Source organism: Pan paniscus, chromosome 6 (genome assembly GCF_029289425.2).
Source record: "Pan paniscus chromosome 6, NHGRI_mPanPan1-v2.0_pri, whole genome shotgun sequence".
Taxonomy (NCBI): domain Eukaryota; kingdom Metazoa; phylum Chordata; class Mammalia; order Primates; family Hominidae; genus Pan; species Pan paniscus.
The window spans coordinates 196168157-196307500 of NC_073255.2; the positions used below are offsets into that span (position 1 = coordinate 196168157).

General features: G+C 44.9%; 2 protein-coding genes, 2 long non-coding RNA genes and 2 pseudogenes across 14 annotated transcripts; 5 read left to right on the forward strand and 1 right to left on the reverse strand.

Moving 5' to 3' along the window:
* Window positions 1–265: 265 nt before the first annotated feature.
* Window positions 266–42947, forward strand: LOC129398377 (zinc-regulated GTPase metalloprotein activator 1A-like). Of its 8 annotated transcripts, none has more exons than XM_055115605.2 (12): window positions 266–546; window positions 3580–3666; window positions 6005–6101; window positions 7202–7293; window positions 15309–15368; window positions 16901–16938; window positions 22823–22869; window positions 24552–24638; window positions 27269–27313; window positions 33180–33236; window positions 41449–41672; window positions 42674–42939. In XM_055115605.2, exons 1-11 carry the CDS (start codon window positions 408–410, stop codon window positions 41645–41647), a joined length of 948 nt encoding a protein of 315 aa, XP_054971580.1. In that variant the 5' UTR covers window positions 266–407; the 3' UTR covers window positions 41648–41672; window positions 42674–42939. The 8 variants fall into 8 exon arrangements, with proteins under 8 accessions (XP_054971580.1, XP_054971579.1, XP_063462215.1 ...); XM_055115608.2 differs by lacking the exon at window positions 266–546 and adding an exon at window positions 1519–1640 and having other exon boundaries at window positions 42674–42947; XM_055115604.2 differs by lacking the exons at window positions 33180–33236; window positions 41449–41672; window positions 42674–42939 and adding an exon at window positions 31302–31990.
* A 4434-nt stretch (window positions 42948–47381) lies between these two features.
* On the forward strand, window positions 47382–67688 carry LOC129393686 (uncharacterized). Of its 4 annotated transcripts, none has more exons than XR_010112674.1 (12): window positions 47382–48629; window positions 49576–49799; window positions 50801–52812; window positions 53759–53982; window positions 54984–56995; window positions 57942–58165; window positions 59167–61178; window positions 62125–62348; window positions 63350–64990; window positions 65834–65944; window positions 66144–66212; window positions 67378–67688. It is a non-coding gene; the product is annotated as an uncharacterized LOC129393686 (long non-coding RNA). The 4 variants fall into 4 exon arrangements; XR_010112675.1 differs by having other exon boundaries at window positions 63350–64908; XR_010112673.1 differs by having other exon boundaries at window positions 63350–64775.
* A 39248-nt stretch (window positions 67689–106936) lies between these two features.
* Window positions 106937–109700, forward strand: LOC134730730 (uncharacterized). The gene is made up of 2 exons (XR_010112685.1): window positions 106937–107626; window positions 108282–109700. It is a non-coding gene; the product is annotated as an uncharacterized LOC134730730 (long non-coding RNA).
* A 9968-nt stretch (window positions 109701–119668) lies between these two features.
* Window positions 119669–127622, forward strand: LOC134730725 (putative uncharacterized protein FLJ46235; annotated as a pseudogene).
* Window positions 126377–127763, forward strand: LOC117975329 (putative uncharacterized protein FLJ44672). Its single transcript, XM_055115613.2, has one exon. The coding sequence runs from the start codon at window positions 126635–126637 to the stop codon at window positions 127484–127486; it is 852 nt and encodes a 283-aa protein (XP_054971588.1). The 5' UTR covers window positions 126377–126634; the 3' UTR covers window positions 127487–127763.
* On the reverse strand, window positions 127703–130214 carry LOC117978122 (protein capicua homolog; annotated as a pseudogene).
* Window positions 130215–139344: the final 9130 nt, after the last annotated feature.

Below are 139344 nucleotides of genomic sequence, written 5' to 3' on the forward strand. Positions count from 1 at the left end.
CCTGTGGGAACTGGTTAGGTCAGGCTACCCACTCCAGATTTCCAGCAGGCTGGCCTCAGCTCTACCTACAGCCAGTAGCTTATTAAGACTCTAGGCGCCAGTGACACCTTCAGACAGGTGGTTAGTGCGCCCTAAGGACTCTCCGCAGCGTCGCTCAGGTTCACAGAACACGCCCAGGGGCGTGTCCAGCTGTCGTCGGGGAGAGCCCACCTCCCCGGGGGGTGTGGCTAAGGGACGAGGCACTTCTCGTCCAGAGCCCAGGTAATCCGGGCGGGATCAGCTGGCGTCGCGATGTGATGACGTCAGGCCCCGGGCAGGCCTGGAGTGGCGCGCTGGGCGTGCGCGGCTGCGGTCCGGCGTGTTGGTCCCCGCGGTTCAGCTGAGGTAGGGACGTGCTGTAGGCCGGAATGTTACCGGCTGTTGGATCTGCGGATGAGGAAGAGGATTGTCCTGAATTGGTTCCCATTGAGACGACGCAAAGCGAGGAGGAGGAAAAGTCTGGCCTCGGCGCCAAGATCCCAGTCACAATCATTACCGGGTATTTAGGTAACTAACCATCCCAGTCACAAAATGCCGTGAACTCTGGTGTCGTGGGATTTTGCGGGCTGCCGGTGCCTCTTCTCCTGAGGCATTGGGGCCTCATGATCAAGAGCAAATGTCTTTGAGGTAGGGGCTGGGTCACTTGCTTCTCGTAGGGGTTACCTCTCATCTTGGGAGTTAATGATGCCCGGTCCCCTCTGCGTTCGATTCCCGTTTCTCAAGTGAGATGGAAAGTTAGCCTTTGAAACAAGGCTTTGAAGCTAAGACACGCCCCCCAATTGTCTCTGTGACCTCTTACCAGGTTATCTTACCTTCCTGACGCTCATCTACCTCACCTGAAAATGGAAAAATACCTGTCACCTGGGAAACAGGGCCGGAACCACCTACCTATTGCCATGAAAGGATGTCCCGTCTGTAAAATGCCCGACACGTGGGGCTTTCGTCAGTAGATTCCCCTTCCCCACGAGCCACAGTCCTCCAGCCAGTTGGCAGGAAGTGCTCCCATCTTAAACACTTTTTTTTGGAGGTCTGTTTGTAAACCACTGCGTAGGAAGTAAGAATAAAATCTCTGTCCTCCAAGACTATTTCTCAAACTAAGAACGTTGAGAGTGTACAGGGATACTCGAAACCACAAGTTTGTGAAGTTGGTAGTTTCGTGAAGGGCGGTTTATGCACTTACACTAGAAGTTTCTTACTGGAAAAGTTTGAGAAATATATTTTTAAACCTTACAGTTAAATAGAAGGGCTAGAACAAATATATGACTGTATTAGAAGTTTGGAAAAAGTTAAGAAATGTAAATAAAATGATACTGCTTCCGGGAAATAATATTCCTAGTTGTTGCTAGAGACAGGTACAGACTTGGGCCACTTCGTGACCTTTTATGTAAAAATAAGAAATAACTGCTTTTGTTTTTTTAAAAACTTTGTAGACTGTAAGTTTATTCCCGTTTTTTGCTCGGAAGTAATTTTATAAAGGAATTTATTTTTGGCGTTTCCCCACAGTTATTCAGAGGCTGCTCTGCTGAGAAGATGAACAAATTTCTTGTCCAAAACAATGTATTTCAAACGTGCCCCTCGGGCCTTTCCCGTGTTGCTCACTGGTAGGTCAGTAGATCATTGGAGAAAATGATCTGAAGCTCAGGAGTGAGAATTAATACCAGCAACCTTGTTGCTGAATCTAGGGATAGTTTCACTCCTATCCCTGACCATTTTCCCTTTTTGAAACACTGTTCTTTTGGCTTCTATTACATTTTTCTTCTGATTTTTCCACCTGCTTCTCTGGCTTCTTTTTAAGGCTCCATCCTCCTTCCCCCTTTGTCCATCTTTAGCTACACACCTGTGTAATTTCTATTTTGATGTCCTACAACTTAAAACTTAACATGTCTGAAACTTCATCTGTTACCATCCCCCCAAATCCTGCTTCTGTGATCCCAACCATTTGGAATACTCTAAAAGCCTCCTGACTAATCTGGAGTCTTGCTGCCCTTTAATTTATTCGTTGCATGTTAGCCTTAATGATCTTTATAAATGTCAATCCGACTGCGTCACACCTTTCAGTGGCGTCCCTATGGGTTAAAATTCAAATTCCTTAACATGAATTACAAGGACCTGTAGGATCTGGATCTTGCCAACCTTTCCAGCCTGCCAAATTGGCCCCGCACAATGAACTAATGTTACTTCAAAGGTGCCAAGTGTTTTAGCCCCTTGGAATAGGTACTTTTTTACTGTGACTCCTCTGGCTAGATGTCCCTCTTAGGTTCTCCATAGCATTTTGTGCATCTCCTATTGAATATGTCACCCTGTGACATAATTGCCTCCTTATTCACTGAATTCCCCTCCATTCCCCCCTTCCCTTAATATTTCTAAGCTCTATGAAGGCAAAGACTATCTTGTTCACTTTTTCACCAAGGCCCAGCATAAATCTGTAACGTATTAGAAACCTTCGAATGAATGAACTATGTCTTAAAGTGTTTTTTTTTTTCATAATATGGTTAAAAAGCCCTAGTAAATCTTCTCTTAGAAGATTTCTTACATTCACCCTTTCCTTTCAGTTTTCACATCACTGCCCTGTGAAACACTCATGTTCAGGGCCTCTGTCTCAGGCTTGGACTGGTTTTAAGATCTTCCTCATTGCCCTAAGTCTCTCTCTTCCATTCTATACTTCATATTTTTGTGATGTTGAGCTTCCTAAAGTACTCTAAATATAAGCCTTCATCTCTTAAAAAGCTTTGAAAGGAATATGACCTAAAAGATATTAATACCCTAATACTCCGTAAAATCTTCCTAGTTATAGGAAGATCTAGTTATATACTAGAAAACTTAATGTATTTCAGAAGACATGTATAGCCTACATGTAAAAGTTTTTAGCAGCACTGTAATAGTAAAACACTGGAAACAAACCAAATGTCCAACAAAAAAAAAAAGATAAAGAAATGATATAGTCATACAATTGAACTACAATACTATGCAGTTAGGATTTTCTTTTTTTCCTCTATGAATTTTAGTGTGTACGGTTCACAAGACTATTTTTTTTCTACTGGAGATTGACATATTGGGTTTCATATGCCACCTGCTGGATAAAGTTGGTATAGCTTTATGAATTTATCTTACTGAACATTCTGTCCATTGTTGACACTACCTCGCTCTATTCCCCATTTCATAAAAACTTTTATAGATTGTTTAAAGCATACTATAAGTAGCCATATAGTCAGCCTGAAGTTGCGTCTCGTTAATGTTGAAATAAAAGGTCATTATAAATAAAAGAGTGTGTGTAAATTTTAGGGAAGGTTAGGCTGGGTTGAAGAAACTGTTTCAACTTGTAGGAGTGTTTGTAAATATTTATAAAATTTTATGTCTACATAAAGTATTTTGCAACAGGTTTCAAAGGATGCTTTAATCTTATCCTCTAGGATATTCTATACTAAAATAATATATGAAAAATAGCATGCAAATTCTCAAAAACGTTAGGATTCTTTATATGTTTTTTGTATCTTTAAAATTATTTTGAATTTTTTTATTTACAAAAAATATGTTTTATAGGTGCTGGGAAGACAACACTTCTGAACTATATTTTGACAGAGCAACATAGTAAAAGAGTAGCGGTCATTTTAAATGAATTTGGGGAAGGTAAGTAAAGTTCAATAAATGTCATGTTGCAAGATTTTGTGTGACTGTTTATTCCTCTGGTGAATTGATATTCCATATTTAAAAATGAAAATGCAAGGTATTGTATTGATGTGGATAGCTTTAGAAAAATTAGATTAATTTCTGTTAAGATTTATATGGGTTGAGATACTGAAATTAGTTTTAATAAAATTTTATTTTGTATAACTTTGGAGTTCTTATTAACAGAATTAAACTACATTTTTACCTGAAATAAATGACTCCAGAAGTAAAAATCTAGACATATGAAAAAACGTTTATTTTTTGTTTTATTTTATTTTTTTTGAGATGGAGTCTCTCTCTGTCACCAGGCTGGAGTGCAGTGGTGCAATCTCAGCTCACTGCCACCTCTGTCTCCTGGGTTAAAGTGATTCTCCTGCCTCAGCCTCCCGAGTAGCTGGGACTACAGGCGTGCGCCACCATGCCCAGATAATTTTTGTATTTTTAGTAGAGACAGGGTTTCACCATGTTGGCCAGGATGGTCTTGATTGAGCTCCTGGCCTTGTGATCCACCCGCCTCGGCCTCCCAAAGTTGCTGGGATTACAGGCATGAGGCACCATGCCTGGCCAAAAAATGTTTTTTTTAGGAATTAGAAAGGCACTTTTGTATGGACTCTATTGCAACTCATGAAAAATATTTGAAAATGCTTCTGTTATTAGTTAACTTTGTTTAATGTTTATTATCTGCAATGCAGTTAAAACTCAGTATTTTAAAAATAAGGTAAACATATGGTCTTTATCCTCATGTATTTTAAGTTATCTGTGAAAATAAGTGTGCTTAACTTCTCAACTGAAATATTAAACTGTAGTCAAAAAAATAGCTCTAGACACAATACTTCTGTTATCTTTATAGGAGTTTTTCTTCATAAGTATGAATTGTAATCAAAGCTCACTTCTAGCCAAAAAACAATATCTATTAAACGATTTCTTTTAAAATGTACTATTTTTTTTCAGTTGTAAAAAGTAAAAGAGCTAGGTTTTATGAACAGGATGGGAAGCCAGTTATATTCGATTTCTGGTTTTAATAAACTAAAGAGAAAAGTGCTTTTTAGGCAAAAATCCTGAGATTTCTAATAACAGACTGTTTTTTTCATCATCTTATTAAATAACCTATTGCACACTGATTACATTTATTCTTACTATTTTCTTTATTTTTTCCCAGATCATTTTTGCAATTTTATTTTTCACAGCATTCTCAATACTTTTCTTCATGTTTCATTAATGTTCTGTATATAGTCCGAATTCTGTAGCAACCTCTTTAGAAGCTCTTTATTAATACCTAGCTGAAATATAAAAAATATGTAAGTGTAAAACTACTCGATTTTATGGGAGCTCATTTGCTTAGTGGACTTTTAGAACTTCACCATTTGGTATATTTCTTTATTAGAGGAAAAGTAAAACATTTAAAATAATTCTTATAGATAACAAGCATTTCAAATATAGTTTATTCTTTCTTAAGTAAGTATTGCTAGGAAAATATGTGAATTTGACTAAAAGTTTAGGTTTTTTTTTTTTTTTTTTTGAGATGGAGTCTCGCTGTGTTGCCCAGGCTGGAGTGCAGTGGCACAGTCTCGGGTCACTGCAACCTCCGCCTCCCGGGTTCACGCCATTCTCCTGCCTCAGCCACCTGAGTAGCTGGGACTACAGGCGCCCGCTACCTCACCTGGCTAATTTTTTGTAATTTTAGTAGAGATGAGGTTTCATTGTGTTAGCGAGGATGGTCTCGATCTCCTGACCTCGTGATCCGCCCGCCTTGGCCTCCCTATAAGTTTAATTTTTAAATGAGCACATGGTACACTGGCCAAAAACCTTCCTCAAGATGAACTAGGGTTTTTACTCATTGGGAATATTCAGCAGTTTGTCTAACAGAAACAATTTAGAAGAAGAATGAAAAGAAAAAGATAGATAAGGCGGTCTCTTAAGAGGTTGAAGGGCATACAAAATCCAGTATATAAAACATACTAGTCTATTTAGAAAGTTTACCCTGGACAAGAAAAAAATGCCTTCAAGATAGCTACTTTATTAAGAAATGGGGGTGGCCAAGTAAGAGGCCTAAGGAGGAAGTAGGTATGTTTATTAGTTTAGGATGTGTCTTTTTCAGGGCTTAAGTCATCTTAAATAAAAGCTAAAATAATGTAGTGTACTGTAATTTAGATATCGAGGCTGCATGAATAAAATGAAAGAATATAAGTTATAAAATGCAGTTTCTGCTTTAAGATCTCCATTATTGAATTATCCTCATCTTTGTTTTTTGTTGGCTAATGGACATAAGCTAAAGAGTGCTGTTTGTTAATTATTCTAGGAAGTGCGCTGGAGAAATCCTTAGCTGTCAGCCAAGGTGGAGAGCTCTATGAAGAGTGGCTGGAACTTAGAAACGGTTGCCTCTGCTGTTCAGTGAAGTGAGGAATGTGTTTACTGTGTACATGGTTTACTAGAAATGTTTATTGATTATATTTCCAGCTTTAATTTTCTTGAGTAATTTAACTGAATTTACACAGTTTGCTTCATTGTATTTTCAAACAAATAGAAAATAAACTTATTAGGAAGCATTTTCTTAAAGTGTTTCTTGCTGTCTTTTCTATCTGCTCTAATGTTTTGGTCCTTTTATTGAGTTTTTATTGTTTTTGATATCAGGGCTTATTTAATCTGTAGTGCATGAAAGTCTCATATGTAAAAAATGATTATTCTGAATTTAATGTGTCATTGGTCATATTTCTAAGTGTTCAACCTTATAAAAAAAATAAATGACTATCAAAAAAGAGAAAAACCTTACATTATGTTCTACTAGTTAAGTTTTCAAGGACAGTGTTCACTAGTCTACCATAGACCCTAGAAGAGTTACCCAACACATAGTAGCACTCAAATATTTGTTGAATGAATTATAAAAATGACTACTTGTACTGTTAATTTTGTGTATTCTAGTGAATTAAATCTCTTCGGCATCATTTACTCCCTTAGGTATTTGACTCTGTGTCAAATGTTTTGGCAAGGATAAAATTATAACAGACTTTCTTGAACAACCAAAATGTAATCTATTAAGGATTTTCCTTCACTTTTGATAAAATAAGAAAAAAGGAAATTAAAACCTTGCATCCTAATGTAAAATAGAATTATATGGTGTTTAATATCAGTGTCCCTTTAGCTATTATATTAAACTACTATAGTTAATAAATTTTATCATTATTTTGTATGTTGGTTTTTAAAAATTTCATAAAGCTATAAAAAGATACTTGGTCAGATAAAGTTTCCTCTGCTTTTAATTTTAATAAAGTATTATTATGTATATGATTTCTTTTTCCCTATTATATATATGCGTCTATTGTTTTCTCACTGGTAAATATGGGACGGACATTTTGTTAGAAGGCTAGAAGTGAGTTAAATTTTCACATTCCTAAGGATACTTTTGTCTTGGGTTGTTGAATACATTTTAAAGTGTTTATAATAATCACTTCAAAATATTTAGGTAGTTAACTGTAAGTTATGTTTTGGTATTCTCCAGGGACAGTGGCCTTAGAGCTATTGAGAATTTGATGCAAAAGAAGGGGAAATTTGATTACATACTGTTAGAGACCACTGGATTAGCAGATCCTGGTAAGAAGCGAGATTATTAATAACCAGAATATAGTTCTGTGATATATTGTAAATAGATGTATTAGAGGAATATCTAAAATGAGTATTAAAGCTTTTGTTAGTATTAAACCAAAAACTTTTTTTGGTTTAAATGAGGAAAAGTACTTGGTTGTCATTTTCTTTGGCAGTTGAATGAATGATCAGAGTATTTCTTGGTACTTTTAAGCTGTTAATAGAATTTGAAGTTTTATTGATTGACTTAGGATTATTTGTAAGAACAGAAGTTGTTAAAAATAAGGACATGTAGGAAGAGCAGAGACGTTCTACCTCTAAGTACAGTTGTCCCTTGGCATCCATGGGGTATTAGTTGCAGAACCTCTGAGGATACCAAAATCTATTAATGTTCAAGTCCCTTACATAAAATGGTGTAGTATTTGCCTATAACCTATGCACATCCTCCCATATACTTTAAATCATCTGTAGATTACTTATAATACCTAATACAATGTAAGTGCTGTGTAAGTAGTTATTATATTGCATTGATAAGGTAATCATGACAAGAAACTCTAAACTCTACTATGGAAAGCTACACAGAGTCAACCTGTTTCTAACAATGGGTTTCTGTTACCTTCTTACCAAGCTCTAATTCTTGATAAAGTCTGTTTATTTTCCCCAAATAACTTTTAGATAAAATCTTTATTTTCAGTTTGCATAAAAGTTAGTGCTTATTCTGTGAATCTGACCCATACCATTATTTTCTTTTTGATCTGGGTCTCTGGCATTGGGGCGATTTGTAAAACTATGTTAAAGTATTTGGGGGTAATTTACTAAACAGGTCATAGTTGTCCAAAAGAAATATTGAAGTATCCTGAGAGTTCAAATGTGATCAGTGGTTATTGTAATTAAAACAATTACATAATAACATCATCCCCATGTTTTCAAAGTAGTATTGAATTAGGCTATTTTGGTCCTTATAGTAGGCATGGGTTTTCATACCTTTCTGATAAATCTGACTGATGATAGGACTTGGACTAATATGTTGGCATTAAATATTATTTGAATCTGGTAAGAAAGAAAAATATATTGTATGCTTTTATTAGAAATAGCAAATATCAGTTTATTTCATCATAGCCAGTTTTGCCATTTTATAGACAAAAACTTGATACTTTTGAGAGTTTAATTAAACACGATTCAGCTTTTCAGAGGAAGAAAGAAAAACTAAAGATCACAGAGAAAGCTTTTATACAAATTGTAGTTATAAAAAATGTTAATGTTTCTTGCTTCTAACTTTCTTTACAATAAAGATTTTATTGTTTGGGTAAAGATGGAACATTCATTGTAAAAAATTTAAATACCTAAAAAATACAAAGAAGAAAGTTGAAAAGTAATCATCTCACTATTGTGATATACAAGTAGGGGCTGGGCATGGTGGCTCATGCCTGTAATCCCAGCACTTTGGGAGGCTGAGGCAGGTGGATCCCTTGAGGCCAGGAGTTCAAGACCAGCCTAGCCAACATGGTGAAATCCAGTCTCTACTGAAAATTCAAAAACTAGCCAGGCGTTGTGGCGCACCCCATAATCCCAGCTACTCAGGAGGCTAAGGCATGAGAATCGCTTGAAAGCTGGGAGGCGGAGGTTGCGGTGAGCCGAGATCACGCCACTGCACTCCAGCCCAGGCAACACAGCAAGACTGTATACACACACACACACACGCACATGCACACACACACACACACACATTCATACACACACACACAAGTAGGTAAATTTTATTCCAGGGATCTCTCTATGCCAGTGCTACTTGGTAGTATGTTGAATGGCAGCCTCAGCCTCAGCTGGGAGCTTGTTAGAAATGCAAATTCTTGACCAACCCAGATCTACTGAATTGGAATCTCTAAGGGAGGGGGTCAAGCAAGCTGTTTTTAATAAGCCCTTCAGGTGATTCTTATACTGTACAGCCATACCGCAGGGATGTTGTGGGCTTAGTTCCATATCACTGCAGTAAACTGAATATCACAATAGAGTGAGTCACACACATTTTTTTGTTTCCCATTGCATATAAAAGTTATGCGTTTTGGCCGGGTATGATGTCACAGGCCTGTAGTCCCAGCTACTTGGGAGGATCACTTGAGCTCAGGAGTTTGAGGCTGCAGTGAGTCATGATTGCACCACTGCACTCCAGCCTGGATGACAGCATGAGACCCCATTTCTTAAAAAAAAAAAAAAAAAAAAAAGCTGTGTTTATACTATACTGTAGTCTATAAAATGTGTAATAGAATTGTCTAAAAAACATACATACCTTAATTAAAAATATTTATTGCTAAAAAATGCTAACGATCATCTCAGCTTTCAGCAAGTCATAATCTTTTTGCTGGTAGAGGGTCTTGCCACAATGTTGATGGGTGCTGACCAATCAGGGTAGCAGTTACTGAAGGTTGGGGTGGCTATCGCAATTTCATAAGATGATAATGAAGTTTGCTGCATTAGTTGACTCTCCCTTTCATAAAAGATGTCTCTATGGCACATGATGCTATTTGATAGCATTTTACCCACAGTGTGACTTCTTTCAAAATTGGAGTCAGTCCTCTCAAACCCTGCTTCATCAATGAAGCTTCTGTCATATTTTAAATCCTTTGTTGTCATTTCGACAGTGTTCATAGCATCTTCACCAGGAGTAGATTCCATCTCAAGAAACCACGTTCTTTTCCCGTCCATAAGAAACAACTTCTCATTAGTTAAAGTTTTCTTATGAGATTGCAGGAATTGAGTCACATCTTCAGACTCCCCTTCTAATTCTAGTTCTCTTACTGTTTCCACCACATCTGCAGTTATTTCCTCCATTGAAGTCTGAAATCCCTCAAAGTCATCTGTGAGGGCTGGAATCATCTTTCAAACTCATTCATGTTGATACTTTGATCTCCCATGAATCACAAATGTTCTTAATGGCATCTAGAATGATGAATCCTTTCCAGAAGGTTTTCAATTTACTTTGCCCAGATCCATCAGAGGAATCACTGTCTATGGTAGCTATAGCCTTATGAAATATATTTCTTAAATAAGACTTAAAAGTCAAAGTTACTCCTTGATCAGTGGGCTGCAGAATGGATGTTGTGTTAGCAGGCATGAAAACAACATTAATCTCCTTGTACATCTCCATCACAGCTCTTGGGTGATCAGGTGCGTTGTCAATGAGCAATAGTGTTTTGAAGGAATCTTTTCTAAGCAGTAGATCTCCATGGTGGGCTTAAAATAAACCATGCTGTAAACAGATGTGCTGTCATCTAGGCTTTATTATTTATAGAAAACAGGCAGAGGAGATTTAGCATAATTCTTAATGGCCCTAGAATTTTCAGGATGGTAAATGATTATTGGCTTCAACTTGAAGTCACCAGCTGCTTTAGCCTCTAACAAGAGAGTCAGCCTGTCGTTTGAATCTTTGAAGCCAGGCATTGACTTCTCTATAGCTATGAAAGTCCTAAATGGCATCTTCTTCCAAAAGGAGGCCATTTCATCTCCATTAAAAATCTGTTGCTGGCCGGGCTCGGTGGCTCATGCCTGTAATCTCAGCACTTTGGGAGGCCGAGGTGGGCAGATCACGAGTTCAGGAGTTCAAGACCAGCCTGGCCAACATAGTGAAACCCCATCTTGACTAAAAATACCAAAAATTAGCCTGGCTTGGTGGTGGGAGCCTGTAATCCCAGTTACTTGGGAGGCTGAGGCAGGAGAATGGCTTGAACCCGGGAGGCGGAGGTGGCAGTGAGCTGAGATTGCACATTGCACTCCAGCCTGGGTGACAGAGCGAGACTCCATCTCAAAATAAATAAATAAATAAATAAAAAATAAGTCTGTTGCTTAGTGTAGCTACTTTCATGAATGATGTTAGCTACATCTTCTAGGTAGTTTACTACAGCTTCTATATCAGCATTTGCTGCTTTCCCTTGCACTTTTATGTTATGGAGATGGCTTCTTTCTTTAAATCTTGTGAACCAACCTCTGCTACCTTCCAACTTTTCTTCTCTAGCTTCCTCACCTCTCTCAGCCTTCATAGAACTGAAGAGAGTTAGGGTTGCTCTGAATTAGGCTTTGGCTTAAGGGAACATTGTGGCTTGTTTGATCATCTATCCAGACCACTTCATATCAGCAATAAGGCTGTTTTATTATCATTTGTGTGTTTACTGGAGTAGCACTTTTAATTTCCTTCAAGAACTTTTCCTTTGCATTCACAACTTAGCTAACTGGCTCAAGAGACCTAGCTTTTGGCGTATCTTGGCTTTCAACATAACTTCCTCACTAAGCATAATCATTTCTAGCTCTTGATTTAAAGTGAGAAACAGGTGACTGTTCCTTTCACTTGAACACTTAGAGGCCATTGTAGGATATTAATTGGCCTAGTTTCATGTTGATCATATTCTTTATGTTGTCATGGTTCTGTCATAATTCTTTTAGTTCTATGTTTTAATAGTTTTGGTGCTCATTACCAGTACTGTTGCTTCTCCATTCCCGAGTTAGTCTATCTCCTGATTGAATTTCATTGTCAGGCAGTCTTTTCAAGTTACAGGTACTGCATGCATTCTTTGGGTTCTTATACACTTCATTGATTCAAAATATTTGTCTTTTGTTTTTATATTACTTGAAGGATTACTTGGCTAGGTATAAAATTTATCAGTCACACTTTTTTCCCCCTCAACTTTGTAAATGTTGTTCCATAATCTCCTAGTGTTTGATTGGCTGGATTTCTTTGTGCAATGTTTTCTCCTTTTATTAGGAAGAATTTGTGAGTATTATAGTCTCTGAGTTTCAATGCTTGCTGTTTTCTTTAATGCTTGAGAATGTCTGTCTATTGCTTTCGTTCCTGAAAAATAACTTGTTTGGGAACACTTTCATTAGAACTTTGTGGTCACTGTTTTATTATTTTGGGACATCTAGTGTTACTGTAGAAAAGTCTGATTTTTCTCCCTCCCTCCTTGAAGGCACTTTTTTTTTTTTAAATCTAAAATGCCTGAGAGTTTTCTTCTTTATTTTTGAAATTCAGTAATATAAACAAGGTATATCTAAGTGTCACTTATAATCATTTTTCCCTAAATTATAATATGCCCTTAGTTCTTCTAAGAACATTTTCCTTGTTTATTACCATGAATACTTTTTTTTGGTCAAATTATTAGATCCTCTACTTCATGACACCAGTTTTTTTAATACTGAATTTTCTTTTGTTCTTCGTATGTATTCTAATTGCTTTGATTTTGTCTTTTCAGATGCTGTGATCATCTGAAGGCTTTCTTTTTGTCAATAATTCTGTTTTCTCCAGTGTCTGTCCTGTTTTTGATATTTTAAATGAATTAATTGGTTAAATCATTGTGTTATATAGGCTCTAAGTTTCTTTAGCACTACAAACTGCATTTTCATCTTATTCTGCTTCTTCTTGCTTTTGAGCTTGTTTATTATAAGGTTGTATTGTTTTCAAGTTCTTCATTATGATGAAGTTGTTGAGAATTTTCTTTAGTTTTTATTGGGTTGTGTATCCTTCCAGAATGGGTTCTTTGCCACTTGTGTGCCCTATTCATTTCTTCATTTTGTGTTCTTTCTTGCTTTTTATTCCCTGTATGTGTGTGTTTCTTTTTGTCAGGCTGTAATACATATGCATACATGTTTCTTCTTGATATGGGAGAACTTCTATGTGGTGCTGATGGGAAATATTTTTAATACTCCACTCTCCTTACCCAAGTTTGTTTTTCTCCTGAGCCCTAGTTTGAAAGCTGTATATTGTTGGAGTGGAGGGAAAGAGAAGGGAAAAGTGGTGATTCAGAGAGCCAAAGGGGGCAATGTGGCTTTTAGGCTCTGCTCTCTTGAAGTACCAAGTATCTCACTCTTGGGTCTGCCCAACTGCTTATGAATAAAATTCCTTTGCCTTGTATGGGGACATCATTCGACCTCAGACCTCTCATTTCTCTTTGTTCTGAGCCCTAGAATGTGACCTGACCTTCTCCTTCCCAAAGCATGGAGATGGTTAAAACTCACTCTTGAAATTTTTTTGTTGACTTTTCCCTGTGTTGCTTATTCATTCCTCGGCTCTACTTTTTGCCATTTTGGAGTGTATTTCTGGTAAGTGTTTAGGATTTTGTAAACTATTTCCCTACAACCTCTTATTGGAGGTAGGGGTAGAGTTGGGAATGACCATCAATCACCTATAACTTTGTTTCTTATTTTGACTATCAGTCTTCAAAATTTATGGCAGGCTCTTTTATATTTGGTTGCTGCTAATAAAATGTTGGCCTTTTTGTTTTATTTTTTATTTTTTGTTTTATTAGATTTTGAAGAAGGGAGATTCTAAAATGTAGTTCAGGTTTTCTCAGTGTCAGCACAAATAACATTTTGGGTTGGATCATTATTTGTTGTGAGGGGGTTGCCCTGTGCAGAGTAGGATATTTAACAACATCCCTGGCTTCTACCCACTAGATGCCAGTAGCATTCCCCTAGTTAAGACAACCAAAAACATCTTCAGACATTGCCAAATATTCCCTGGGGAGAAAAGCACCCTGGTTTGAGAGCCACTGATCAATTTTGTTCATTCATCTTTACTCCTCCTAAATACCTACATCCAAATTTTAAATAGATCTTTCTCATGTAGTCTGGCAAGTATTATATCAAAGATAAATACCAGTTTTAGAATAAAGCATTAATATACTCTTGCATTTCAACTTAAGAGGCAAATATTAACAGTAGGATTTGTAAACTATTTATTGGAATAAAAATCAATGAATTTTTAAAAATTACAAAATGATTTATGTATGTTAGATATTTTACTGAGTGAAAAAATTCATGCTTTTTTAAATGACTTATTGTTTGGAGTAGTGATACAGTAGGTTTAATTTTCCCCCTCATTAATTAAAATCATGTTTTAGCCAAGAAAGTGAACAAAATTCTTATTGGCAATTCAGTTGTTTCCCGTTTTGGAGACTGACACTCTCCAGTTCTAAGTTAAATAATCGTCATGGTAAAGTAATTTCCTTGAAAAGAACGGACATTGATTCAGCCCCTGTTACTCACAAATCCTATTTGAGTCAAATTGGAAAACTATTAAGTTTTTGGGAAAAAAGTCAATAGGTATCAGGAAACCATTAGATCTTGTGGCCCTTGCTATATCTTGCATGAGTAATCACTGTAAACAGCTGACAGGTATTTCATTGTTGACACCGAGTGATGCTTGGGGGACCACATCTTGTCAGAGTAGGTGGACAGCTTTAGACGTTGGAATGAGTTTGATTATCCTTGTTTTTCTCCTACACTCATTCTTTTAGACAGCCCTGTCACTAACTGGGCCTGTGATGCTTTCAAAAATCAAATACTTTCCTTGCTGTCGGTTTTCTTTTTCTTGCATTGTGGCATACTAATCAGGGTATGTGGTTTGGTACTGAACCAATTTCTGTCAAAAGCAAGTTTTAATTTATTATTTAGGAAAAATTTTTCCTAAGACCCAGGTTTTATACAGTACTAAATAAATAGTGTGAGAAATAATTAGTAATGCCATAGAGTATATAATTTTACTTCTAGTTCTACACAGATTGCAAGTAAATTTTTTTTGGGCAAGTGATTTTGGAATTATCTATGTTTTGTTTTCCTTTTCCTTTAGAGTGATAATTCACTATTTATGATTGAATGATTATCATATTAAAGAGGTGAGAAAATAAAAATAAGTCTGATGTGCACAAAGCCATACTGCTCAAATTGTTTGATAATATCTGTTAATTAAATTATTATGGCATTGGTAGAAGAATGATGTTTTGTTTATATGTGGTTAGAATTGGTCTTTTTTAAAGGAAATAACGAGAGATGGAAATGGAATGGGTATAAATAGTAAAAGGTTCTGTCACTATAATTCCCTTTTGCTATAAATAGTTAAAGGTTCTATCACTATAATTTCCATAAGAAGATATATCTGTTTACCTGTTAGTTTTATCAGGGCAAATTAAAACATGGATAGAATCATGTTTCTCAGTGTGAAGAAATATTTTTATTTGATGAATATTATATATTTTCAGGTGCAGTGGCTTCTGTGTTTTGGGTTGATGCTGAATTAGGGAGTGATATTTACCTTGATGGTAAGTTAAAAAACAGTTTTCTTTTATCTTTCTTGTTTTTTTTTTTTTCTGAGACAGAGTCTCACTTTGTTGCCCAGACTGGAGTGCATGGAGTGCAGTGGCATGATCTCGGCTCACTGCAACTTTTACCTCCTGGGTTCAAGTGATTCTCCTGCCTCAGCCTCCCGAGTAGCTGGGACTACAGGCGTGCACCATCGTACCTGGCTAATTTTTGGATTTTTAGTAGAGACGGGGTTTCGCCATGTTGGCCTGACTGGTCTTGAACCCCTGACTTCAGGTGATCCGCCAGCCTCGGCCTCCCAAAGTGCTGGGATTACAGGCATGAGCCACCACACCCTGCCTCTTTTGTTTTTAAGTAAAATCTTTATGGTTAAGCTTATTGTTGTTCATTCATATTATAACTTTAATTCCTTGCATTGTTGTTCTTTTCACACTTTAGTTTAATGATGAAATCTTTGTTCATATAGATTAAAAAACCCCAGACAGTGGTGGAACTCGATGTCACTCAACTTCGAATTTAGTGCTTCCACTAAGGTTTTCTTTAAAAAAAAAAAAAATGCTTTGTAGGTTTTCTGTATCCTCTGTTGTTTGATTTATGCCCTTAATATAATGTTAGAGCCTTTTATTTTAATCCGCCAGGCAATATGAGGATCATATTTTTGCTTTTATTTTCTCTTGAAGATAAGAATTAAACACTCCTCCCTTACTTTATTTACCTGAACACTTTTGGGCAATGACATGCCTTCATTGAAAATATATTAGAAACTTTCTTAGTTAAGCGACTATGTTTTCTCCCTTTCTCTTTCCCTTTTTCACCTTTTTAAAAACCAGTCGAAATTTTTTACTTTTTCAAAAGTAATAATCATTAAGAAATTTAAGAATTATTAAGCTGGGCCCCATCATTGAGCTCTAATATATGTGGCGGGTAACTGGTTGAATTCCTTAGGCATAATTAAACTCATTCTTTTGTTATCAGCATATATTCAGAGATTGCAAAATGAATTGGTAGTTTGGAAACTTAGGCATATGTTATGTAAAACATTTATGAGTTGGATTTGGATTTGGTGAGAGATGTTAGGAATGATACCTTAAGATGTCTCATTCTTTAGGCAATAATTTAAATCTTAAGAAAAGTCTTGATTTTGATTATGTGAAAATAAACTAGAAATAACCTGTCTTATGTACTTATCACATTTGACTATGTTATGAAATTTGACTTATATTTTGGATTGTAAGCTTTTTCAGTGCCAAGGAAATCTTATTTTCTTATTTATTTAATTTAACATTTTTATTTGTTTTATATCTTCTCTAGTGCCTTAAAGTAGTGCTAGCCACTCATGAAACACATTGACTTATTACTGGAATTTAATTAAATGGCAGCACTGGCAAGAGAAAAAAACAGTACATTGTTTTATTGAGTAGTATTTGTGAACTGAAATAGGTTAGTTTTAATTTTCATTCTGAAGTATGGTTGCATAAATATTAATAAACATTCTTTTTAAAAAGTGATTAAAATGTTTTTTCCTTTGTAGGTATCATAACTATTGTGGATTCAAAATATGGATTAAAAGTAAGTTGAAAGATTGCTATGAGTGGCTCATTATTGAGAGCTGGGAATATGGGGATTGATTGTTTAATTTTCTTTATGTTTGTATCTGAAATTTTCTTTAACAAAAACCTTTCTCAAAAAGATATCCTGAACAATAGGTGAAATTTGTGTTTTAATTATTAGTTTGTGTTAAATATTTCTTTTCTATTACTCTGAGTTTGAGTTGGTGATAAAATTTGGAATTATAATTTGTAATAAGCATATGGGGTTAGGATAGAGTTTGGTATGTATAACTCTTCACAAGGATTCAACCCCAATATTGGTAAGTTTTTCTGTTCCATAGAAGAAGCTGAGCTTGATAAAGCATCTGAGATCTTATTTTTCTTGTTAAATTACTATTAAACACACACTGGAAATGAGTTTTTAAAAAATATTGAAGACCTAGGTGATGGGTTAATAGGTGCAGGAAACCACCATGGCACCTGTTTACCTATGTAACAAACCTGCACATCCCGAGCATGTACCCTGGAACTTAAAATTTAAAAAGTACATATCGAAGAAAATCAGGATATACACATAGGATTAGTAAGAAGACTCTCTCCATTAAAAGGCATCTTGCATCACTTCTTGGTCTTTTGGCTGAGATCAAGTGTAAAAGACATCCTGCTATGAATGTTTTTGTTAACTTCTAAGGTCCTAGAATGCATTTAAATGAGGTTTAATTTATAAAATGCATTTAGTAAGATCTTTAAAAGTATGTTGTTACATACAGTAAAATGATGTTTCTCAACTTCCCAAGTGAAATACCACTAAAGGCAGAAGAGAATGAAATCATCCCACCCACTGACCCGTTCCCAATCTGAGCATATGGATAGGGCCCAAAGCAGTAAGTTCTTAGAAGTTTAAATTCAGTGTTTAAAAATTAGTGTCTGTTTTGTATCCAACCTCATATCTGAACGTGTTAATTTTTTTTTTTTTTTGAGACAGAGTCTCACTCTGTTGCCCAGGCTGGAGTGCAGTGGCACCATCTTGGCTCACTGCAACCTCCACCTCCCAGGTTCAAGCGATTCCCTTGTCTCAGCCTCCTGAGTATCTGGGATTACAGGTGCACACCACCATGCCCAGCTAATTTTGTATTTTTAGTAGAGACCGGATTTTACCATGTTGACCAGCCTGGTCATGAACTCCTGACCTCAAGTGATCCACCTGCCTCGGCCTCCCAAAGTGCTGGGATTACAGGCATGAGCCACCACGCCCGGCCTGAACTTGTTAATGTTTAAGTTTGCTTTTTTTTCCCCAAATCTTTGCTGAAATTATGCTCTAAGGGGATATGTCAGGTTTGTCAAATAGCTACCAATACCTCTTCACTGGGTCTTCTCTCCCTCGTTGATAGAGTGCCCTAATTTGAAAAGTTTGGAAGAAAACTCCTTTTTTAGAGTTTAAAATCTCAATTTATGAATTTATGAATATAATTTAAGAATCAAAGAATGATCCCAAATACAGTATTACAGTTTCACGCAGAAAAATTCCAATGACTGTTGGAAATCATATTTCTTGCAAAATGCTTATGGAGGTAGCAAAAAAGCCCCAAATTATTCATTTTGAATGTTTATTATAGGCATGTTTGAATCTACCTCTTCCATAAATTTATTACAAAATTTGATATACCTATGTGACAGATAACTGCTAAGACATTTTTTTTTATTTTGATAGACTGAAAATGCCATGCCAAAAGTCAAACTGTTTATGTATTTTATGATTATAGGAATAATTTTATATGTATAGTTGGGTATGGAGAAGAGTTAAATAGAATCTATTATCAGCATGATAGAGGCCAAAAAAACAAAGCAACATTCTGAATAATGCAAACACAGTAAACGTTTAACCTCCTGCTACCTTGATAAAACCTCTTAAATTATTAAATCAGTATACCTACACAAAACTGACACACTGTCAGGATAATGGAAACTTTAGATTTTCTAAGTCGGATGCCAGATAAATAACTTTGCCTTGATATAAAGAATTTTCCAACTTGTCCAATTCCTCTGGTTGCAAAGCTTGACCTCAGTAGCTGCTTGTGATTCAGAGAATTCTGAGGCAGTACAAGTAATGACACTTGGATAATGGGCAGCAATTTAAGAATGTCATGCTTCACAGAGCCAGCCCATCACAAGTAAATTTGAGAAATGGTACCCTGTGGCCAGCCAGCCAAATTGAAACTGAAGTGGTAATTGATATCATGGGGTATCATGCTAATAGGATTGTCACCCATTGATCTGAAATATTCATTTTTTAATCATAGGCAAAGAATTGGACAACTTAAAATGACAGCTCTCTATTCTCAGGACTTGACACCCAGGCTACTGACATTGTTCTTTTCAGTTCCACAAATGTGACAGCATTTAATGCAATAGAAGCAATGAATGAAGTTACCCAGAGAAGGTCAAGTGAGAGGTTTCTTCTTGGTTCCTCTGTTATATTGCACAATCTGTTGAAACAATTCAGTCAGAAAACAGTTAGCTTGGAAAAGATCAGAACAATAAATAGACTGACATTATGCAATAATTTTTTAAAAACTAAAATAGTGTTACATCTGTAACCAATCCATTTGAAAGAAATAGTTCCTGCTGCTGCTTTTTAAAAATGACACCAGACGTCTTTGACACTAGATTTATTTCCACTCTGGTCAACAGCAGTGTTCTTTCATAGCCAGTGGGTTTTAAGATAGTTTTTTCTTTTCTTTCTTTCTCTTTTTTCGGTCCTGCTTCTTTCTTTCTTTCTGCAGAAAAGGACACCCTATAGCCCTTCATGAATTTAGGTCTACAGTGGTGTTATTTCAGAGAGTTCCTTTGTTTCTCTCCCTAACCCCCCCAGCTTTATTGAGGTATAATTGACAAGTAAGAATTATATATATTTAAGGTATACAATGTGTGAAATATAAAACAATCGAGCTAGTTAACCTATCCATCACCTCACATTGCTATTTTTTTGAGAGGGGGTGGTAAGAACAATTAAGATCTATGTTTTAGCAGATTCAAGTATACAATAGAATTAACTACAGTCATCATGCTGTAATTAGCTCTCCATGACTTATGCATCTTGTATAACAAACTTTGTATTCTTTGACCAACATCTCACACCACTCCCCTTTAATTTCCTTTGTTTCTTGTGGTAAGTTAAATTGGGGTTTTGATCCTTAGCCTTTTGAATATGTTGGATTAATTAGTATCAAAATTATTTTTGTCTTTTTTGATATATAAGCAAAAGCCATAGTTGTTAAGCAGAGATAAGGAATACTTTGGACATCTATGTAGTATAAAATATTTAAAAAATATTTTGCAAAAATTTTTTCTTCACTTATACAGGTGGAATAGAATGCCAAAATTTCCATTTTGTTTTATTTTATAAATGAAAGTCATCTGACTTAATGACCAAATGGTATATAATGTATTATTGGAGAATGTTCTTTTGAATAGAAGACATTGATTTTATACTTTTTGCAGAGTTTGACTTGGGAAGGTAGGAAGTCACATGAGGGAAATGCAGGGCTGATGTCTAAAGAAAATAAATGTTAATATGCACTTATTTTTTAAAATGTTTGTATAGCTTTCCTATGGGCATAGAAGAGGACATTTATCTCTTCTGCTATAATTATATATGATTACATATAATTTTAATACAGCTGTAAATATTGGCAGGCTCTCATTTGGGGTGATTTTCATTTATTTTTATATTTGATACTTTCTGACTGCCTGGAAGTAGTAAAACGTTAGTCTACCACTGTTAGCTTTGAGTGAAGAATTCTAATATTTTGGAGAGGTAAATGCATTTAAAACATTGCACATTACCTTGTGAAACTAACATTGTATTAGTTACATTTAGGCATGGAAATGCAAAAACAAATCTGTAATTCTTCTGTCATATCATTTTTATGCCTCACAAACTCATTGCCAAATAACCCCAATTTCATATGTTAAAAAAGCTTTCATAAGGTCAATAATATAATATCTTGAAAAATATTTCAGTTTAAAAAGAATTTTCAGTACTATAGGATCATTCAGAGGCAGATGCCTTGCCAAAAATATATCATTGTTAAGTAGATTTACTGCTTAATGGGAAGAGATTTGTTGCTGCATGTTAGATGGCATTTTTCATGTAACATCTTTTATGTATCCCCACAACAGGAGGTGTTAATTACAATTCATTCAACAAATATGTCTTGAGCCTTTGTGCCAGGCACCATTCCAAGGTCTGTTAGCAGCCTCATTCTCTAGAGGCAGAGTATATAACAATAGGACTTGTTGTAGCCTCAGGCCAAGATGAATTATGAAAAAAATATTAAACTTGATCTTTTGGCATGGAATGATTTTTGATACAATACTTGTCAAGTTCTGTGACTTCAATAATTGCAGAGTGGATCTGCAGTTGAATTGAACAAGATTTTGCCTGAAGTAGAAGTATCATTGCCATGATTTTATTTCAGTTTTGTTTTCCTCAAAATAGAATTTGCTGAACTTTTAGAAGGAAAAAATGTTTCTTCTATAGACCTAATCAAGCTTGTTAAATAAAATTATTACCTGCTTGCTCTGAGGTTCCAAACTATTCAGATACCCCTAATGATCATCTCCCCGTGAATTATGAAACTGGTTTGGCTCTGATATATGGTTATTGACATTTGTGTAGCATTGTACACAGACTGATTTTATGTGGCATAAAAGATTTCACAAAGACTTTAAAATTATGTTCATTTTACTTGATGGGTGTGTGTTCAATTAAAAAAAAAGTCCCTGTGATTGTATATAAAATATAGTATCCTGTGATGATGAGGGTGTTAGATTTAGTTTCTTCCTTTATAAATGAAAATAGCCATCTCCCATAATTATTATGAAAGCTAAATGAGAAAAATGTATATAATTTATAAAGTTAGATTCAAGGATTTAATTCATTTGTAAAGTTGGCTTCAAATATAGAGTATTACTATAATCTAGTTGCCTCTAAACCTCAGTAGCCAGCTTTTTATTGTGACAGGGAACCTCTATTGAGGTTTGAGGTAATGAGGGTAAAAGTGTAATTTCCCAGAGAAGAAGCTTGTGATGTTGATGATGTTAGGGATGTAAACAGGATTATGAGGGGGGGAAAAAAAAAACAGACAACAAAACTTGCCTCCAGAGAGATGAAAACTACCACTTGGGCTCTAAGTCAGTGTCAAAATATTTTTTGGAGTTAGCCTGACTCTGGAGAGGTCAGTAAAATAAACAGTTGCACTGAGAGGCCAGATTAGCAAGTATAGGTTTCTAAATGATAAACTGCTTTTAGGCTAGAATCAGGGCTGAATCAGCCTTCCCACCACTTATTTGTTTCTAGGGTGTTTGAAAGGCCTAGTACTGAGTTCACGTGGTGCATGATTGTGGGCTGGGGTGTAGGGAAGTATTTTAGATTCTAATATGGGGGTTTGGTGTGAAGGGAAGTATATTAGATTCTAAGAAAGTATATTTCAGTGGTTATCCTTTTTTAAAAATAAGTAATAATGAATATTTAGAACCAGAACAGTTTTGTAAGAAGGAAAATACCTAAAATCTGAACTGTAATCTTCTATGTTTTTATGACATTATGTGAATCAAAGGGGTTTTCCTTTTAAGTAAAAGAAAAGGTCAGGAGTATGAAATCCTAAGCGCTCTTCCTCCCCGTATAAAACCCCACAGGTTCACTTGTAGAAAAAAATTGCAAATGGGGAAGAAAAATGCTTTCAGCTAGAAAAGTTAGTTTTGGATTTGTGTATTCAGTAACAGAACATGTTGAAGTTTTTATTAGATGCAAGAAAATGTCTCTAAAGTAAAATCCTTTGTGTTGACATTAGATTTTTTATTGTATTATAGTAACTTTATTCAAACTTTTTTTTGTTTAGCATTTAACAGAAGAGAAACCTGATGGCCTTATCAATGAAGCTACTAGGTATTCATATTTAAAGTATATATTGATTGCTGGCTAATTGTAAAGAGAAAAATCACTAAGATGAAAACCAAAAACAAACTAAGAAAATTTAAAACATAGTCAAGGAAAATTTATTTTCTTTTTTTCCCTTAGTTGAATTATTGCTATCTATTTATAATGATCTCATAACTGAACTTTTACTTAAAGTCATTTTTGTCGTAGCATAAAGTGAATGCTGAACACAGGAGTTCTGTAATTTTGAGGAACTCGGGAAATATTAACATTTAAAAATATTTTCTTGTCATACAATTTCTTTGGGATTGAAGATTTTATATATATATATATGTATAATAATAATAATAATTATTTTTTGAGACAGAATCTCACTCTGTCACCCAGGCTGAAGTGCAGGCTCACTGCAACCTCTGCCTCCCAGGTTCAAGCGATTCTCCTGCCTCAGCCTCCCAAGTAGCTGGGATTACAGGCACCCGCCACCATGCCCAGCTAATTTTTGCATTTTTTTAAAATTTATTTTATTTTATTTTATTTTTTTTTAGTAGAGATGGGGTTTCACCATGTTGGCCAGGCTGGTCTCGAGCTCCTGACCTCAGGTGATCCACCCGCCTCGGCCTCCCAAAGTGCTGGGATTACAGGCATGAATCCACTGCGCCTGGGTGAACTTAAGTATTTTTATAACTTTTTTCCTTATGAAAATATGGTTATTATAGAAAATATAAATAAGCCAAATAGAAAATAGCCAAATTGGATTTGTGATGTACATACTGTTGAAACCTGCTCTTTCAGTGAACTAAAGTTAATTTAGTTTTGAGAATTTAGTTGTATTCTTTGAGATAAAGCATAAGACCCTGAATAATTGAGGAAAATTGAAAGAATTTCCAGTTTTACTATCCTGTTAATAGAAAATAGAGCTTCTGATTATTATCATCTACTTTGTTATCTAGCATTCAGTCAACTGGATTCTTTACAGAGATAATATACAGTATATTTATAGTGATAAAGAAGACACATGGGCAATATCCTGATATATCTTCTGAAGTATAGCTTATTTTTTTTAAGAAATGGAGTCTTGCTATGTTGCCCAGGTTGGACTTGAACTCCTGGGCTTAAGGGATCCTCCCTCCTCAGCCTCCTAAGTAGCCAGGACTACAGGTGTGCTCTACCATGCCCAGCTCTGAAGTATAGTTTTAAAAAACCTGTTTAATACAGTTTTTAGTATTAAGTGAAGTTATTCTATTTCTTTGAAAATTTTGGTAAATATTACAGTATTTTAGTAGGTAAACTCTTCTTCTTTTTACCATATTGGATATCTGAATTTTATGCTTTTCTTCACAAAGAAAATTATGAGTTTAAAATCATCCTTTTGATTGTAAACTTTTTGAGACTTATCTTTGTAGCACAAGAGTAGCAAGTAACAGAACTTAGTAAATACTTTGCGAATGGGTAATGTGAAATCTGAACTTGCATAGTAATGAATACAATTCATTCACATTGAAAAATTAGCGGATTAGGAGTAAACTGAATCACTCCTATAGAGCACTATATAATTCTTAACTGATATATTGATCTACGTGAGGTGTTTTTATTTATTTTTAATTTGTTAACATTTCTCTTTTGATGTATTAATCTGCATGCGTGTATATTATTTAAAATTTCTTAACATTTCTTTTTGTTTGCTATTTTAGGCAAGTTGCTTTGGCAGATATCATTCTCATTAATAAAACAGACTTGGTGCCAGAAGAAGATGTAAAGAAATTAAGAACGACAATTAGGTACAAAATGATAAGTGTGTTAAGTGCCTACAGATCCATATTGTATACACAGAATATTTTTTACTCTGATTGTTGCCCTGTAGAAACTTAAGGTATAAGGTTGACCTGCTTCAAGAACGTTAGGGAATCACATATATTGTTGATGGCTAATTGTTATATAAATGGTAATACATAAAATTAGTCCCCAGTGCTTGCAGAATATAGTTCACAGTTAATAGACTGATATTCAGGGTCTTCTCACTCCATCTTTCTTTTCCTGTCTTCTCTTTGACTCTTTCCTAATGTCAATCTTCCCTAACTTTACCCAGGATGGTTAATTCACTTTCCCATGGATGCATCCTGTCAGTTCCTGTCTTTACTCATAATGTATTCTCACTCTGCCAATCCCTGAGTTCTTTCTTGTTCTGTTTTTTTTTTTTTAAATTTATTCTATAGAGCCTATTCTGTCTCTCCCCACTTCCTATGTGAAGTCTTCCCTGACTCAAGTGGTCTCAGTTTTCTCTGAACTCTTGTTGACTTCATCTTCCTTAACTGTCAACCATGCCTTGTCATCCAGCTTGCTTTAATATCTTCTTTGTCCATAGCCAAGGCTGATCAGCATAGGACAATCAGGACAATATGAATGATGCTCAAATACGTGCTAACAGTCATTTTGCTGACTGTTCTGGAGACTCCCATTCCTTTTGAAAACAAAGATGGACTTTTCAAATGAGGTTATAGTTCAGGGGCTTTGTTTTGAATTATTTTGTAAGACCTGAACTAATAAAAGCCCTATACAGAGAGACATTCGGTAGCTATTATTATTCGTTATGTTTAATGTGTACAATGCTTTGAGCGTGATGGCTCAAAATTACTATTCTTAGTATTTATAAGTTCTACTGACATTAGATTTTGAATCTGTCATCTCAGTTCATATAGTATATATTATAAATTGAATCAATAAAGGTAAGGCTCATTAGGAGATTATTTGCCATGATTAATGATTGTGGAAGAAAGAAATTCATATTTTTTCCACATATTTCATCTTATTTTAATAGTAATGTCCTTAAACTTTACTATAAAAAAATATAATGTCTCCACGTGGAGGGTAGGTCTTGTTGCGTAGTGTTAAAGATCACAGACCTTGGAATCTGCTTGGGTTCTAATCCTTGGTCTGTTTCTCATTGTCTTCTTAGGGAGCTTATTTACCCTTTTAAAGCCTCCTCTGTAAAAGGCATAATGCCTATCATAAGTTTGCTTTGAGTATTACATGAGACAATGTTGGTAAACTTTGCACAGTGCTGACACATAGTAAGTGCTCTGTTAGCTATATTATGTAATTTTTTTTCTTAGCTTACATAGTAAGTTCAAGGTATAGTAAAAAAGGGAAGAAAGAAAAAGATGGCTGATTTTGAAAAGGAGAAAGTGATGAATGAAGATTGCTTTTACATTTTTTGACACTGGTCTTCTAATCTTGTTTCTCTTCATAAATCTTGTGCACCATTGTGATTGCTAAGAAGAACACAATCTATTTAGCAAACGTTTTTGGCATAAAAGGAATGATCATTATTACTTGACTTTTATATCCTTATAGAGACCTAAGCTAAATCTCTGACACTGACAATATTGATTATTAGCCAGCTTGTTAACAGTACTAGAAATGAATTTGGAAGAAGCAATTTGATAAATTACACACCCTTTTGGCTTTTACCCTCCCTTTATATCAGACTTGTGACTGACTCAGAATGATATTTGGGGAGGTGAAAAAAGGTAAACATGTTTGAGAGGAATTAGCCATCAGACTAGAGTGTATTCAAAAAAGAAGATTTAAGAATTTTGTAAAATAGTGGAGAGACTTGCCTCAGAATCATTATATGTGGGAAGCCTTACCCATGAGAACAAACTTGAACAAGTAGCAAGAATCTTGGGTAAGTAACCCTAAAGACAATTGAATTCATGATAGAGAATTGATGACTGATGATAGGCAATGGAAAAGATAAATAGATGAGGTGTACAGTGTGTTGAAAAGAATTTAACAGGTACTTTTTGGTGCCATACAAAGCCATATTCTATAGTATCAAAAGAGGGAGAACAGGCATAACGGGTAGAGAGCCTAATTAGGGAACTGACGAGGTTATTCTATAAAGGAACCTGGGATGTGTGACTTAGAATTACTGTGAATACTATGGACAGGCTGGGGGCAAAGCAACTTACAACTAGGTTTTTATTTTTAGTGTGTATATAGCCATTTCTACCATGTATGCCTGAGGAAAAAAGTGACCACCGTAAAAATTTTGAGTATCTACTCATTTTTAAGAACACTAGGATAACTGACTATTTATGAATGATTTTTTCTAAAGTGAAGCGTCTTTTTATTAACCACAAAGTAGCCCTTAATCGGACAGTTGTGCGAATTTTTGCATGTATGCTTTATTGATGTATGAGTGGAATATATGTGATTTATTGTTTGAAGGAAAATCATAATTATTTTTTAAAGCAAGTTTTGTTTTTCTGTTTTTAATTATTTTCTGGTTCCAGATGTATTTGGGTATGCTTATTTCCTGTTTTAGAAACAATATACTTTGTATACTTTTTTAAAAAGTTAATTTTTACTTTTAAACTTTGTCTTCCTCATTTATTATTTATTTCAGATCCATAAATGGACTAGGACAAATCTTAGAAACACAAAGATCAAGGTACTTTAAAAAAGCTATTCCTATTAATAACAAATCATTTTAGTTATTAATAATAAACATTAAGTAATTGACAAATATGCTTGATTCTGATATAAGAAAGATCTAAGTGCATTTAAAAAGAATTGGATCCAAAATGTTGTTTGGAATGCTCTTAATAAGTTAGTTTGGCATATTTGGCTAGTACATTTGCCTGTCTTCAAAACTAAGATTACAAAGCCATGATAACACTGTGTAAGTGTTTGCTTAATGAGGAAGAAAAGACTTACAAACACTCGAGAGGGTAACTCAGTACAGAAATCTGAAGTATATTGAGGAATCTTAATTTGAAGTGTTTAAATGGCTTTTTAATATTTAAAAAGCCTTCTTAGTGTTTTATAGTTGCCAAAAAATACATGGAGTCTTTACCTTGAAGTTCCTGACAAATTCTTTTATTAAATTTTGACTTTCATTTTCTCTAGGTTCTGTTCCTAAAACATCTGTGAAGTGTATTTCTGTAGATTAAATTCTGTTTTCCATTGAATGTTATCTTAATTTCAGAAAATTTCTGTGCAGGGTTATTTTATTAAGCTCTTTTTTTTTGGTGAGAAAGGCTCAGCAGCTGATAGACTCAGCAACAGGCAGCCAGGAGCTCTGAGGCTCACAGCTGGCAGTCTAGTTCCACTCAGTCTCTACTTGAGAAATTCTTTCTTTGGAAGTACAGCAGAGGCCTTAGGTGAGTGGCTTGTCTGCTATGGCAGAGATTAGAGGTGCTGACAGACTGCCATAAAAGTATTAGGCAGTAACAGCAGCAGCTGCTTATATGCATGTGAACAGCTGGGGAATTAATTTGGTATGCATTCTCAGGAGCCACTCATCTGCTGGCAGAGGTAGCAGAAGAATGCCCTTAGTGTAAGTCCTCTGCAACCATACACCAAATGTGCTCCCTGCATTTCAAATTCCATTGTAGAAAGTCTCTGATAATCTCACTTATACCATGAGCCATTCCTCAGTATCTGTCCTCTTCCTGTTAGTGTTCTACAATTCCTTTCTCCTTAATTTTTCTCCGCTTTACAAAATGTCACACAGACAAGTGCGTAATACTTAAACAAGCTTTTAAAAATAATGCTCATAAATAGCTTTGGTTCTGTCATAATATTCGTATTTATAAACATTTTAAGTCAATTCTCTTCTTTTGTTTTCATTTCAGAAATATCCATGTCCTGAATAAAAGTTGTGTCTTGATTAGTTTATTATGTAACAATTTAGTGTGTTTGACATTTCTAACTTTTATTTCTAACATTTGCTTTATTATAGAACAATAAACATGCAGTGATTGATTTTTCTTACTTCAAGTGGATGAGTGAGCAAGTGACTAAAATCTTCTGTGAGTTCTTCAGTGTATGGTGCTTGCCAATGCATCTGAGAATCTAGGGACTTTCTGAAAGAGTACTTCCTTGCTATGAGGACTGAAGTTGGATTAGAATCCTTTTCAATGAAGATCAGATGTCCTGAGTAGAATTCTTACTATTGGGTCCTGAATCTTACATTAAATATTCTCTCAAATTCCTTGAGGCATAGCAACTTGAGCTTACCAGTTTAGAAACTGGAGATTTGGGCTGGGCGCGGTGGCTCACGCCTGTAATCCCAGCACTTTGGGAGGCCAAGGTGGGCGGATCACGAGGTCAGGAGATGGAGACCATCCTGGCTAACACTGTAAAACCCCATCTCTACTAAAAATACAAAAAATTAGCTGAGCCTGGTGGTGGGCGCCTGTAGTCCCAGCTACTCAGGAGGCTGAGGCAGGAGAATGGCGTGAACCCGGGAGGCGGAGCTTGCAGTGAGCTGAGATCGCACCACGGCACTCCAGCCTGGGTGACAGAGCGAGACTCTGTCTCAAAAAAAAAAAAAAAAAAAAAAAACAAACAAAAAACCCAGAGATTTGGTTAACAAAATAGTCAAAGTCACTCTTATAGAAGTTTTGTTTTATTTTTTGTTTTTTAAAAATTTTTTACCATTTTGTAGCCGACAAGTACTGACAATAAACTGCTATAAGCATGTGTAGAAAAAGGCTCACCTTGAGTAGTTAAGAGTAAGGAAAAGGAATAGTGTGTAGCATCGTCTTAGTGGTAAGACTTAAGTTGATTTAGTAGCAAATGGAAGTACTAGTGAACCACATAGATTTCAGAAGTAGGAGTAAAAGGTTAGAAGATGTGTCATTTTAATCTTCTCTAGACTTTTTCTTAATTTTTAGAAATGTAAGTGGACTGAACAGAGGAAAACCAAAACACAGCTGGTCAATAATAAGTTAAATTAATTTGACAAACTGCCTGCTATGCATTTCATAGCATTTTAAGGACTATATAAGCAATGGATAAGGCAAAAACTCTGCCTTTAAGGAGATCAGTCATTGGGGGGAAACAGAAGCAAACAAACAAAAAGGCAACATAATAGATATTAATATTAATACAAGAATTTTAAAAGCACAGAGTTCTATAATAATAGGAAAATAGAGGGAATGATTGCTCAACTTTTCTTGAAAAAGAGTCAGGAAAATATTGACCGAGAAGGCAGTCATTGACCTGAGTCTTAAAGAATGAATAAGGCTTTTACAGATGGAGTAGGGTAGGGATAACTTTCCAGGTATAAGGAAGATTTTGTATTCCAGGGACCTTTGAATATTTTAGAATGGCTAGAAAACTTGGTATTATGTAGCACAGAAAAAGTGGTATGACTGAAGAGATAGAGAACTTACCACAAAGGGTCTTGAATGCCATGATACATAGTTTGGATTTTCTTCTGTAGGGAGCAAGGAGTTAGTGAAGGATTTTAAAAGCAACATGACTCTTGGGAGGTAGATTCAATGTGAGGCTAATCTCCGAGGTATAGGAAATACAGGAAGGAGGAGCAACAGGTCAGGTAGTGGTGGAAGCAGGTTTGGAAAATGTGATTAGTTTTGTAAACGTTTTTGAGTTTGAAGTGCCACTGGGGAAGGCTTTTGGAAATTTATTTCCAGAGTTCAAGACTGAGCTATCATTGCAGTTTGCTCAGCTATTTACTGAGCTATCTACTGTCAATTTGGATAGTATCTACAGTTTGCATTGTAGATACTGGATACTTGGATTGGCTGGTGCACCCTGTTTGTGAGACTCACTGGAGTTTGAAGAGATGACCACTGGAAAATATCCCTAAGCAGTAGCTGCAATTCCACCCCCACCTTGGAGAGCCAAAACCCTCTTCGTTTTCACTCTCCTGTCTTTGGTCTTAGGCTACTTAAAGCAGCCTTTAGACCTAGGGAAAAATTGAAAGCCTCTCTTTTAAGAAAAACATTAGGTACTTCTGGAATAGAGAGTTCAAGAAATGAGGAGAAAAACGAACTTTTGAAGCTTTTTCTTTCCCTTTTTTGTTTACTTCATTCTCTTACTCAGTTTTAAAATGCTGGTAATGGTCTTTTTTTTCTTTTTTTTTTTCTTGGCGATTTTAATGCTTTGGAAAAGATCTCATGGTTTTATCTCCAAAGGAGGAAATTAATTTGATGCCATGGAAATTAGTTTTCTAGTCGTATGCCTTGAATGAGTGAAGAATTTCTTTTTCATGGTGGTACTAAATTTGGGGAAAGCTATAGAAACTTTCATCTGGAAGCTTACACTTTTCCTCTTTTTTGAAAATTTGGTGAGAGACTTGGATATTTTATTATTTTCTGTAAAAGAGTGTAATTTGTTGTACAGGTCTAATATTGATCCTTTTTTGGAAGTATGGAAAGAATCTGAGTATAAAGCAGAATTACCTCAGGATGACATGTATTCTCAAGGACACTGTCACAGTGAAACAGTTTATTTAGAAGCTTGTGTTTCCAAACTGTTGAATTTGATATTCACAAAATTGGCATGTGTAAACTTTATTAAACTTTAAGCTATTTCCTAAGATGAAGATGACAAACTTGGAGGGAAACTTCATTCATTTGGTTTATTTTTATTTTTATTTTTATTTATTTTTTATCTATTTGAGACAGAATCTCACTCTGGTTTGAGACAGAATCTCACTCTGTCCCCCAAGTTGGAGTGCGGTGGTGCGATCTCGGCTCACTGAAACCTCTGCCTCCTGGGTTCAAGGGATTCTCCTGCTTCACCCTCCAAGTAGCTGGGATTACAGGTGTGCACCACCACACCCAGCTAATTTTTGTATTTTTAGTAGAGACGGTTTGGCCAGGTTGGTGTCAAACTCCTGGCCTCAAAGTGATCCGCCCACCTTGGCCTCCCAAAGTGGAGCCCCCATGCCCCTTGTTTGTGACCTGTCAATATAAATATGCTCAGTAGTGGGGGGAGGGGTGGGGGGTGAAAAAGGAAATATGTTTAATATTAGACTTTGGCCTTTTAGTGTAAACTGATATTCAAAAATTTCTTCATAGAACATTTGCTTCTTTGCTTGATCATTTTTCTAATTCTGTACATCTAAAATGCCCAGAATTTGAGTTGCTGTTACAGTCTACTAACATAGAACTTTGGAGTAATAAGATGGGAATTTGTCTCTCTTTTGCCAAGACAAGCATTTGTAATCTAACACAGTATTGTTGTCACGAGTGCGAGTATGTGATAGACTGTTGAGAATAAAGAAAGCAGGCACAGTTGGTCAGTCCTAAGATAAAGGAGATGTTTTTTCTTATATGTTTGTGCATTAAAGAAAAAAAAATCTTGAATCTGACCAATGATGTTTTTTTTCCTTGTAAGAAAATTTAAGAAATGTTTGGCAAGCTTCTGGAATCTAAATTTGAAACTATACATTTGTCATTTTCTTTAAATATTTCTTCACCTTAGCTTTGATTATGAGAAATCACTGTCCTCTGCTGTTCTTTTTTTTTTTTTCCTTTTGAGGCGGAGTCTCACTCTGTGCCAGGCTGGAGTGCAGTGGTGCAATCTCGGCTCACTGCAACCTCCACTTCCTGGGTTCAAATGATTCTCCTGCCGCAGCCTCCCGAGTAGCTGGGACTACAGGTGCGTGCCACCACACCCAGCTAATTTTTGTATTTTTGGTAGAGACAGGGTTTCACCACGTTGTCCATGGCCAGGATGGTCTTGATCTTGACCTTGTGATCTGCCCGCCTCGGCCTCCCAAAGTACTGGGATTGCAGGCATGAGCCACCGCGCCTGGCCTGTCCTCTGTGGTTTTCTGGGCTTATGTTAAAATTATAACTCAATCACCAGTCTTTATAAATTTGCTTTTTTATATTTAAACCAAACCTAATGCTAATTGTGATATGTTATTTATTCTCACCTGATTTGAATCATTTGATTCAATTAAATGAGTTTAATTATCATTAAATAATTCTAAGAGAAATAATGTCTATTCGGATGGTGGGAATTTTCTTTCTACATGCAGCCCCATTCTGAATGAATGAAATCAAATCACGTGAAGATCAGGGTCCTAGAGTAACTTAATATTTTGTACATTGGTTATTTGACTCCTCATTTTTATATTACATGTTATATCAAGGGAGGGGGTATAAAAGAAATACAAAAATTGCAGAGGTATCTGGAATGTACCTATTTGTTAATTCTATTTGTCATTTCTTTTGTTTCATCTTTTGAGTAATAAGCTGCTTGGAAAAGTTTCTGTTCTTTAGCTGATTTTTTAGCTATAAAAATGTATTTGAAAAGCTCATAAATTTCAGGATTGAAAAGATAATTGAAAGTTTAAAAAAAACCTAATTCATTGAAGTAATAACCAAATAATTTTCAATCTTGATTCAACTGTGATTCAAATGTTACACCATTTGCCCACTTCTATGAATTTTATGTGTAAAATTTTTTAAGAGTCAGAGTTTTTTTTTCTTGATTAATTGGATGTATTTCACAGAATTTCCAACTGCTCACGTTAGTTTTCTTCCTTTTAGAGTTGATCTCTCTAATGTATTAGATCTTCATGCCTTTGATAGTCTCTCTGGAATAAGGTATGTTTTGTATAATTTGGTTACTTTTATTGTTATGTACCTTTTTTCCCCATAGTTAACAGGAATGATTCGCACAATTGCATCCATGATTTAAGCTTCCTGCCATTCCTTTGGCATACAAGACCATTCTTAATGAGGTATATTCTTGGAAGTTTTACTAATTGGTTGTTTGGAAATCATATTGCATTTTCCTGTAGAAATTATAGTGTAAATGATAGTTAACTTTAGAGGCTAATCGTTAACACTTCTACACCAAACACTATGTCTAATACTCTTTCTATGAGAAAATGCATGAAATACATAGAAAATTTTAGCTTAGCGTTTTCACACAAATAACTCTCTTCACTTTATTTTTTTATTTTTTATTTTTTCTTGAGCTTTTTAAAAATTTCTTTATTTATTATTATTATACTTTAAGTTGTAGGGTACATGTGCACAATGTGCAGGTTAGTTACATATGTATACGTGTGCCATACTGGTGCGCTGCACCCACTAACTCGTCATCTAGCATTAGTTATATCTCCCAATGCTATCCCTCCCCCCCACCCAACCCACAACAGTCCCCAGAGTGTGATGTTCCCCTTCCTGTGTCCATGTGTTCTCATTGTTCAATTCCCACCTATGAGTGAGAATATGCGGTGTTTGGTTTTTTGTTCTTGCAATAGTTTACTGAGAATGATGATCTCCAATTTCATCCATGTCCCTACAAAGGACATGAACTCATCCTTTTTTATGGCTGCATAGTATTCCATGGTGTATATGTGCCACATTTTCTTAATCCAGTCTATCATTGTTGGACATTTGGGTTGGTTCCAAGTCTTTGCTATTGTGAATAATGCCGCAATAAACATACGCGTGCATGTGTCTTTATAGCAGCATGATTTATAGTCCTTTAGGGTATATACCCAGTAATGGGATGGCTGGGTCAAATGGTATTTCTAGTTCTAGATCCCTGAGGAATCGCCACACTGACTTCCACAATGGTTGAACTAGTTTACAGTCCCACCAACAGTGTAAAAGTGTTCCTGTTTCTCCACATCCTCTCCAGCACCTGTTGTTTCCTGACTTTTTAATGATTGCCATTCTAACTGGTGTGAGATAGTATCTCATTGTGGTTTTGATTTGCATTTCTCTAATGGCCAGTGATGGTGAGCATTTTTTCATGTGTTTTTTGGCTGCATAAATGTCTTCTTTTGAGAAGTGTCTGTTCATGTCCTTCGCCCACTTTTTGATGGGGTTGTTTGTTTTTTTCTTGTAAATTTGTTTGAGTTCATTGTAGATTCTGGATATTAGCCCTTTGTCAGATGAGTAGGTTGTGAAAATTGTCTCCCATTTTGTAGGTTGCCTGTTCACTCTGATGGTAGTTTCTTTTGCTGTGCAGAAGCTGTTTAGTTTAATTAGATCCCATCTATCAATTTTGGCTTTTGTTGCCATTGCTCTTGGTGTTTTAGACATGAAGTCCTTGCCCATGCCTATGTCCTGAATGGTGATGCCTAGGTTTTCTTCTAGGGTTTTTATGGTTTTAGGTCGAACGTTTAAGTCTTTAATCCATCTTGAATTGATTTTTGTATAAGGTGTAAGGAAGGGATCCAGTTTCAGCTTTCTACATATGGCTAGCCAGTTTTCCCAGCACCATTTGTTAAATAGGGAATACTTTCCCCACTGCTTGTTTTTGTCAGGTTTGTCAAAGATCAGATAGTTGTAGATATGTGGCGTTATTTCTGAGGGCTCTGTTCTGTTCCATTGATCTATATCTCTGTTTTGGTACCAGTACCATGCTGTTTTGGTTACTGTAGCCTTGTAGTATAGTTTGAAGTCAAGTGGTGTGATGCCTCCAGCTTTGTTCTTTTGGCTTAGGATTGACTTGGCGATGCGGGCTCTTTTTTGGTTCCATATGAACTTTAAAGTAGTTTTTTCCAATTCTGTGAAGAAAGTCATTGGTAGCTTGATGGGGATGGCATTGAATCTGTAAATTACCTTGGGTAGTATGGCCATTTTCAGGATATTGATTCTTCCTACCCATGAGCATGGAATGTTCTTCCATTTGTTTGTATCCTCTTTTATTTCCTTGAGCAGTGGTTTGTAGTTCTCCTTGAAGAGGTCCTTCACATCCCTTGTAAGTTGGATTCCTAGGTATTTTATTCTCTTTGAAGCAATTGTGAATGGGAGTTCACTCATGATTTGGCTCTCTGTTTGTCTGTTGTTGGTGTATAAGAATGCTTGTGATTTTTGAACATTGATTTTGTATCCTGAGACTTTGCTGAAGTTGCTTATCAGCTTAAGGAGATTTTGGGCTGAGACGATGGGGTTTTCTAGATAAACAATCATGTCGTCTGCAAACAGGGACAATTTGACTTCCTCTTTTCCTAACTGAATGCCCTTTATTTCCTTCTCCTGCCTGATTGCCCTGGCCAGAACTTCCAACACTATGTTGAATAGGAGCGGTGAGAGAGGGCATCCCTGTCTTGTGCCAGTTTTCAAAGGGAATGCTTCCAGTTTTTGCCCATTCAGTATGATATTGGCTGTGGGTTTGTCATAGATAGCTCTTATTATTTTGAAATACGTCCCATCAATACCTAATTTATTGAGAGTTTTTAGCATGAAGGGTTGTTGAATTTTGTCAAAGGCCTTTTCTGCATCTATTGAGATAATCATGTGGTTTTTGTCTTTGGTTCTGTTTATATGCTGGATTACATGTATTGATTTGCATATATTGAACCAGCCTTGCATCCCAGGGATGAAGCCCACTTGATCATGGTGGATAAGCTTTTTGATGTGCTGCTGGATTCGGTTTGCCAGTATTTTATTGAGGATTTTTGCATCAATGTTCATCAAGGATATTGGTCTAAAATTCTCTTTTTTGGTTGTGTCTCTGCCTGGCTTTGGTATCAGGATGATGCTTGCCTCATAAAATGAGTTAGGGAGGATTCCCTCTTTTTCTATTGATTGGAATAGTTTCAGAAGGAATGGTACCAATTCCTCCTTGTACCTCTGGTAGAATTCGGCTGTGAATCTATCTGGTCCTGGACTCTTTTTGATTGGTAAGCTATTGATTATTGCCACAATTTCAGCTCCTGTTATTGGTCTATTCAGAGATTCAACTTCTTCCTGGTTTAGTCTTGGGAGGGTGTATGTGTCAAGGAATTTATCCATTTCTTCTAGATTTTCTAGTTTATTTGCGTAGAGGTGTTTTTAGTATTCTCTGATGGTAGTTTGTATTTCTGTGGGATCGGTGGTGATATCCCCTTTATCATTTTTTATTGCGTCTATTTGATTCTTCTCTCTTTTTTTCTTTATTAGTCTTGCTAGCGGTCTATCAATTTTGTTGATCCTTTCAAAAAACCAGCTCCTGGATTCATTAATTTTTTGAAGGGTTTTTTGTGTCTCTATTTCCTTCAGTTCTGCTCTGATTTTAGTTATTTCTTGCCTTCTGCTAGCTTTTGAATGTGTTTGCTCTTGCTTTTCTAGTTCTTTTAATTGTGATGTTAGAGTGTCAATTTTGGACCTTTCCTGCTTTCTCTTGTGGGCATTTAGTGCTATAAATTTCCCTCTACACACTGCTTTGAATGCATCCCAGAGATTCTGGTATGTTGTGTCTTTGTTCTCATTGGTTTCAAAGAACATCTTTATTTCTGCCTTCATTTCGTTATGTACCCAGTAGTCATTCAGGAGCAGGTTGTTCAGTTTCCATGTAGTTGAGTGGTTTTGAGTGAGATTCTTAATCCTGAGTTCTAGTTTGATTGTACTGTGGTCTGAGAGATAGTTTGTTATAATTTCTGTTCTTTTACATTTGCTGAGGAGAGCTTTACTTCCAAGTATGTGGTCAATTTTGGAATAGGTGTGGTGTGGTGCTGAAAAGAATGTATATATTCTGTTGGTTTGGGGTGGAGAGTTCTGTAGATGTCTAATAGGTCTGCTTGGTGCAGAGCTGAGTTCAATTCCTGGGTATCCTTGTTGACTTTCTGTCTCATTGATCTGTCTAATGTTGACAGTGGGGTGTTAAAGTCTCCCATTATTATTGTGTGGGAGTCTAAGTCTCTTTGTAGGTCACTCAGGACTTGCTTTATGAATCTGGGTGCTCCTGTATTGGGTGCATATATATTTAGGATAGTTAGCTCTTCTTGTTGAATTGATCCCTTTACCATTATGTAATGGCCTTCTTTGTCTCTTTTGATTTTGTCGGTTGAAAGTCTGTTTTATCAGAGACTAGGATTGCAACCCCTGCCTTTTTTTTGTTTTCCATTTGCTTGGTAGATTTTCCTCCATCCCTTTATTTTGAGCCTATGTGTGTCTCTGCACGTGAGATGGGTTTCCTGAATACAGCACACTGATGGGTCTTGACTCTTTATCCAATTTGCCAGTCTGTGTCTTTTAATTGGAGCATTTACTCCATTTATATTTAAAGTTAATATCGTTATGTGTGAATTTGATCCTGTCATTATGATGTTAGCTGGTTATTTTGCTCGTTAGTTGAGTCAGTTTCTTCCTAGTCTCGATGGTCTTTACATTTTGGCATGATTTTGCAGCGGCTGGTACCGGTTGTTCCTTTCCATGTTTAGCGCTTCCTTCAGGAGCTCTTTTAGGGCAGGCCTGGTGGTGACAAAATCGGTCAGCATTTGCTTGTCTGTAAAGTATTTTATTTCTCCTTCACGTATGAAGCTTAGTTTGGCTGGATATGAAATTCTGGGTTGAAAATTCTTCTCTTTAAGAATGTTGAATATTGGCCCCCACTCTCTTCTGGCTTGTAGAGTTTCTGCCAAGAGATCCGCTGTTAGTCTGATGAGCTTCCCTTTGAGGGTAACCCGACCTTTCTCTCTGGCTGCCCTTAACATTTTTTCCTTCATTTCAACTTTGGTGAATCTGATAATTATGTGTCTTGGAGTTGCTCTTCTCGAGGAGTATCTTTGTGGCATTCTCTGTATTTCCTGAATCTGAATGTTGGCCTGCCTTTCTAGATTGGGGAAGTTCTCCTGGATAATATCCTGCAGAGTGTTTTCCAACTCGGTTCCATTCTCCCCGTCACTTTCAGGTACACCAATCAGACGTAGATTTGGTCTTTTCACATAGTCCCATATTTCTTGGAGGCTTTGTTTGTTTCTTTTTATTCTTTTTTCTCTAAACTTCCCTTCTTGCTTCATTTCATTCATTTCATCTTCCATCGCTGATACCCTTTCTTCCAGTTGATCGCATCGGCTCCTGAGGCTTCTGCATTCTTCACGTAGTTCTCGAGCCTTTGTTTTCAGCTCCATCAGCTCCTTTAAGCACTTCTCTGTATTGGTTATTCTAGTTATAAATTCTTCTAAATTTTTTTCAAAGTTTTCAACTTCTTTGCCTTTGGTTTGAATGTCCTCCCGTAGCTCGGAGTAATTTGATTGTCTGAAGCCTTCTTCTCTCAGCTCGTCAAAGTCATTCTCCATCCAGCTTTGTTCCGTTGCTGTTGAGGAGCTGCGTTCCTTTGGAGGAGGAGAGGCGCTCTGTTTTTTAGTTTCCAGTTTTTCTGCTCTGTTTTTTCCCCATCTTTGTGGTTTTATCTACTTTTGGTCTTTGATGATGGTGATGTACAGATGGGTTTTTGGTGTGGATGTCCTTTCTGTTTGTTAGTTTTCCTTCTAACAGGACCTTCAGCTGCAGGTCTGTTGGAGTACCCGGCCGTGTGAGGTGTCAGCCTGCCTCTACTAGGGGGTGCCTCCCAGTTAGGCTGCTCGGGGGTCAGGGGTCAGGGACCCACTTGAGGAGGCAGTCTGCCCGTTCTCAGATCTCCAGCTGCGTGCTGGGAGAACCACTGCTCTCTTCAAAGCTGTCAGACAGGGACACTTAAGTCTGCAGAGGTTACTACTGTCTTTTTGTGTGTCTGTGCCCTGCCCCCAGAGGTGGAGCCTACAAAGGCAGGCAGGCTTCCTTGAGCTGTGGTGGGCTCCACCCAGTTGGAGCTTCCTGGCTGCTTTGTTTACCTAAGCAAGCCTGGGCAATGGCGGACGCCCATCCCCCAGCCTCGCTGCCGCCTTGCAGTTTGATCTCAAACTGCTGTGCTAGCAATCAGCGAGACTCCGTGGGCGTGGGACCCTCCGAGCCAGGTGTGGGACACAATCTCCTGGTGCGCCGTTTTTTAAGCCCGTCGGAAAAGCGCAGTATTCGGGTGGGAGTGACCCGATCTTCCAGGTGCCCTCTGTCACCCCTTTCTTTGACTAGGAAAGGGAACTTCCTGACCCCCTGCGCTTCCCAAGTGAGGCAATGCCTCGCCCTGCTTCAGCTCGTGGATGGTGCACGCACCCACTGACCTGCGCCCACTGTCTGGCACTCCCTAGTGAGATGAACCCGGTACCTCAGATGGAAATGGAGAAATCGCCTGTCTTCTGCGTCTCGCATGCTGGGAGCTGTAGACCGGAGCTGTTCCTATTTGGCCATCTTGGCTCCTCTCTCCTCTCTTCACTTTAATAATGGATTAGTTTTCTGCCTTCTCCTGTGGGGAATCTTTTTGGTAAGGGAGGGAAGAAAATTTAGTTATTCTTGTGCATCAGTATCTTTTTCTTTTTTTATTGTAGTAAGAACATCTAACATGAGATCTACCTTCTTAACAATTTTTTAAGTGTACAATACGGTATTGCTAACTATAGGCATGAGGATGTGCAGCAGATCTCTGGAATGTTTCACTCTTTATAACTGAAGCTTTATACCCCTTGAATAGCAGCTTCCCATTTCCCTGTCTTCATAGCCCCTGGTATCCACCATTCTACACTCTGTGGGGTTGACTATTTTAATTACCTGACACAAGTGGAATCATGCATTATTTGTCTTTCTGTGACTAGTTTATTTCACGTAGCATAAAGTCATCAAGGTTCATCCATGTTTTTGCACATGGCAAGGTTTCCTTTTTAAGTCTGAATAATATTCCATTTTCTACATATACCACGTTTGCTTTATCCCTTTTTCTGTTAGTGGACATTTAACTTGTTTTCACAGCTTGGCTATTGCAAATAATGCTGCAATGAATATTTCATAAGTCTCGTATATGTCCATAGAAGATCATGAAAATGGACATGTGTCTGGGTATTTTGAATTGGTGGGGCAGTTTTGCTTAAGGGTAGGCATAGTGGGTGGCTCTATACTTGAGAGTTCTAATTCCCATTCCTATATATATTTCCTTTCTTTTTATTTATTTATTTTTTTGAGATGGGGTTCTCTGTCACTCAGGCTGGAGTGCAGTGGCACAAATGGCTTACTGCAGCCTCAACCTCCTGGGCTCAAGTGATCCTCCCATCTCAGCCTCCCAAGAAGCTGGGACCACAGGCATGTGTCACCATGCCTAATTTTTTTTTAAATTTTCTGTAAGCGTGGGGTCTTGCTATGTTGCCTAGGCTGGTCTCAAACTCCTGGGCTCAAGTGATCCTCATTCCTCAGCCTCCCAAAGTGCTGGGATTACATGAGTAGGCCACCACACCCAGCCTGATATATATATATTTCTAATTTTGCCTTAGCCATGCCCTTAAAAACTAATTCTACTTTCAACTAGGGTGCCGCTCCCACTGCGAGGGGGGGCCCAAGAGCCAGGGGGGGTAGAGCAGCTGGTTCTAAGTCCACGTCTCTCGAGGGGTGCATCCCCCCACTGCGATGGGGGTCCTAAGAGCCAGGGGGGGAAGGAGGGCTGACTCTCAGTCCCTGCCCCGCGGGGGGTGCCTCACCCCCTGCGATGGGGTTCCTAAGAGCCAGGTGAAGAAGAGGGGCTGGCTCTCAGTCCCCACCTCCCTGGGCGTGCCTCCCCTTCCTGTGATGAGTGTCCTACGAGCCAGGAGGGGAAGAGGAGCTGGCTCTCAGTCAACACCTCGCGGGGGGTGCCTCCCCCACTTGCGATGGGGGTCCTAAGAGCCAGTGGGGGAAGAGGGGCTGGCTCTCAGTCCCCGCCTCACGGGGAGTGCCTCCCCCCCTCACGATACGGATCCTAAGAGCCAGGGGGGGAACAGGGGCTGGCTCAGTCCCCGCCTCGCGGGGGGTGGCTCGCTCCGCTGAGATGGGCATCCTAAGAGCCAGGGGAGGAAGAGGGGGAGAGGATGATAATAATTTCAGCATCGCAGGCTGTGTTCACCCAGCCTGTTAAACTGTTATTAGTATCCTGAAAGGGAGAGGATGATATTACTCCCCATAACAGACAGATATGACTCCCCATCGTAGAGCACGAGGTGTACACCCGCCCTGTGATTTTCTTCCTCATATTCAGAGACCGAGAGGTTGATGTCACTCCCAATATCGGAGGAAGTATACACCCCCGTGTGAGATGTTCCTTAATGATATTCCACGGCGGAGGGGGTGATATGACTACATACATGGCAGAAAGTGGAAACCCCCCAGGGATATTATTCCCACGATCCTGGAGGGAAGAAGATGATGTTACTTTCAATATGACAGAAGGTGGATGAAGTGGTGGACTGCCCCTCCACACCTGTGAGTATTTCTAGTTGGGTGGGACGAGAGACTGAGAAAAGAAATAAGACACAGAGACAAAGTGTAAAGATACAACAGTGGGTCCAGGGGACCGGCGCTCAGCACACCAAGGACCTGCACCGGCACCAGCCTCTGAGTTCCCTCAGTTGTTATTGATTATGATTTTCATGATTTTAGCAGAAAGGAATGTAGTAGGAGAGCAGGGTGATGATAAGGAGAGAGTCAGCAGAAGACATGTGAGCAAAAGAATCTATGTCATAATTAGGTTCAAGGGAAGGTACTATGACTGGACGTGCACGTAAGCCAGATTTGTTTCTCTGCACCCAAACATCTCAGTGGAGTAAAGAAGAACAAGGCAGTGTTACTGCAAACATGTCTCGCCTCCCGCCACAGGGCAGCTTTTCTCCTATCTCAGAGTTGAACGAATGTACAATCGGGTTGTACACCGAGACATTCAGTTCCCAGGGGCAAGCAGGAGACAGTGGCCTTCCTCCATCTCAGCTGCAAGAGGCTTTCCTCTTTTACTAATCCACCTCAGCACAGACCCATTACGGGTGTCGGGCTGGGGGACAGTCAGGTCTTTCTCATCCCATGAGGCTATATTTCAGACTATCAGATGGGGAGAGAGCTTGGACCATACCCTGCTTTCAAGGGCAGAGGTCCCTGCGGCTTTCCACAGTGCATTGTGTCCCCGGTTTATTGAGACTAGAGAATGGCGATGACTTTTACCAAGTATACTGCTGGTAAACATTTCGTTAACAAGGCACGTCCTGCACAGCCCTACATCCCTTGAACTTTGATTTTATACAACACATGTTTTTGTGAGCTCCAGGTTGGGTCAAAGTGGCTGGGGCCAAGCGGCTAGGGCAAAGCTACAAATTAACAACATCTCAGCAAAGCAATTGTTTAAAGGACAGGTCTTTTTCAAAATGGAGTCTCTTATGTCTTTCCTTTCTACATGGACACAGTGACAGTCTGATCTCTCTTTCTTTTCCCTACAGGTGGACACGCCCCCACTGATATTCCTTCTAATTGCAACGTGGGAGAGGAGGATATGACACGCGATATCGCAGGGAGTAGAAACACCCCTGTGATACTGTTCTTCATATTCAGGGAGGAAGAGGATGATATTACTCCCAATACAGACGGGTGTACACCCTCTGTACACCGAGGGTGTACACCCGTCTGTGAAAGAGTTCTTAATCTCCAGAGGGGGAGATGATATTACTCACAATATGGTAAAGAGGCTGTGAGTCCACGGAGGATCCTCAGAGCCAGCGGGGGAAGAGGGGCTGGCTCTCAGTCCCGGCCTCGCGGGGGTGCCTCCCCCCACTGCGATGGGGGTCCTAAGAGCCAGTGGGGGAAGAGGGGCTGGCTCTGAGACCCCGCCTCGCGGGGGGTGCCTCCCCCCCCTGCGATGGTGGTCCTAAGGGCCAGTGGGGGAAGAGGGGCTGGCTCTGAGACCCCGCCTCGCGGGGGGTGCCTCCCCCCCTGCGATGGGGGTCCTAAGAGCCAGTGGGGGAAGAGGGGCTGGCTCTGAGACCCCGCCTCGCGGGGGCTGCCTCCCCCCCCTGCGACGGGGGTCCTAAGGGCCAGTGGGGAAGAGGGGCTGGCTCTCTGTACCCGCCTCGCGGGGGGTGCCTCCCCCCCCTGTGATGGGGGTCCTTAGAGCCAGGAGCAGAAGAGGGCCTGGCTCTCTGTACCCGCCTCGCGGGGGGTGCCTCCCCCCCCGCGATGGGGGTCCGAAGAGCCAGAAGGCTTAGAGGGGCTGGCTCTGAGTCCCCGCCTCGTGGGGCGTGCCTCCTCTCCCTGCGACGGGGGTCCTAAAGGCCAGTGGGGGAAGAGGGTCTGGCTCTGAGACCACGCCTCGCTAGGGTGCCTCCCCCCACTGCGATGGGGGTCCTAAGGGCCAGTGGTTGAAGAGGGGCTGGCTCTGAGACCCCGCCTCGCTGGGAGTGCCTCCTCCCCCTGCGACGGGGGTCCTAAGGGCCAGTGGGGGAAGAGGGGCTGGCTCTGAGACCCCGCCTCGCTGGGGGTGCCTCCTCCCCCTGCGACGGGGGTCCTAAGAGCCAGGGGGGGAAGAGGGGCTGGCTCTCAGTCCCCGCCTCGCGGGGAGTGCCTCCCCTTCCTGCGATGGGGGTCCTAAGAGCCAGGTGGGGAAGAGGGGCTGGCTTTCAGTCACCACAGCTTGGGGGGCCTTTATGTTCTGGTTTTACCCAAGAGTCAGCTGATTTGCTTCTTGTACTAGCAGGGCAGTTGCTGCCAAGGCCCTCAAACAGGGGGGCCATCCTTTAGAAACCCTGTCTAGCTGTTTAGAGAGGTAGGCCACCGGCCTCAGCCAGGGCCCCACAGTTTGGGTTTAAAGTCCAGCTGCCATCTTTTCTCTGACGCATACAGTGGAAAAGGCTTTGTGAGATCCGCTAGCCCCTGGGCTGGGGCTTTCAGAAGTTTTTCCTTTAAGTCATGAAAGACTTGCTGTTGTTGGAATCCCCATTCCAAAAGTTGCCGGTCCCCGCCCCCCTTTGTGACGTCATACAAAGGCGTGGCTAAGACTGCAAAGTTGGGCTCCGCAGTCTACAAAACCCCACAGCTCCTAGGAATTCTCTCACCAGCCTTCTGCCCTTAGGCTCCGGAAGATTGCAAATGACCTGCTTTCTTTCGGATCCCGGGCTGCTTTCGGACACCTGTCGAATAGTAAATCCCAAGTAAGCTACCTGCGGTCGTCGGCAGATCTGAGTTTTCTTCTTGGACACCTAATACCCACAGCCCTCCAGGTCAGTCCTAAGGATCTTAGAATCCTCGATGGGGGTCATAAGCCGGGGGGGAAGAGGGACTGGCTCTCAGTCCCCGCCTCACGGGGTGTGCCTCCCCCGTGTGATGGGGATCCTGAGAGTTGGGCGAGGAAGAAGGGCTGGCTGTCAGTCACCGCCTCGCGGGGGGTGCCTCCCCTCCCTGCGATGGGGGTCCTAAGAGCCAGGGGGGAAAGAGCGGCTGGCTCTCAGTCCCCGCCTCGCGGGGGGTGCCTCCCCCCCTGCGATGGGGGTCCTAAGAGAAATGGAGGGAAGAGGGGCTGGCTCTCAGTCCCCGCCACGAGGGGGTGCCTCCCCCCCTGCGATGGGGGTCCCAAGAGCCAGGGGGGGCAGAGCGGCTGGCTCTAAGTCCGCGCCTCGCCAAGGGTGCATCCCCCCACTGCGATGGGGTTCCTAAGAGCCAGGGGGGGAAGAAGGGCTGACTCTCAGTCCCCGCCTCGCGGGGCGTGCCTTGCTACCCTGCGATGGGGGTCCTAAGAGCCAGGCAGGGAAGAGGGGTTGGCTCCCAGTCCCCGCCGCGCGGGGGGTGCCTCCCCCCCACAGCGATGGGGGTCCTAAGAGCCGTGGGGGGAAGAGGGGCTGGCTCTCAGTCCCCGCCGCGCGGGGGGTGCCTCCCCCCCTCGCGATACGGATCCTAAGGGCCAGGGGGGGAACAGGGGCTGGCTCAGTCCCCGCCTCGCGGGGGGTGGCTCGCTCCGCTGAGATGGGCATCCTAAGAGCCAGGGGAGGAAGAGGGGGAGAGGATGATAATAATTTCAGCATCGCAGGCTGTGTTCACCCAGCCTGTTAAACTGTTATTAGTATCCTGAAAGGGAGAGGATGATATTACTCCCCATAACAGACAGATATGACTCCCCATCGTAGAGCACGAGGTGTACACCCGCCCTGTGATTTTCTTCCTCATATTCAGAGACCGAGAGGTTGATGTCACTCCCAATATCGGAGGAAGTATACACCCCCGTGTGAGATGTTCCTTAATGATATTCCACGGCGGAGGGGGTGATATGACTACATACATGGCAGAAAGTGGAAACCCCCCAGGGATATTATTCCCACGATCCTGGAGGGAAGAAGATGATGTTACTTTCAATATGACAGAAGGTGGATGAAGTGGTGGACTGCCCCTCCACACCTGTGAGTATTTCTAGTTGGGTGGGACGAGAGACTGAGAAAAGAAATAAGACACAGAGACAAAGTGTAAAGATACAACAGTGGGTCCAGGGGACCGGCGCTCAGCACACCAAGGACCTGCACCGGCACCAGCCTCTGAGTTCCCTCAGTTGTTATTGATTATGATTTTCATGATTTTAGCAGAAAGGAATGTAGTAGGAGAGCAGGGTGATGATAAGGAGAGAGTCAGCAGAAGACATGTGAGCAAAAGAATCCATGTCATAATTAGGTTCAAGGGAAGGTACTATGACTGGACGTGCACGTAAGCCAGATTTGTTTCTCTGCACCCAAACATCTCAGTGGAGTAAAGAAGAACAAGGCAGTGTTACTGCAAACATGTCTCGCCTCCCGCCACAGGGCAGCTTTTCTCCTATCTCAGAGTTGAACGAATGTACAATCGGGTTGTACACCGAGACATTCAGTTCCCAGGGGCAAGCAGGAGACAGTGGCCTTCCTCCATCTCAGCTGCAAGAGGCTTTCCTCTTTTACTAATCCACCTCAGCACAGACCCATTACGGGTGTCGGGCTGGGGGACAGTCAGGTCTTTCTCATCCCATGAGGCTATATTTCAGACTATCAGATGGGGAGAGAGCTTGGACCATACCCTGCTTTCAAGGGCAGAGGTCCCTGCGGCTTTCCACAGTGCATTGTGTCCCCGGATTATTGAGACTAGAGAATGGCGATGACTTTTACCAAGTATACTGCTGGTAAACATTTCGTTAACAAGGCACGTCCTGCACAGCCCTACATCCCTTGAACTTTGATTTTATACAACACATGTTTTTGTGAGCTCCAGGTTGGGTCAAAGTGGCTGGGGCCAAGCGGCTAGGGCAAAGCTACAAATTAACAACATCTCAGCAAAGCAATTGTTTAAAGGACAGGTCTTTTTCAAAATGGAGTCTCTTATGTCTTTCCTTTCTACATGGACACAGTGACAGTCTGATCTCTCTTTCTTTTCCCTACAGGTGGACACGCCCCCACTGATATTCCTTCTAATTGCAACGTGGGAGAGGAGGATATGACACGCGATATCGCAGGGAGTAGAAACACCCCTGTGATACTGTTCTTCATATTCAGGGAGGAAGAGGATGATATTACTCCCAATACAGACGGGTGTACACCCTCTGTACACCGAGGGTGTACACCCGTCTGTGAAAGAGTTCTTAATCTCCAGAGGGGGAGATGATATTACTCACAATATGGTAAAGAGGCTGTGAGTCCACGGAGGATCCTCAGAGCCAGCGGGGGAAGAGGGGCTGGCTCTCAGTCCCCGCCTCGCGGGGGTGCCTCCCCCCACTGCGATGGGGGTCCTAAGAGCCAGTGGGGGAAGAGGGGCTGGCTCTGAGACCCCGCCTCGCGGGGGGTGCCTCCCCCCCCTGCGATGGGGGTCCTAAGGGCCAGTGGGGGAAGAGGGGCTGGCTCTGAGACCCCGCCTCGCGGGGGGTGCCTCCCCCCCCTGCGACGGGGGTCCTAAGGGCCAGCGGGGGAAGAGGGGCTGGCTCTGAGACCCCGCCTCGCGGGGGGTGCCTCCCCCCCCTGCGACGGGGGTCCTAAGAGCCAGCGGGGGAAGAGGGGCTGGCTCTGAGACCCCGCCTCGCGGGGGTTGCCTCCCCCCCCTGCGACGGGGGTCCTAAGGGCCAGCGGGGGAAGAGGGGCTGGCTCTGAGACCCCGCCTCACGGGGGGTGCCTCCCCCCCCTGCGACGGGGGTCCTAAGGGCCAGTGGGGGAAGAGGGGCTGGCTCTGAGACCCCGCCTCACGGGGGGTGCCTCCCCCCCTGCGATGGGGGTCCTAAGGGCCAGTGGGGGAAGAGGGGCTGGCTCTGAGACCCCGCCTCGTGGGGGTTGCCTCCCCCCCTGCGATGGGGGTCCTAAGGGCCAGTGGGGAAGAGGGGCTGGCTCTCTGTACCCGCCTCGCGGGGGGTGCCTCCCCCCCCTGTGATGGGGGTCCTTAGAGCCAGGAGCAGAAGAGGGCCTGGCTCTCTGTACCCGCCTCGCGGGGGGTGCCTCCCCCCCCGCGATGGGGGTCCGAAGAGCCAGAAGGCTTAGAGGGGCTGGCTCTGAGTCCCCGCCTCGTGGGGGGTGCCTCCTCTCCCTGCGACGGGGTTCCTAAAGGCCAGTGGGGGAAGAGGGTCTGGCTCTGAGACCACGCCTCGCTGGGGTGCCTCCCCCCACTGCGATGGGGGTCCTAAGGGCCAGTGGTTGAAGAGGGGCTGGCTCTGAGACCCCGCCTCGCTGGGGGTGCCTCCTCCCCCTGCGACGGGGGTCCTAAGAGCCAGGGGGGGAAGAGGGGCTGGCTCTCAGTCCCCGCCTCGCGGGGAGTGCCTCCCCTTCCTGCGATGGGGGTCCTAAGAGCCAGGTGGGGAAGAGGGGCTGGCTTTCAGTCACCACAGCTTGGGGGGCCTTTATGTTCTGGTTTTACCCAAGAGTCAGCTGATTTGCTTCTTGTACTAGCAGGGCAGTTGCTGCCAAGGCCCTCAAACAGGGGGGCCATCCTTTAGAAACCCTGTCTAGCTGTTTAGAGAGGTAGGCCACCGGCCTCAGCCAGGGCCCCACAGTTTGGGTTTAAAGTCCAGCTGCCATCTTTTCTCTGACGCATACAGTGGAAAAGGCTTTGTGAGATCCGCTAGCCCCTGGGCTGGGGCTTTCAGAAGTTTTTCCTTTAAGTCATGAAAGACTTGCTGTTGTTGGAATCCCCATTCCAAAAGTTGCCGGTCCCCGCCCCCCTTTGTGACGTCATACAAAGGCGTGGCTAAGACTGCAAAGTTGGGCTCCGCAGTCTACAAAACCCCACAGCTCCTAGGAATTCTCTCACCAGCCTTCTGCCCTTAGGCTCCGGAAGATTGCAAATGACCTGCTTTCTTTCGGATCCCGGGCTGCTTTCGGACACCTGTCGAATAGTAAATCCCAAGTAAGCTACCTGCGGTCGTCGGCAGATCTGAGTTTTCTTCTTGGACACCTAATACCCACAGCCCTCCAGGTCAGTCCTAAGGATCTTAGAATCCTCGATGGGGGTCATAAGCCGGGGGGGAAGAGGGACTGGCTCTCAGTCCCCGCCTCACGGGGTGTGCCTCCCCCGTGTGATGGGGATCCTGAGAGTTGGGCGAGGAAGAAGGGCTGGCTGTCAGTCACCGCCTCGCGGGGGGTGCCTCCCCTCCCTGCGATGGGGGTCCTAAGAGCCAGGGGGGAAAGAGCGGCTGGCTCTCAGTCCCCGCCTCGCGGGGGGTGCCTCCCCCCCTGCGATGGGGGTCCTAAGAGAAATGGAGGGAAGAGGGGCTGGCTCTCAGTCCCCGCCACGAGGGGGTGCCTCCCCCCCTGCGATGGGGGTCCCAAGAGCCAGGGGGGGCAGAGCGGCTGGCTCTAAGTCCGCGCCTCGCCAAGGGTGCATCCCCCCACTGCGATGGGGTTCCTAAGAGCCAGGGGGGGAAGAAGGGCTGACTCTCAGTCCCCGCCTCGCGGGGCGTGCCTTGCTACCCTGCGATGGGGGTCCTAAGAGCCAGGCAGGGAAGAGGGGTTGGCTCCCAGTCCCCGCCGCGCGGGGGGTGCCTCCCCCCCACAGCGATGGGGGTCCTAAGAGCCGTGGGGGGAAGAGGGGCTGGCTCTCAGTCCCCGCCGCGCGGGGGGTGCCTCCCCCCCTCGCGATACGGATCCTAAGGGCCAGGGGGGGAACAGGGGCTGGCTCAGTCCCCGCCTCGCGGGGGGTGGCTCGCTCCGCTGAGATGGGCATCCTAAGAGCCAGGGGAGGAAGAGGGGGAGAGGATGATAATAATTTCAGCATCGCAGGCTGTGTTCACCCAGCCTGTTAAACTGTTATTAGTATCCTGAAAGGGAGAGGATGATATTACTCCCCATAACAGACAGATATGACTCCCCATCGTAGAGCACGAGGTGTACACCCGCCCTGTGATTTTCTTCCTCATATTCAGAGACCGAGAGGTTGATGTCACTCCCAATATCGGAGGAAGTATACACCCCCGTGTGAGATGTTCCTTAATGATATTCCACGGCGGAGGGGGTGATATGACTACATACATGGCAGAAAGTGGAAACCCCCCAGGGATATTATTCCCACGATCCTGGAGGGAAGAAGATGATGTTACTTTCAATATGACAGAAGGTGGATGAAGTGGTGGACTGCCCCTCCACACCTGTGAGTATTTCTAGTTGGGTGGGACGAGAGACTGAGAAAAGAAATAAGACACAGAGACAAAGTGTAAAGATACAACAGTGGGTCCAGGGGACCGGCGCTCAGCACACCAAGGACCTGCACCGGCACCAGCCTCTGAGTTCCCTCAGTTGTTATTGATTATGATTTTCATGATTTTAGCAGAAAGGAATGTCGTAGGAGAGCAGGGTGATGATAAGGAGAGAGTCAGCAGAAGACATGTGAGCAAAAGAATCCATGTCATAATTAGGTTCAAGGGAAGGTACTATGACTGGACGTGCACGTAAGCCAGATTTGTTTCTCTGCACCCAAACATCTCAGTGGAGTAAAGAAGAACAAGGCAGTGTTACTGCAAACATGTCTCGCCTCCCGCCACAGGGCAGCTTTTCTCCTATCTCAGAGTTGAACGAATGTACAATCGGGTTTTACACCGAGACATTCAGTTCCCAGGGGCAAGCAGGAGACAGTGGCCTTCCTCCATCTCAGCTGCAAGAGGCTTTCCTCTTTTACTAATCCACCTCAGCACAGACCCATTACGGGTGTCGGGCTGGGGGACAGTCAGGTCTTTCTCATCCCATGAGGCTATATTTCAGACTATCAGATGGGGAGAGAGCTTGGACCATACCCTGCTTTCAAGGGCAGAGGTCCCTGCGGCTTTCCACAGTGCATTGTGTCCCCGGATTATTGAGACTAGAGAATGGCGATGACTTTTACCAAGTATACTGCTGGTAAACATTTCGTTAACAAGGCACGTCCTGCACAGCCCTACATCCCTTGAACTTTGATTTTATACAACACATGTTTTTGTGAGCTCCAGGTTGGGTCAAAGTGGCTGGGGCCAAGCGGCTAGGGCAAAGCTACAAATTAACAACATCTCAGCAAAGCAATTGTTTAAAGGACAGGTCTTTTTCAAAATGGAGTCTCTTATGTCTTTCCTTTCTACATGGACACAGTGACAGTCTGATCTCTCTTTCTTTTCCCTACAGGTGGACACGCCCCCACTGATATTCCTTCTAATTGCAACGTGGGAGAGGAGGATATGACACGCGATATCGCAGGGAGTAGAAACACCCCTGTGATACTGTTCTTCATATTCAGGGAGGAAGAGGATGATATTACTCCCAATACAGACGGGTGTACACCCTCTGTACACCGAGGGTGTACACCCGTCTGTGAAAGAGTTCTTAATCTCCAGAGGGGGAGATGATATTACTCACAATATGGTAAAGAGGCTGTGAGTCCACGGAGGATCCTCAGAGCCAGCGGGGGAAGAGGGGCTGGCTCTCAGTCCCCGCCTCGCGGGGGTGCCTCCCCCCACTGCGATGGGGGTCCTAAGAGCCAGTGGGGGAAGAGGGGCTGGCTCTGAGACCCCGCCTCGCGGGGGGTGCCTCCCCCCCCTGCGATGGGGGTCCTAAGGGCCAGTGGGGGAAGAGGGGCTGGCTCTGAGACCCCGCCTCGCGGGGGGTGCCTCCCCCCCCTGCGACGGGGGTCCTAAGGGCCAGCGGGGGAAGAGGGGCTGGCTCTGAGACCCCGCCTCGCGGGGGGTGCCTCCCCCCCCTGCGACGGGGGTCCTAAGAGCCAGCGGGGGAAGAGGGGCTGGCTCTGAGACCCCGCCTCGCGGGGGTTGCCTCCCCCCCCTGCGACGGGGGTCCTAAGGGCCAGCGGGGGAAGAGGGGCTGGCTCTGAGACCCCGCCTCACGGGGGGTGCCTCCCCCCCCTGCGACGGGGGTCCTAAGGGCCAGTGGGGGAAGAGGGGCTGGCTCTGAGACCCCGCCTCACGGGGGGTGCCTCCCCCCCTGCGATGGGGGTCCTAAGGGCCAGTGGGGGAAGAGGGGCTGGCTCTGAGACCCCGCCTCGTGGGGGTTGCCTCCCCCCCTGCGATGGGGGTCCTAAGGGCCAGTGGGGAAGAGGGGCTGGCTCTCTGTACCCGCCTCGCGGGGGGTGCCTCCCCCCCCTGTGATGGGGGTCCTTAGAGCCAGGAGCAGAAGAGGGCCTGGCTCTCTGTACCCGCCTCGCGGGGGGTGCCTCCCCCCCCGCGATGGGGGTCCGAAGAGCCAGAAGGCTTAGAGGGGCTGGCTCTGAGTCCCCGCCTCGTGGGGGGTGCCTCCTCTCCCTGCGACGGGGTTCCTAAAGGCCAGTGGGGGAAGAGGGTCTGGCTCTGAGACCACGCCTCGCTGGGGTGCCTCCCCCCACTGCGATGGGGGTCCTAAGGGCCAGTGGTTGAAGAGGGGCTGGCTCTGAGACCCCGCCTCGCTGGGGGTGCCTCCTCCCCCTGCGACGGGGGTCCTAAGAGCCAGGGGGGGAAGAGGGGCTGGCTCTCAGTCCCCGCCTCGCGGGGAGTGCCTCCCCTTCCTGCGATGGGGGTCCTAAGAGCCAGGTGGGGAAGAGGGGCTGGCTTTCAGTCACCACAGCTTGGGGGGCCTTTATGTTCTGGTTTTACCCAAGAGTCAGCTGATTTGCTTCTTGTACTAGCAGGGCAGTTGCTGCCAAGGCCCTCAAACAGGGGGGCCATCCTTTAGAAACCCTGTCTAGCTGTTTAGAGAGGTAGGCCACCGGCCTCAGCCAGGGCCCCACAGTTTGGGTTTAAAGTCCAGCTGCCATCTTTTCTCTGACGCATACAGTGGAAAAGGCTTTGTGAGATCCGCTAGCCCCTGGGCTGGGGCTTTCAGAAGTTTTTCCTTTAAGTCATGAAAGACTTGCTGTTGTTGGAATCCCCATTCCAAAAGTTGCCGGTCCCCGCCCCCCTTTGTGACGTCATACAAAGGCGTGGCTAAGACTGCAAAGTTGGGCTCCGCAGTCTACAAAACCCCACAGCTCCTAGGAATTCTCTCACCAGCCTTCTGCCCTTAGGCTCCGGAAGATTGCAAATGACCTGCTTTCTTTCGGATCCCGGGCTGCTTTCGGACACCTGTCGAATAGTAAATCCCAAGTAAGCTACCTGCGGTCGTCGGCAGATCTGAGTTTTCTTCTTGGACACCTAATACCCACAGCCCTCCAGGTCAGTCCTAAGGATCTTAGAATCCTCGATGGGGGTCATAAGCCGGGGGGGAAGAGGGACTGGCTCTCAGTCCCCGCCTCACGGGGTGTGCCTCCCCCGTGTGATGGGGATCCTGAGAGTTGGGCGAGGAAGAAGGGCTGGCTGTCAGTCACCGCCTCGCGGGGGGTGCCTCCCCTCCCTGCGATGGGGGTCCTAAGAGCCAGGGGGGAAAGAGCGGCTGGCTCTCAGTCCCCGCCTCGCGGGGGGTGCCTCCCCCCCTGCGATGGGGGTCCTAAGAGAAATGGAGGGAAGAGGGGCTGGCTCTCAGTCCCCGCCACGAGGGGGTGCCTCCCCCCCTGCGATGGGGGTCCCAAGAGCCAGGGGGGGCAGAGCGGCTGGCTCTAAGTCCGCGCCTCGCCAAGGGTGCATCCCCCCACTGCGATGGGGTTCCTAAGAGCCAGGGGGGGAAGAAGGGCTGACTCTCAGTCCCCGCCTCGCGGGGCGTGCCTTGCTACCCTGCGATGGGGGTCCTAAGAGCCAGGCAGGGAAGAGGGGTTGGCTCCCAGTCCCCGCCGCGCGGGGGGTGCCTCCCCCCCACAGCGATGGGGGTCCTAAGAGCCGTGGGGGGAAGAGGGGCTGGCTCTCAGTCCCCGCCGCGCGGGGGGTGCCTCCCCCCCTCGCGATACGGATCCTAAGGGCCAGGGGGGGAACAGGGGCTGGCTCAGTCCCCGCCTCGCGGGGGGTGGCTCGCTCCGCTGAGATGGGCATCCTAAGAGCCAGGGGAGGAAGAGGGGGAGAGGATGATAATAATTTCAGCATCGCAGGCTGTGTTCACCCAGCCTGTTAAACTGTTATTAGTATCCTGAAAGGGAGAGGATGATATTACTCCCCATAACAGACAGATATGACTCCCCATCGTAGAGCACGAGGTGTACACCCGCCCTGTGATTTTCTTCCTCATATTCAGAGACCGAGAGGTTGATGTCACTCCCAATATCGGAGGAAGTATACACCCCCGTGTGAGATGTTCCTTAATGATATTCCACGGCGGAGGGGGTGATATGACTACATACATGGCAGAAAGTGGAAACCCCCCAGGGATATTATTCCCACGATCCTGGAGGGAAGAAGATGATGTTACTTTCAATATGACAGAAGGTGGATGAAGTGGTGGACTGCCCCTCCACACCTGTGAGTATTTCTAGTTGGGTGGGACGAGAGACTGAGAAAAGAAATAAGACACAGAGACAAAGTGTAAAGATACAACAGTGGGTCCAGGGGACCGGCGCTCAGCACACCAAGGACCTGCACCGGCACCAGCCTCTGAGTTCCCTCAGTTGTTATTGATTATGATTTTCATGATTTTAGCAGAAAGGAATGTCGTAGGAGAGCAGGGTGATGATAAGGAGAGAGTCAGCAGAAGACATGTGAGCAAAAGAATCCATGTCATAATTAGGTTCAAGGGAAGGTACTATGACTGGACGTGCACGTAAGCCAGATTTGTTTCTCTGCACCCAAACATCTCAGTGGAGTAAAGAAGAACAAGGCAGTGTTACTGCAAACATGTCTCGCCTCCCGCCACAGGGCAGCTTTTCTCCTATCTCAGAGTTGAACGAATGTACAATCGGGTTTTACACCGAGACATTCAGTTCCCAGGGGCAAGCAGGAGACAGTGGCCTTCCTCCATCTCAGCTGCAAGAGGCTTTCCTCTTTTACTAATCCACCTCAGCACAGACCCATTACGGGTGTCGGGCTGGGGGACAGTCAGGTCTTTCTCATCCCATGAGGCTATATTTCAGACTATCAGATGGGGAGAGAGCTTGGACCATACCCTGCTTTCAAGGGCAGAGGTCCCTGCGGCTTTCCACAGTGCATTGTGTCCCCGGATTATTGAGACTAGAGAATGGCGATGACTTTTACCAAGTATACTGCTGGTAAACATTTCGTTAACAAGGCACGTCCTGCACAGCCCTACATCCCTTGAACTTTGATTTTATACAACACATGTTTTTGTGAGCTCCAGGTTGGGTCAAAGTGGCTGGGGCCAAGCGGCTAGGGCAAAGCTACAAATTAACAACATCTCAGCAAAGCAATTGTTTAAAGGACAGGTCTTTTTCAAAATGGAGTCTCTTATGTCTTTCCTTTCTACATGGACACAGTGACAGTCTGATCTCTCTTTCTTTTCCCTACAGGTGGACACGCCCCCACTGATATTCCTTCTAATTGCAACGTGGGAGAGGAGGATATGACACGCGATATCGCAGGGAGTAGAAACACCCCTGTGATACTGTTCTTCATATTCAGGGAGGAAGAGGATGATATTACTCCCAATACAGACGGGTGTACACCCTCTGTACACCGAGGGTGTACACCCGTCTGTGAAAGAGTTCTTAATCTCCAGAGGGGGAGATGATATTACTCACAATATGGTAAAGAGGCTGTGAGTCCACGGAGGATCCTCAGAGCCAGCGGGGGAAGAGGGGCTGGCTCTCAGTCCCCGCCTCGCGGGGGTGCCTCCCCCCACTGCGATGGGGGTCCTAAGAGCCAGTGGGGGAAGAGGGGCTGGCTCTGAGACCCCGCCTCGCGGGGGGTGCCTCCCCCCCCTGCGATGGGGGTCCTAAGGGCCAGTGGGGGAAGAGGGGCTGGCTCTGAGACCCCGCCTCGCGGGGGGTGCCTCCCCCCCCTGCGACGGGGGTCCTAAGGGCCAGCGGGGGAAGAGGGGCTGGCTCTGAGACCCCGCCTCGCGGGGGGTGCCTCCCCCCCCTGCGACGGGGGTCCTAAGAGCCAGCGGGGGAAGAGGGGCTGGCTCTGAGACCCCGCCTCGCGGGGGTTGCCTCCCCCCCCTGCGACGGGGGTCCTAAGGGCCAGCGGGGGAAGAGGGGCTGGCTCTGAGACCCCGCCTCACGGGGGGTGCCTCCCCCCCCTGCGACGGGGGTCCTAAGGGCCAGTGGGGGAAGAGGGGCTGGCTCTGAGACCCCGCCTCACGGGGGGTGCCTCCCCCCCTGCGATGGGGGTCCTAAGGGCCAGTGGGGGAAGAGGGGCTGGCTCTGAGACCCCGCCTCGTGGGGGTTGCCTCCCCCCCTGCGATGGGGGTCCTAAGGGCCAGTGGGGAAGAGGGGCTGGCTCTCTGTACCCGCCTCGCGGGGGGTGCCTCCCCCCCCTGTGATGGGGGTCCTTAGAGCCAGGAGCAGAAGAGGGCCTGGCTCTCTGTACCCGCCTCGCGGGGGGTGCCTCCCCCCCCGCGATGGGGGTCCGAAGAGCCAGAAGGCTTAGAGGGGCTGGCTCTGAGTCCCCGCCTCGTGGGGGGTGCCTCCTCTCCCTGCGACGGGGTTCCTAAAGGCCAGTGGGGGAAGAGGGTCTGGCTCTGAGACCACGCCTCGCTGGGGTGCCTCCCCCCACTGCGATGGGGGTCCTAAGGGCCAGTGGTTGAAGAGGGGCTGGCTCTGAGACCCCGCCTCGCTGGGGGTGCCTCCTCCCCCTGCGACGGGGGTCCTAAGAGCCAGGGGGGGAAGAGGGGCTGGCTCTCAGTCCCCGCCTCGCGGGGAGTGCCTCCCCTTCCTGCGATGGGGGTCCTAAGAGCCAGGTGGGGAAGAGGGGCTGGCTTTCAGTCACCACAGCTTGGGGGGCCTTTATGTTCTGGTTTTACCCAAGAGTCAGCTGATTTGCTTCTTGTACTAGCAGGGCAGTTGCTGCCAAGGCCCTCAAACAGGGGGGCCATCCTTTAGAAACCCTGTCTAGCTGTTTAGAGAGGTAGGCCACCGGCCTCAGCCAGGGCCCCACAGTTTGGGTTTAAAGTCCAGCTGCCATCTTTTCTCTGACGCATACAGTGGAAAAGGCTTTGTGAGATCCGCTAGCCCCTGGGCTGGGGCTTTCAGAAGTTTTTCCTTTAAGTCATGAAAGACTTGCTGTTGTTGGAATCCCCATTCCAAAAGTTGCCGGTCCCCGCCCCCCTTTGTGACGTCATACAAAGGCGTGGCTAAGACTGCAAAGTTGGGCTCCGCAGTCTACAAAACCCCACAGCTCCTAGGAATTCTCTCACCAGCCTTCTGCCCTTAGGCTCCGGAAGATTGCAAATGACCTGCTTTCTTTCGGATCCCGGGCTGCTTTCGGACACCTGTCGAATAGTAAATCCCAAGTAAGCTACCTGCGGTCGTCGGCAGATCTGAGTTTTCTTCTTGGACACCTAATACCCACAGCCCTCCAGGTCAGTCCTAAGGATCTTAGAATCCTCGATGGGGGTCATAAGCCGGGGGGGAAGAGGGACTGGCTCTCAGTCCCCGCCTCACGGGGTGTGCCTCCCCCGTGTGATGGGGATCCTGAGAGTTGGGCGAGGAAGAAGGGCTGGCTGTCAGTCACCGCCTCGCGGGGGGTGCCTCCCCTCCCTGCGATGGGGGTCCTAAGAGCCAGGGGGGAAAGAGCGGCTGGCTCTCAGTCCCCGCCTCGCGGGGGGTGCCTCCCCCCCTGCGATGGGGGTCCTAAGAGAAATGGAGGGAAGAGGGGCTGGCTCTCAGTCCCCGCCACGAGGGGGTGCCTCCCCCCCTGCGATGGGGGTCCCAAGAGCCAGGGGGGGCAGAGCGGCTGGCTCTAAGTCCGCGCCTCGCCAAGGGTGCATCCCCCCACTGCGATGGGGTTCCTAAGAGCCAGGGGGGGAAGAAGGGCTGACTCTCAGTCCCCGCCTCGCGGGGCGTGCCTTGCTACCCTGCGATGGGGGTCCTAAGAGCCAGGCAGGGAAGAGGGGTTGGCTCCCAGTCCCCGCCGCGCGGGGGGTGCCTCCCCCCCACAGCGATGGGGGTCCTAAGAGCCGTGGGGGGAAGAGGGGCTGGCTCTCAGTCCCCGCCGCGCGGGGGGTGCCTCCCCCCCTCGCGATACGGATCCTAAGGGCCAGGGGGGGAACAGGGGCTGGCTCAGTCCCCGCCTCGCGGGGGGTGGCTCGCTCCGCTGAGATGGGCATCCTAAGAGCCAGGGGAGGAAGAGGGGGAGAGGATGATAATAATTTCAGCATCGCAGGCTGTGTTCACCCAGCCTGTTAAACTGTTATTAGTATCCTGAAAGGGAGAGGATGATATTACTCCCCATAACAGACAGATATGACTCCCCATCGTAGAGCACGAGGTGTACACCCGCCCTGTGATTTTCTTCCTCATATTCAGAGACCGAGAGGTTGATGTCACTCCCAATATCGGAGGAAGTATACACCCCCGTGTGAGATGTTCCTTAATGATATTCCACGGCGGAGGGGGTGATATGACTACATACATGGCAGAAAGTGGAAACCCCCCAGGGATATTATTCCCACGATCCTGGAGGGAAGAAGATGATGTTACTTTCAATATGACAGAAGGTGGATGAAGTGGTGGACTGCCCCTCCACACCTGTGAGTATTTCTAGTTGGGTGGGACGAGAGACTGAGAAAAGAAATAAGACACAGAGACAAAGTGTAAAGATACAACAGTGGGTCCAGGGGACCGGCGCTCAGCACACCAAGGACCTGCACCGGCACCAGCCTCTGAGTTCCCTCAGTTGTTATTGATTATGATTTTCATGATTTTAGCAGAAAGGAATGTCGTAGGAGAGCAGGGTGATGATAAGGAGAGAGTCAGCAGAAGACATGTGAGCAAAAGAATCCATGTCATAATTAGGTTCAAGGGAAGGTACTATGACTGGACGTGCACGTAAGCCAGATTTGTTTCTCTGCACCCAAACATCTCAGTGGAGTAAAGAAGAACAAGGCAGTGTTACTGCAAACATGTCTCGCCTCCCGCCACAGGGCAGCTTTTCTCCTATCTCAGAGTTGAACGAATGTACAATCGGGTTTTACACCGAGACATTCAGTTCCCAGGGGCAAGCAGGAGACAGTGGCCTTCCTCCATCTCAGCTGCAAGAGGCTTTCCTCTTTTACTAATCCACCTCAGCACAGACCCATTACGGGTGTCGGGCTGGGGGACAGTCAGGTCTTTCTCATCCCATGAGGCTATATTTCAGACTATCAGATGGGGAGAGAGCTTGGACCATACCCTGCTTTCAAGGGCAGAGGTCCCTGCGGCTTTCCACAGTGCATTGTGTCCCCGGATTATTGAGACTAGAGAATGGCGATGACTTTTACCAAGTATACTGCTGGTAAACATTTCGTTAACAAGGCACGTCCTGCACAGCCCTACATCCCTTGAACTTTGATTTTATACAACACATGTTTTTGTGAGCTCCAGGTTGGGTCAAAGTGGCTGGGGCCAAGCGGCTAGGGCAAAGCTACAAATTAACAACATCTCAGCAAAGCAATTGTTTAAAGGACAGGTCTTTTTCAAAATGGAGTCTCTTATGTCTTTCCTTTCTACATGGACACAGTGACAGTCTGATCTCTCTTTCTTTTCCCTACAGGTGGACACGCCCCCACTGATATTCCTTCTAATTGCAACGTGGGAGAGGAGGATATGACACGCGATATCGCAGGGAGTAGAAACACCCCTGTGATACTGTTCTTCATATTCAGGGAGGAAGAGGATGATATTACTCCCAATACAGACGGGTGTACACCCTCTGTACACCGAGGGTGTACACCCGTCTGTGAAAGAGTTCTTAATCTCCAGAGGGGGAGATGATATTACTCACAATATGGTAAAGAGGCTGTGAGTCCACGGAGGATCCTCAGAGCCAGCGGGGGAAGAGGGGCTGGCTCTCAGTCCCCGCCTCGCGGGGGTGCCTCCCCCCACTGCGATGGGGGTCCTAAGAGCCAGTGGGGGAAGAGGGGCTGGCTCTGAGACCCCGCCTCGCGGGGGGTGCCTCCCCCCCCTGCGATGGGGGTCCTAAGGGCCAGTGGGGGAAGAGGGGCTGGCTCTGAGACCCCGCCTCGCGGGGGGTGCCTCCCCCCCCTGCGACGGGGGTCCTAAGGGCCAGCGGGGGAAGAGGGGCTGGCTCTGAGACCCCGCCTCGCGGGGGGTGCCTCCCCCCCCTGCGACGGGGGTCCTAAGAGCCAGCGGGGGAAGAGGGGCTGGCTCTGAGACCCCGCCTCGCGGGGGTTGCCTCCCCCCCCTGCGACGGGGGTCCTAAGGGCCAGCGGGGGAAGAGGGGCTGGCTCTGAGACCCCGCCTCACGGGGGGTGCCTCCCCCCCCTGCGACGGGGGTCCTAAGGGCCAGTGGGGGAAGAGGGGCTGGCTCTGAGACCCCGCCTCACGGGGGGTGCCTCCCCCCCTGCGATGGGGGTCCTAAGGGCCAGTGGGGGAAGAGGGGCTGGCTCTGAGACCCCGCCTCGTGGGGGTTGCCTCCCCCCCTGCGATGGGGGTCCTAAGGGCCAGTGGGGAAGAGGGGCTGGCTCTCTGTACCCGCCTCGCGGGGGGTGCCTCCCCCCCCTGTGATGGGGGTCCTTAGAGCCAGGAGCAGAAGAGGGCCTGGCTCTCTGTACCCGCCTCGCGGGGGGTGCCTCCCCCCCCGCGATGGGGGTCCGAAGAGCCAGAAGGCTTAGAGGGGCTGGCTCTGAGTCCCCGCCTCGTGGGGGGTGCCTCCTCTCCCTGCGACGGGGTTCCTAAAGGCCAGTGGGGGAAGAGGGTCTGGCTCTGAGACCACGCCTCGCTGGGGTGCCTCCCCCCACTGCGATGGGGGTCCTAAGGGCCAGTGGTTGAAGAGGGGCTGGCTCTGAGACCCCGCCTCGCTGGGGGTGCCTCCTCCCCCTGCGACGGGGGTCCTAAGAGCCAGGGGGGGAAGAGGGGCTGGCTCTCAGTCCCCGCCTCGCGGGGAGTGCCTCCCCTTCCTGCGATGGGGGTCCTAAGAGCCAGGTGGGGAAGAGGGGCTGGCTTTCAGTCACCACAGCTTGGGGGGCCTTTATGTTCTGGTTTTACCCAAGAGTCAGCTGATTTGCTTCTTGTACTAGCAGGGCAGTTGCTGCCAAGGCCCTCAAACAGGGGGGCCATCCTTTAGAAACCCTGTCTAGCTGTTTAGAGAGGTAGGCCACCGGCCTCAGCCAGGGCCCCACAGTTTGGGTTTAAAGTCCAGCTGCCATCTTTTCTCTGACGCATACAGTGGAAAAGGCTTTGTGAGATCCGCTAGCCCCTGGGCTGGGGCTTTCAGAAGTTTTTCCTTTAAGTCATGAAAGACTTGCTGTTGTTGGAATCCCCATTCCAAAAGTTGCCGGTCCCCGCCCCCCTTTGTGACGTCATACAAAGGCGTGGCTAAGACTGCAAAGTTGGGCTCCGCAGTCTACAAAACCCCACAGCTCCTAGGAATTCTCTCACCAGCCTTCTGCCCTTAGGCTCCGGAAGATTGCAAATGACCTGCTTTCTTTCGGATCCCGGGCTGCTTTCGGACACCTGTCGAATAGTAAATCCCAAGTAAGCTACCTGCGGTCGTCGGCAGATCTGAGTTTTCTTCTTGGACACCTAATACCCACAGCCCTCCAGGTCAGTCCTAAGGATCTTAGAATCCTCGATGGGGGTCATAAGCCGGGGGGGAAGAGGGACTGGCTCTCAGTCCCCGCCTCACGGGGTGTGCCTCCCCCGTGTGATGGGGATCCTGAGAGTTGGGCGAGGAAGAAGGGCTGGCTGTCAGTCACCGCCTCGCGGGGGGTGCCTCCCCTCCCTGCGATGGGGGTCCTAAGAGCCAGGGGGGAAAGAGCGGCTGGCTCTCAGTCCCCGCCTCGCGGGGGGTGCCTCCCCCCCTGCGATGGGGGTCCTAAGAGAAATGGAGGGAAGAGGGGCTGGCTCTCAGTCCCCGCCACGAGGGGGTGCCTCCCCCCCTGCGATGGGGGTCCCAAGAGCCAGGGGGGGCAGAGCGGCTGGCTCTAAGTCCGCGCCTCGCCAAGGGTGCATCCCCCCACTGCGATGGGGTTCCTAAGAGCCAGGGGGGGAAGAAGGGCTGACTCTCAGTCCCCGCCTCGCGGGGCGTGCCTTGCTACCCTGCGATGGGGGTCCTAAGAGCCAGGCAGGGAAGAGGGGTTGGCTCCCAGTCCCCGCCGCGCGGGGGGTGCCTCCCCCCCACAGCGATGGGGGTCCTAAGAGCCGTGGGGGGAAGAGGGGCTGGCTCTCAGTCCCCGCCGCGCGGGGGGTGCCTCCCCCCCTCGCGATACGGATCCTAAGGGCCAGGGGGGGAACAGGGGCTGGCTCAGTCCCCGCCTCGCGGGGGGTGGCTCGCTCCGCTGAGATGGGCATCCTAAGAGCCAGGGGAGGAAGAGGGGGAGAGGATGATAATAATTTCAGCATCGCAGGCTGTGTTCACCCAGCCTGTTAAACTGTTATTAGTATCCTGAAAGGGAGAGGATGATATTACTCCCCATAACAGACAGATATGACTCCCCATCGTAGAGCACGAGGTGTACACCCGCCCTGTGATTTTCTTCCTCATATTCAGAGACCGAGAGGTTGATGTCACTCCCAATATCGGAGGAAGTATACACCCCCGTGTGAGATGTTCCTTAATGATATTCCACGGCGGAGGGGGTGATATGACTACATACATGGCAGAAAGTGGAAACCCCCCAGGGATATTATTCCCACGATCCTGGAGGGAAGAAGATGATGTTACTTTCAATATGACAGAAGGTGGATGAAGTGGTGGACTGCCCCTCCACACCTGTGAGTATTTCTAGTTGGGTGGGACGAGAGACTGAGAAAAGAAATAAGACACAGAGACAAAGTGTAAAGATACAACAGTGGGTCCAGGGGACCGGCGCTCAGCACACCAAGGACCTGCACCGGCACCAGCCTCTGAGTTCCCTCAGTTGTTATTGATTATGATTTTCATGATTTTAGCAGAAAGGAATGTCGTAGGAGAGCAGGGTGATGATAAGGAGAGAGTCAGCAGAAGACATGTGAGCAAAAGAATCCATGTCATAATTAGGTTCAAGGGAAGGTACTATGACTGGACGTGCACGTAAGCCAGATTTGTTTCTCTGCACCCAAACATCTCAGTGGAGTAAAGAAGAACAAGGCAGTGTTACTGCAAACATGTCTCGCCTCCCGCCACAGGGCAGCTTTTCTCCTATCTCAGAGTTGAACGAATGTACAATCGGGTTTTACACCGAGACATTCAGTTCCCAGGGGCAAGCAGGAGACAGTGGCCTTCCTCCATCTCAGCTGCAAGAGGCTTTCCTCTTTTACTAATCCACCTCAGCACAGACCCATTACGGGTGTCGGGCTGGGGGACAGTCAGGTCTTTCTCATCCCATGAGGCTATATTTCAGACTATCAGATGGGGAGAGAGCTTGGACCATACCCTGCTTTCAAGGGCAGAGGTCCCTGCGGCTTTCCACAGTGCATTGTGTCCCCGGATTATTGAGACTAGAGAATGGCGATGACTTTTACCAAGTATACTGCTGGTAAACATTTCGTTAACAAGGCACGTCCTGCACAGCCCTACATCCCTTGAACTTTGATTTTATACAACACATGTTTTTGTGAGCTCCAGGTTGGGTCAAAGTGGCTGGGGCCAAGCGGCTAGGGCAAAGCTACAAATTAACAACATCTCAGCAAAGCAATTGTTTAAAGGACAGGTCTTTTTCAAAATGGAGTCTCTTATGTCTTTCCTTTCTACATGGACACAGTGACAGTCTGATCTCTCTTTCTTTTCCCTACAGGTGGACACGCCCCCACTGATATTCCTTCTAATTGCAACGTGGGAGAGGAGGATATGACACGCGATATCGCAGGGAGTAGAAACACCCCTGTGATACTGTTCTTCATATTCAGGGAGGAAGAGGATGATATTACTCCCAATACAGACGGGTGTACACCCTCTGTACACCGAGGGTGTACACCCGTCTGTGAAAGAGTTCTTAATCTCCAGAGGGGGAGATGATATTACTCACAATATGGTAAAGAGGCTGTGAGTCCACGGAGGATCCTCAGAGCCAGCGGGGGAAGAGGGGCTGGCTCTCAGTCCCCGCCTCGCGGGGGTGCCTCCCCCCACTGCGATGGGGGTCCTAAGAGCCAGTGGGGGAAGAGGGGCTGGCTCTGAGACCCCGCCTCACGGGGGGTGCCTCCCCCCCCTGCGATGGGGGTCCTAAGGGCCAGTGGGGGAAGAGGGGCTGGCTCTGAGACCCCGCCTCGCGGGGGGTGCCTCCCCCCCTGCGATGGGGGTCCTAAGAGCCAGCGGGGGAAGAGGGGCTGGCTCTGAGACCCCGCCTCGCGGGGGCTGCCTCCCCCCCCTGCGATGGGGGTCCTAAGGGCCAGTGGGGGAAGAGGGGCTGGCTCTGAGACCCCGCCTCGCGGGGGGTGCCTCCCCCCCTGCGATGGGGGTCCTAAGAGCCAGCGGGGGAAGAGGGGCTGGCTCTGAGACCCCGCCTCGCGGGGGTTGCCTCCCCCCCCTGCGATGGGGGTCCTAAGGGCCAGTGGGGAAGAGGGGCTGGCTCTCTGTACCCGCCTCGCGGGGGGTGCCTCCCCCCCCTGTGATGGGGGTCCTTAGAGCCAGGAGCAGAAGAGGGCCTGGCTCTCTGTACCCGCCTCGCGGGGGGTGCCTCCCCCCCCGCGATGGGGGTCCGAAGAGCCAGAAGGCTTAGAGGGGCTGGCTCTGAGTCCCCGCCTCGTGGGGCGTGCCTCCTCTCCCTGCGACGGGGGTCCTAAAGGCCAGTGGGGGAAGAGGGTCTGGCTCTGAGACCACGCCTCGCTAGGGTGCCTCCCCCCACTGCGATGGGGGTCCTAAGGGCCAGTGGTTGAAGAGGGGCTGGCTCTGAGACCCCGCCTCGCTGGGAGTGCCTCCTCCCCCTGCGACGGGGGTCCTAAGGGCCAGTGGGGGAAGAGGGGCTGGCTCTGAGACCACGCCTCGCGAGGTGCCTCCCCACCTTGCGATCGGGGTCCCAAGAGCCAGGGGGGAAGAGGGGCTGACTCTCTTTGTGGATGATTCTTTTTCCATTCTCAGGCAGTTTTCTTTTTTCTTTCTTTTTTTTTTGAGACTGAATCTTGCTCTGTTGCCCATGCTTTGCTGGATCTCGGGCGACTGCAACCACTGCCTCCGAGGTTCAAGAGATCCTCCTGCCTCAGCCTCCTGAGTAGCTGGGACTAGAGGTGTGTGTCACCACACCCAGCTAATTTTTGTATTTTTATTAGAGATGGGGTTTCACCATGTTTGCCAGGATGGTCTCTATCTCCTGACCTCGTTATCCACCCACCGCACCCTCCCAAAGTGCTGGGATTGCAGGTACGAGCCACTGGGTCCACCCTCTCAGGTGATTTTCATACCTGCATACTCTGATCACTACTCTGTTAAACAGTCAAGGAGGGTAAGTATTATCTGCAGATTTTCAGAGCTCTGTCTCTGTACAGCCCTCTCCTCCTCAATATTCTGCCCTATGAATTCTAGCCACATTGGCCTTCCCAGACTCATAGTTCTGTCCTCTCAACTCAGGAAGATCTCTGAGCTCCATCTGCATTCTTTCTTCCTGTGCTGTGGCGTGGAAAGTTTTCTAAGGTGTTTGGGAAGTCAATTGTGGGGCTAGCCTCATACGTTTCTCATTTCTTGAGGATCACTGCCTTTTGATGCTTGATTCCAGTGATTGATTCCCTTTGTTGCTTGAGGGCCATAGTTTCATATATTTTGTCCAGTATTTTTGTTGTTTTAGGTCAGAAAGTAATTTTGGTCTCTGTTACTCCATCTTGGCCAGAAGTGTAAGACCTAAGCATTTACACATCCAAATACTGCACACATAATTTTAGTTTAAGCTACTTTTTAAAAAATCTCCTTCATTTTCCATTTAGCATTGTATTTAGGGTATTACATTGGTTTTTTTGAAATTCTGTTATTGGCAGTTTCTATTGCCTATCAATCCCATTTAAAGATAGTGCATAGGGTATTCTAAAATAGCTGTTAAGCAAAGAGAAAATTGGGCCTGATAGGGTGAGAATCACAGCTCTAATACCTAGAGTGACCTTATAATGTGTTGTCCAAAGGAGTTATTTTTGACAGTGAAAGAAGGTGTTGTTAGTAGTTATATCAGGACTATGGCCTAAACCAGGACTATCCCAGGCAGCCTGGGACATATTTGTACCCCATCTCTATTTAATGCCTTTATACAATTCTTTACTTAATTCTACCAGCCTTTATTGAGCCTGCTTTCTTTGTCTAGCTGAGTGCCACGTGCTGACATCACTAAGATCAATACAGCAAACTCTGAAAGATGGACAGAGAGACAGGAGATGGTCCTTTATAATGCAGTATGATCTGTGCTGCAATAGAGGTGAGCACAAGGGCCTTACGAAGGCTCAATGAAGAGCATGCTTGACTGCAGGGGAGGGTACTTAGGTTAGAAAAGATGAGTCGAAGTATGTTCATAGGGAGCATGGGAGGAGAGGTGGTGGGAAAGGTGTTCCAGACACTGTGTGTCAAGGCCAAGAGCCAGGGGAACACAGGTGGGGCTTCTTTTTTTTTCTTCTAAGATGGAAGAGTGTTCTGATCGGCTGGAAAACAACGCACATGGGAAGCTGTACAGAAATGAGTGGGGAAAGGTAATACTTAACAGCAATAGCAGTTAATATTTAGTGCCCACTTACGACATGCTGGACACAGTTCCGGGTACTCTGAACATATTCACTCATTTAATCTTTACAACAACCCTATGAGGTAGGTACTATTTTTATCCCCATTTTCAGGTGAGGAATCTGAGGCACAGAGAGAGTAAGTATGTTGCCCAGGGCCACGCACCAAGTATGTGGTAGGTCCTGGAGTTGAATGCAGAGCCCCTCCACTCTAAACTCCTGAAAGCCAGATGCTACGAGGCGTTGTTATTCCAAGTGGAGGAATGCTAAGGACAGCATCCTGCAGGTGACCAGGAAACCCTGAAGCATTCAAAGCAGGGGAATGGCTTAAAACAAGGTGGTATAAGAAAGTGCTCCCAGAGCAGCATGAAAGTCTGGTGTAGTGGAGGTCTCCGCTAGCCACAAGAGGTGGTAAGAGGCTGAGCTGAAGCAGCTGCAGCAGGGATGCAGAGGATACATTCCCCAAACCCTTATGGGCAGAGTCCTTTGGCTTCAGTGACCACGGCCAAGAGTGCAGAGGAGAAGCCCAAGAAGATGCCAGGTGTCTGGCTTATGCCCCTGTGTGAACGTGAAGCCTCTCATTGACATGCAGGTTACAGGAGGAAAAGCAGGTTTATTTGGGAAGGCTTCTAGACCATGACTTCCATTTTAGCCATGTAGTTTTTGAAGTGCTTGTACAAGTTCTAGGTGGAAATGTCCAGGAGCCAGTGGGGAACTCAAAGTAGATCTCAGGAGAGAGGCTTAGGCCAGAGGGCTTGGGGAATCATCAGCATGGGGGTGGGAGGAGAGCTGGTATTTGGATGAGATTGCGGTGGAGCAGGAACAGAGTGGGAAAAGGCGGTGATGAACCCAGGGACTCCAGTATGCAGTAGCTGGCTGTGAGATTAGGAAGCAATGAAAGAGGCCGAGAAGGATGTGGGGGAGAAGCATCAATAAGGAATAAATGAGTTGCACGTGCTCCAGAGAGGCCAAATAAAGACTGGATTTGGCTCTCGCAGGTCATACACGAAAGAATCTCGGAACCAAAAGGAAAACAGTGGTGGTTTAAAGGGTATATTCAGTTTCTAGGTCTGCTGTCACAAAATACCAGAAACTGGGTGTCTTGTTAAAACAACAGAAATTTTTTCTCTCACAGTTTTGGAAGCTAGAAGTTCAAAACGAGGTGTTGGCAGCACCATGCTCTCTCTGAAGATGCTAGGAAGAATCTGCTCCATGCCTTTCCATTCGCTTCTGGGGTTTCCTGCAAGCCCTGACATTCCTTGGCTTATGGATGCATCACCCCAGTTTCCGCCCCCATCATCACATGGCCTCCTCTCTGTGTGTGCCTCTGTGTTCCCTCTATTCTTCTTCTAAGGACACCGACACCAGTCACAGTGGATTAAGGGTCCACTCCTAACTAATTACATCTGCAACAACCCTATTTCCAAATAAAGTCACATTCTAAGATTCCTAGGGAGAACATGAATTTTTGGGGGTGTGTGGATACTGTTCAACCTGGGACATGGAGTAAATAAATGGCAAGGAAGATTACAGATGACTTTAAGCTAAAGAGGGAGATAGGGTTAAATGTAGGACTTTTTTTTTTTTTTCCAGGACGGGAGAGGTTTAAACATGTTACTACATTGAATAAATGAAATAACCATGAACATGGAGTGGCTAAATATTCTGAACTAAGTGCAAGTAATTGATAGCGCAAGCTCCCAAGGGGCTGGGGCCTGTAGCGCAGATGGATGGATCCACTGTGGGCAGAACTGGGGCGTGGGAGGGGTGTGCCGATGCAGATGTGTTTGAGAGTGGGGGGCCAGAAGCTGATTGGGGTGAAGCGTGACAGTGCAGCTCCAAGCCCGCTGGAGGTGTTCACCAAGCAACTCAAGAGCAGATGGCAGAACGAGCAGGTAAAATAACAGCTTGTGAAATCAACCCTACTTTGTGGGGAGAGGATTGGTTAAGGATTCTAGCCATGAGAACCAAGAAGAGGAGGATAATCTGTTCATGCCTATTATGGGGCTTTGGGGGAGCAGTTTCAGCCTCAACCTGGAGAATGTTTTAGAAGGCCAGAGAAAGGAACCCTGCAAATCATGTGAGCTGGCCCCTCACTTTGAGATGAAGTGTCCATACAGCAGTGACGCCACCCTCTGTAGTGGTTCTAGAGTGTGGCAATCTGGAGGGGTCATTATGGAAAAGGGCTGAAGCATAAGAATGTAGACCCAATACTGAGATAGAAAGAGGATTCTCTGAGATGACTTAGGCAGGGTGATGGTGGTGGAGGTGGGTGTAAGAAGCCCTCTGCTGCCTCAGTCCGAGCATGGAATTCAATTGGTCAAGAGCAGAGCCAATCACCATTTAGGCCCCCTTGTTAGCCTTAATTTATTCCTCAGGTATGGAGAATACTCCTCAAGATGCATTCAGAGTGTAAGCTACCTCTTCCTCAGCAGAGGACTGCCCTGCAGGTTTGCAGTTCTGTCATTTGGAAACTCCCTGATGTGTCCCTTGGCTCTTCCCATTCTTTTGCTTCAACACATTTCAAGACCAGGCACCTTAACTGCAGAAACAGCATGAAAAACAAGTAGGTTTCAGGAAAAATTATCCCAAGTGGAGTCTCTACTGTGCTCTGTTTATCAGATGTAAAGCTTAAAACAGTGTAAGAGTTTTTACAGAGTGTATTCATATCACACCAGTTTTGGGTCCATAGAGAGGGGCTTTTTCTAGATCAAACAGTTCAATTGTCCTGTTGATCCTGGCCTAAAATCTGAGTGGATAAAAAATATTTTAGGAGAGATGAGATTCTAACCCTCAATGGCAAAAAGCAGGGCTGAGCCCTAAGCCCACGTTTTTACACATATTTTACAATTGAATGTGTTGCACTACCGCTAGAACACTAGTTCTCAACCAGGGGCGATTTTGCTTTCCAGGGGACATTGGCAATGTCTGGAGACATTTTTTTTTTCCATTTTCAAAAATTGTGGCAAAGCACATAACATAAAATTAGCCATTTGAACCATTTTCATGTGTATAGTTCAGTGGCACTAAGCACCTTCACACTGATGTGCAACCATCACCACCATCCATCCATAGAACTCTTTTCATTTTCCAAAACTGTAACTCTGTACCCATTAAACACTAACTCGCCATTTCCCTCTTCTCCCAGCCCCTGACAACCATCATTTGACTTTCTGTCTCCATGATTTTGACTATTCTAGGTACCTCAAATAAGTGGAATCACACTGTTGAGGGATTTTTGATGGTCACAACTTGGGATGGGGTGCTGCTGGTGTCTAGTGGGTAAAGGCTAGGGATGCCACTTAACATCCTGCAATGCACAGGATGGTCCCCACAAGAAAGCAATAACTAACCCCAAACGTCAATCCTACCAAAATTGAGAAACTCTGAGCTAGAAAAATCCCATGAGTAATCTTACACCATGGAGTATCAGTCAATAGAGACTAGTTATGTTGCAATAAGAAACCACCTCCAAATTTCTGTGGTTTAAAACAACTTATATTTTTGCTCTAACATGGAGCATCCTTAATCAGCAATCCAGGCTGGTGGGAGTTCCATCCTGACCTGGGCTTCTACGATGACTGAAGCAGAACAAGGATCAGTGATAAATTGTGCACTGGCTTTTAAAGCTCCCATTGGAAGTGTCCAGGTCATTTTCGGTCACACCTTCTTGGCCAGATCAAATCACAGGTCCACATCTCACTTCAAAGGGAGGAAGGAAATGCATTTTTACTCTGAGGAAATACAACCACCACACCTAGCAATTAAAAATAAACCTCATAGTGTTATCACCTGCTTGAAGTGCTGATATCAGAGCAAGCCTACCAGTAGGAGTGGTGCAGGCTGCAGGTTTTTGGTTTTGTCTTGTTTTGTTTTGTTTTGTTTTTGGAGACTGCACTCCAGCCTTAGTCTGTCATGCAGGCTGGAGTACAGTGGTGTCATCACAGCTTATTGCAGCCTTGACCTCCCCACACAAGCGATCCTCCCACTTCAGCCTCCTGAATAGTTGAGACTACAGGCCCGTGCCACCACGCCCGATGAATTTTTTGTATTTTTTTGTAGAGATGGGGTTTCACTATGTCGCCTAGACTGGTCTTGAACTCCTGGATGCAAGTGATCCACTTGCCTCGGCCTCCCAAAGTGCTGGGATTACAGGCGTGAGCCGCCATGCCTGGCCTAGAAGCTCATTCTTATTGGCCAGAAGCTAGAGAGTGATCTAAAGGCTCCAAGCCAGGCCAGACTGGTTTCAAGCCTTAGGGCTAGTGTATTAATGAATGAGGTTCGAGCTTCTATGGCATGGGAACTGAGGGGCACCACAACACTCAGCTTACTCAAGGGACCAATTCTAGCAGTCTTCGAAGGAGTCTGAAAAAGGTAGCCTTGAATTAGTTTCCGGGTGAAAAATATTTGTCCCAATTGAAGCAAGTACTACTAGTGACTGCCTCTGCTATGGAAGCAGGGGTTACCTGCTTACCTGTGAGCAATAGGATTTCTTGGGGTTGATTTTGCAGGAACATGTACCTCCATGTGGCCAAACAAGCAGGCTTGCTTAGATTTGCACCACAGGATATTAAAGTGGAAACGAATCTTAAACATGTAATTGAGGGATGGCAAATTGGGTTCATTGTAAGGGTCACCTCTGACCCTTTGGTTGTGGCTGCTAGGAGCACTGGGTGGGAAGAATTCTGTAGTTTTTTCCAGAGAGAGACAGCCACGCTTCATTAGAGAGTCTAGTGGGCATGGAAGGGAGGGGGTGAGTTGTGCCTGTAACAGGATTTTGCCATCCCTAGTTCTAATCTAACACTTTGAGAGCTGAGGCTCAGCTGCACAAGTGATTTATAGAGGTCCTTCCTTTATTGCTTTTATGTCACCACATCTAGAATTAGGTCTTCTGCTTCCAAGAAAGTCAGCTGCCTCATTACCATGTAGCATAGTTAGATTCCCCATTTCACCTAGAAAATAAATATTTATTGAGGGCTGGCCAAGTGCGGTGGCTCATGCCTGTAATCCCCGCATTTTGGGAGGCCAAGGTGGATGGATCATTTGAGGTCAGGAGTTCGAGACCAGCCTGGCCAACATGGTGAAACCCTGTTTCTACTAAAAATACAAAAATTAGCCAGAAATCCCTTGAACCCAGGAGACGGAGGTTGCAGCGAGCCAAGATCGCACCACTGCACTCCAGCCCGGGCGGAAGGGAGAGATTCCGTCTCAAAAAATAAAATAAATAAATAAATAAATTCACAAAAATATTTATTGAGGGCCCACTTGGTTTTTAGCACTGAAATAGGAGCCGAACATAGAGCAGTGAATGAATAGGCCAAGTCCCTGCTCTTCTTTGCCTTACATTTTGGGGGAGGAGACAGATTAGTAATTATTAGGAGAATTATTAGTAATTATTAGGAGAAAGCAGGAAATTTCTGCTTTCATGGGTGGGATACCAGAAGGTAAATCATTATGCAAGGATATTTTGGGACAAGTTTCTATAGCATAGATGTATTTTAGGATGATTGGGGCTGTGTGTTGTGAGCACGGGATCTCTGAGGCAGTCAAAGGGCACCAGGAACCTCATCTCTTAAGACGTGCATGCACCGTAGGCTGCCGTTTGTGTCCCTCACTCTGGCCAAGCTCCCTTCTTCATCATGGCCTTTGCACTTGCTGTTCTCTGTCTGGGGAAGAATGCTCTTTCCCTAGAGATCCAAATGGCTCACTCCTTCAGTGTCTTCAAATCTCTGTCAAATATCACCTAAACAGAGAGGCTTTCCCTGGCCTCTAGAGGACAAAGTAGCACACTTTCTCACCCACTTACCCTGCTCATCCTTCTTTATAGCACCCCTCACCACCTGCTGTATTATTTGTTTATCGTTCAGCTTTCTCTCTAAAATGGAAGATCTATGAGAACAAGAACCTGTCTGCTCATTGAGGTGTTACTCTAGAAAAATGTCTGGCCCATGGCAGGTGCTTAATCAACAATTTCTGAAGGAAAAGTGGAGGAAAAAAAGATAGGAGAAAGCAAACTCATGAAGAAGAGTGCTTGGGTGGGGCGGGAGGAGAAGAGGGCAATGGATCCAGGCCCTACAGGGATTCACTGTTCAAGCAGAAAGTCCAGGGAAAGCCACATGGCCTCCTTCAATCGGATGAGCTGGAGCTGCTGACATCCCCTGCAACCTGGGAGCCAGTGCATGCAATGCTCCAGCTGGGTCTAAGGACAGAAGGAGGCTAATGAACAGCCACCTTCGGAGCAACAGGGTCACTTCAGTCCTCCCTGTTTACTTCCAAGCTGCTGGGAGTCTTATGCACATTTCCTCTTCTCACTTGCCTCTTCACATCCCTAGCTGCCGCAGGAATTTATGGCTTAATTAAAGTGGGAAGCAGGGTTTATACATGTTTATATAAAGTTATATTTTCCTCCACCTCTTTGTTGGAAGAAAACTCAAATGTTAAAATTCTTAGGAGCCCAGGAGTTCGAGACTAGCCTGGGAAACATTGCAACCCCATCTCAACAAAGAATAAAAAAATTAGCTGGGAGTGGTGGTCCCAGCTACTTGGGAGGCTGAGGCAGGAGAATCATTTGAGCCCAGGAGGTTGAGGCTGCAGTGAGCCATGTTAGTGCCATTGCACTCCAGCCTGGGTGAGAGAGTGAGATCTTGTTTAAAAATAAAGAAAGAAAGAAACACCTAGAAAGGACACTAGAGATAAATCTAGTTCATGCTCCTTGTTTTCTATGGGAGGACACTGAGGTCCAGGGTCACACAACTCACAAATGGCCAGCCTACGGAAACCCTGTAAGAGGCAGAGTGTGAGGAAAAGGCAGGCACTTGTGATAACCCCACTGGTGGGCAGGAGCTAAGCCTCCATAGGTGGGGAAGGGAATTAACCCCAGGACACAGGCTCCAGTCTGGGGGCTTGAGATGCTCAGGGGACACCAGTTAGAACTAAGGCAGGAGGCCAAGGCAGAAGCTGTGCTCCTCTGCCTGGATGTATGAGGGCAGCAGAGGAAGAAGAGTTGGCAAAGCAGCCCAGAAACACATGAAGAGGAGGAGTGAATGTAAGTAGAGCATGCCAGAGATGGCAGATCAAGGCAGGGAGTTAAATTGAAGGAGGAGGCGGCCGCGGCCAAGGGTGCACAGTGATTCAAAGTTACAGCTGGTTATGGGCTGGGGAAACAGCTTCCTGTTTCACTGCTGTGAGGGGCAACCAGGTTGCAAGGAAAGGAGGGGAAGAGGGAGGCGTTAACATGGAGGAGTGAATGTAGACAGAACCTTCCAGATGTTGGCTGAAGATAGAAAGGAGAGGGAGGAGGGGTTCTGGAGGGAGAAAGAAGTTAAAGAGTATTTTTTTATATGGGGAGATATGGGAGTTTTGGGTTTTATTTTTGGCTTGTGAGAATGAGCTAATCTTGTATAAAGGGATTAAAGATTTTTTTAAAAATTTATCTCTGAGCCTTAGGTCTTTCAACTTTAAAACGAAGATAAAAAATCTATGTCTTTGGCTTATGAGGATTAAAATGTGAAAACACATTACTCCAGTGCCTGGCACATTATAAACACATAATACATGGTAGCTATTTGAAACATTTGATTATAAACTTATGTAGTGCTCATCTGGAGGCCTAGGAAAGTGTTATTGAAAGTATTTTAAATCTTAGTATCTTATATTTATCATTTATAGGGTATAGTAGGTTAAGAAATACTTCACGTATTTTGAAAGATTGGGCGGAAACATACCCGAAGAAGCATTCTTTTTATCTCTCATGTACATGTGGACATTATACATTTTAATTAAGTGTTATTATATGAGCCAAATTCCCTCCTCATGGGTGTTAGTAGGAGTTGACCTCGAAGGAGGGAGGATTTGGTTGTGGATTTATGACTCACATCTGCGAAAGGAGTAAGGGCGAATAAGAACAGGAAAGTCTCTGATAAGCAATTTTACTATGTTTTCATTTTTATCTGAAACTCTGTAATCCAAGACTGGGGTAACTTTTCATATTTTTTAAAAATACTTTTTTATAGGCTGGAGTGATCTTGTGTAAGCAAGGATAAATCATAGACGTTAGAGATATGTTTGTCTCTGTGCTGTTTGGTGCAAATTCCATGAAAAAGAGCCAAGGCAGGGGGTGGGGGTGTTTGTCAGGAAACCAAGGGATGAGATGTTTTTCTTTTTCAAAGATGACACCTGTGATGCCAACTAGTGAGCATGGGCGAACAGAGCGGAAAGGAATTCGTTACAGTCCTAAAGAGGGTAAATGCATCTGGTGTCAGATTAACTCCAGCGAACAGCCTCACTCAGTCCTAAATACTGACTCAAAAGCATGTTGATTTCAGTGTGAGAAACAGATGTGTAAAGGTGACTTCTCATGAGGTAAAATATAAAGCAACATGCCTAGGTCTTAAAATCATGATGTTGAGTGCAACTATAAGAAAAAAATGGGCTTACTGATATAATGTTATTATGTAATTTAAAGCCACATTTGCATATCAAACAACCTTGCCTATTTCTACAGAGATAGTTGCTTTTTCTTTCTTTTTTTTCTTGTGACAGGGTCTCACTCTGTTGCCCAGCCTGGAGTGCAGTGGCACCATCTCAGCTTACTGCAGTCTTGACCTCCCAGGCCCAAGTGATCCTCCTGCCTCAGCCTCCCGAGTAGCTAGGATTACAGGCACAGGCCACCATACCTGGCTAAAGTTTTTTGTTTTTTATTTTTAGTAAAGATGAAATCTTACTATGTTGCCCAGGCTGATCTCAAACTCCTGGGCTCAAGTGATAGACCCACCTCCATCTCCCAAAGTGCTGAGATGACAGCCACCGCGCCCCCAGCCAAGATAGAAAGTTTAAGGACACATATCAAACATACTAGAGAGGTTGCTGATGGGATAGGGAGGATGAGTGTGAGCATCACAGACGAGGGAAAAAGCAAAATGAGACAGCGGCTTTGCCCAGATGGACAATGAAAATGTGCTATGAGTTAAAGAGCATGATTTTTAAAAGGAGAGAAATCTTTTAGTCATTGGTCTTCTCTTTGTTCTGGCTTAATGAATCTGCTGCAAAGGCAAATAGTTTTCAGGCAAACTTGCTGTCCTAGTGGTAACATTGGCTTCAAGGACTCCTCGAGCGGTTTGGGATGGCTTCCTGAGGGTGACAAAGAGGAGCTGTGTTTTCAGCCAAATATCAGAACCAGGGCCACTGCCTGCCACCAAACCCCAGTGGGCACCCCTACTTTGTGTTTATCTGTGGTGGCTACGCTTGCCCACCTGGGTGGGAACCCCGAGAATGACTCCAAACTTTTCCAGGGACTGCATGCCAGGGTATTTTTACAATTTATGTGTAGACTTTGTTCGGGTGGAAAAGTTATTTTATGAAGATGAAACAAGCAATTGGGGCACCTACCTTATGGCATTTTTTACATTGAGAGTGTTAAAAATACCCCTCCCCTAACCAAAACCCTGACAAATAGAGCCAGGGAAGGCCATGCAAAAAAGGATTCTTGGGCTTGTATGCCTGATAACAAAAACTTATCACAGAAGACTGCAAAAAACACAATCTTGCACAAAGCCCATTGCAACTTTGCACACAACAATGCTTCTGAAGGATATTTGCCCAACAACTGCCTGTCCAACCTGGGCCTGGCATCACCTTTGTTATTGATCTTTGTAGCCAAGGATAATCATTTCCAAATGATCATATAATCTTCCTCATTTTTTCTTTTGTCTTCCTTTACCTCCGTGAATATGCATATAGTTTACTCTGGCTTGCCTATTTCTATTGCAAGGCTCTGTTTCCAAACGAATATCTTTTTCTTGTGGAGAGCCTCTCTCTGTTTGTTATTTAGGTTGATAGCATCTAAGGGTGCAAACTTTTTTGCACCCTTAGATGCTTACTTCCACTACAACTTGCAGGTGGGCCTTGAAAAGTTCTTGGAATAAGTTTGAGCTTTGATCTTGTCCGGTTCATTTAGCATAGATTCTGAAAATGTGGTCCCTGGACCCACAGCATTAGCATCGCCTGGAGATTGTTAGAAATGCAAATCATCGGGCCTCATTCCAGACCCTCAGCTGGAAACTCTAGGGGCATGGCCAGACCCTCTGTAGCTGAACAAGCCATCCAGGTGGTTTTGATGCAGCTAAAGTTCTGGAACAACTAATGTAGCCCCATTTGGAAAACTTGGCTGTACAGGCCTCCCTAGCTGGTAAGCTGCTAGCATTTTTTGTTTGTTTGTTTGTTTGTTTTGATACAGGGTCTTGCTCTGTTGACCAGACCGTGACCTCCAGGGTTCAAGCGAGGACTCAGCCTCCTGAGTAGCTGGGACTACAGGTATGTGCCACCACCATGCCCAACTACTTTTTGTATTTTTTTTTGTAGGGATGGGGTTTTAGCCCAGGCTAGTCTCAAACTCCTGGACTCAAGCAATCTGCCCACTTTGGCCTCACGAAGTGCTGGGATTATAGGCATGAGCCACTGTGCCCGGCCCTGCCAGCTTTGTATAAGCTGAGGAGTTTTTAAAAATACCTAGACTCAGGGCAAACCCCAGACACTTAAGTCAGATTCTCTGGGAGGTGAAGCCCAGGCACTGGTATTTTTAAAGTCTCTACAGATGGTTCTAATGTGCTGCTAAGTTAGAGAACCGCTGATCTAGACCAGGCCTTTTCAAACTTAATGTGCACGTGAATTACCTGGACCTTGTTAAAATGCAGATTCAGTCTGCATAGGCCTGGGGTGGAGCCTGAGCTTCTGCATTTTTAACAAGTCTCTAGAGGATGCTGCTGCATCTGGGCTGCTAACTACACTTGGAGATAGGAGGTTCTGGAGAGCAGAGGAAAGAGCATGAACCATAACCTAGGGGCCGGTAGTCCTGACTTCCGAGCCAAGGTTTGCCTTTATGTGGCTGGCAACTTGCTTGGACTCCTACCTCAATTCTTTGGGCCCAAGGTTTGTCCTGCCTCAGAAGGATGTCAAGAAAATTGAGTGAGTAATGCAGAATTGTTTCTTAAAGTGTGTGCAGATGCTCCATGAATTTATAGAGTATGTGGATGCACATTACTAAATTTTAATAGTTGTGAACATGTTGTTATGAGTACTTAGAACAAGTAATAATGGCTTTTGATGTATAGTAGTAAGAAAGCTTCCTTTTAAAAGGCATGTATTTAAGTTTCAAAAGTGGGGCTATTTAAAAATATATGAAATAAATAATAGTAGAGGTAATTGACAGAGCAAAATTATGAAGGCAGGATGAGAATGACTCAAGTTTGGGAAATGCTGAGAAAGCAGATGCCCAAGGGCTATGAAAACTTAAAAAAATTGGTAGCACGTGATTTTGATTGGCTGAATGAGATGATGTGTTTGATCATTTATGGGGTTGGCATTTGGCAACATGCACTGGGTGGCTGGGATCACTGTTTATTAAAAAATATTTGAGTCTCTACTTTGCACTAGATACTCTTTTAGTCTCTTGGAAAAGGGATTGGGGGGGCAGGCAGGATAAAAACAAATCATTTATGCCCACAAGAAAATTGCAGGAAGATAAAAGTCATGAAATAACCTCTGTGCTTCTAATTTAATTTTTTTTATAGATTATGAGAAAAAAGTTTTGCTCACTATCAGCTAGGAAAGCTGTCTTAGCACAACCATTCATTCTTGCACAAATCAAAATCAAGATGAGCCAGAAGGCTCCATTCTGACAGCTTCTAGTGGAGAAGCTACATTTACTGGACATGGGGAAAGTTGCTGGGCTCTAAGGACTGTGCTCATTTCTTGAACTAGATAAATGGTCTTGGTGTAGCATAATACCAAAACTTCTTGTCGCAGCCCATAAGGACAGAACTCAATCAGCCTGAAAAGGAAGTCAGTGACTCCGACTCAACACAGGAATGTTCTGTGATTCCTAAAGAAGGATGTAGGAGTGTGGCACAATTCAACCACAGTCTGTGGCCCTGTGCCTCTGCCTTGACATGAGTGGGATTTCCCAGCTGGTCATTTTCTTCTTATCTAAGACATTGAACAAATTACTTGACCTCCTCTGGGCTTCAGTACTCCCACTCATCAAATTAGAGGACTGGGCAGTTGCTAGGCTCTCTTTAGGCATCATATTTTAGTTTCTGTGATTTTAAATTTGAGAAGGGGTGTCTAAGGGAGAATACATAGGGGAGGGGGAAAGGCTTATTAAAAGTGTAGTTAGACACTGAATTTTTAAGAATTGCATTTTGTAATAATACTTTTACCTAATCGGGACTGACAATCTTACCTGATGATAGCACCTGGAGGAATGGCTGCATTCAAAAATAAAAATGAAATAAAACAAGACCTTATTTGAACTTAGCAATAATGCTGATTCCTCTTTTTGATTTGAGGAGGTTATAGCTGTTGTAAATGCTTGAATTGGGTCTGCCCAGGCAAAACGGAGTCAAGAGTCCATGTCTGATGAATTTTAACAATGTAGACAATAAAAAGGGTTGCTTAAACTGCCCCTCTTTTACCAAAACACATTTACAAATGAAAGAACAACACTTCCATTTTTTAAAAACATTTTTTGAGATGAAGTCTTGCTTTGTCACCCAGAGTGGAATGCAGTGGTGCGATCTTGGCTCACTGCAAACTTTGCCTCCCGGGTTCAAGTGATTCTCCTGCCTCATCCTCCCGAGTAGCTGGGACTACAGGCGCCCACCACCATTCCTAGCTAATTTTTGTATTTTTAGTAGAGACAGGGTTTCACCATGTTGGCCAGGCTGGTCTCGAACTTCTGACCCCAGGTGATCCGCCGACCTCGGCCTCTGAAAGTGCTGGGATTACAGGCGTGAGCCAACACGTGTGGCCAAAAAATTTCCATTTTTAATTGCAGGGTCTGGGGAATTAAAATGCATCCATAATATCTTGCATCTCTCCGCTCGGGCTTGCATGAATGCAGAGGGATGGGGAGGACTTCTTGAGGCAAGCATCCCCCTCTTGTCGCCTGCCATCTGGAGAGAGAGGGCTGTGATTTATCTCACTTTAATCAGGAAGGACCCGATGGGTGGATGGAGAGGTCTGATGGCTTTGTTGCTCCGTGTGGGAAAGAAACGGACAGAGTGAATTTGTGTATGATCCCTAAGGAGAAAGCGTCTTTGTGCTCTATTTCTTTTTGACCTGGAGCCCCTGAAAGCAAGCTAGTTACAAGTTGAAATAGGCCGTTTCTAAAGTGTGATTTTGTTTGTGTATGAGCCTTGATTACAAAGGGGAAAAAAACCCGCTTAATTTACATACAGCAGATGTAGTGCAGGATCCCCTGGGCTGTCTTTTCAGGTATCAGGAAACTTTGATGAAAGTCGCTTGTCTCATCTAGGAGTCATTTCATATTGTTTAGCAGAGCCTGGTATTAACATTTCCTTCCAAATGTTTACTGGAATCTGTGTGTTCCCTTCAAGTGATGCATACGAGGTGCACAGGCTTCCTGCCACTGTCATCCTAATCTTTCCGTGCAGACAGGAGCAGAGGGGAGAGCGCTGAGCCAGGCCCCAGCTTGCTTTTCTTTCCTGACTCAGCCCGGCTCCGCTGCACTTCTGAGCTCTTGCTGTAGGTGGTGCTGTTTGACCATTTTCTTCATGTGACCCTCCACTCGGTAATATAAATTCATTCGGAGGATGACCTGATATCAAAAAAATTCCTTTTGATTAGTAGAATCAACTTGTTTCTTCACACGATACTCTTCCCACTGAGACACATGGAGACAATTCTGACTCCAGGTTTGCAACCTTGAGATTTCTCTCAGATGCAATTAAAAAAACAAAAAAGCATTTTGAGTGGCACAGTGATGCCTAGTGCATGATCATGTTTGTCTGCTCAAACATAAAAGGGAAACTGGTGGGTTTGAGGATGCCCAGCAGCACGACAGCTGCCAATGTAAATGAGCGGTATAGAGAGAGAGGGGGCGGGAGGGGACTACAAACTTCAGAATATGAGCTGATTGTTTATAAGTTAAAAAAAAAAAAAAAAACAAGTCAAAAGGGAGCCCAGGATGGTGCAGGAAAAAGGAGAAAGGAAGATTTTCCTTGCAGCTAATCAGGAGAGTTCATAAGGGCTGATTACATGTGTGGAAGCTTTAAGTTCTTTTTTTTAAAAAATGTGAAAGTTTGCATGTATGTATGTATGTATGTATAGCTTCGTGTATTACCATTATTATTGCAATCAGCAAATGGATTTACTTCCTTTATCTCATGGGCTCCTTCCCACTCACTTCTGGCAGCACATTTTCCTTTCTCCTTCATCCCAGAACACCAAAGAACAGATGCGCTTCCTAACCCTGGCTCCAGGGGACTTTATACAATGTAAACAGTGCACCTCTAACGTGGTTCACCGCTTAGAGAACGTGTGTCCCATTTTAAAACTGTGACTCCTTTATATTTTGCAGTGCTTATTTTAATAAGAGACATTGGACTTGTGACTTATTTTTCATGGAGGAGTGAGCTTAATGGTTGAAAGTAATCGATAAACTTGTTTTTCCTCTGATGCCATCAGCCAAGATCCTATGGCAATAGTAAGCGGATGACACTGGGCTGGCACCCCCTCCATAACATATTTGGACCATTTTTTTCCCCCAGAAGGCACATGCAATAGCTTTGGTTTGTAAGAGAGAGATGGTGTACTTGGTTTCCTTCTGTCACACTTTTGGTGAAATGAATTAGACTTTTAAATCAGGAAATTCAGCGAGATGAGTTAGATTTTTACACAAGAGCAGTGGAGGACTTCCAGCTGGTTGGGGGAATGATACAGAAATAGCTTGCTAAATCAGGGTCTGGTGGAATGCTGCTCCCCTGGCAGGCTCCTCTTCACAGGGAGCAATCTGTGGGTTGCTTATAGAACAGAGTGAGCAGGAGGCATAGCATGGTCTTGCTCGTGGGAAGACCCGGTGTTCAGATGTTTGTCATTAGGAACTGGGTGTGGGCTTTTTCAAGCTAAACTGAAGCAGCAGTTCTATCAGGAAGAGCCTCCCAGATCAGCATCTTCTGTTTCTGGATACTCTCCCTTTGAAAAGCCAGATTTCAGCAAAAAGCTTTGCTAATGGTGAAATTGCACAACTGAAACCCTATGGGAGCAATGGGAAAGATGGAGAAAGAGGTGGTTATATCATGTACTTCAACAGTTTATTTAGAGGCTGTTGACGTTAGAATAACAAGCCAAGACAAACAAAAATACTCATTTTGGATGAAAATATTGTCTTTTCATGTTATTATAGATAGCTGAGTCCTAAGACTTATACAGAAACACATTTTCCTAATGAGTGGCTGATTTTTCTGGTTGTGCAAGTAATATCCAAATTATTGTACAAATTTTTGGCTCAGGAGCAAACATTGTATTGCATATTGAGCTAATCACTTGCCCTTTCTAAGGTAAGCCCTTACCTCTGCTTTCCCTTCATCTTGTCATTTCTGTTTGTTGGGTACAGGTTTCCTGTTGGTTCTTTCTTTTGGCTCTGATGTAACATGAATGCAGTTCTTAACATCCTTTCAGACATAAACACAACCTAGCTCATTGTTTCTGAGTTCATATAGAGGTTTTCTTGCCCCTGAGACTTTCGTGTCAGACAGCTGGATGTTGCTGTGTTCAAGGCTCTATATGTTGATTTTGTATCCTACAACTTTACTGATTTCACCTATCAGTTCAGTTCTAACAGTTTTCAAATTTTATTTATTTGTTTTTGTTTTTAAAATATTGTATGTTTCATTTTAGAGTCAGGAGGGTAGATGTACAGGTTTCTTACACAGGTATATTGCATGGTGCTGAGGTTTGGGCTTCTAATGATCCCACCACCCAAGCAGTGAGCATAGTAATCGATAGGTAGTTTTTCAACCCTTGCTCCCACCATCCTTCCCTCCCACCTTTGGAGTCCCACAGTGTCTATTGTTCCCTTCTTTGTGTTGAGTTCTAACCTTTTTTAAGTGAAGTTTGTAGGGTTTTCTATATATAACAAGATCACGCTGTCAGTAGAGACAGTTTCACTTCTTCCTTTCCTATTAGGATGCCTTTTATTTCTTTCTTTTGCCTAATTACCCTGAGAAGTGGTGTCCGTGGGCATCCTTGTCTTGTTCCTGATGGTAGAGGAAAAGTTTCAACTTTTCACCACTGATTATGGTGTTAGCTATGGGTTTGTCATATATGGCCTTTATTTTGTTGGGATACAGTCCCTCAATACGTGATCTGTTGGGTGTTTTTTTTTTTTAACCATGAAAGGGTTTCGAATTTTGTCAAAAGCTTTTTCTATATCTATTCAGATGGCCATATAGTTTCTATCCTTTATTTTTCTAATATGGTATATTATATGTATTGATTTGCTTATGTTGACCCATGACATGATCATGGTGAATGATTCTTTCAATGTGCTATTGAATTTGGTTTGCTAGGATTTTGTTGAGGATTTTTGCATCTATGTAGATCAAGGATATTGGCCTGTCATTTTCCTTTCTTGTAGTGTTCTTGTCTGGCTTTGGAATCAGGGTAATGCTGGCCCTGTAAGATGAGTTTGGAAGTATTCCCTCCACTTCAGCTTTTGGAAGAGTTTGAGAAGGACTGGTATTAGTTCTTCTTAAAATATTTGGTAGAATTAATCTGGGAAGCCATCTGGTTTTGGGTTTTTCATTGATAGGAGACGTTTTCTTACTGATTCAACCTCCTTGCTTGCTATTAGTCTGTTCAGATTTTTTAATTTCTTCATGAGTCAATCTTGGTAGGTTTTATGTGTCTGGGAATTTATCCATTTCTTCTAGATGATCCAATTAGTGTGTAATTATACCTAGCAGTTTCTTAGGATCCTTTGTATTTCTGTGATATTGGCTATGATGTTTCATCTTTCATTTCTGATTTTATGCTATATTGAAAACATGAGGCATAGCAGGTAGGGGGCATTGGTCAGGACTTGGGGTATAAACTGGCAGATGTTAAGGTGGGTGATTCTGGTTAACTCAGAAACTCCGAAGTCCCGTGTGGAAGAATTAACTGCCTGTACTCACCTAGTAATGTATATCCTTGGTCAAAAAAAGATCCAGCTGAGAATGTTGGATGAAGGGACCAAATCAATATTCATCATTATATTGAAAACAAGTCAGATTGGCTGTGGTCTTTTGACAGCAGGTCAGTGGCTAAGTCTATTTGAACAAAGTTAGGGCAGGTTCAAGGGAGAATCCTGAGATCGGTATTCTTTGTTCCATACAAGCTTGCCTTTCAGTTTCTTCTCCCCATGCCTCCAGGATGTCCCTGCACAGCCCGTAGGGCCCCCTCCTTCAGTACCTTGCCTTACGAAGGGGAGAAAATGAGTTTTCCAATGTTAGCATATATTTAGCCTTCCAAAATTTTCTATTTCTATTTTAGGGGAGCTCTAGGAAAACAGCAGATTACTCTAAATCCCCAGGTAAAAATCTCAAATGGTGGAATTTCATATGACCAGGAGACATATTTTGGGGCAAGTGGGCTTTTCACAATCACTTGGACATGAAGGCATCTGCTTCTTCTATGCCTAAAATATTCCTTCAATTTAGTAGTTTAATTCCTCTTCCTCTTTTTCAAATTTCAAGACAATACATGTAGTGACTGAACAATTTGGATCCAAGTTTCACTATTTAACTGCCAGTGTGACCTTGGGTGAGTCGCTTAATCTTTTCAAGGCTCAATTTCATCATGTAAAGTGGAAGTACAAACAATCCCTGACTTACAATATTTTGACTTATGATTTTTCAACTTTAAGATAGTTTGAAAGCAATACACATTCAGCAGAAGCTGTACTTTGAGTACCCATACAACCATTCGGTTTTCCACTTTCAGTACAGTATTCATTATATTACATGAGATATTCAAAGCCCACTTTATTATAAAATGGGCTTTCTGTTAGATGATTTTGCCTAACCGTAGGTTAATGTGAGTGTTTAAGGTAGGCCGAGCTAAGCTATGATGTTTAGTAGGTTAAGTGTATTAAATGCATTTTCAGCTTACAATATTTTCATAAGTTTATTGGAATATAACCCCATTGTAAATTGAGGGGTATTTGTAATAATGATATCTCTTCAAGGAGACTTTGTGAGCCTCTCATAGGAAAATGCATACACAGATGCATATAAATATATAATCTTTATTTTCCATACATATGATATTCTTTAAGGATATTCAAAAATCTGGAAACAGTTGCCTCCAGGGAGATAAATGGTAGTGGGTTGGGAAACTTTTAGCTGTATATGCTTTTGTACCTTTTGCATTTTGAATCAGATGAATGTATAATCTACATAAAATATTAAGATTAAAACATCACCAAATAACTTATCAGGAGTTTGGTGAACATAAGGGAAGGCCGCCTATGGTGGCTGTATTTTATTCAGTGTTGGTCACTGTTGGGCACTTCATAGAGTTTATTTCATTTCATCCTCACAAGCGCCGTAGGAGGAAGGGGCCCCAGAGGGATTCATGGTTAGAATAGCAGAGTAGGAGCATTTGGCAGCTATATTCTGTGTAGGCGATTACTTAAAAGATATTTTTGTTATAAAATGTTTCAAACATACAAAAAATATAGAGAATCAGTTTTCTATAGTTATTAAATATTCTTAATGGGTAGTCACAGAAATTATCATCCAAAGTGGGATATTCTTGAGAGAAAAAGGAGGTTCTATTTATAATTATGGCGGGATAACAAACTTAAGATGAACAGCTCTGGACAAACTGGGTTGTATGGTCCCTGGAAAACAAGGATTATTGTAAATGTGAGTCCCGCCTTGTGCTTCTCTCTGTCCCACCAAGAAAATATGATCTTGATACAGATGTTCATTGTGTCAAGGCAACCATGGCAACCATGATCTAGATACACTGTTCAAGTTTTATGCTGATCCTACCTATATATGTCTCAGGAACTTTCCAGAGTTTCCTTTGAGTGCTTCTAAATTTTGCATAAATGGTATGTTGTCCCTTGTCTCTTTTTAAAACCAGTAAGCCATTTTCCCTTCTTTTCCTGGAAAATTAAAGGAACAAAGACAAGGAAATAATGTATTAGCTAAGGTTCTGTTGATTGAAAGCAGCAGAACCTAATTCTGGCTAGCTTAAACCATGCTAGGATTTAATGAAGAATACTGCAGAATCTTAGATATCTTATGACTGGGAAAGAGGAAGTTCAGGCAGTTCCTGGGATGTCAGCAACAGGTAGCTGTCAATTAACTGCCCCCACACCACCCACTGCTGCCGTCATCAATATAGCACACCACAATGACTCCCAGCCTCTGCACGTCTGGGTTCCGGTGTTCAAATTCTAGAGACAGCAAGAGAAATCCCATTGAGTCAGGGATCCTTCCCTGGGTCACACTCCCTGCATATGGTCAGAAATGCAGGATTATGTACTAAAGACACAGCTAAAGAGGACCCACTTCACTGTTTTGGGACCATTTGCAGGGGAGGCAAAATTGTGAGCTACGCACTTAAAGAGGTGATAACCATAAGTTTGCAGGAAAAAAAAAATTGGAGAAGAGAAGGATAACACTATGCTACAGTTTCTTCTGAAAATGGATGAAGGGAATAGCATTTCCATTTGGAAATTCTCTCCTGGCATTTCAATATTTATGGATTCTGAATTCTGAGAAAAATCAGTTGAGAAATTAGGAAAATGGGAAGGAACATTCTAATTTTCCTGTGAAAATTACAGCTTAATAGTCAGTATAGAGAACTTACTGGCTTGAAGAAATGCACTGACTTCAAGTCAAGTAATAATATCCACATCATGCCCTATCACTGATCTAGTCCACACCATCGCTTCCAATACTAATGTAATCATATCCACAACCTGCCCTATCACTGATCTAATGCACACCATCTCTTCCAATACTAACGTAATAATATCCGCATCATGCCCTATCACTGATCTAATGCACACCATGGCTTCTAATACTAATGTAATAATATCCACACCATGCCCTAACACTGATCTAATCCACACCATCGCTTCTAATACTAATGTAGTGATATCCACACCATGCCATACCACTCATCTAATCCACACCATCCGTTCTAATACTGATGTAATAATATCCACACCATGACCTATCACTGATCTAATCCACACCATCACTTCCAATACTAATGTAATAATATCCACACCTTGCACTATCACTGATCTAATCAACACCATCGCTTCCAATACTGATGTAATAATATCCACACCGTGCCCTACCACTCATCTAATCCACACCATCGCTTCCAATACTAATGTAATAATATCCACGCCATACCCTATCACTGATCTAGTCCACAGCATCGCTTCCAATACTAATGTAGTAATATCCACATCATGCCCTATCACTGATCTAGTCCACACCATCACTTCCAATACTAATGTTGTAATATCCACACCGTGCCCTATCACTGATCTAGTCCCCACCATTGCTTCTAATACTAAAGTAATAATATCCACACCATGCCCTACCACTGATCTAGTCCATACCATCGTTTTTAATACTAATGTAATAATATCCACAGCATGCCCTACCACTCATCTAATCCACACCATCCATTCTAATACTAATGTAATAATATCCACAACATGACCTATCACTGATCTAATGCACACCATCGCTTCTAATACTAATGAAATAATATCCACACCATGCCCTATCGGTGATCTAATCCACACCATCACTTTCAGTACTAATGTAGTAATATCCACATAATGCCCTATCACTGATCTAGTCCACACCATCGCTTCCAATACTAATGTAATAATATCCACACCATGCCTTAACACTGATCTAATCCACACCATCACTTCCAATACTAATGTAATAATATCCACACCATGCCCTACCACTCATCTAATCCACACCATCCCTTCTAATACTAATGTAATAATATCCACACCATGCCCTATCACTGATCTAATGCACACCATCCCTTCTAATACTATTGTAATAATATCCACATCATGCCCTACCACTAATGTAACGCACAGCATCGCTTCTAATACTAATGTAATAATATCCACGCCATGCCCTAACACTCATCTAATCCACAGCATCGCTTCTAATACTAATGTAATAATATCCACACCATGCCCTACCACGCATCTAATCCACCCCATCCCTTCTAATAATAATGTAATAATATCCACACCATGCCCTATCACTGATCTAATGCACACCATGGCTTCTAATACTAATGTAATAATATCCACACCATGCCCTAACACTGATCTAATCCACACCATCGCTTCTAATACTAAGGTAGTAATATCCCCACCATGCCCTACCACTCATCTAATCCACACCATCCCTTCTAATACTAATGTAATAATATCCACACCATGACCTGTCACTGATCTAACGCACACCATCGCTTCCAATACTAATGTAATAATATCCACACCATGCCCTACCACTCATCTAATCCACACCATCCCTTCTTATACTAACGTAATAATATCCACACCATGCCCTAACACTGATGTAATCCACACCATCGCTTCCAATACTAATGTAATAATATCCACACCATGCCCTATCACTGATCTAATCAACACCATCGCTTCCAGTACTAATGTAATAGTATCCACACCATGCCCTAACACTCATCTAATCCACACCATCGCTTCCAATACTAATGTAATAATATCCACATCATGCCCTATCACTGATCTAGTCCACACCATCGCTTCCAATACTAATGTAATCATATCCACAACCCGCCCTATCACTGATCTAATCCACACCATCACTTCCAAAAGTAATGTAATAATATCCACACCATGCCCTACCACTCATCTAATCCACACCATCCCTTCTAATACTAATGTAATAATATCCACACCATGCCCTATCACTGATCTTATGCACACCATCGCTTCCAATACTAACGTAATAATATCCGCATCATGCCCTATCACTGATCTAATGCACACCATCGCTTCTAATACTAATGTAATAATATCCACACCATGCCCTAACACTCATCTAATCCACACCGTCGCTTCCAATACTAATGTAATAATATCCACACCGTGCGCTAACACTCATGTAATCCACACCATCGCTTCTAATACTAATGTAATAATATCCACACCATGCCCTATCACTGATCTAATGCACACAATCGCTTCTAATACTAATGTAATAATATCCACACCATGCCCTAACACTGATCTAATCCACACCATCGCTTCTAATACTAATGTAATGATATCCACAACATGCCCTACCACTCATGTAATCCACACCATCCCTTCTAATACTGATGTAATAATATCCACACCATGACCTATCACTGATCTAATGCACACCATCGCTTCTAATACTAATGTAATAATATCCACACCATGACCTATCACTGATCTAATCCACACCATCACTTCCAATACTAATGTAATAATATCCACACCTTGCACTATCACTGATCTAATCAACACCATCGCTTCCAATACTGATGTAATAATATCCACACCATGCCCTACCACTCATCTAATCCACACCATCGCTTCCAATACTAATGTAATAATATCCACGCCATGCCCTATCACTGATCTAGTCCACACCATCGCTTCCAATACTAATGTAGTAATATCCACATCATGCCCTATCACTGATCTAGTCCACACCATCGCTTCTAATACTAATATAGTAATATCCACACCATGCCCTCTCACTGAACTAGTCCCCACCATTGCTTCTAATACTAAAGTAATAATATCCACACCATGCCCTATCACTGATCTAGTCCATACCATCGTTTTTAATACTAATGTAATAATATCCACAGCATGCCATAACACTCATCTAATCCACACCATCGCTTCTAATACTAACGTAATAATATCCACACCATGCCCTAACACTGATCTAATCCACACCATTGCTTCCAATACTAATGTAGAAATACCCACACCATGCCTTATCACTGATCTAGTCCACACCATTGTTTCTAATACTAATGTAATAATATCCACAGCATGCCCTAACACTCATCTAATCCACATCATCACTTCTAATACTAACGCAATAATATCCACACCATGCCCTAACACTGATCTAATCCACACCATCGCTTCCAATACTAATGTAATAATATCCACACCATGCCCTATCACTGATCTAATCAACACCATCGCTTCCAATACTAATGTAATAATATCCACACCATGCCTTATCACTGATCTAGTCCACACCATTGTTTCTAATACTAATGTAATAATATCCACAGCATGCCCTAACACTCATCTAATCCACACCATCACTTCTAATACTAACGCAATAATATCCACACCATGCCCTAACACTGATCTAATCCACACCATCGCTTCCAATACTAATGTAATAATATCCACACCATGCCCTATCACTGATCTAATCAACACCATCGCTTCCAATACTAATGTAATAATATCCACACCATGCCATAACACTCATCTAATCCACACCATCGCTTCCAATACTAATGTAATAATATCCACATCATGTCCTATCACTGATCTATTCCACACCATCGCTTCCAATACTAGTGTAATAATATCCACAGCATGCCCTATCACTGATCTAGTCCACACCATCGCTTGTAATACTAATGTAATAATATCCACATCATGCCCTATCACTGATCTAGTCCACACCATCGCTTCCAATACTAATGTAATCATATCCACAACCTGCCCTATCACTGATCTAATCCACACCATCACTTCCAATAGTAATGTAATAATATCCACACCATGCCCTACCACTCATCTAATCCACACCATCCCTTCCAATACTAATGTAATAATATCCACACCATGCCCTATCACTGATCTAATGCACACCATCTCTTCCAATACTAACGTAATTATATCCGCATCATGCCCTATCACTGATCTAATGCACACCATCGCTTCTAATACTAATGTAATAATATCCACACCATGCCCTAACACTCATCTAATCCACACCATCGCTTCCAATACTAATGTAATAATATCCACACCATGCGCTAACACTCATCTAATCCACACCATCGCTTCATATACAAATGTAATAATATCCACACCATGCCCTATCACTGATCTAATGCACACCATGGCTTCTAATACTAATGTAATAATATCCACACCATGCCCTAACACTGATCTAATCCACACCATCGCTTCTAATACTAATGTAGTGATATCCACACCATGCCATACCACTCATCTAATCCACACCATCCGTTCTAATACTGATGTAATAATATCCACAACATGACCTATCACTGATCTAATCCACACCATCACTTCCAATACTAATGTAATGATATCCACACCTTGCACTATCACTGATCTAATCAACACCATCGCTTCCAATACTGATGTAATAATATCCACACCGTGCCCTACCACTCATCTAATCCACACCATCGCTTCCAATACCAATGTAATAATATCCACGCCATACCCTATCACTGATCTAGTCCACAGCATCGCTTCCAATACTAATGTAGTAATATCCACATCATGCCCTATCACTGATCTAGTCCACACCATCACTTCCAATACTAATGTAGTAATATCCACACCGTGCCCTATCACTGATCTAGTCCCCACCATTGCTGCTAATACTAAAGTAATAATATCCACACCATGCCCTATCACTGATCTAGTCCATACCATCGTTTTTAATACTAATGTAATAATATCCACAGCATGCCCTACCACTCATCTAATCCACACCATCCATTCTAATACTAATGTAATAATATCCACAACATGACCTATCACTGATCTAATGCACACCATCGCTTCTAATACTAATGTAATAATATCCACACCATGCCCTATCGGTGATCTAATCCACACCATCACTTTCAGTACTAATGTAGTAATATCCACATAATGCCCTATCACTGATCTAGTCCACACCATCGCTTCCAATACTAATGTAATAATATCCACACCATGCCTTAACACTGATCTAATCCACACCATCACTTCCAATACTAATGTAATAATATCCACACCATGCCCTACCACTCATCTAATCCACACCATCCCTTCTAATACTAATGTAATAATATCCACACCATGCCCTATCACTGATCTAATGCACACCATCCCTTCTAATACTATTGTAATAATATCCACATCATGACCTACCACTAATGTAACGCACAGCATCGCTTCTAATACTAATGTAATAATATCCACGCCATGCCCTAACACTCATCTAATCCACAGCATCGCTTCTAATACTAATGTAATAATATCCACACCATGCCCTACCACGCATCTAATCCACCCCATCCCTTCTAATAATAATGTAATAATATCCACACCATGCCCTAACACTGATCTAATGCACACCATGGCTTCTAATACTAATGTAATAATATCCACACCATGCCCTAACACTGATCTAATCCACACCATCGCTTCTAATACTAAGGTAGTAATATCCCCACCATGCCCTACCACTCATCTAATCCACACCATCCCTTCTAATACTAATGTAATAATATCCACACCATGACCTGTCACTGATCTAACGCACACCATCGCTTCCAACACTAATGTAATAATATCCACACCATGCCCTACCACTCATCAAATCCACACCATCCCTTCTTATACTAACGTAATAATATCCACACCATGCCCTAACACTGATGTAATCCACACCATCGCTTCCAATACTAATGTAATAATATCCACACCATGCCCTAACACTCATCTAATCCACACCATCGCTTCCAATACTAATGTAATAATATCCACATCATGCCCTATCACTGATCTAGTCCACACCATCGCTTCCAATACTAATGTAATCATATCCACAACCCGCCCTATCACTGATCTAATCCACACCATCGCTTCCAATACTAATGTAATAATATCCACACCGTGCGCTAACACTCATGTAATCCACACCATCGCTTCTAATACTAATGTAATAATATCCACACCATGCCCTATCACTGATCTAATGCACACAATCGCTTCTAATACTAATGTAATAATATCCACACCCTGCCCTAACACTGATCTAATCCACACCATCGCTTCTAATACTAATGTAATGATATCCACACCATGCCCTACCACTCATGTAATCCACACCATCCCTTCTAATACTGATGTAATAATATCCACACCATGACCTATCACTGATCTAATGCACACCATCGCTTCTAATACTAATGTAATAATATCCACACCATGACCTATCACTGATCTAATCCACACCATCACTTCCAATACTAATGTAATAATATCCACACCTTGCACTATCACTGATCTAATCAACACCATCGCTTCCAATACCGATGTAATAATATCCACACCATGCCCTACCACTCATCTAATCCACACCATCGCTTCCAATACTAATGTAATAATATCCACGCCATACCCTATCACTGATCTAGTCCACACCATCGCTTCCAATACTAATGTAGTAATATCCACATCATGCCCTATCACTGATCTAGTCCACACCATCGCTTCTAATACTAATATAGTAATATCCACACCATGCCCTCTCACTGAACTAGTCCCCACCATTGCTTCTAATACTAAAGTAATAATATCCACACCATGCCCTATCACTGATCTAGTCCATACCATCGTTTTTAATACTAATGTAATAATATCCACAGCATGCCATAACACTCATCTAATCCACACCATCGCTTCTAATACTAACGTAATAATATCCACACCATGCCCTATCACTGATCTAATCCACACCATTGCTTCCAATACTAATGTAGTAATACCCACACCATGCCCTATCACTGATCTAGTCGACACCATCGCTTCCAATACTAATGTAATAATATCCACACCATGCCTTATCACTGATCTAGTCCACACCATTGTTTCTAATACTAATGTAATAATATCCACAGCATGCCCTAACACTCATCTAATCCACACCATCACTTCTAATACTAACGCAATAATATCCACACCATGCCCTAACACTGATCTAATCCACACCATCGCTTCCAATACTAATGTAATAATATCCACACCATGCCCTATCACTGATCTAATCAACACCATCGCTTCCAATACTAATGTAATAATATCGACACCATGCCATAACACTCATCTAATCCACACCATCGCTTCCAATACTAATGTAATAATATCCACATCATGTCCTATCACTGATCTATTCCACACCATCGCTTCCAATACTAGTGTAATAATATCCACAGCATGCCCTATCACTGATCTAGTCCACACCATCGCTTGTAATACTAATGTAATAATATCCACAGCATGCCCTATCACTGATCTAGTCCACACAATCGCTTCTAATACTAATGTAATAATATCTACACCGTGCCCTATCACTGATCTAGCCCACACCATCGCTTCCAATACTAATGTAATAATATCCACACCATGCCCTATCAGTGATCTAGTCCACACCATCGCTTCCAATACTAATGTAATAATATCCACATCGTGCCCTATCACTGATCTAGTCCACACCATCGCTTCTAATACTAATGTAATAATATCCACACCATGCCCTATCACTGATTTAATCCACAGCATCACTTCCAATAGTAATGTAGTAATATCTACACCGTGCCCTATCACTGATCTAGTCCACACCATCGCTTCCAATAGTAATGTAATAATATCCACACCATGCCCTATCAGTGATCTAGTCCACACCATCGCTTCCAATACTAATGTAATAATATCCACATCATGCCCTATCACTGATCTAGTCCACACCATCGCTTCTAATACTAATGGAATAATATCCACACCATGCCCTATCACTGATCTAATCCACACCATCGCTTCCAATACTAATGTAGTAATATCCACGCCATGCCCTATCACTGATCTAGTCCACGCCATCGCTTCCAATACTAATGTAATAATATCCACACCATGCCCTATCACTGACCTAATCCACACCATCACTTCCAATACTAATGTAATAATATCCACACCTTGCGCTATCACTGATCTAATCCACACCATCGCTTCCAATACTAATGTAATAATATCCACACCATGCCCTAACACTCATCTAATCCACACCATCGCTTCTAATACTAATGTAATAATATCCACACCATGCCCTAACACTGATGTAATCCACACCATCACTTCCAATACTAATGTAATAATATCCACACCATGCCCTATCACTGATCTAATCAACACCATCGCTTCCAATACTAATGTAATAATATCCACACCATGCCCTAACACTCATCTAATCCACACCATCGCTTCCAATACTAATGTAATAATATCCACGTCATGCCCTATCACTGATCTAGTCCACAGCATCGCTTCCAATACTAATGTAATCATATCCACAACCTGCCCTATCACTGATCTAATCCACTCCATCACTTCCAATAGTAATGTAATAATATACACACCATGCCCTGCCACTCATCTGATCCACAACATCCCTTCTAATACCAATGTAATAATATCCACACCATGCCCTATCACTGATCTAATGCACACCATCGCTTCCAACAGTAACGTAATAATATCCGCATCATGCCCTATCACTGATCTAATGCACACCATCGCTTCTAATACTAATGTACTAATATCCACACCATGCCCTAACACTCATCTAATCCACACCATCGCTTCCAATACTAATATAATAATATCCACACCATGCCCTAACACTCATCTAATCCACACCATCGCTTCTAATACTAATGTAATAATATCCACACGATGCCCTATCACTGATCTAATGCACACCATCGCTTCTAATACTAATGTAATAATATCCATACCATGCCCTAACACTGATCTAATCCACAACATCGCCTCTAATACTAATGTAGTGTTATCCACACCATGCCCTACCACTCATCTAATCCACACCATCCCTTCTAATACTGATGTAATAATATCCACATCATGACCTGTCACGGATCTAATGCACACCATCGCTTCTAATACTAATGTAATAATATCCACACCATGACCTATCACTGATCTAATCCACACCATCACTTCCAATACTAATGTAATAATATCCACACCTTGCGCTATCACTGATCTAATCAACACCATCGCTTCCAATACTGATGTAATAATATCCACACCATGCCCTAACACTCATCTAATCCACACCATCGCTTCCAATACTAATGTAATGATATCCACGCCATGCCCTATCACTGATCTAGTCCACACCATCGCTTCCAATACAAATGTAGTAATATCCACATCATGCCCTATCACTGATCTAGTCCACACCATCGCTTCCAATACTAATGTAGTAATATCCACACCATGCCCTATCACTGATCTAGTCCCCACCATTGCTTCTAATACTAAAGTAATAATATCCACACCATGCCCTATCACTGATCTAGTCCATACCATCGTTTTTAATACTAATGTAATAATATCCACAGCATGCCATAACACTCATCTAATCCACACCATCGCTTCTAATACTAACGTAATAATATCCACACCATGCCCTAACACTGATCTAATCCACACCATTGCTTCCAATACTAATATAGTAATACCCACACCATGCCCTATCACTGATCTAGTCGACACCATCGCTTCCAATACTAATGTAATAATATCCACACCATGCCTTATCACTGATCTAGTCCACACCATTGTTTCTAATACTAATGTAATAATATCCACAGCATGCCCTAACACTCATCTAATCCACACCATCGCTTCTAATACTAACGCAATAATATCCACACCATGCCCTAACACTGATCTAATCCACACCATCGCTTCCAATACTAATGTAATAATATCCACACCATGCCCTATCACTGATCTAATCAACACCATCGCTTCCAATACTAATGTAATAATATCCACACCATGCCATAACACTCATCTAATCCACACCATCGCTTCCAATACTAATGTAATAATATCCACATCATGTCCTATCACTGATCTATTCCACACCATCGCTTCCAATACTAGTGTAATAATATCCACAGCATGCCCTATCACTGATCTAGTCCACACCATCGCTTGTAATACTAATGTAATAATATCCACATCATGCCCTATCACTGATCTAGTCCACACCATCGCTTCCAATACTAATGTAATCATATCCACAACCTGCCCTATCACTGATCTAATCCACACCATCACTTCCAATAGTAATGTAATAATATCCACACCATGCCCTACCACTCATCTAATCCACACCATCCCTTCCAATACTAATGTAATAATATCCACACCATGCCCTATCACTGATCTAATGCACACCATCTCTTCCAATACTAACGTAATTATATCCGCATCATGCCCTATCACTGATCTAATGCACACCATCGCTTCTAATACTAATGTAATAATATCCACACCATGCCCTAACACTCATCTAATCCACACCATCGCTTCCAATACTAATGTAATAATATCCACACCATGCGCTAACACTCATCTAATCCACACCATCGCTTCATATACAAATGTAATAATATCCACACCATGCCCTATCACTGATCTAATGCACACCATGGCTTCTAATACTAATGTAATAATATCCACACCATGCCCTAACACTGATCTAATCCACACCATCGCTTCTAATACTAATGTAGTGATATCCACACCATGCCATACCACTCATCTAATCCACACCATCCGTTCTAATACTGATGTAATAATATCCACAACATGACCTATCACTGATCTAATCCACACCATCACTTCCAATACTAATGTAATGATATCCACACCTTGCACTATCACTGATCTAATCAACACCATCGCTTCCAATACTGATGTAATAATATCCACACCGTGCCCTACCACTCATCTAATCCACACCATCGCTTCCAATACCAATGTAATAATATCCACGCCATACCCTATCACTGATCTAGTCCACAGCATCGCTTCCAATACTAATGTAGTAATATCCACATCATGCCCTATCACTGATCTAGTCCACACCATCACTTCCAATACTAATGTAGTAATATCCACACCGTGCCCTATCACTGATCTAGTCCCCACCATTGCTGCTAATACTAAAGTAATAATATCCACACCATGCCCTATCACTGATCTAGTCCATACCATCGTTTTTAATACTAATGTAATAATATCCACAGCATGCCCTACCACTCATCTAATCCACACCATCCATTCTAATACTAATGTAATAATATCCACAACATGACCTATCACTGATCTAATGCACACCATCGCTTCTAATACTAATGTAATAATATCCACACCATGCCCTATCGGTGATCTAATCCACACCATCACTTTCAGTACTAATGTAGTAATATCCACATAATGCCCTATCACTGATCTAGTCCACACCATCGCTTCCAATACTAATGTAATAATATCCACACCATGCCTTAACACTGATCTAATCCACACCATCACTTCCAATACTAATGTAATAATATCCACACCATGCCCTACCACTCATCTAATCCACACCATCCCTTCTAATACTAATGTAATAATATCCACACCATGCCCTATCACTGATCTAATGCACACCATCCCTTCTAATACTATTGTAATAATATCCACATCATGACCTACCACTAATGTAACGCACAGCATCGCTTCTAATACTAATGTAATAATATCCACGCCATGCCCTAACACTCATCTAATCCACAGCATCGCTTCTAATACTAATGTAATAATATCCACACCATGCCCTACCACGCATCTAATCCACCCCATCCCTTCTAATAATAATGTAATAATATCCACACCATGCCCTAACACTGATCTAATGCACACCATGGCTTCTAATACTAATGTAATAATATCCACACCATGCCCTAACACTGATCTAATCCACACCATCGCTTCTAATACTAAGGTAGTAATATCCCCACCATGCCCTACCACTCATCTAATCCACACCATCCCTTCTAATACTAATGTAATAATATCCACACCATGACCTGTCACTGATCTAACGCACACCATCGCTTCCAACACTAATGTAATAATATCCACACCATGCCCTACCACTCATCAAATCCACACCATCCCTTCTTATACTAACGTAATAATATCCACACCATGCCCTAACACTGATGTAATCCACACCATCGCTTCCAATACTAATGTAATAATATCCACACCATGCCCTAACACTCATCTAATCCACACCATCGCTTCCAATACTAATGTAATAATATCCACATCATGCCCTATCACTGATCTAGTCCACACCATCGCTTCCAATACTAATGTAATCATATCCACAACCCGCCCTATCACTGATCTAATCCACACCATCGCTTCCAATACTAATGTAATAATATCCACACCGTGCGCTAACACTCATGTAATCCACACCATCGCTTCTAATACTAATGTAATAATATCCACACCATGCCCTATCACTGATCTAATGCACACAATCGCTTCTAATACTAATGTAATAATATCCACACCCTGCCCTAACATTGATCTAATCCACACCATCGCTTCTAATACTAATGTAATGATATCCACACCATGCCCTACCACTCATGTAATCCACACCATCCCTTCTAATACTGATGTAATAATATCCACACCATGACCTATCACTGATCTAATGCACACCATCGCTTCTAATACTAATGTAATAATATCCACACCATGACCTATCACTGATCTAATCCACACCATCACTTCCAATACTAATGTAATAATATCCACACCTTGCACTATCACTGATCTAATCAACACCATCGCTTCCAATACCGATGTAATAATATCCACACCATGCCCTACCACTCATCTAATCCACACCATCGCTTCCAATACTAATGTAATAATATCCACGCCATACCCTATCACTGATCTAGTCCACACCATCGCTTCCAATACTAATGTAGTAATATCCACATCATGCCCTATCACTGATCTAGTCCACACCATCGCTTCTAATACTAATATAGTAATATCCACACCATGCCCTCTCACTGAACTAGTCCCCACCATTGCTTCTAATACTAAAGTAATAATATCCACACCATGCCCTATCACTGATCTAGTCCATACCATCGTTTTTAATACTAATGTAATAATATCCACAGCATGCCATAACACTCATCTAATCCACACCATCGCTTCTAATACTAACGTAATAATATCCACACCATGCCCTATCACTGATCTAATCCACACCATTGCTTCCAATACTAATGTAGTAATACCCACACCATGCCCTATCACTGATCTAGTCGACACCATCGCTTCCAATACTAATGTAATAATATCCACACCATGCCTTATCACTGATCTAGTCCACACCATTGTTTCTAATACTAATGTAATAATATCCACAGCATGCCCTAACACTCATCTAATCCACACCATCACTTCTAATACTAACGCAATAATATCCACACCATGCCCTAACACTGATCTAATCCACACCATCGCTTCCAATACTAATGTAATAATATCCACACCATGCCCTATCACTGATCTAATCAACACCATCGCTTCCAATACTAATGTAATAATATCGACACCATGCCATAACACTCATCTAATCCACACCATCGCTTCCAATACTAATGTAATAATATCCACATCATGTCCTATCACTGATCTATTCCACACCATCGCTTCCAATACTAGTGTAATAATATCCACAGCATGCCCTATCACTGATCTAGTCCACACCATCGCTTGTAATACTAATGTAATAATATCCACAGCATGCCCTATCACTGATCTAGTCCACACAATCGCTTCTAATACTAATGTAATAATATCTACACCGTGCCCTATCACTGATCTAGCCCACACCATCGCTTCCAATACTAATGTAATAATATCCACACCATGCCCTATCAGTGATCTAGTCCACACCATCGCTTCCAATACTAATGTAATAATATCCACATCGTGCCCTATCACTGATCTAGTCCACACCATCGCTTCTAATACTAATGTAATAATATCCACACCATGCCCTATCACTGATTTAATCCACAGCATCACTTCCAATAGTAATGTAGTAATATCTACACCGTGCCCTATCACTGATCTAGTCCACACCATCGCTTCCAATAGTAATGTAATAATATCCACACCATGCCCTATCAGTGATCTAGTCCACACCATCGCTTCCAATACTAATGTAATAATATCCACATCATGCCCTATCACTGATCTAGTCCACACCATCGCTTCTAATACTAATGGAATAATATCCACACCATGCCCTATCACTGATCTAATCCACACCATCGCTTCCAATACTAATGTAGTAATATCCACGCCATGCCCTATCACTGATCTAGTCCACGCCATCGCTTCCAATACTAATGTAATAATATCCACACCATGCCCTATCACTGACCTAATCCACACCATCACTTCCAATACTAATGTAATAATATCCACACCTTGCGCTATCACTGATCTAATCCACACCATCGCTTCCAATACTAATGTAATAATATCCACACCATGCCCTAACACTCATCTAATCCACACCATCGCTTCTAATACTAATGTAATAATATCCACACCATGCCCTAACACTGATGTAATCCACACCATCACTTCCAATACTAATGTAATAATATCCACACCATGCCCTATCACTGATCTAATCAACACCATCGCTTCCAATACTAATGTAATAATATCCACACCATGCCCTAACACTCATCTAATCCACACCATCGCTTCCAATACTAATGTAATAATATCCACGTCATGCCCTATCACTGATCTAGTCCACAGCATCGCTTCCAATACTAATGTAATCATATCCACAACCTGCCCTATCACTGATCTAATCCACTCCATCACTTCCAATAGTAATGTAATAATATACACACCATGCCCTGCCACTCATCTGATCCACAACATCCCTTCTAATACCAATGTAATAATATCCACACCATGCCCTATCACTGATCTAATGCACACCATCGCTTCCAACAGTAACGTAATAATATCCGCATCATGCCCTATCACTGATCTAATGCACACCATCGCTTCTAATACTAATGTACTAATATCCACACCATGCCCTAACACTCATCTAATCCACACCATCGCTTCCAATACTAATATAATAATATCCACACCATGCCCTAACACTCATCTAATCCACACCATCGCTTCTAATACTAAAGTAATAATATCCACACCATGCCCTATCACTGATCTAATGCACACCATCGCTTCTAATACTAATGTAATAATATCCATACCATGCCCTAACACTGATCTAATCCACAACATCGCCTCTAATACTAATGTAGTGTTATCCACACCATGCCCTACCACTCATCTAATCCACACCATCCCTTCTAATACTGATGTAATAATATCCACATCATGACCTGTCACGGATCTAATGCACACCATCGCTTCTAATACTAATGTAATAATATCCACACCATGACCTATCACTGATCTAATCCACACCATCACTTCCAATACTAATGTAATAATATCCACACCTTGCGCTATCACTGATCTAATCAACACCATCGCTTCCAATACTGATGTAATAATATCCACACCATGCCCTAACACTCATCTAATCCACACCATCGCTTCCAATACTAATGTAATGATATCCACGCCATGCCCTATCACTGATCTAGTCCACACCATCGCTTCCAATACAAATGTAGTAATATCCACATCATGCCCTATCACTGATCTAGTCCACACCATCGCTTCCAATACTAATGTAGTAATATCCACACCATGCCCTATCACTGATCTAGTCCCCACCATTGCTTCTAATACTAAAGTAATAATATCCACACCATGCCCTATCACTGATCTAGTCCATACCATCGTTTTTAATACTAATGTAATAATATCCACAGCATGCCATAACACTCATCTAATCCACACCATCGCTTCTAATACTAACGTAATAATATCCACACCATGCCCTAACACTGATCTAATCCACACCATTGCTTCCAATACTAATATAGTAATACCCACACCATGCCCTATCACTGATCTAGTCGACACCATCGCTTCCAATACTAATGTAATAATATCCACACCATGCCTTATCACTGATCTAGTCCACACCATTGTTTCTAATACTAATGTAATAATATCCACAGCATGCCCTAACACTCATCTAATCCACACCATCGCTTCTAATACTAATGTAATAATATCCACACCATGCCCTAACACTGATGTAATCCACACCATCGCTTCCAATACTAATGTAATAATATCCACACCATGCCCTATCACTGATCTAATCAACACCATCGCTTCCAATACTTATGTAATAATATCCACACCATGCCCTAACACTCATCTAATCCACACCATCGCTTCCAATACTAATGTAATAATATCCACATCATGCCCTATCACTGATCTAGTCCACAGCATCGCTTCCAATACTAATGTAATCATATCCACAACCTGCCCTATCACTGATCTAATCCACTCCATCACTTCCAATAGTAATGTAATAATATACACACCATGCCCTACCACTCATCTAATCCACACCATCCCTTCTAATACTAATGTAGTAATATCCACACCATGCCCTATCACTGATCTAATGCACACCATCGCCTCCAATACTAACGTAATAATATCCGCATCATGCCCTATCACTGATCTAATGCACACCATCACTTCTAATACTAATGTAATAATATCCACACCATGCCCTAACACTCATCTAATCCACACCATCGCTTCCAATACTAATGTAATAATATCGACACCATGCCCTAACACTCATCTAATCCACACCATCCCTTCTAATACTAATGTAATAATATCCACACCATGCCCTATCACTGATCTAATGCACACCATCGCTTCTAATACTAATGTAATAATATCCATACCATGCCCTAACACTGATCTAATCCACACCATCACCTCTAATACTAATGTAGTGATATCCACACCATGCCCTACCACTCATCTAATCCACACCATCCCTTCTAATACTGATGTAATAATATCCACATCATGACCTGTCACTGATCTAATGCACACCATCGCTTCTAATACTAATGTAACAATATCCACACCATGACCTATCACTGATGTAATCCACACCATCACTTCCAATACTAATGTAATAATATCCACACCTTGCGCTATCACTGATCTAATCAACGCCATCGCTTCCAATACTGATGTAATAATATCTACACCATGCCCTAACACTCATCTAATCCACACCATCGCTTCCAATACTAATGTAATAATATCCACGCCATGCCCTATCACTGATCTAGTCCACACCATCGCTTCCAATACAAATGTAGTAATATCCACATCATGCCCTATCACTGATCTAGTCCACACCATTGCTTCTAATACTAAAGTAATAATATCCACACCATGCCCTATCACTGATCTAGTCCATACCATCGTTTTTAATACTAGTGTAATAATATCCACAGCATGCCATAACACTCATCTAATCCACACCATCGCTTCTAATACTAACGTAATAATATCCACACCATGCCCTAACACTGATCTAATCCACACCATTGCTTCCAATACTAATGTAGTAATACCCACACCATGCCCTGTCACTGATCTAGTCGACACCATCGCTTCCAATACTAATGTAATAATATCCACACCATGCCTTATCACTGATCTAGTCCACACCATTGTTTCTAATACTAATGTAATAATATCCAGAGCATGCCCTAACACTCATCTAATCCACACCATCACTTCTAATACTAACGTAATAATATCCACACCATGCCCTAACTCTGATCTAATCCACACCATCGCTTCCAATACTAATGTAATAATATCCACACCATGCCCTATCACTGATCTAATCAACACCATCGCTTCCAATACTAATGTAATAATATCCACACCATGCCATAACACTCATCTAATCCACACCATCGCTTCCAATACTAATGTAATAATATCCACATCATGTCCTATCACTGATCTATTCCACACCATCGCTTCCAATACTAGTGTAATAATATCCACAGCATGCCCTATCACTGATCTAGTCCACACCATCGCTTGTAATACTAATGTAATAATATCCACAGCATGCCCTATCACTGATCTAGTCCACACCATCGCTTCTAATACTAATGTAATAATATCTACACCGTGCCCTATCACTGATCTAGTCCACACCATCGCTTCCAATACTAATGTAATAATATCCACACCATGCCCTATCAGTGATCTAGTCCACACCATCGTTTCCAATACTAATGTAATAATATCCACATCGTGCCCTATCACTGATCTAGTCCACACCATCTCTTCTAATACTAATGTAATAATATGCACACCATGCCCTATCAGTGATGTAATCCACACCATCGTTTCCACTACTAATGTAATAATATCCACACCATGCCCTAACACTCATCTAATCCACACCATCCCTTCTAATACTAATGTAATAATATCCACACCATGCCCTATCACTGATCTAATCCACACCATCGCTTCCAATACTAATGTAATAATATCCACACCATGCCCTATCACTGACCTAATCCACACTACCACTTCCAATACCAATGTAGTAATATCCACATCATGCTCTATCACTGATGTAGTCCACACCATCGCTTCCAATACTAATGTAATAATATCCACACCATGCCCTATCACTGATCTAATCCACACCATCACTTCCAATACTAATGTAATAATATCCACACCATGCCCTACCACTCATCTAATCCACACCATCCCTTCTCATACTAATGTAATAATGTCCACACCATGCCCTACCACTGATCTAATGCACACCATCGCTTCTAATATTAATGTAATAATATCCACACCATGACCTATCACTGATCTATTGCACACCATTGCTTCTAATACTTATGTAATAATATCCACACCATGCCCTATCACTGATCTAATCCACACCATCACTTCCAATACTTTTGTAATAATATCCACACCTTGCGCTATCACTGATCTAATCAACACCATCGCTTCCAATACTAATGTAATAATATCCACACCATGCCCTAACACTCATCTAATCCACACCATCGCTTCCAATACTAATGTAATAATATACACACCATGCCCTATCACTGATCTAGTCCACACCATCGCTTCCAATACTAATGTAGTAATATCCGCATCATGCCCTATCACTGATCTAGTCCACACCATCGCTTCCAATACTAATAATATCCACACCATGCCCTATTACTGATCTAGTCCCCACCATCGCTTCTAATACTAATGTAATAATATCCACACCATGCCCTATCACTGATCTAATCCACACCATCGCTTGCAATACTAATGTTATAGTATCCATATCATGCCCTAACACTCATCTAATCCACACCATCGCTTCCAATACTAATGTAATAATATACACATCATGCCCTATCACTTATCTAGTCCACACCATCGCTTCCAAAGCTAATGTAATGATATCCACACCATGCCCTATCACTTATCTTGTCCACCCCATCACTTCTAATACTAATGTAATAATATCCACAGCATGCCCTAACACTCATCTAATCCACACCATCGCTTGTAATACTAATGTAATAATATGCACACCATGCCCTATCACTGATCTAGTCCACACCATCGCTGCCAATACTAATGTAATAATATCCACACCATGCCCTATCACTGATCTAGTCCACAGCATCGCTTCCAATACTAATGTAATAATATCCACATCATTCCCTATCACTGATCTAGTCCACACCATCGCTTCTAATACTAATGTAATAATATCCACACCATGCCCTATCACTGATCTAGTCCACACCATCACTTCTAATACTAATGGAATAATATCCACACCATGCCCTATCACTGATTTAATCCACACCATCGCTTCCAATACTAATGTAATAATATCCACACCATGTCCTATCACTGATCTAATCCACGCCATCGCTTCCAATACCAATGTAGTAATATCCACATCATGCCCTATCACTGATCTAGTCCACACCATCGCTTCCAATACTAATGTAATAATATCCACACCATGCCCTATCACTGATCTAATCCATACCATCACTTCCAATACTAAGGTAATAATATCCACACCATGCCCTACCACTCATCAAATCCACACCATCCCTTCTGATACTAATGTAATAATATGCACTCCATGCCCTGTCACTGATCTAATCCACACCATCGCTTCCAATACTAATGTAATAATATGCACTCCATGCCCTGTCACTGATCTAATCCACACCATCGCTTCCAATACTAATGTAATAATATCCACACCATGCCCTATCACTGATCTAATCCACACCATCACTTCCAATAGCAATGTAATAATATCCACACCATGCCCTACCACTCATCTAATCCACACCATCCCTTCTAATACTAATGTAATAATAACCACACCTGCCCTATCACTGATCTAATCACACCATCGCTTCTAATACTAATGTAATAATATCCACATCATGCCCTATCACTGATCTAATGCACACCATCGCTTCCAATAGTAATGTAATAATATCCACACCATGCCCTACCACTCATCTAATCCACACCATCCCTTCTAATACTAATGTAATAATGTCCACACCATGCCCTATCACTGATCTAATGCACACCATCGCTTCTAATACTAATGTAATAATATCCACAGCATGCCCTAACACTGATCTAATCCACACCATGGCTTCTAATACTAATGTAGTAATATCCACACCATGCCCTACCACTCATCTAATCCACACCATCCATTCTATTACTAATGTAATAATATCCACACCATGACCTATCACTGATCTAATGCACACGATCGCTTCTAATACTAATGTAATAGTATCCACACCATGCCCTATCGGTGATCTAATCCACACCATCACTTCCAGTACTAATTTAGTAATATCCACATCATGCCCTATCACTGATCTAGTCCACACCATCGCTTCCAATACTAATGTAATAATATCCACACCATGCCCTAATACTCATCTAATCCACACCATCTCTTCTAATACTAATGTAATAATATCCACACCATGCCCTAACAGTAATGTAATATCTGCACCATTTCCCAACACCAATACAATATCCACACCATTCCCTAACACTAATCTAAATGTCCATACCATGCCCTAACACTAATATATTGACACAATTGCCTCTAATACTAATATATAGAATAATATCTAGTAAGTGGACCCTGTTGACATTGAGGCTTTTTTAAGGGTTTTACAGCTTTGGCTGAACTATAGCCTCTGTAATGGATTTTGATGATGTGTCTGCTTTGCTGGCATGGTATTGACATGGTTGTTTTAAAAAGTAACTTACTTTCCAATAATGTCATATTTCTAAGCAACTTCCCGTAGTAGTACAAAATACAACTTTTTCTTCCCTTAGATTCCCCAACAGTTATTGCCGTACCAGATTTGCAGTGTCGCACAAAATACTCCGGTATATTGCACTGAAAGCATGGACACTCTCCCAGGTAACTACCACATAACCCCTAGATCAGGAAATCAGCGTTGTTCCTACATGATAATTCGGTCCACAAACTCACTTCACTTTTACCTCGTGCCACACTTGGGAGTATAATGTGTTTTTTTTTTTTTTCATTCGGATCCAGTTTTCTTTTCCTGGAACTGTTCCCCAGACTTTCCTTCATATTTATGACCTTGACACATTTAAAGAGCACACAGGTTTTTGTTTGAACAGCTGTTTTCAGGTCTTTGGGGTATATACCTAGGAATGGAATCATTGAGTCATATGGTAAATCTATTTGTAACTTTATGAAGAAACATCAAATTATTTTACACGTAGGCTGCACCATTTTGTCACTTATTGTCACATATTGTCACAAGCAGTGTTTAAGAGTTCAAGTTTCTGCACATCTTTGTCAACACTTGTTATTTTTTAGTATAACTATTCTTGTGTGAGTTAAGGGTTATCTCTTCATGGTTTTAATTATGGTAACGATGTTAAGCATCTTTTCATGTGCTTGTTGGTGAAGTGTGTATTAAAGTCTTTTGTCAATTTTTAGATTGGGTTGTCTTTGCTGTGGAGTTGTAAAAGTTCTTTATACATTCTGGATAACAGACACTGATGAAGTATCTAATGTGCCGACATTTTCTTCCATTTTATAGGTTGTTGGAACGTAATAAGAGTTAATGTGTGGTCTCTGCTGCAGTGTCCTGAAACAGAGCGCTAAGCCTCGGGAATGTACGAAGTAATGTGTCTTTCGTATGCTAATGAAATGATTGATGGCTGGGGGCACCTGGATAGCCTCAGTGGGGCTGGCTGCCAAGGGAAGCAACCTTGTCATTAGAGGATTTGAAATTTCTTCCCCCGTCCCGTCTCTGTGAAGGGGAGAGGTGCTGATGGTTGAGTTGATCACCTATGGCCACAGACGTAACCAATTTGCCTGTGTAATAAAGGACAGGGTTGGGAGAGCATCTGTGTTGCTCTCCCAACACAGGAGATACTGGGAGGATCATGTCTGGTGAGGGCATGGGAGGCCTGCATTCCTTCCACATACCTCACCTTGTGCATCTCTTTTTCTGGCTTTTCATTTGTAGCGTTTAAAAGATCCTTGGTAATAAGTCAGGAATAGTAAGTACACTGCGTTCATGGGTTGTGCAATGTGATGTAGCAAATTGCTGAACCCAATAAGGGTGTTGTGGGAGCCTCCAATCTGTAGCAAAGTCAGACAGAAGGTAACCTGGGAACCTACTGTTTGTGGTTGGCACCTTAAGTGGTTACAGTCTTGTAACGGAGTACCCATATTTTCTTACAGAAGAAATGAATTAGTTTTACCATTTTGCTGTTCCTGCACTTAGCTCTTTAGGAATGCAATTATAAGCTTTACTGTCTCTCCACCAGACACTTCCTATACTGCAAACTTTTCCAACTGTGTGATAACTTAAAAGTTCCAGGGACCAAACCTTGAAACAAACTGGCACTTCCATATCTCTCCCCCACCAGGAGATTGGCAGCAGACAACAGTCAATTTACAACCTGGCTCTGCCCATGGTGGTGCTAGCAAGATCACCTAATGGAGAAAACATCAGAGCATGTCCCATAGACCCTGCACCTCCTCACCTCATCCCCTGCATGCCATTCTGGCAAGTCCGAAAGCCCTGCTTTCTGCCCAGAAAGTGGAAGCGCTTCCCTTAAGGCAAGAGCCTGTATGTTCCCTTCAGCTAAGCTCTGGCATAAAGTCACTTTCTTTTTACCATCCTTGTGTTTGTCATTTAAATTTGCAAGCAACAAGGGGCATGACGTGTATTCCTAGGACTGAGTCCTTAGCCTGTGGGGTCTGATGCTTTCTCCATTTACTGTCACAATTGGGTTGCACTGTAGGACACCCAGCTGGTACCCAAGATTTGGTCTGTGTGGGGAAAAAACCGATGTATCTGGTAACAGAAGTGTTCTGTGTTGAGTGTTGAGAGTATACTATAAGAGAGTTGTTTTTCCTATTATAACATTTTGTCTTTCAACTTTTTTCTTCATGTCTTCTGAGATGTAAAAGTTGTAAATTTTGAGGAAATAAATTGATTTATTTTTCCTTTTGTGGTCTGTGCTTTTGGTGTCAGATGTAAGAAACTATTGCTACATGTAAGGTCATGAATGCTTAACTGTATGTTTTCTTCCAGAGTTTTTAGTTTTCACCTATTTTGGTCTTTGAGCCATTGTAGTTTAATTTTTTATGTGGTATGAGGTAAGGATACAATTTCATTTCCCTTTATGTGGATAGCAAGTTGCCTTACATCACTTGTTGAGGACAGGATTCTTTCCCCAATTTACTGGTAATGGACCTTGTCTAAAATCAGTTGAGCATAGAGGTATTGTTTTCTGTCTGGACTCCCAATTCAATTCAGTTGATCTTTCTGTTTATTCCTGTGCGAGGATCCTACTGTTTTTATTACTGTTCCTTTGTAATAAAATTTGAAATTGGGATGTGATCAGGATCAGCTTATCCACTTCTGTCCCAAGGCCTTTGGGATTTTTGTAGGAATAACATTGAATCCACGGATTGCTTCGTGTACTTTGGGAAACTTAACAATGTGGTCTACAAATCCACAAATAAGATAAGTTTTTACATTTATTGGGAATTTAATTTCCTTAAGTAATGTCTTATAATTTCCCTCATCTAAGTCTTGTCATTTCATTCCATTTATTCCTAAGTATAATATTGCTATTGGTATTTTTTAAGGTAGAATTTTCATAATTTGGTTTAGAGATTATTCATTCCTAGCATATGCATATAAAATGGAATGTTTGGCCAGGCACCGGGGCTCATACCTGTAACCCAAGCAGGTTGAGAGGCTGAGGAAGGGTTAGGGTTAGGGTTGGGGTTGGGGTTGGGGTTGGGGTTGGGGTTAGGCTTACGGCTTAGGGCTTAGGGATTAGGGCTAGGGCTCGGGCTAGGGTTAGGGTTACGGTTAGGGTTGGGTTAGGGTAGGGTTAGGGTTAGGGGTTAGGGGTTCGGGTTCGGGTTTGGGTTTAGAGTCCATGTGTTCTTTTGGAGCAAGTCACTATGCAGAGCCCACAGTTATGGAGTGAGGAGTTGGCTCCACCTTCTTGGTGGCTGAGTGTCTACATCAATTATTTGGAATTCTTTTGCAAAGGAGATTTCTATGCAACTCCATTTGCTTATTCACCTAGGGATACAAATACAGACACCTAGATAATGACTTTAAGCTTTAGTTATTATTCAACACTACAGTATTATGTTGCACAATTCATTCCTGTGTTGGCCATCAGTAGCTGTTTTTATTGGCTCTTATTTTTCTTTGATATATTTTAAATTTTTTAGTACTTACTTACTTTCTGATACTTCCAGATTATCCTGGCTCCTATATTTACTGTCCCAGTTCTAGTATCAGACATTTCTTCAAAGAGCCTGATTCCTTTCAGAATGGTAGGAAAACTTACATCTGGCTGCTGAATGAGCACATTGTATCTTGTCCCTCATTGGCAATGCTAGGAAGTATATGTGTGTGTCTAACCTACCTATACACACCTAATTATAAAGTTTTCTATGTAGAACTGTGTGTATCTTTATTAAACTAAACATAAGTTTACGTTGATGTCTCCACCTCTGATCTACTATCACATGAATCATTCTAGCCTTCTTGCCTTGCTAATTTGTAATCTCCCACTTCAACAGTGAGAAACCTGGTTCCCACCATCTGTGACTTATGTAAGTCATTGTTTTATTCCAGATACAGACACTGTGGTTTTACAATTGTTCACAATTGCTTTTGTTGGAAAGAACTTTATAAAGTGGAATCCAATGATGAAGTATAGTTCATGTGCCTTCAGCCTACAGATTCTGTTCCTTTTCAAAGTGACTTAGGTCAACACCATTTTCCCTACACCTTCAGTGAGTTTTTACCTACATTTGTGTCTTAGTCCATTTCGTGGTTCTGTAACAGAATACCTGAGGCTGCATAATTTATAAGTAAAAAAGGTTCATTTGGTTCAAAATACTGGTGGCTGGAATGTCTGAGATTGGGCAGTTGCATCTGGCAGGGCCTCAGTCTTTTTCACCTCATGGTGGAAAGTGGAAGGGGAGCAAGGGGTGCCCCAGAGATCACATAGCAGAAGTGAAAGCAAGAGGGAAGCCAAGGAAGCCAGACTCTTTTTAATTACCTACTCCTGCAGAAATTATCTATTCCTGTGAGAACAGAACTCACTCACCCCCATGGAGGACATTAATGTATTCATGAGGGATCCATCCCCACGACCCAAACACCATCCACTAGGCCCCACCACCCCACACTGACACAGTGGGAGTCAAATTTCAACATGAGTTTTTGTGGGGACAAACCACATCCAAACCATAGTAATTTGTAGCATAAATTCTTTTTCACATGATGTATTCTGTCCTGGGATACTCCACATCCTGAGTAATTGTATTTAATTTGAATAGAGTTTGCTTTAACCATTTGGCTGTAAAATTCTGCATATTTCGACAAATGCATTGTGGCAGATATCCCACTATTAAAGTATCATATGGAATGCTTCAAACCCCCACCCCATGGAGCCAATGGCTTCCCATCTGTATAGTTTGCCTTCTCCAGTGTCTCATTAAATGAGATCACATTGTGTGTATCCTCCTCAGACTGTCTTCTTCCATTTAGCAATGTGCATGCAAGATTCACTCATGTCTTTGTGTCAGTTGATAGCTTGTTCCTTTCTATGGCTAAATAGTATTCCATTACATGAATGTACCACAATTTGGTTATGCATTTTGGGGAGCAGAACCTTCCTCTTCTAACTTTGTTCCAGGGTTGGAGACCTTCAAATTAACTGACAATGGATACATTAGTAGGAGAGACAATACTTGGCTTCTTGTTCCCCAAGTATCATTGTGGGACAAAATTCATCAGATGGCAGGATCCAGTTTACAAAGGGGTAAAAATAGCCCAGAAACAAGAAACAAGACTAGAATCTGATAAGCTATAATGGCTATAGTTTTCCTTTAAAATTTTTTTTGAGACAGGGTCTGGCTCTGTCATCCAGGCTGCAGTGCAAAGGTGCAATCTCAGCTCATGGCAACCTCTACCTCCTGGGTGCAAACGATCCTCCCTCCTCAGCCTCCTGATTACCTGGGACTACAGGCAGATGCCGTCATGCCCATCTAATTTTTGTATTTTTGGTAGAGACGGGGTTTCATGGTAGCTTTTGATTGGAAATAACATCAAAGTAGTTGTCAAAATACTTAGGAATGTTATTTTTGGATTGTAAGGTGAGACTTGTTTAGCTTTGGAAAAAATGCCCAATTTGTAATAGGGGAGGAAAAATAATTTTTTGTTTTCGGAATTCTTAGATGGGATGCTCTGTAAAAACTGACAGATTAAAATGAGCAAAACAGAAAAGTTTAAAAACATGTATACCTTATGGTTACATGGGAGATACTCAGGGAAAAATGAGTAAATCTCCAACAGGTGGCTTTCAGTTCAAGCATAAATACTGTCTTCAACTTAAAGAAAGAAGATTTGAGGTGCATTAGTGGGGAGTTAACTAGCAAAAGCACATTAGACAAGGGTAAGGTTCGTTATACAGACTTAAGTCCATGCATTCTCCATTGATAAGACTCTTTAGTGATTTAGTTATCGTTCTCTTCTTGGTGTCAAGAGAGGTAGCTCAAAAACCTGCAGACAAATGTTTATAGTAGCCAAAGGGGATCAGACTATGTCAGCCCAAAATATGCCACTTCAGCATAAGTATTCATGGCAACCTCTACCTCCTGGGTGCAAACGATCCTCCCTCCTCAGCCTCCTGATTACCTGGGACTACAGGCAGATGCCGTCATGCCCATCTAATTTTTGTATTTTTGGTAGAGACGGGGTTTCATGGTAGGTTTTGATTGGAAATAACATCAAAGTAGTTGTCAAAATACTTAGGAATGTTATTTTTGGATTGTAAGGTTATTACAATGGTTTATTACAAAGGTTATTACAAAGGTTATTAAATGGTTATTTCCTTTATAGATGTAAATTTTCCTTACACAAGTAATTTCTACTGTGTTTTCACAACTTCCTTTGTTAGCTTTTTTTTTTTCAAAATAATTAGCTTGGAATAATTCTTAAGCCAAAGGGACATATTTTGGGGTTGCATATTCTGGTTTCCTACCATTATATTTTGGGGTGGCATATTTTGGTCTTATATTTGGTCTTATATATAGACCAGCTGTGCTTTTTATGGTTTTCAGGTCTCTAGTATGTTGAGCATCTTTTTGTAAGTGTACTTGCCATCTGTAGATCTTCTTTGTTGAGGTGTCTGTTCAGATCTGTGTGCATTTTTAATTGAGCTGTTTAACTTATTGTTTAGTTTTAACAATTTTTAATATATTTTGAATACAAATTCTCAGATCTGTATTTTGCAAATATTTTCTTCCATATGTGGCTTGTCTTTTGGTTCTCTTAACAAGGTCTCTTCCAGAGTATAAACTGTAAATATTAAGAAATCCACATTGTCATTTCTTCTGTGTATATCAACCTTGTGTGTCATTTGTTAAAATTCATTACCAGACGCAAAGGCACATAGCTTTTCTTCTGTAGTTTCTTCTAGAAATTGTATAGTTTTGCATTTTTAGTGTAAGGATGATTTTGAGTGATTATTTGTGTAAGTTGTAAAGTTTTCATCTACATGCATATCATTTCTTATGGTTTCCAATTAATCATTCCCTGACTATTTTTGGGAAAGACACAGGATAGTGGGCTCTGTTAGAGTAGATAGCTAGCTAGACATGAACAGGAGGGGGAGATCCTGGAAAAGGGGAAGTCTGTGAAGCCTCACCTGGAGGGACCCCAAAAATGCACATATTAGTAGCATCTCTAGTGCTAGAGTGGATGGGCACTTGTCAATTGTGGTTAGGAGGGAGAAGAGGTACCTACGCAGAAACACCCTAGAACTTCTCTTAAGATGCCCCAATCATCATTCACTCTGCAATAAAAATGTCAGAATATTGCTAGCTACATGCTGATAAGAAGGACAAAGGGGACATTCTTAAGAGAAACCTGGCACCATAAGTACAGATTAGGGCAGAGAAAGACATTCAAAAGAGGAAGGTGCAGTAGATACAAACGTGACTGCTGTCAGCCTGCCTGGGATGGCGGGAAGGAGGCTGGTGCCAGTGTGGATTCGGATTGATCACCACACATGTACCTCAATCAACAGTAAGGAGGTCCCACAAGCCTAAGTGGGGCAAGTTGGGGACCTAAGGCAGTAGCAGGAGAACCAAAGAAAACAGGCGGAGACTTGAGACAGAGGCAGGAATGTGAAGTCCAAAATAAAATTCCCCGCACAGGACTCTTAGGGTGTTTTCATGCACTATCAGCCCACTCCTCCCTATTTTTCTACAATAAGCTCTTTACACTGTATTTCTTTTGAATGAAGTTGTCTTCCATCTTTGCACTGCCTCTTGGTGAAAATCTTTCTTCCAAGTTAACTGGGACATCAGCTCTTCCCAGTAATAGCTCCTTTTCAGTTTTAATTTACAGAACTGATGGGGATTAATAACTGGCGCTCTGACTTTAAGTGGTGCAGGAGGCGGCCAGTAGGGGACGCCAGCCATCACACCGGGAGCAAGAGGGCCCTGCCTAGTCCCCATCTGCCTGCAGGTGGCTTGCAGCCACGACAATGCCAGCAAGAGGGCCTGGCAGTGTCACTGGCTGCCAGCAGGGGGCGAACGACGACTACACTGTGAGCAAGAGGGCCCTGCAGTGTCCTTAGCTGCCAGGAGGTGGCGTAGGGGCACCACACCATGAGCAAGAGGACCGTGCAGTGCCCTGGTTGCCAGCAGGGGGCGTGCTGCCACTACACTGTGAGCAAGAGGATCCTGTAGTGCCCCCAGCGGTCAGAAGAGGGCGTCCCCTGACTACACTGCAAGGAAGAGGGCCCGGCAGTGTCCCCAGCTGCCAGCAGGGGAGCCAGCCGCCACTACACTTGGAGCAAGAGGGCCCGGCAGTGTCCCCAGCTGCCAGCAGGCGGGTGTGCTGCCACTACAATGTGAGCAAGAGGGCCCTGCAATGTCCCTAGCTGCCAGCAGGCGGCGTGCCGCCACTATACTGCAAGCAAGAGGGCCCTGCAGTTGCCCTAGTCGCCAGCAGGGGGCGCAATGGCACAGCACCGTGGGCAAGCGGGTCCTGTACTGCCCGGGTGCAAGCAGGAGGGGGCCCGAACCGGGCTGTTCAGATTACTCAGGTTCCACCCGTCTCTGCGCCGCGCCGCCGGGGACGTGTCTCTGCGCCTGCACCGCGCCACCCCCGCGCTCCCCGCCCGGCGGCGTGCGACTGTGCGCCTGCAACACGCCCCGCCACCGTCAGCTCAGCGACGTGCGTCTCTGCGCCTGCGCCTGCGCCGCGCCTCACTCCAGCTCGCCCAGCGACCTCTCCCCTCCGGGGACGCGCCGGCGTGCCTCTATGCCCTGCGCCGCGTTTCCCCAACAGCGCCGCGCCGCCCCTCTCTGCGCCTGCGCGGGCCCGCCGCGCCGCCCCGCCCCTCTCTGCGCCTGCGCGGGCCCGCCGCGCCGCCCCGCCCCTCTCTGCGCCTGCGCCGGCCCGCCGCGCCGCCCCTCTCTGCGCCTGCGCCGGCCCGCCGCCCCGCCCCTCTCTGCGACTGCGCCGGCCCGCCGCGCCGCCCCTCTCTGCGCCTGCGCCGGCCCGCCGCGCCGCCCCTCTCTGCGCCTGCGCGGGCGCGCCGCGCCGCCCCTCTCTGCCCCTGCGCGGGCCCGCCGCGCCGCCCCTCTCTGCGCCTGCGCCGGCCCGCCGCGCCGCCCCTCTCTGCGCCTGCGCCGGCGCGCCACGCCTCTTTGCGAGGGCGCATTTGCGTTCTCCTCAGCACAGACCCGGAGAGCATCGCCAGGGCGGAGCTGCGTTCTCCTCTGCACAGACTTCGGGAGTACTGCGAAGGCGGAGCAGAGTTCTTCTCAGGTCAGACGCGGGTGGGCGGAGGGCACTGCGAGGGTGGAGCTGTGTTCTGCTCAGCAGAGACCTGGGGGGCACCGTAAAGGCGGAGCAGCATTCTCAGCAGAGATGTTGGTGGCACTGCCTGGCTTTGGGACAACTTGGGGCCGCATGGACGGTGAATAAAATCTTTCACGGTCGCAGCCCTGAATAATCAAGGTCAGAGACCAGTTAGAACGGTTCAGTGTGGAAAACGGGAAATCAAAAGCCTCTCTCAATCCTGCGCACCGAGATTCTCCCGAGGCGGGGGGCTCCATTGCTGGTTCCAACTGCAGCGTCGGAACACAAATGTAGCATTCCTAATGCACACATGACACCCAAAATTACATGAGTAATATGGTTAGGGTTAGGGTTAGATTACAATTTCTAACCTGTTTTATTTTGTTTTTTTTTGAGACAGGGTCTCCCTCTGTTGTCCAAGGCTGGAGTGTAGTAGTGCTATCGCAGCTGACTGCAGCCTCAACCTTCCAGGCTGAAGCGATCCTCCCACCTCAACCTCCCACGTGGCTGAGACTACAGGTGCTTGCCACTATGCCCAACTAATATTTGGAATTTTCGTATACGTGGATTCCAGAGGGGTGACAGCGAAACGTGAGTAAGCATGGATTTTGGTATATGCAGAGATGGGGGGCTGGAACTGATTCTGTATACTGAGGGACGACGACTGTATATGTTTTTACAATTACGCTGTAGGATACATTCTGTTGCATAGCCTTGAAAATAATAATTTTTAATTGAGTGGAATAATAATAATAATATTGCTAAAAGTAGCAGCTGGCCAGGTGTGGTGGCTCACACTGGTAATCGCAACACTTTGGGAGGCTGAGGCAGGAGGATGGCTTGAGGCCAAGAGTTTGCGATAGGCCTTGGAAACGCAGGGGGAGTCACCATCCCTACAGAAAAACACATGAATTAGCTTAGTGTGGTGGCATGTTCCTGTAGTCCCAGCTACTTGGGAGGCTGAGGTGGGAGGATCACTTGAGCCCAGGGAGGCTGAGACTGCAGTGAGTCATGATCAGGCCTCTGCACTCCAGCCTGGGTGACAGAGTGAGACCCTGTCTCAAAACAACAAAAAAGTAGCCGCTAACATCAACTGAACTTTTATACCAGGTGCCTATTGATACCATAGTTTAATTTCTTAGAACTGTTTCTTATTTCACTTAGCAACTCTGTCTTCAGTTACTCCCAGATTTTTACTGTGTGTGTCCAGATGACCTTTTGTTTAGATTGAATTGTCTCCCCAGAAGTAAGATTACTGTGAGTCATGGTGAATGGACATTCTCATTACCCTTGATGTAAGTTGACAGGGTTTTGAGTGCCTCCCAGCTATAATCTTAGCACTTTGGGAGGCCAAGAGAGGAGGATTGCTTGAGGCCAAGAGTTGGAGGAGGCAGTATGGCAGTATGGTGAGACCCTGTCTCCACTATTTTAAAAAATTGACAGGCTTTACCCGGGAAGGCTTATACACAATTTAAACACCCCTCATAGTATAAGAAAGTGCCCATTTCACTGCACCTTTGCCAGCACAGGGTATTATAATTTAGTAAGTCATTTTTTGTTTGATTATTTTAAATAGATAAAAGACCTCATGTTACTTTACTTGTCACATTTCAACATCTTTCCTTAGCTTATTAGCTCTATCTCTTTTCTGTCTGTAAATGGTTGTTGTTGTTGTTGTTTTGTTCTTTGAGACAGGGTCTTGCTCTGTCACCAGGCTGGACTGTAGCGGCATAATCATGCCTCGCTGCAGCCTTGACCTCCCAGGCTCAAACTTCAGCATTCCGAGTAGCTGGGACTACAAGTGTGCACCACCACTCCCAGCTAACTTTTTTCTTTTTTTTTTGGATAGAGACAGGGTCTCACTGTGTTGTCCAGACCGGTCTCTAGCTCCTGGCCTTAAGCAATCTTCCTGCATTAGCTTCTCAAATGGCTGGAATTTCAGGCATGAGCCACCATGCCTGGCCTGGGCTAGTCCCATATTCTCTAGAGTTCTCTTTACTTTGTGCTAGCCAATCTCTCATTGTGCTGTTCACCTGTTATAATGAATAATTCTCCATATTAAGTTTTACCACTTTAAACTTTTGAGTGGTTTATGCTTCCTGATTGGACTCTGACTAATATGTTAGGAAGGGTCCCAGGAGGTAAACCCACACAGATGGGATTTGGGCATAGGTTTGGTTTCCCAGGGGGCAGTGCTGAGCTCTTTGCCAGTGGGAAATGGGATGCTGGTGATTTCCAGTAGGTGACCTCACAGTGACTCAAGCTACCACTTACTGTTGATTGTGACAAAATGCCAGCTGAGGCACATGCCTTGGGAGCTAAGTGGTTTCTGCCCTTGACCACTGTGAAGACTGTTTTGGGAAGGGTCGCTTTGGATGCACTTGAGCAGGGGTCCCCAACCCCTGAGCCATGGAGTCGTAAGGAGCCACACAGCAGGAGGTGAGTGGTGTCGAGTGAGGGAGGGAGGGAAGCTTCGTCTGTATTTACAGCCACTCCCCTTTGCTCACATTCCCGCCTGAGCTCCGCCTTCTCAGATGAGCAGCAGCATTAGATTCTCATAGGAGAACGCACCCTGCTGTGAACCGTGCATGTGAGGGATCTAGGTTGCGCTGTCCTTATGAGAATCTAATACCTATTGATCTGTCACTTTCTCCCATCACGCTCAGGTGGGACCATCCAGTTTCAGGAAAACAAGCTTAACACGCCCACTGATTGGACATTATGGTGAGTTCTATAATTATTTTATTACATATTACAGTGTAATAATGGAAATAAAGTGCCTAATAAATGTAAATGTGCTTACATCTTTTGGCCCAGCTCCTACCTCCCGGCAGCCTCTCCAGGCCCAGAACTTTCTCCAGTCAGTCTCTACAGACCAAGCTCATGACTCACCATGGCCTATTTAGGCCCATACCCTACATCACGGCAGTCTCCGCAGATGAGGCTACTGCCTCACAACAGCCTCCACAGGCACAGCTCCATCGTTACAATGGCCTCTTTAGACCCAGCTCCTGCCTCCCAGCCTTCTCTCCAGGCCCTGAACTTTCTCCGTAAGTTGAGGTAGCTGGGACTGTAGGTATACATGATGATACTTGGGTAATTTTTAAATTGTTTTGTAGACATGGGGTCTCACTTTGTTGGCCAGGCTGGTTTCAAACTAATGGCCTCAAGTGACCCTTCCACCCCTGCCTCCCATCCTCGAGGTATTTGCCACCACAAGGAGCACTTGTTCAATTTTCTAAAAAAGAAATTTCTAAAGTAAGGCTGTGGGATGATGGCAGGAAGATAAAAGAAAAACAGAAGCATAAGTTAAAATGACTTATTCACACATATTCTTTTGACAGCAAGAAGAACTTTTAGTATATACATTCCTTACAAACAAACAAAAGGCAGGTAAACAATGTTGTATAGGAACTTCAACACACACTGTACAGTATTCCCACTTTGCTGACATAAGTTATGGAAATTTCGTAGTTTACTTGAGTGTCGCTACCAGTATTTTGCTTCTCTGATGATTTTTATCAACTTCCTCATCTGTTAACTTCTCTCCAAGGTATGTCATGTCACGACATACTGCCGCTGCACGAACATGGCCAGTGTCTTCCTATTCAACATGTAGAATGCTTTCCTAATTTCTCTTTTTACTCTCTGTCTTTGTGTTCTGCATTTTCCTTACTTTTATTGTCAGAAACTCCAGAAAGTCAATCGTACTAATTTATCACGATTTGCTTTATTAATTTATACTTTGCTTATATGGAATTTTGCCCAGCAGACCTCATTACAGTTTCTAACCTGTTTTATTTATTTATTTTTTTTCTGAGACAGGGTCTCCCTCTGTTGTCCAAGGCTGGAGTGTAGTAGCGCTATCGCAGCTGACCGCAGCCTCAACCTTCCAGGCTGAAGCGATCCTCCCACCTCAACCTCCCACGTGGCTGAGACTACAGGTGCTTGCCACTATGCCCAACTAATATTTGGAATTTTCGTATACGTGGATTCCAGAGGGGTGACAGCAAAACGTGAGTAAGCATGGATTTTGGTATATGCAGAGATGGGGGGCTGGAACTGATTCTGTATACTGAGGGACGACGACTGTATATGTTTTTACAATTACGCTGTAGGATACATACTGTTGCATAGCCTTGAAAATAATAATTTTTAATTGAGTGGAATAATAATAATATTGCTAAAAGTAGCAGCTGGCCAGGTGTGGTGGCTCACACTGGTAATCGCAACACTTTGGGAGGCTGAGGCAGGAGGATGGCTTGAGGCCAAGAGTTTGCGATAGGCCTTGGAAACGCAGGGGGAGTCACCATCCCTACAGAAAAACACATGAATTAGCCTAGTGTGGTGGCATGTTCCTGTAGTCCCAGCTACTTGGGAGGCTGAGGTGGGAGGATCACTTGAGCCCAGGGAGGCTGAGACTGCAGTGAGTCATGATCAGGCCTCTGCACTCCAGTCTGGGTGACAGAGTGAGACCCTGTCTCAAAACAACAAAAAAGTAGCCGCTAACATCAACTGACCTTTTACCAGGTGCCTACTGATACCATAGTTTAATTTCTTAGAACTGTTTCTTATTTCACTTAGCAACTCTGTCTTCAGTTACTCCCAGATTTTTACTGTGTGTGTACAGATGATCTTTTGTTTGGATTGAATTGTCTCCCCAGAAGTAAGATTACTGTGAGTCATGGTGAATGGACATTCTCATTACCCTTGATGTAAATCGACAGGGTTTTGGGTGCCTCCCAGCTATAATCTTAGCACTTTGGGAGGCCAAGAGAGGAGGATTGCTTGAGGCCAAGAGTTGGAGGAGGCAGTATGGCAGTATGGTGAGACCCTGTCTCCATTATTTTAAAAAATTGACAGGCTTTACCCGGGAAGGCTTATACACAATTTAAACACCCCTCATAGTATAAGAAAGTGCCCATTTCACTGCACCTTTGCCAGCACAGGGTATTATAATTTAGTAAGTCATTTTTTGTTTGATTATTTTAAATAGACAAAAGACCTCATGTTACTCTACTTGTCACATTTCAACATCTTTCCTCAGCTTATTGGCTCTATTTCTTTTCTGTCTGTAAATGGTTGTTGTTGTTTTGTTCTTTGAGACAGGGTCTTGCTCTGTCACCAGGCTGGACTGTAGTGGCATAATCATGCCTCACTGCAGCCTTGACCTCCCAGGCTCAAACTTCCGCATTCCGAGTAGCTGGGACTACAAGTGTGCACCACCACTCCCAGGTAACTTTTTTCTTCTTTTGGATAGAGACAGGGTCTCACTGTGTTGTCCAGACCGGTCTCTAGCTCCTGGCCTTAAGCAATCCTCCTGCATTAGCTTCTCAAATGGCTGGAATTTCAGGCATGAGCCACCATGCCTGGCCTGGGCTAGTCCCGTATTCTCTAGAGTTCTCTTTACTTTGTGCTAGCCAATCTCTCATTATGCTGTTCACCTGTTATAATGAATAATTCTCCATATTAAATTTTACCACTTTAAACTTTTGAGTGGTTTATGCTTCCTGATTGGACTCTGACTAATATGTTAGGAAGGGTCCCAGGAGGTAAACCCACACAGATGGGATTTGGGCATAGGTTTGGTTTCCCAGGGGGCAGTGCTGAGCTCTTTGCCAGTGGGAAATGGGATGCTGGTGATTTCCAGTAGGTGACCTCACAGTGACTCAAGCTACCTCTTACTGTTGATTGTGACAAAATGCCAGCTGAGGCACATGCCTTGGGAGCTAAGTGGTTGCTGCCCTTGACCACTGTGAAGACTGGTGTGGGAAGGGTCGCTTTGGATGCACTTGAGCAGGGGTCCCCAACCCCTGAGCCATGGAGCCGTAGGGAGCCACACAGCAGGAGGTGAGTGGTGTCGAGTGAGGGAGTGAGGGAAGCTTCGTCTGTATTTACAGCCACTCCCCTTTGCTCACATTCCCACCTGAGCTCCGCCTTCTCAGATGAGCAGCAGCATTAGATTCTCATAGGAGAACGCACCCTGTTGTGAACCGTGCATGTGAGGGATCTAGGTGGCGCTGTCCTTATGAGAATCTAATACCTATTGATCTGTCACTTTCTCCCATCACGCTCAGGTGGGACCATCCAGTTTCAGGAAAACAAGCTTAACACGCCCACTGATTGGACATTATGGTGAGTTCTATAATTATTTTATTATATATTGGATATATAATAAATATATATATTTATTATATATATTAATATGTTAAATATATTAATATATTAAATATATTATTATATATTGTAATAATGGAAATAAAGTCCCTAATAAATGTAAATGTGCTTAAATCTTTTGGCCCAGCTCCTACCTCCCGGCAGCCTCTCCAGGCCCAGAACTTTCTCCAGTCAGCCTCTACAGACCAAGCTCATGACTCACAATGGCCTATTTAGGCCCATACCCTACGTCACGGCAGTCTCCGCAGATGAGGCTACTGCCTCACAACAGCCTCCACAGGCACAGCTCCATCGGATATTGGATATATCCAATATCCACAGCCCACAGCTTCCTCAAGCCAAGCTCCCCAGGCCCAGGTCAGGCCTCATGGTGGCCTCTCCAGGATGAGCTCCTGCCCTCCGATGGCACCTGCAGGCCCCAAATGGTCTCCGGTCGGTGGGCTCCTCCACGCCAAGCTTGGGCCTCCCGGCGACCTCTGCAGGCCCAAGTTGTCCTGAAGTTGGCATCTCCCGGCCGTGCCTCCCAGCAAGTAAGCAAGCTCTTTTGGCTCAACTCCTGCCCAGCTCCCAACCGCCTTTGTGGGCCCCGAACTTTCTCCAGCCAAGTTCTTCGGGCCTAATTCCTGCCGCCCGGTGGCCTGTACGGGCCCAGCAATGGTTGGAGAACAGCCTATGCAGGTCCCCGCTCTTGCCTCCCAGGGGCCTCTCCAGGCCCAGCTCTTGACCCCACGGCGGCCTCTCAGGGCCAAGTCCCTGCCTGCCTCCCAGCAGCCCACATGCGGCCCAGCTCCTCCCTCACGGAGGCCTGTTGATGCCCATGCCTCTGGCACCCTGCCCAGAGGCATGAGCCCCTGCCTCACACCGGCCCCTCCCACGCTGAGAGAGGTCAGCGTGAGCCCTTGCCTCACACCGGCCCCTCCCACGCTGAGAGAGGTCAGAGTGAGCCCCATGCCTCACACCGGCCCCTCCCACGCTGAGAGAGGTCAGCGTGAGCCCCTTGCCTCACACCGGCCCCTCCCACGCTGAGAGAGGTCAGAGTGAGCCCTTGCCTCACACCGGCCCCTCCCATGCTGAGAGAGGTCAGAGTGAGCCCTTGCCTCACACCGGCCCCTCCCACGCTGAGAGAGGTCAGCGTGAGCCCCTTACCTCACACCGGCCCCTCCCACGCTGAGAGAGGTCGTGAGCCCTTGCCTAACACCGGCCCCTCCCATGCTGAGAGAGGTCAGAGTGAGCCCCTTGCCTCACACCGGCCCCTCCCACACTGAGAGACGTCAGCCTGAGCCCTTGCCTCACACCGGCCCCTCCCACGCTGAGAGAGGTCAGCGTGAGCCCCTTGCCTCACACCGGCCCCTCCCACGCTGAGAGAGGTCAGAGTGAGCCCCATGCCTCACACCGGCCCCTCCCACGCTGAGAGAGGTCAGCGTGAGCCCCTTGCCTCACACCGGCCCCTCCCACGCTGAGAGAGGTCGTGAGCCCTTGCCTAACACCGGCCCCTCCCATGCTGAGAGAGGTCAGAGTGAGCCCCTTGCCTCACACCGGCCCCTCCCACGCTGAGAGACGTCAGCCTGAGCCCTTGCCTCACACCGGCCCCTCCCACGCTGAGAGAGGTCAGCGTGAGCCCCTTGCCTCACACCGGCCCCTCCCACGCTGAGAGAGGTCAGCGTGAGCCCTTGCCTCACACCGGCCCCTCCCACGCTGAGAGAAGTCAGAGTGAGCCCCATGCCTCACACCGGCCCCTCCCACGCTGAGAGAGGTCAGCGTGAGCCCTTGCCTCACACCGGCCCCTCCCATGCTGAGAGAGGTCAGCGTGAGCCCTTGCCTCACACCGGCCCCTCCCACGCTGAGAGACGTCAGCCTGAGCCCTTGCCTCACACCGGCCCCTCCCACGCTGAGAGAGGTCAGCGTGAGCCCCTTGCCTCACACCGGCCCCTCCCACGCTGAGAGAGGTCAGCGTGAGCCCCATGCCTCACACCGGCCCCTCCCACGCTGAGAGAGGTCAGCGTGAGCCCCTTGCCTCACACCGGCCCCTCCCACGCTGAGAGAGGTCAGAGTGAGCCCTTGCCTCACACCGGCCCCTCCCATGCTGAGAGAGGTCAGAGTGAGCCCTTGCCTCACACCGGCCCCTCCCACGCTGAGAGAGGTCAGCGTGAGCGCTTGCCTCACACCGGCCCCTCCCACGCTGAGAGAGGTCAGCGTGAGCCCCTTACCTCACACCGGCCCCTCCCACGCTGAGAGAGGTCGTGAGCCCTTGCCTAACACCGGCCCCTCCCATGCTAAGAGAGGTCAGAGTGAGCCCCTTGCCTCACACCGGCCCCTCCCATGCTGAGAGAGGTCAGAGTGAGCCCTTGCCTCACACCGGCCCCTCCCATGCTGAGAGAGGTCAGCGTGAGCCCCTTGCCTCACACCGGCCCCTCCCACGCTGATAGAGGTCAGCGTGAGCCCTTGCCTCACACCGGCCCCTCCCACGCTGAGAGAAGTCAGAGTGAGCCCCATGCGTCACACCGGCCCCTCCCACGCTGAGAGAGGTCAGCGTGAGCCCTTGCCTCACACCGGCCCCTCCCACGCTGAGAGAGGTCACAGTGAGCCCCATGCCTCACACCGGCCCCTCCCACGCTGAGAGAGGTCAGAGTGAGCCCCATGCCTCATACCGCCCCCTCCCACGGTGAGAGAGGTCAGCGTGAGCCCTTGCCTGACACCGGCCCCTCCCACGCTGAGAGAGGTCAGCGTGAGCCCCATGCCTCACACCGGCCCCTCCCACGCTGAGAGAGGTCAGCGTGAGCCCTTGCCTCACACCGGCCCCTCCCACGCTGAGAGAGGTCAGCGTGAGCCCTTGCCTCACACCGGCCCCTCCCACGCTGAGAGAGGTCAGAGTGAGCCCCATGCCTCACACCGGCCCCTCCCACGCTGAGAGAGGTCAGAGTGAGCCCCATGCCTCACACCGCCCCCTCCCACGGTGAGAGAGGTCAGCGTGAGCCCTTGCCTCACACCGGCCCCTCCCACGCTGAGAGAGGTCAGAGTGAGCCCCATGCCTCACACCGGCCCCTCCCACGCTGAGAGAGGTCAGCGTGAGCCCCTTGCCTCGCACCGTCCCCTCCCTCGCTGACAGAGGTCAGCCTGAGCCCCTTGCCTCACACCGGCCCCTCCCACGCTGAGAGAGGTCAGCGTGAGCCCTTGCCTCACACCGGCCCCTCCCACGCTGAGAGAGGTCAGCGTGAGCCCCTTGCCTCACACCGGCCCCTCCCACGCTGAGAGAGGTCAGCGTGAGCCCTTGCCTCACACCGGCCCCTCCCACGCTGAGAGAGGTCAGCGTGAGCCCCTTGCCTCACACCGGCCCCTCCCACGCTGAGAGAGGTCAGCGTGAGCCCCTTGCCTCACACCGGCCCCTCCCACGCTGAGAGAGGTCAGCGTGAGCCCTTGCCTCACACTGGCCCCTCCCATGCTGAGAGAGGTCAGCGCGAGCCCCTTGCCTCACACCGGCCCCTCCCACGCTGAGAGAGGTCAGAGTGAGCCCTTGCCTCACACCGGCCCCTCCCACGCTGAGAGAGGTCAGCGTGAGCCCCTGCCTCAACAGGCCACCGTGAGGGAGGAGCAGGGTCGCACGTGGGCTGCTGGGAGGTAGGCAGGTCCTTGGGCCTGGGAGGTCGTGGTGGGGCGAGAGCTGGGCCTGGAGACACCCCTCTGAGGCAACAGCGGGGCCTACAGACTCTGTTCTCCAGCCGGAGCTGGGACTGTTCAGGTACTGGGAGGCGGGATGTGGGTCTGAAGAGCTTGGTTGCCGAAACTTCGGTGTCTACAAACGCAGGCGGGAGCTGAGCCAAAAAAGCTTGTTTCCTGGGAGGTGGGAGATGCAGCCAAGAGAAACAGCTGTGCCTGCAGAGGCTGCCATGTGGGAGGCTGAGGCCGGGCCTCCTCAAATCGGCCTCTCCAGAGCCACTTGTAGCCTCCCGGCGTCCTCTCCGGGCCCAGCTCTTCCTCCTGGCTGTGTCTCCAGGCCTGACTCTGGCCTCCCAACAACGTCTTTGGACTCAGCTCCTGCCCAGCTCCCAGCGGCCCTGGTAGGCCCACCACTTCCCGAAGCCAAGCTCCCCAGGCCCAGCTCAGGCCTCACGGTGGCCTCTCCAGGCTCAGCTCCTGCCCTCCGATGGCAAGGTCGGTGGGCTCCTCTAGGCCCAGCTTGGGCCTCCCGGCGGCCTCTGCAGGCCCAAATCGTCCTGAAGTCGGCCTCTCCAGGCCCAGCTCCGGCCTCCCGGCGGCCTCTGCAGGCCCAAGTCGTCGTCAAGTCGGCCTGGAATTGGGCCTGGAAGAGCAGCAAGTCGGCCTTCCCGGGCCCAGCTCCGTCCTCTCGGCGGCCTCTCCAGGTGCAAAACTTCCTCGAGTCAGCCTCTCCAGGCCCAGCTCCTCCTGCCTCCCAGTGGCCTCTTTCAGCCCAGACCAGCTCATGGCTCTTGGCGGCCTTCCCAGGCCCCGCTTTTGACTTTTGGTGGCCTCTTCAGGCCCAGAACTTGACCTCCAGTGGGCCTTTGCAGGCCTGGCCTCCTGCCTCTCAAAGGTCTGCATGGGCCTGGACTCACAGCGGACTCACAGCGGACTCTCCATGCCCAGCTAGCCCTTGCCTCATTGCGGCCTCCCGAGTCCAAAGCTCCTGCCTCTCGGCCGCTTCGGCAGGCCCAGCTCCCGCCTGCCAGTGGCCTCTTTAGGCCCAGCTCATTCGTCACAACGGCCTTCCCAGGCCCCGTTTTTCCCTTCCGGCAGCCTCTTGGCCTCTAATTTGTTTATCTTTTGTGTATAAATCCCAAAATATTGAATTTTGGAATATTTCCACCATTATGTAAATATTTTGGTAGGTGATTTATTTGGGGTGAGTTTCTGCACCAAGCCCGAATTTTTTATTTTATTTTACTGATTATTTGGTGTTAAACAGGTTTAATGACGGTCATGGCAACTTTTTGGCACAATGAAAAATATCGCCCATGATCAACGTGTTCTGTTCTGGGGAAGGGGGCAAAGGCAGGGTGAATCACTTTCTTAAAAAGTATAGCTCAAGTTGGGAGTGCAGAGGGAATGGGGAGAAAACCCTCCCGCTGCCTGTGTTGAAGTGCAGGAGACCCCACCCCCATACTCACCTGAGTCCAGCCCCCCTCTGCCCCCCGGGTGGCTCAGCCCAGCTCCTGCTTAGGAGAGCCTTAGTGTTGAGAGGGACCCTGATGACTGAGGAGCCTGGTAGCTCCAGGTCGCCCACACTTTCAGGTCTCTTGCCCCAGAAGGTGGCAGGATCCATTGGGAGGAAACAGGTCGCCTTGGAAGGCGTCCGTGGGTCCCCATCCCCAGGGGTAGGGGCCATAGGGGGCCCGCTCTGCTGCCTTGACCATACTCCTGGGCTTTGAAGGATCCTGGGCCCAGTAAGAAGGAGGTGGGTGCCAAGGTTGAGGAGGAAGCATCCGAGTATGTGTAGGGGGAGGACAGGGTGGGAGCATAGACTTTGCCAAAAGCTGCAGGTGGATCGGGGGACCCTGGGGGCTCAGGATCCAGCAAGGGGCAGCAGGAGTAAAGGAGGAAGGAATGACAGGTGCAAGTACCTTCCCACCAAAGCCCTTGTTGCCCTCTGGCTCCTCCCCAGAGTTGTCCCCACTCTCAAGTCAGTCACCCACTCCTTGAACTTGAGATCAGTGTCAGTGGTGCTAAAGCCATCATCAGCCATGACATCATCACCCCCTCCTCCTCATGGATGACCGTGTGCTCCTCGTCACTCGCCATGTCCTCACTGGCCATCTGCTGGGAATGAGCATCTCAAGTGGGCAGCAGCAGGGCTGCCCACTGGTCACCTCCCTCACCAGGGGCTGCAAAGTGGCCTGGAGCTCCATACTGAGTAGAAGGCTTTGGGCCAGAGTATGATGCAGTGCCAGACACCACCTGTGTCAGTTCCTGTAGTGCCTGACGGTCTATTTCCTTGCCGTCCAGGCTGTGTACCCCCCTGTGGGAGAAGGCTTGGGCCAGGCTGAGCCAGGTTCCCTGACTGTGTGCAGCCGTTCTGCCCCACAGAAGCTGCTCCTTGGTATCCGAGCTCTGGAGTGTTTAGGTTGCAACTGACAGGAGTTCAGAGGACACCCCAGGGGCAGTGGCAGTGCCCGTCTCTGATATGCTCCGCTCCCACGAGCCCTTGTTACACTCCTGCTAGCCCCTGGCTTGTGGGCTTGGCCTCTGAGCTGGACTTCTTTCGGTCCTTGTTGCAAGTGGGCCACCTTCACCTGGAAGGCCAGGTCGTGGTATTTCTGCATCTCATTGGGCCCCAGGGTGTACCACCGCTCGCTCAGCATCTGGCTGACGGTCCGGATATCCTGGTTGGAGTGACCCTGGTGCGCCCTGCCAGGGCCTGGTGCCGCTTGCTGAAGATCATGACCGCCACTCATGGGCCACCGGATGTGGTCCTTGTCCCATTTGTTGGGGCTGCGTCCATCCTTCTCAGAAGATGAGTCCTGTTCCTTGCGCAGGGCACTGAGGGACTGGGCCTGACATCATCTGAGTGGTGGAGGCAACTGGGTGTCAGGAGACATGATGGAGAGGAAAGCATCATCATGGTCATTCTCTGTCTCACTGTCCAGCAGGGACTCCCCTGAGGGGCCCAGGGCTCCTCCTCCATGGTGGGAGGTGAGCTTTTACCAGGTTCCACCACCCCCAAAGTGTGTGGGGTTGCGGGCCCTGGGCTTTCAGGGCAGGTGGCTCCAGGGGGCCGCCCAGGGTCAACACTCCCTGTCCCACCTGGTGGACGCTCATGAGCAACAGCTGCCAACTTGGCAGGTTGTTTTCTCTGGTTGGAGGCCACTGAGTGACTGGCAGGTTGCTGGGCCTCGTGTGGCTGCAGGGAGGGGTGAGGAAGGGGATGGAGTACCAGGGGAACAGGGCCACAGAGTGACCTTCCACATTCCTCCACACGAACATGCTGACGCCACGGGAGGCCTCACTGAACGCAGGCCTGGGGGCCGAGTACTTGGTCCGGGCGGGGGGTTCCTGGCAGGGGCTCACACCTCGCCCCCTCCTCAGCCAAGGTGGCTTGGGCCCAGAGAAGGGGGGGTTGGAGAGGAGCAGAAGGCCAGGCCTCAAGTTTTGTTTTTTTTGTTTGTTTTTTTGTTTTTGAAATGTAGTTTGACTCTTGTCACCCAGGCTGGAGTGCAGTGGCACGATCTCAGTGGCCTTCATACCTGGCTAATTTTTTGTATTTTTACTGGAGGTGGGGTTTTGCCATGTTGGCCAGGCTGGTCTTGACCTCCCGACCTCAGGTGATCCACCCACCTCAGCCTCCCAAAATGGGATTACAGGCATGAGCCACTGCTCCCAACTTCATTCATTTTTACTTGAAAAACTCTGTTAAGTATTTTTTTAAGGTAGACCTAGTGGTCCTGAATGCCCTCAGCTTTGTTTGTTGAGGAAGCACGTTATTTGTTTTTTCTTTCTGAAGGACAGCTTTGTCAGACATAGTATTAGTTGCTGGCAGTTTTTTTTCTTTCAGCACTTTGAATGTAGTATTTGATTCTCTCCTGACCTGCAAAGTTTCTTTAACTTTTGACTATTTGATTATATTGTGACTTGGTGAGTATCTATTTGGTTTGAACCTCTTTAGGAATCTTTAAGCTTCATGGATTTAGATGTCTAAATCTTTCCCATGATTTAGGCAGTTTTCAGCCATTCTTTAAATAAACTTTCTTCTCCTTTCTCTACTTTCCTTCCCAAACTCCTATAAACTGACAATGGTTTGCCTAATGGTGTCTTGTTGGCTTTCTTTTCTCTGTCTTTTTTTCCTTTTCTTTTCTTTTTTTTTGAGACAGAGTCATGCTCTGTCACCCAGGCTGGAGTGCAATGTGTGGTCTGGGCTCACTAGGGTTAGGGTTAGGGTTAGGGTTAGGGTTAGGGTTAGGGTTAGGGTTAGGGTTAGGGTTAGGGTTAGGGTTAGGGTTAGGGTTAGGGTTAGGGTTAGGGTTAGGGTTAGGGTTAGGGTTAGGGTTAGGGTTAGGGTTAGGGTTAGGGTTAGGGTTAGGGTTAGGGTTAGGGTTAGGGTTAGGGTTAGGGTTAGGGTTAGGGTTAGGGTTAGGGTTAGGGTTAGGGTTAGGGTTAGGGTTAGGGTTAGGGTTAGGGTTAGGGTTAGGGTTAGGGTTAGGGTTAGGGTTAGGGTTAGGGTTAGGGTTAGGGTTAGGGTTAGGGTTAGGGTTAGGGTTAGGGTTAGGGTTAGGGTTAGGGTTAGGGTTAGGGTTAGGGTTAGGGTTAGGGTTAGGGTTAGGGTTAGGGTTAGGGTTAGGGTTAGGGTTAGGGTTAGGGTTAGGGTTAGGGTTAGGGTTAGGGTTAGGGTTAGGGTTAGGGTTAGGGTTAGGGTTAGGGTTAGGGTTAGGGTTAGGGTTAGGGTTAGGGTTAGGGTTAGGGTTAGGGTTAGGGTTAGGGTTAGGGTTAGGGTTAGGGTTAGGGTTAGGGTTAGGGTTAGGGTTAGGGTTAGGGTTAGGGTTAGGGTTAGGGTTAGGGTTAGGGTTAGGGTTAGGGTTAGGGTTAGGGTTAGGGTTAGGGTTAGGGTTAGGGTTAGGGTTAGGGTTAGGGTTAGGGTTAGGGTTAGGGTTAGGGTTAGGGTTAGGGTTAGGGTTAGGGTTAGGGTTAGGGTTAGGGTTAGGGTTAGGGTTAGGGTTAGGGTTAGGGTTAGGGTTAGGGTTAGGGTTAGGGTTAGGGTTAGGGTTAGGGTTAGGGTTAGGGTTAGGGTTAGGGTTAGGGTTAGGGTTAGGGTTAGGGTTAGGGTTAGGGTTAGGGTTAGGGTTAGGGTTAGGGTTAGGGTTAGGGTTAGGGTTAGGGTTAGGGTTAGGGTTAGGGTTAGGGTTAGGGTTAGGGTTAGGGTTAGGGTTAGGGTTAGGGTTAGGGTTAGGGTTAGGGTTAGGGTTAGGGTTAGGGTTAGGGTTAGGGTTAGGGTTAGGGTTAGGGTTAGGGTTAGGGTTAGGGTTAGGGTTAGGGTTAGGGTTAGGGTTAGGGTTAGGGTTAGGGTTAGGGTTAGGGTTAGGGTTAGGGTTAGGGTTAGGGTTAGGGTTAGGGTTAGGGTTAGGGTTAGGGTTAGGGTTAGGGTTAGGGTTAGGGTTAGGGTTAGGGTTAGGGTTAGGGTTAGGGTTAGGGTTAGGGTTAGGGTTAGGGTTAGGGTTAGGGTTAGGGTTAGGGTTAGGGTTAGGGTTAGGGTTAGGGTTAGGGTTAGGGTTAGGGTTAGGGTTAGGGTTAGGGTTAGGGTTAGGGTTAGGGTTAGGGTTAGGGTTAGGGTTAGGGTTAGGGTTAGGGTTAGGGTTAGGGTTAGGGTTAGGGTTAGGGTTAGGGTTAGGGTTAGGGTTAGGGTTAGGGTTAGGGTTAGGGTTAGGGTTAGGGTTAGGGTTAGGGTTAGGGTTAGGGTTAGGGTTAGGGTTAGGGTTAGGGTTAGGGTTAGGGTTAGGGTTAGGGTTAGGGTTAGGGTTAGGGTTAGGGTTAGGGTTAGGGTTAGGGTTAGGGTTAGGGTTAGGGTTAGGGTTAGGGTTAGGGTTAGGGTTAGGGTTAGGGTTAGGGTTAGGGTTAGGGTTAGGGTTAGGGTTAGGGTTAGGGTTAGGGTTAGGGTTAGGGTTAGGGTTAGGGTTAGGGTTAGGGTTAGGGTTAGGGTTAGGGTTAGGGTTAGGGTTAGGGTTAGGGTTAGGGTTAGGGTTAGGGTTAGGGTTAGGGTTAGGGTTAGGGTTAGGGTTAGGGTTAGGGTTAGGGTTAGGGTTAGGGTTAGGGTTAGGGTTAGGGTTAGGGTTAGGGTTAGGGTTAGGGTTAGGGTTAGGGTTAGGGTTAGGGTTAGGGTTAGGGTTAGGGTTAGGGTTAGGGTTAGGGTTAGGGTTAGGGTTAGGGTTAGGGTTAGGGTTAGGGTTAGGGTTAGGGTTAGGGTTAGGGTTAGGGTTAGGGTTAGGGTTAGGGTTAGGGTTAGGGTTAGGGTTAGGGTTAGGGTTAGGGTTAGGGTTAGGGTTAGGGTTAGGGTTAGGGTTAGGGTTAGGGTTAGGGTTAGGGTTAGGGTTAGGGTTAGGGTTAGGGTTAGGGTTAGGGTTAGGGTTAGGGTTAGGGTTAGGGTTAGGGTTAGGGTTAGGGTTAGGGTTAGGGTTAGGGTTAGGGTTAGGGTTAGGGTTAGGGTTAGGGTTAGGGTTAGGGTTAGGGTTAGGGTTAGGGTTAGGGTTAGGGTTAGGGTTAGGGTTAGGGTTAGGGTTAGGGTTAGGGTTAGGGTTAGGGTTAGGGTTAGGGTTAGGGTTAGGGTTAGGGTTAGGGTTAGGGTTAGGGTTAGGGTTAGGGTTAGGGTTAGGGTTAGGGTTAGGGTTAGGGTTAGGGTTAGGGTTAGGGTTAGGGTTAGGGTTAGGGTTAGGGTTAGGGTTAGGGTTAGGGTTAGGGTTAGGGTTAGGGTTAGGGTTAGGGTTAGGGTTAGGGTTAGGGTTAGGGTTAGGGTTAGGGTTAGGGTTAGGGTTAGGGTTAGGGTTAGGGTTAGGGTTAGGGTTAGGGTTAGGGTTAGGGTTAGGGTTAGGGTTAGGGTTAGGGTTAGGGTTAGGGTTAGGGTTAGGGTTAGGGTTAGGGTTAGGGTTAGGGTTAGGGTTAGGGTTAGGGTTAGGGTTAGGGTTAGGGTTAGGGTTAGGGTTAGGGTTAGGGTTAGGGTTAGGGTTAGGGTTAGGGTTAGGGTTAGGGTTAGGGTTAGGGTTAGGGTTAGGGTTAGGGTTAGGGTTAGGGTTAGGGTTAGGGTTAGGGTTAGGGTTAGGGTTAGGGTTAGGGTTAGGGTTAGGGTTAGGGTTAGGGTTAGGGTTAGGGTTAGGGTTAGGGTTAGGGTTAGGGTTAGGGTTAGGGTTAGGGTTAGGGTTAGGGTTAGGGTTAGGGTTAGGGTTAGGGTTAGGGTTAGGGTTAGGGTTAGGGTTAGGGTTAGGGTTAGGGTTAGGGTTAGGGTTAGGGTTAGGGTTAGGGTTAGGGTTAGGGTTAGGGTTAGGGTTAGGGTTAGGGTTAGGGTTAGGGTTAGGGTTAGGGTTAGGGTTAGGGTTAGGGTTAGGGTTAGGGTTAGGGTTAGGGTTAGGGTTAGGGTTAGGGTTAGGGTTAGGGTTAGGGTTAGGGTTAGGGTTAGGGTTAGGGTTAGGGTTAGGGTTAGGGTTAGGGTTAGGGTTAGGGTTAGGGTTAGGGTTAGGGTTAGGGTTAGGGTTAGGGTTAGGGTTAGGGTTAGGGTTAGGGTTAGGGTTAGGGTTAGGGTTAGGGTTAGGGTTAGGGTTAGGGTTAGGGTTAGGGTTAGGGTTAGGGTTAGGGTTAGGGTTAGGGTTAGGGTTAGGGTTAGGGTTAGGGTTAGGGTTAGGGTTAGGGTTAGGGTTAGGGTTAGGGTTAGGGTTAGGGTTAGGGTTAGGGTTAGGGTTAGGGTTAGGGTTAGGGTTAGGGTTAGGGTTAGGGTTAGGGTTAGGGTTAGGGTTAGGGTTAGGGTTAGGGTTAGGGTTAGGGTTAGGGTTAGGGTTAGGGTTAGGGTTAGGGTTAGGGTTAGGGTTAGGGTTAGGGTTAGGGTTAGGGTTAGGGTTAGGGTTAGGGTTAGGGTTAGGGTTAGGGTTAGGGTTAGGGTTAGGGTTAGGGTTAGGGTTAGGGTTAGGGTTAGGGTTAGGGTTAGGGTTAGGGTTAGGGTTAGGGTTAGGGTTAGGGTTAGGGTTAGGGTTAGGGTTAGGGTTAGGGTTAGGGTTAGGGTTAGGGTTAGGGTTAGGGTTAGGGTTAGGGTTAGGGTTAGGGTTAGGGTTAGGGTTAGGGTTAGGGTTAGGGTTAGGGTTAGGGTTAGGGTTAGGGTTAGGGTTAGGGTTAGGGTTAGGGTTAGGGTTAGGGTTAGGGTTAGGGTTAGGGTTAGGGTTAGGGTTAGGGTTAGGGTTAGGGTTAGGGTTAGGGTTAGGGTTAGGGTTAGGGTTAGGGTTAGGGTTAGGGTTAGGGTTAGGGTTAGGGTTAGGGTTAGGGTTAGGGTTAGGGTTAGGGTTAGGGTTAGGGTTAGGGTTAGGGTTAGGGTTAGGGTTAGGGTTAGGGTTAGGGTTAGGGTTAGGGTTAGGGTTAGGGTTAGGGTTAGGGTTAGGGTTAGGGTTAGGGTTAGGGTTAGGGTTAGGGTTAGGGTTAGGGTTAGGGTTAGGGTTAGGGTTAGGGTTAGGGTTAGGGTTAGGGTTAGGGTTAGGGTTAGGGTTAGGGTTAGGGTTAGGGTTAGGGTTAGGGTTAGGGTTAGGGTTAGGGTTAGGGTTAGGGTTAGGGTTAGGGTTAGGGTTAGGGTTAGGGTTAGGGTTAGGGTTAGGGTTAGGGTTAGGGTTAGGGTTAGGGTTAGGGTTAGGGTTAGGGTTAGGGTTAGGGTTAGGGTTAGGGTTAGGGTTAGGGTTAGGGTTAGGGTTAGGGTTAGGGTTAGGGTTAGGGTTAGGGTTAGGGTTAGGGTTAGGGTTAGGGTTAGGGTTAGGGTTAGGGTTAGGGTTAGGGTTAGGGTTAGGGTTAGGGTTAGGGTTAGGGTTAGGGTTAGGGTTAGGGTTAGGGTTAGGGTTAGGGTTAGGGTTAGGGTTAGGGTTAGGGTTAGGGTTAGGGTTAGGGTTAGGGTTAGGGTTAGGGTTAGGGTTAGGGTTAGGGTTAGGGTTAGGGTTAGGGTTAGGGTTAGGGTTAGGGTTAGGGTTAGGGTTAGGGTTAGGGTTAGGGTTAGGGTTAGGGTTAGGGTTAGGGTTAGGGTTAGGGTTAGGGTTAGGGTTAGGGTTAGGGTTAGGGTTAGGGTTAGGGTTAGGGTTAGGGTTAGGGTTAGGGTTAGGGTTAGGGTTAGGGTTAGGGTTAGGGTTAGGGTTAGGGTTAGGGTTAGGGTTAGGGTTAGGGTTAGGGTTAGGGTTAGGGTTAGGGTTAGGGTTAGGGTTAGGGTTAGGGTTAGGGTTAGGGTTAGGGTTAGGGTTAGGGTTAGGGTTAGGGTTAGGGTTAGGGTTAGGGTTAGGGTTAGGGTTAGGGTTAGGGTTAGGGTTAGGGTTAGGGTTAGGGTTAGGGTTAGGGTTAGGGTTAGGGTTAGGGTTAGGGTTAGGGTTAGGGTTAGGGTTAGGGTTAGGGTTAGGGTTAGGGTTAGGGTTAGGGTTAGGGTTAGGGTTAGGGTTAGGGTTAGGGTTAGGGTTAGGGTTAGGGTTAGGGTTAGGGTTAGGGTTAGGGTTAGGGTTAGGGTTAGGGTTAGGGTTAGGGTTAGGGTTAGGGTTAGGGTTAGGGTTAGGGTTAGGGTTAGGGTTAGGGTTAGGGTTAGGGTTAGGGTTAGGGTTAGGGTTAGGGTTAGGGTTAGGGTTAGGGTTAGGGTTAGGGTTAGGGTTAGGGTTAGGGTTAGGGTTAGGGTTAGGGTTAGGGTTAGGGTTAGGGTTAGGGTTAGGGTTAGGGTTAGGGTTAGGGTTAGGGTTAGGGTTAGGGTTAGGGTTAGGGTTAGGGTTAGGGTTAGGGTTAGGGTTAGGGTTAGGGTTAGGGTTAGGGTTAGGGTTAGGGTTAGGGTTAGGGTTAGGGTTAGGGTTAGGGTTAGGGTTAGGGTTAGGGTTAGGGTTAGGGTTAGGGTTAGGGTTAGGGTTAGGGTTAGGGTTAGGGTTAGGGTTAGGGTTAGGGTTAGGGTTAGGGTTAGGGTTAGGGTTAGGGTTAGGGTTAGGGTTAGGGTTAGGGTTAGGGTTAGGGTTAGGGTTAGGGTTAGGGTTAGGGTTAGGGTTAGGGTTAGGGTTAGGGTTAGGGTTAGGGTTAGGGTTAGGGTTAGGGTTAGGGTTAGGGTTAGGGTTAGGGTTAGGGTTAGGGTTAGGGTTAGGGTTAGGGTTAGGGTTAGGGTTAGGGTTAGGGTTAGGGTTAGGGTTAGGGTTAGGGTTAGGGTTAGGGTTAGGGTTAGGGTTAGGGTTAGGGTTAGGGTTAGGGTTAGGGTTAGGGTTAGGGTTAGGGTTAGGGTTAGGGTTAGGGTTAGGGTTAGGGTTAGGGTTAGGGTTAGGGTTAGGGTTAGGGTTAGGGTTAGGGTTAGGGTTAGGGTTAGGGTTAGGGTTAGGGTTAGGGTTAGGGTTAGGGTTAGGGTTAGGGTTAGGGTTAGGGTTAGGGTTAGGGTTAGGGTTAGGGTTAGGGTTAGGGTTAGGGTTAGGGTTAGGGTTAGGGTTAGGGTTAGGGTTAGGGTTAGGGTTAGGGTTAGGGTTAGGGTTAGGGTTAGGGTTAGGGTTAGGGTTAGGGTTAGGGTTAGGGTTAGGGTTAGGGTTAGGGTTAGGGTTAGGGTTAGGGTTAGGGTTAGGGTTAGGGTTAGGGTTAGGGTTAGGGTTAGGGTTAGGGTTAGGGTTAGGGTTAGGGTTAGGGTTAGGGTTAGGGTTAGGGTTAGGGTTAGGGTTAGGGTTAGGGTTAGGGTTAGGGTTAGGGTTAGGGTTAGGGTTAGGGTTAGGGTTAGGGTTAGGGTTAGGGTTAGGGTTAGGGTTAGGGTTAGGGTTAGGGTTAGGGTTAGGGTTAGGGTTAGGGTTAGGGTTAGGGTTAGGGTTAGGGTTAGGGTTAGGGTTAGGGTTAGGGTTAGGGTTAGGGTTAGGGTTAGGGTTAGGGTTAGGGTTAGGGTTAGGGTTAGGGTTAGGGTTAGGGTTAGGGTTAGGGTTAGGGTTAGGGTTAGGGTTAGGGTTAGGGTTAGGGTTAGGGTTAGGGTTAGGGTTAGGGTTAGGGTTAGGGTTAGGGTTAGGGTTAGGGTTAGGGTTAGGGTTAGGGTTAGGGTTAGGGTTAGGGTTAGGGTTAGGGTTAGGGTTAGGGTTAGGGTTAGGGTTAGGGTTAGGGTTAGGGTTAGGGTTAGGGTTAGGGTTAGGGTTAGGGTTAGGGTTAGGGTTAGGGTTAGGGTTAGGGTTAGGGTTAGGGTTAGGGTTAGGGTTAGGGTTAGGGTTAGGGTTAGGGTTAGGGTTAGGGTTAGGGTTAGGGTTAGGGTTAGGGTTAGGGTTAGGGTTAGGGTTAGGGTTAGGGTTAGGGTTAGGGTTAGGGTTAGGGTTAGGGTTAGGGTTAGGGTTAGGGTTAGGGTTAGGGTTAGGGTTAGGGTTAGGGTTAGGGTTAGGGTTAGGGTTAGGGTTAGGGTTAGGGTTAGGGTTAGGGTTAGGGTTAGGGTTAGGGTTAGGGTTAGGGTTAGGGTTAGGGTTAGGGTTAGGGTTAGGGTTAGGGTTAGGGTTAGGGTTAGGGTTAGGGTTAGGGTTAGGGTTAGGGTTAGGGTTAGGGTTAGGGTTAGGGTTAGGGTTAGGGTTAGGGTTAGGGTTAGGGTTAGGGTTAGGGTTAGGGTTAGGGTTAGGGTTAGGGTTAGGGTTAGGGTTAGGGTTAGGGTTAGGGTTAGGGTTAGGGTTAGGGTTAGGGTTAGGGTTAGGGTTAGGGTTAGGGTTAGGGTTAGGGTTAGGGTTAGGGTTAGGGTTAGGTTAGGGTTAGGGTTAGGGTTAGGGTTAGGGTTAGGGTTAGGGTTAGGGTTAGGGTTAGGGTTAGGGTTAGGGTTAGGGTTAGGGTTAGGGTTAGGGTTAGGGTTAGGGTTAGGGTTAGGGTTAGGGTTAGGGTTAGGGTTAGGGTTAGGGTTAGGGTTAGGGTTAGGGTTAGGGTTAGGGTTAGGGTTAGGGTTAGGGTTAGGGTTAGGGTTAGGGTTAGGGTTAGGGTTAGGGTTAGGGTTAGGGTTAGGGTTAGGGTTAGGGTTAGGGTTAGGGTTAGGGTTAGGGTTAGGGTTAGGGTTAGGGTTAGGGTTAGGGTTAGGGTTAGGGTTAGGGTTAGGGTTAGGGTTAGGGTTAGGGTTAGGGTTAGGGTTAGGGTTAGGGTTAGGGTTAGGGTTAGGGTTAGGGTTAGGGTTAGGGTTAGGGTTAGGGTTAGGGTTAGGGTTAGGGTTAGGGTTAGGGTTAGGGTTAGGGTTAGGGTTAGGGTTAGGGTTAGGGTTAGGGTTAGGGTTAGGGTTAGGGTTAGGGTTAGGGTTAGGGTTAGGGTTAGGGTTAGGGTTAGGGTTAGGGTTAGGGTTAGGGTTAGGGTTAGGGTTAGGGTTAGGGTTAGGGTTAGGGTTAGGGTTAGGGTTAGGGTTAGGGTTAGGGTTAGGGTTAGGGTTAGGGTTAGGGTTAGGGTTAGGGTTAGGGTTAGGGTTAGGGTTAGGGTTAGGGTTAGGGTTAGGGTTAGGGTTAGGGTTAGGGTTAGGGTTAGGGTTAGGGTTAGGGTTAGGGTTAGGGTTAGGGTTAGGGTTAGGGTTAGGGTTAGGGTTAGGGTTAGGGTTAGGGTTAGGGTTAGGGTTAGGGTTAGGGTTAGGGTTAGGGTTAGGGTTAGGGTTAGGGTTAGGGTTAGGGTTAGGGTTAGGGTTAGGGTTAGGGTTAGGGTTAGGGTTAGGGTTAGGGTTAGGGTTAGGGTTAGGGTTAGGGTTAGGGTTAGGGTTAGGGTTAGGGTTAGGGTTAGGGTTAGGGTTAGGGTTAGGGTTAGGGTTAGGGTTAGGGTTAGGGTTAGGGTTAGGGTTAGGGTTAGGGTTAGGGTTAGGGTTAGGGTTAGGGTTAGGGTTAGGGTTAGGGTTAGGGTTAGGGTTAGGGTTAGGGTTAGGGTTAGGGTTAGGGTTAGGGTTAGGGTTAGGGTTAGGGTTAGG

Coding starts and splice junctions, on each gene's coding strand:
- LOC129398377 (XM_055115604.2), top strand. CDS start 408: ATGTTACCGGCTGTTGGATCTGCGGATGAGGAAGAGGATTGTCCTGAA. Junction 547..3,579: donor AATCATTACCGGGTATTTAG/GTAACTAACCAT, acceptor TATGTTTTATAG/GTGCTGGGAAGACAACACTT. Junction 22,870..24,551: donor CTTATCAATGAAGCTACTAG/GTATTCATATTT, acceptor TTGCTATTTTAG/GCAAGTTGCTTTGGCAGATA.
- LOC117975329 (XM_055115613.2), top strand. CDS start 126,635: ATGCAGCCAAGAGAAACAGCTGTGCCTGCAGAGGCTGCCATGTGGGAG.